The sequence below is a fragment of the Phocoena sinus genome, chromosome 3 (assembly GCF_008692025.1).
Source record: "Phocoena sinus isolate mPhoSin1 chromosome 3, mPhoSin1.pri, whole genome shotgun sequence".
In the NCBI taxonomy this organism is placed as follows: domain Eukaryota; kingdom Metazoa; phylum Chordata; class Mammalia; order Artiodactyla; family Phocoenidae; genus Phocoena; species Phocoena sinus.
The window spans coordinates 168,788,586-168,932,764 of record NC_045765.1 but is presented as its reverse complement, the minus strand read 5'-3'; the positions used below and the strand labels follow the sequence as shown (position 1 = coordinate 168,932,764).

At 46.5% G+C, this 144,179-nt stretch overlaps 2 protein-coding genes and 1 pseudogene across 2 annotated transcripts; 1 reads left to right on the top strand and 2 right to left on the bottom strand.

Moving 5' to 3' along the window:
* Window positions 1-56,269: 56,269 nt before the first annotated feature.
* NSUN2 (NOP2/Sun RNA methyltransferase 2) lies at window positions 56,270-85,766 on the bottom strand. The gene is made up of 19 exons (XM_032627012.1): window positions 85,357-85,766; window positions 85,097-85,254; window positions 83,851-83,955; window positions 78,241-78,346; window positions 75,860-75,931; window positions 74,995-75,079; window positions 73,629-73,821; window positions 71,303-71,377; window positions 70,034-70,164; window positions 67,284-67,357; window positions 66,582-66,712; window positions 66,171-66,267; window positions 63,285-63,469; window positions 62,548-62,640; window positions 61,683-61,818; window positions 60,809-60,889; window positions 60,316-60,454; window positions 59,070-59,109; window positions 56,270-57,079 (listed from the first exon to the last, which is right to left on the bottom strand). Exons 1-19 carry the CDS (start codon window positions 85,456-85,458, stop codon window positions 56,857-56,859), a joined length of 2,226 nt encoding a protein of 741 aa, XP_032482903.1. The 5' UTR covers window positions 85,459-85,766; the 3' UTR covers window positions 56,270-56,856.
* A 229-nt stretch (window positions 85,767-85,995) lies between these two features.
* SRD5A1 (steroid 5 alpha-reductase 1) lies at window positions 85,996-112,554 on the top strand. Its single transcript, XM_032627013.1, is given in 7 exon segments — window positions 85,996-86,348; window positions 99,050-99,216; window positions 102,470-102,571; window positions 104,268-104,291; window positions 104,294-104,356; window positions 104,359-104,416; window positions 110,609-112,554. Coding segments are annotated over 7 exon segments (762 nt in total). The 5' UTR covers window positions 85,996-86,067; the 3' UTR covers window positions 110,676-112,554.
* A 17,420-nt stretch (window positions 112,555-129,974) lies between these two features.
* LOC116752265 lies at window positions 129,975-130,494 on the bottom strand (annotated as a pseudogene).
* Between the last annotated feature and the right edge of the window lie 13,685 nt (window positions 130,495-144,179).

Below are 144,179 nucleotides of genomic sequence, written 5' to 3'. Positions count from 1 at the left end.
CTTGGCCATGGAGTGCCCAGATATTTGGTCAAAAATTATTCTGTGGGCTTCCCTGGTGGCGCAGTGGTTGAGAGTCCGCCTGCCGATGCAGGGGACACGGGTTCGTGCCCTGCTCCAGGTGGATCCCACATGCCACGGAGTGGCTGGGCCCGTGAACCATGGCCACTGAGCCTGCGTGTCCGTAGCCTGTGCTCCGCAACGGGAGAGGCCACAACAGTGAGAGGCCCGCGTGTCGCAAAAAATATATATATATATTCTGTGCGTGTCTGTGAGGGTGTTATGGATGATATTTACATTGAAACTGTTAGAGTAAATATAGCAGATTGTCCTCCCTAATGTGGGTGGACCTTATCCAATCAGTTGTAGTCCTGAATAGAACAAAAGTGCTGACCATCCCCGGAGTGAGAGAGAATTCTTCCAGCTTCAGGACCATAGAGCTGGGACATCAATTTTTTCCTGCCTTAGGATTCAACCCCAAACATGGGCTCTTCCTCAGTCTCCAGCTTGATGACTTACCCCACAGATCATGGGGCTTGCCTGCCTTTATAATCATGAGACCAATTCCCTGTAATAAATCTATCTCTCTCTCCATATCCTATTGGTTCTGTTTCTCTGGAGAACTCTGACTAGTAGAGAACATTAACAATTTCTTTGTTTCCTGGCTTCAGAAAAGATCAGGTGAGTTCACATCCACCTCTGAGAGCACCAGGAATAGGGTAAGGACAGCTTTACCACCTCCTACTTCTTGATGGTCACCTTTCTGGACCTCAGGGCATACATCACTAACAGGAAGAGGTGAGAATAATAATCTTTTGTCTCTTCATTTCTAACTTTTTCTTTAAGTGTCATGAAGGTTGGACTCTGGTCTGTGTGTCCCCTGCTCTTTATCAAGTGTCAAGCAGAGTACCTGGGGCGTATAGGTGGTGCTCAGTGAGAAGTTGTTGGATGGATGCATGTGGGGGGGGGTGGATGAATAAAGGGATGATGGAGGGACGGAGGGATGGATGGATAAAGGGATGGATGGATGCAGGCATGAATGGAAGGGTGGTTGGATGGGTGGAAGGATGAGTGGATGGATGGTGTGACAGTTAATTTTATGTGTCAGCCTAACCGCATTACCGGTATCTGGTTGAACATTATTTCTTGGTGTGTCCGTGAGAGATTCCAGAAGAGATTAGCATTTGAATCTGGAGCGTTTGTGGTATAGTAGATTGCCCTTCCCAATATTAAGGTGCATCATCTAATCCTTTGAAGGCCTGAATAAAACAAAAAAAGTGGCGCAAGGAAGGATTCACTGGCTCTCAGCCTGGCTGAGCTGGGACATCAACCTTCTCCTGTCCTTGGCGCTCCTGGTTCGCAGGCCCTCAGACTCAGACTGGAGTCTACACTATCAGCTCTCTGGCTCTCAGGTTTTTGAACTACACCACTGGCTTTCCTGGGTCTCCAACCTGCAGATGGCAGATCACAAAACTTCTCCACCTCCATAATCATGTTAACCAACACCATATAATAAATCTCTCCCCAGATAGACAGATACATAGATAGATACATAGATAGATACATAGATGATGGATAGATGTGTGGGTGGCTCGTGAATCCAGTTACTCTGCACCCTTTTTCTTTTCTCCATACTCATACTCTGGTCATTCAAATCAGTGCTGGAATCTTCAGTAGATCTTGCTGGGACCTGCCAAGCACAGCAGAGATTGGCATGTGTGTGTGCTGCTCTGCACCTGTGCAAGTGTATGGCTCTGTAACACAGGTAGAGAACGGGGAGACAGGGGAACAGAGACTGGACATGGGCTATGTTCTGGGGTAGATGCAGGGTAAACCAAGTAAACCAAGTAAACCAAGTAAACACCGAATTCAGGACCCATTGGTGTAGATCTTCTGAGTCAGTCTGACTGAGAAAAAAGATTCTCAGCAGCTGCGTTTTCCTGGGACAATGCTGGCCCACCTGCCCCTCGGGGGGCCATGAGGGAATCCAGTCTTGGGCTCCTCTGGTAACAGGAACATTGGCCAGGCCAACCTTAGACGTATCCTGCTATACCAGCCCTTGAGCTCACCTTCCATGACCCTTTATTTTCCAGCATCATTGCAGGTTGAGCTGAGACACAGAAATGGTTTCCCAGGCCAAAAAAAAAAAACCTTAAATAATGTTTAGACAGAACTCTAAGGGATTTAGACGTGTTTGATGTAAGCACTAATACATGGATACTCACAGCCATACTCTTGAATGGAGAATTCTGACCCTGGTTACACATTGTGGTGATTGAGTGTGAGCTCTAGGAAGGCCGGTTGCCCCGACACCACCCAAATCCCACCCTCCAGTGATGTGGCTGCGTGCAGGGCAGTTGCCCTGGGAACACAGGTGGCCGCAACTTTTTGAGCTCTTGGTCTGCTTCGGATGATTTGGGGATCTCGTGTCATATCGCAGCTTTGGGTTTGAATCTACCTCCTCTGCCCCATTCTTATTTTCTGCATCCAGCCTGTGGCAGCCTGGAAAAGCAGCTCGCAACATTCATTGGAAATTTACCAAAAGTCAAAGTCACAAACAGGCTCTGAATAAAAGCTGCGTGGACTCTTCCACGTTAAAAATACACATATGCGTAAAGGCGCATCAGCCGGTGACCATCGTTAACAGCGGCAGCATCAACAAGATCAGTGTCACCACCATCATCAATATCAGCATCGTGATCAACCTAGCAACAGCAGCATCAACAGAATATCAGCATCAATATCGACATCAGCAGCCACGTGTTCTTAACTAGCTCAGGGCCAGGCATCCCCGGTCATGCCTCTGCCCACCTGCAGCGGAGAGTGGAAAGAGATTACTCTTCCTATAACAGAACGGGTTGTTTTGTGTGTCTTCCTGTGATCCTGGGCATGTTTGCTCACCTCTGAGGCCCGGCCCCACGGCTGAGCCATGAGACCTTCCTGCCCCAGGCCTGTCTCATCCCTGGCACATTCCTGCTGCCATGTCTGTTCTGCTCTTTTCTTTTCCTGAAGCTCCTCTGCTTCCCGCCTCACCCATACAGGTCTGCCCACCTTCTCCCAGAAGCCTTGCACTCCCCTTGCCTTCACTCATCCCAATTCTCCACCTTGGCCTCTACCTCCCACCTTGGGAATTAGTTGCTGCTGTGGCCTCCCAGCTGGTGATTCCCACTGTGTAAAGCTGGCAGGTTTTTCTTTGTGGCCTCCACGTACTGCCTCCGCCTCAGGTCTGGAGCCACAGGGGTTCAGCTGGGGGCCCGCCTCACTCAGCTCTTCTCTCCAGAGACAGGGAGCAGGGTTAGGGTGGCCGTATCGCAGCTGCCACCCTTGATATGACCCCTTTTCCCAGGGGTCTTGCCTTTTCCCTCACTCATATCCCTTTTCCCAGGAATTGTTTAATTTAGTCAAGTTAAATTAGTTACTGAGTTACCTGGTGCTGTTATTCACTATAGGTAGTTTATCACGTATTATTGACTCAGTTTTATTTGTATTTCCTTTTCGTGGCTATAATCGAATTGTTCAGAGAGTGTGCCCGTGACCAAGCTCTCCAATTTACTTTTAGGGACAGGGAGGGTGACTGGTGTCTAATCTTGCATGTCCCCCCGAGGCCTTGGGCAGCTGTCTGGGGAACTGAGTTTTACAACTAACTTACAGACCCGAAGGTTTGCCACAAAATACCAGCGCAGTGTGGCTGCCTGGTCCAGGTGGGCCCTGAATAGGTGGTGGTTCACTGAGCAGGTGAAGGTGAGAAGATGCTCTTTAATGGAGCAGAAGCCTCCAGGATCTCAGCGAGTCTCAACCCTGCCCTTGCAGGTGGGCAACGGAGCTGGCAGGCTCACCCCTACCTCCTAGGCAGTTTCCTCATCCTCTTGTGTCCTGGGAGGACTGGCAGGATTGGTGGTGCTGGTGGTGTAGACAGAAACCTGAGGAATGTCACCGAGCTGCAGAGACAGCTCAGGACCCGAGACGGCCGTTGTTTTCGTTTTTTAACATTTACTGAGATATACTTCTCATACCACACCAGCCACCCACTTGTGGTCTACAATTTGATGGTCTCTGGTGTATTCACGGTTATATGCAACCATCACTGCGGTCCATTCTGGAGCATTTTCATCATCTCAGAAGAAAACCTCGTGCTCTTTGTCTCCAGCCCCTCACACCCCACCCCGACTCCCACTAATCTACTCTCCACCGCCATAGACCTGCCCGTTCTAGATGTTTCACGTAGAAGGAATCATTCCATACATAACCCTTTGTGTCTGACTTCCCTCACGGGGCACAATGCTTTCAAGGTTCATCCACGTTGTATCAGGATTTCTGTCCTTTTTATAGCTGAATGATATTCCATTGTGCGGACAGACCATGTTTTATTCGTCCGTTTGCCCACTGATGGTCAGTGGACATTTGGGTGGCTCTTACTTTCAGGCTGTTATGAACAATGGTGCAGCGAACATTGTGTATTGCTTCTTGTTTCGGCTGCTTTGTTGCTTTCTAGAAGAAAGTGAAACACGAAACAGTTTTTCCCATGGCTCCAGGCCCATACCCACCAAGCACATGCTCAGAAGCACCCCTGCCAGGCATGGGCCGATTCAGGGCCCAGCGACAAAGCAAACCCTCAGCTGCGGGAGGGAACCACTTGGCCCCCAAGCTGGGGGAAAGGGGTGTAGTTTAAGGACAGTGTCCTGTGGGGACCAGCGTGGCCCATCTTCCCTGGCAGACCCCTGGGCACCCCCAGCCTCCTGGATCAAAAGCGGTGCCGAGCTCTCCCCAGGTGCCTCAGGGTTAGCCAGGGAGGGGCCGTGGCCTGGTCCTGGGAGAGAGGCTCAGGATTTGGATGGGAAAAGCATCTTGTACCATTTGGGCATCAGTAAGTGAAGCAGAACTTATGGACTCCTAAGGTCTGAGCGGAGGAGGGCCCCGGGAAAGGCCATGTGGCTGGAGAGTCTCTACTTCATTCGCAGCCCTAAGCTTCCAAAGCTGGGGCAGGAGGGCAGAGGGCTGGGGGACTGGGTGCTGGGGGAAGGGCGGGGTTTGGCTGGAGTCCTGCTGGGATGCCTGGAGTTTTGCAGATCCAGCTGGGAATGCCACTCTGCCCCCTGAAGGGGGCAGCTGTTCAGAGCGAGACCCACTCGCTGCTGCTCCTCTTTCTGCTGTTAGAGGGGCTGGCTGTCGCCACAGTGACCCTGCCAGGCCTGCTCGAGTTACCATCCCACCCTCCTTCCCTCCCATGGCCCCTCCTGCAGAATGAGTCACTGAGCCCAGAAGGACTGAAGGGTTCGGTCTCTCTCCCCTCAGATTTCTGTAAGTCTTCTGGAGTAACTGTTTTCTTTCTCCTAAGCTGTCAGCGCTTGGTGGGAGAAGAGCAGACCTGCTGCGGTCTCTGGGGCGCTGGCACAGCCCCCTCAGGGCTGGCCCTGTAACTCTGCAGGGTTTCCTCCTTTCTGGCAGGGATGAGTTTCCCGGGGAGGTGATAACCGGGCTGAGGGCTGTGGCAGGGGATGAACTGACACCCTGCTGGGCCCTCAAAGGCCCCGTGTGTCACGTTCACCTTCTCAGTCCTGGCTCCAGCACAGGGCTCTGCTCGTAAGAGACAGCTGACCAATATTTGTTGAATAAACAAGTTTATTGATGTTTCTCCCTTGCCAAACAAGATCAGCTGTTCGGGGAACCTGTTTATTTTTCCAGATAGAGAATTTAGAATAGGGACTTCTCTGGCAGTCCAGTGGTTAAGACTTTGCCTTCCAGCACAGGGGTTGCGGGTTCGATCCCTGGTCAGGGAGCTAAGATCCCACGTGCCTTGGGGCCAAAAAACCAAAAAACATAAAATAGAAGCAAAATTGTAACAAATTTAATAAAGACTTTAAAAATGGTCCACATCAAAAAATCTTCAGAAAAGAAAAAAAGAAAATTTAGAACAGCGTCCAGCTGTGACATTGGAGGAGCCCTAGGGCTCATCTGGCCCGTGATTCCAGACCCTGGCTGAAATGCTGATGCCCAGGCCTTTGTCAGGCCATGAAGTCAGGTCCTCTGGGTGGGGTGGGGGGATGTTTTAAAGGCTCCTGGATGGCTCTAACATGTGGTACAAACACCAGCATTTGCACAGATGGAGAAAGCAAGGCTCAGGCAGGGTAAGAACTTGATGGGTGGCTGGGACCAAGTCTCTGGTCCTGACTCCCGGTTCATGGCTCCCCCGGCATGCAAGGACAAGGGGACTTTATTAACACCACCCCATGGGGCAGCGACCACAATCTGCCTTCCCAGTCAACCTCCATGGCTTCTGCACTCAGGCAGGTACCAACACGCTGAAACCTTGGTCCCCATAAGCACAGCGCCTCTGCAAAGAGCCACCGCACAGCCATGAAAGGTAAAACCCCGTGGACCTCAGCATCAGAGCATCGGGTGGACACAGCCCTCGGCAGTGCTGGACAGGACAGGTCTGAGCATTTACAGAGCTGCTGTCTCCCATCTTATCTGCAGCCTGGGGACAGGGGCCAGCGGGTACAGGGACATCGCTCTTGCAGGACGGCAAGGCAAGAGTGTCAGACAGTAGAGGTGTCTGCCAGCCTCACCTGCAGAATGTCTGTTTCTAACCAATGACTAAAGGAAAAAGCATCGCAGATGCAGAGCTGGAAACTGACCCAAGCGCCTAATGTGCAGCTGCGTGACGCCGTCTGAGACCAACATGAGGACCAGGTAGATTCCTGAGTCTTTGCTACTTTTTATGCTTTAACCAAGGAGTTCATGAACAAGGAAGCAGGTGGCAGAAGTGAAGTGGGGAGGAGGGAGCAGGGCAAGGAGCACCCACTGCCTCCTTGCTGTGTGACCTGCTCAAGCATCTGAGCCTCTCTGTGCCTCAGTTCCCTTATTTGTAAGAACCAGCTGAGATGACCACTGCCTAGGGCCACCATGTGTGTGTTACATAATTTAATCCGTGTAAGCCCTGGCATAAAGCAGTGCCACGTGCCTGGTATCCGGCGGATATGAGCTGTGGCTGTGATTGCCCTGGCCCTTCTCAGCCCTTACCTGCTTCACCTGCTCTTCCTTCAAGGAGTCAAATCGCTGCAGCTGTTGGTGCCGTGAGGGGTGGGTGTCCTTCACAGGATCACTCATTGTCTCACGAGCACGGACTTGACTCTGCCATGTGCAAGTGCAGGAGATGCTGTGGGTCCGAGGGTGGGCAGGACACATGGATGGACCAGCCCGGCTCCCAGGGGAGGGTTAGCACGTGTCCTGAGCTCCTGCAGGGCATAGACAGTGAGCTGCGATTCCTCACTGTGTGACCCGAGCTAAGCCTGAGGTCAAGCTGGGCCTCAGCCCCACAGGAAATACGAGAGGGTTAAACTTGGATCTGAGCCCCTGCCACACCACCCCACTATTGGAGGGTCTTTCAAATCAGCTACTGGTTGTTTTACTAGCTTCTGACGTGTGCTATCTGGGGCTCTTCCATATGACATTTATTTCATTTGGGTGTAATTTGGTGAAATCCAACTCAATAAATATGAACTATGCACAGACTTACCATATTCACTTTGCATCACCATGACAGGGGACAGTTTCCACAAGACACAGTCTTTACTGCAAGAGGGTTATTATGGGAAACAGGAGACGAAAAACTATTTCAGTGCCAACAGGCACAATGAGGGAGTGTGAGGATGGGCTAGAGGTGAAGGTTTGGGCTGGGGAAGAGGCACTTTGGGGAGGGAAGCCTTGGGGGTGAACTTGGCCTAGATTCTAGAGGCTCATGATTGGCTGGTCACCGTTTTACCTAATGAGGTCAAATGCTGGCGCGTGCAGAGGCAGGAGCAGCTCTCCTGGGAGAAGAACACTGCAGAGCCTGGACCGCAGGGGCACGCTGAGCCCAGGACAGCAGAGCCCTAGAACAATCCTCAGATCATGAGGCTGGAGGACTGTGACTCAGATACTGGCAAAGGAAGTGAGTATTTGATGTGATTAAGAGTCACTTCATGGAGAAAGTGGAACCCTCGTACAGTGCTGGTCAGAATGGAAAATGGTACACCCACTTTGGAAAACCATCTGGTAGTGGTTTAAATGATTAAACATAGAGTTACCCTACAACCCAGCAATTCCGCTCCTAAGTATATGCCCAAGAGAAATGAAAATGTGTCCGTGCAAATACATGTACATGAATATTCACTGCAACACTCTTCACAATAGCCAAGACAGAGAAACAGCCCAAATGTCTATCAGCTGATGAATGTGCAAACAAAATGTGTTCTGTCCATACAATGGCAGACTATCTGGCCATAAAAAGGAAGGAAGTACTGATACATGCTACAACATGGAGGAACCTTGAAAACATTATGCAAAGTGCAATAAGCTCTTACTAGAGGACAAATATTGTATAACTCTGTTTATATGAAATGTCCAGAATAGGGACATCTATAGAGACAAAAGCCAATTAGTGGTTGCTCAGGGCAGGGGGGATGGAGGGGCAGGAAGTTGAGAGCTGAAGGGTCTCCTTTCTGAGGCTGTGAAATGAGGTAACGGTGATTGTGGTGGCATACATCTGAGTACGCGAAAACTATTGAATGCTACGCTTTCAGTACTGAATTGTATAGTGTGTGAATTCTATCTCAATAAAGCTGTTTTAAAAAGTCGTTTCAATGGAAGCATGGGCAGACTCATGTGAAAGACCGGATATGGGAGATAAAAGAGAGGGAAGGGGAGTCCCACTGGTCACAGGAGTTGCCCTGTTCACGTCTCAACTCTCGTCTGTTCCCAGGGGGTCCTGTAGGCCCCCTGGGCTCCTCAGTAAATAGGAGGGGAGAAGAGAGAGAGCAAGGAACAGCCCGGGCCCAGGCAGCATTAGCGAGTCCACAGTGCACACACATAACGATGCACCGCTGTCGGTAACAGGGAGACTAAGGCTCTGAAAGCAGAATTCAAGCATCTTGAAAGCTAGAGGGAGAAGAAATCCCCCGTGGCCTCTGAGTGTCCAGTGCATGCATCTCAAGGCCTCCCCATTAGTCTGAGGTGTTTTCCAGATTCAGCAGGAAACCACTTTGAAAGCTGCAGGTGGATTAAGAGCCCGGGAGGGACAGAGCCCCAGTGCCGCTGTCACCGCTCATTCTACAATGTGGGACAAGCCAGCCCCTCCTCCACCTCAGCCTCCTCAGCTGCGCATCACAGGTCACAGACCCAGATCTTCAGAAACATGTTTGCACTAAGAATGCAATAAAAAAAAGATATTGTAAACCACTTGTATCTGTCAAGACTTTGAAAAATGTTAATAAAATGGCCATGTCCAAGTTCCACTGGGCCTGCTCCAATTTTCAGAGCAGCAGAAGAGGAAAGGAGAGAAAACTTTTATTAAAAACTGGACAGGGCTTCCCTGGTGGTGCAGTGGTTGAGAGTCCGCCTGCTGATGCAGGGGACGCGGGTTCGTGCCCCGGTCTGGGAAGATCCCACATGCCGCAGAGCGGCTGGGCCCGTGAGCCATGGCTGCTGAGCCTGTGCGTCCGGAGCCTGTGCTCCACAACGGGAGAGGCCACAGCAGTGAAAGGCCCGCGTACCGCAAAAAAAAAAAAAAAAAAAAAAAAAAGTGGACAATTGGAACAGGTAGGAAATTTCCCCTCAGCATCTTCCAAATTGTACATTTTTCCTTTTCTCTTGGAGCTATGAACACAGCTTAGTTAGTCAAGTGAAGAACATTTCTTCCTGAAGAGACGGCTGTCTTTAGACGTTATCTTATTATTTCTGTAATACCACACTTTGACAGGGGTGGAGGGGAAGGGCCCAGCAGTAATCGATATCTTCATGACCCCCGCTATGGAGAGAAACAGTGCAGGAAACAGAAAAGCAGATGCTTTCATTTTTCTACCTTGTTTTCTCCTCACGTATCTAGGAAGAGGGACCCGCTAGTCTGGGGCACATAGACAGTGTCTACTCTACGCCATGCCTGAAGGCCAGCTCCCCATCTATTTCCTGTGGGACAGATGAGAGCAAAGAGAGAGAAGCAAGATGCAAGACAGGATGCGGGTGAGGCTGTGGATTAAAAGGTGTGTGCCCTGGGGTCTGCAGGGAGATGCGTGCGGATCACCTGGGACCTTGCAGACTGCAGGTGTTGGGTGGCCTCCTGACAGCAGACATTCTAACAGGTCTCAGGTGAGGCCGACACTGCTGGGGCAGGGACCCCACTTCAGCAGCGGGTGTGGAGGGCTACAGCGGGAGTGCGGTGAGCAACGCGGACACGAGCTTCCCGGAACTGGGAGGAGAGGGGAAACGGGGCAGTGGTCTGCAGGGTCCTCACAGCGCCCCGTGCCCCTGCCATCCTGCATCAGTGCAACTGGGAACGGGGAGAGCCGAGGAGCCCAGGCGAGGTGATGCCCTCAAGGGTTTTAGGTGGAGAAAGAAGGGGGGCGGGAGCTTCAGAGCACAGGTCTGGGAGACAGAAGGTCTTGCTGGTGACCCGTGAGGCCCTGGGCTCAGGGAGGGGCTTGGAAAAGCCAGGAGAATGAGGAACCAGCAGCGTTCAGGCAGGTGAGCAGCCTCTCCGTACTTGGATGCCAGTCTGTACAGAGCCGACTGGCACTGGTGCAGGGACATCCATCCCAGGGCCCTGAACACCCCAGACCGGCACCAGCGGGAACGGGGAAGCAGGTGCCTCGGGGTACGGGCGTGAGAGCCAGTCAGACAGGACTTGTGCTGGCTGGGGACCCGTACAGACTCTTATGGCTGGTGTGATTGTCCCCGCGGGCACCAAAGGCTCCACGTCCCCCAAGGTTTTCCCAGCTCTTGTGTTACTTGTTCTTTTGCTGAAGGTTATCGAAGATGGTAATTAAAACGGCAATGACATCTCAGAGTGTGTGCTCCTTTCCTGGGGAGGTTGAAACAAATTCACACCCACTGTGTGGCTTGAAACAACCAAGATATATTGTCTCAGAGTTCTGGAGGCCAGGAGACTGAAATCAGGTGTCTGCAGTCCCTGTGAAGGCTCTGAAGGAGGGACCTTCCCCCTCTTCCAGCTTCTGGTGTTGCTGGCAGTTGTGGGCAGTCATTGGCTTGTGGCTGCATCTCTCCCATCTCTGCTCTGTCTTCAGAGCAGTGGCTTCCCCCCTGGGTATCTGTGCCCAGATGGCTCTCTCCTGATAAAGACACCAGTCATTGGATTAGGGCCACCCTAATCATCCAGTGTCACACCTTCACTTGAGGACCTCTGTGAAGACCCTATTTCCAAATAAGGTCACCTGCGCAGGTGGGAGGGGTTAGGACTTCTCCATATCTTTGGGGGGACTCAGTGTAACCCACACCAGAGGAGGAAGCGCATGAAATAACCTCTAGTCATTAACCCTTCCGTTCACCTTTGTTTCTGCCCCCATTAGCCTGCTGGTTACTGAGAGACCAGAAATGGAGGCCCACGTTGATATGCTGCACATGTGGTAGCCCAAGTAGCTCGGCTGTGTCTGGGGCAAGAGGCGCCAGGGAAGGAGAGGCAGTGGGGTGGGTGCTGGGGTCAGGGACTAAACGAGGGGAAATTTCATGGCCCAGGAAGCGGGCAATGGTTCTAAACACCCCCTGCGAACTCCATCCTGGCCGGCCTTTGGCCCTAGTGGTGTCTCTGGATCCAAGATCTCCAGGGTCGCTCAGAGCCCACCACCCTTTTAGGTTCTGAGGGGCAGCGACTGGACACACCTCAGAATTGAGAAAGTAATTCCCAGGGCTTGAAGCCTGAGAGCTGCTACTTCATAGATTTATGGGAGCTCAGAGTTGAGCAATTATAAAGGTCACTGAAATCTTCTCTCCCATCCAAACTGAATCCCTGGTTTTCATAAAACATTGAAGAGGTTGCCCTGCGGGGAGGAGAGGATCGCCCAGCTTAGTTTCATCTGCCCTAGAAAAAAGCTCAAACTCTTTGCAAACTCGGAACTTTTCTTCATTATGGAAGAAACTTCAGTTCATTGGGAAGAAATATTTTGTACAAAAGACGCATAAGGAGAGAAAGTATACCTGTCCTCGACCCTCGCCTCCACTCCAGGAAGGTACCTGCCCTTAAATGTCTGATGTGTGTTCTCCTTTTATCCACGTGCAAATGCACATCACCTTAGAGTAAGAACGTGGTCCTGATGGTGTCACGGGTCCCCCAGGCCCTCTGTGCTGCACGGGCTCCTGTCACACAGCCACACACGCCCCTCCTCTTACAGGGGCTTACAGCCTGATGACAGGGCCAGGCATCCTCAGGGTCTCTGCTCAGGACCCCCCTGTCCCGCTGGCCACTCCAGCGCCCCTCTGTCCTTCTTCATCTGCGTCTGCGACATCACTGCTGTCTCTGTCGGCTTTGTGCCAACAGGCAGTCTGCTCCCCGCCCCCTGAGACTCCACGGCCATCTGGACCTGGCTCTTTGCTCAGTGGCCTCCGAGTAGGACACTGTCCGTCTCCTTTACACATCCAGCTACCTGGACATTTGGCCTCTTGTCACTTGGAGATTAACATTGACACCTGTGGGACTCATGGGATAAAATTGAAACATATCGTTGGATTGGTTATATGCTTCCCCCACCCTTTTTTTTTCATTTTTAGATTATTCTGATGTTTGTGTTTCTGGCAGTTTTGTTCCAGGTAAATGTAACAAATGATCAAATTAGCTCAATGTAGATAAGGGTGTTTTGTGATTGAAATGATGCCCTTTTAGCCCAAATCTAGACCCCTGTGCCTGCAGGAAGTGCAGGACGGGGTGATGGGTCCCCCTTTGAAAGCAGAGGGTGCAGCAGGTGGGGGAGAGGTCAGACAGAGCTGGAGCAGGGCAGGGGCCTGTGTGCATGGCCACAGAGAAGTTTCTAAAAGCCGGGACCAGGGTCACAGCTGAGCCCCTCTGACCGACTGGTTGCACACACTGTTGTCAAGGCTCTAAAATCCTTCCCTTTGCCTGGAGCTGCCCCAGGGCTGCTTATAGCCCAGGAGTGGGTATTTTTAGAGCTTCTGCGTTCAACTTACTCGGTTACCTTGGGTATAAAGAAGAAGGGTCAGCGTCCCTGGTTTCCTCGGGCTGGTTTTCGGGGCTGCTATAATAAATACCACACACTAGGTGGCTTAATAAAGAAGAACTTTATTCTCTCAATGCTCTAGAAGCCAAAAGTCCAAAGTCAAGGTGTCAGCAGGGCTGTGCTCCCCCTGACTCTGGGTGGAATCTTTCCTCGCCCCTCCCAGCTTCCAGTGGTGCCCACATCCCCATGCCCCTAACATCTGCTCCAGTCTCTGCCCCATCACACACGTTGTCCTGTGCATGTCTGTATCTCTTCTCCTCTTGTTATGACCACACCAGTTACATCGGATGAGGGGGCCACCCACTGTGGTGTCAATCATCATAACTTATAATTACAACCGCCATGACCTTATTTCCAAATCTGTTCACGATTCTGAGCTTCCAGGGGTGAGGATTTCAATGTATCTTTCTGGGGAACATGATTCAGCCCATAACATCCCTCTCTTCTCTCAGTGACAAGATGGCAGCACTGCCGACCGCGAGACCTGCTTATACCTCGACAATACCTCCCAGAACCCCTTGAGGTGGTGGATGTTATCAACGGGCTCTTCCGTGGAGCAAATTTAAGTCACATAATTACGTATAACACTGTGATCGTTCCCATCATTTTTGGAACGAATAAGTCAATTTTTTCAGCCTGTAGCTCAGGGCAAAAATGTAGTTATGCCCGTCAATTCGCCCTCTGACTGATTTCTGTGCTTGTAGTGTGAGGAGACGATTTCCAGTTTGGAAGTGAGAACCTGAATGGAGAGAGGCTCCCCCCATTGCTGGCCGAAGAGCCGCCCTGCTAGGACATGGGAGCCTCCCCCACCTCCCCCCAGGGACCTCCCCACATACGCAGGCTCCAGGCCACTGGCATAGAAGTGATGGGGCTGGTGCCGAGGGGCAGGGTGCCTCCTATGGGTCACCATGAGAGCAGCATCCCTCGTGTGGACTGAATGTGTCCCCCCAAATTCCTACGTCGAAGCCCTAATCGCCAATGTGACTGTATCTGAAAATGGAGACTTCAGGGAGGTAACTAGGCTAAATGAGGTCATAAAGGTGGGAACCCTAATCCTACAGGACTAGTGCCACCTTAAGAAGAGGAGATTAGGACACAGGTATGCACAGAGGGAAGGCCATGGGAGGACACAGCAAGAAGGCGGCCGTCTGCACCGCAAGGAGAGAGGCCTGAGGAGGAACCAGCTCTGCCAACACCTTGATCTCGGACTTCCAGCCTCCAGAACTGCAAGAAATGAAAGTTTGTTGTTGAAGCTGTCTGGGCCATGGTCCACTGTTATGGCGGCCCAAGCTGCTAATGGCTGTCCCCATCCAGATGTGAGGTCTGGAGCAGGGCAGGGAGGGCTTCAGGTGTATGGCTTCAGGTGTACGGCAGTGGGAGGACAGGGCTGTGGCTGAGGGTACTAAGAATCCAGGTGTCTTAGGTGTCAGTCAGCTCAGGCTGCCATAACGGAACGCCTCAGACTGGGCAGCTGAAACAAAGGAGTTTTACTGCTCACAGCTCTGGAGGCTAGAAGTTTGACACCAAGGTACCAGTCCAGTCAGGACCCGGTGAGGGCCCTGTTCCTGACTGGCAGACGGCCGGCTTCTGTCCTCACCTGGCTGAGAGAGGAAGCTCTGTGCTCTCTTCCTCTGGTGGTAAGGTTTCTAATCCCATCGTGGAGGCCACAGCCTCAGGACCTCATTGAAACCTGGTCACCTTCCAAAGGTCCCACCTCCTAATACCCATCCCACTGGGGCCGGGGATTCAGCCTTTAAATGTTGATGGCGCACAAACATTGAGTCCACAGCACCAAGCCAGGCGTGAATGGGAAGGAGGCTGCAGAGGGTGAAGCCATGTAGATGGCTGAGGGGTACAGGGAGGGAACTGCTTGCATTTGGCGCAGGGGGTGCCACACGTTCTGGGCGGGGCATCGCTGATACGGCAGCAGGAGCTGGGAGGTGGTGACTTCGGCCTCAGGCAGGGCTTCCATCCAGGGAGAGGGTGAGGGAAGAGCCAGGCCCCCTGCTGAAGTGGGACCTAGGTTAGACCCAGGGGGCGGGGGGCCAAGGCCCTCCTCCTTGTCACCAAGGATGCTGACATCCGTTTGGGGCCTTCCTCTCCCCCAGGACCCCTGCCCTCCCGGCCCCTCAGAGGTGAGCTCCCTCCACCTGTGCCTCTCCCGGCTGTGTTCCTCCGAAGGCACTGGAATGTTCTTGTGGCTCTGCATGACCTCTTGCCCGTCTGCCCCGGCCCTACCAGGCCACTGAACTCCTGGGAGATGACACCCCGTTGTTCCCATTCTCTGGCCTGCCTCTTCGACAACTCCCCTCCTGCACCCAGCAGGTTCCCGTCACAGGGGCCACCCTTCCTCACCCTCCCCAGAAGAGCCAGGCGCCCCCTCCTCACCCATGTCCAGTTGGTCCCTCCTCCAGCCACCCAGACCCTCAGGCAGTAACAGAACTCGGGGTCTCCTCCATCTCCCCCAAACCATCCCCACCAGGGTAAATGTGCTCGTTCACAACCATCGCTCTGCTTCTCCCCCTCCCCTCCCCCAAGATCCTGGACTCCTGGGGGCAGAGGTCAGGCCTGGATCACTTTGAACCCTGGCAGTCGGGGCATCTAGCAAGCCATCTGGTACATAAGAGAGGCTTGCCAGTTAGTTTTTAGGAAATAATGAATAAATCCCTACGAGAAGCTACAGTTCATTTCTAGACAAGTCTGAAAACTGTACATGAGCATTATGTTTAATACTAACATTTTAATGGTTACGTAAATAAAATATTTAATGCTTTGTGTCTGGGACACTTTCAAATTGTCCAAGAAAACTCATTTCTAAGTGAACCTTTTCACATTTCATGGCATCCCTACTCAACTCTGTGTTCTGTGCCATGAGGAATATAAGAAAGGATGATCAAGACTGACTCTCCTTCCTGTTCTAGAACTTGCCAGCCACTCCTTCAGCCCCTCCCAGCTCAGTCTGGAGGCCGAGGACCGTGGTGCCCACCTCTCCTGGGAGCAGACCTGAGGCTGGGGGCAGAAGGGGACACTGCTCAGAGGAGCCTGCCTGGACCACACGCACCTCACCAGAGCTCTGCAGGCAGCTGACCACGGGCACAAGGCCGTGCAGCTGAGACCTGTCCCAGCTGTGAGTCGGCCTTCCACCCACAGGTGGCCCTCTGCCCACGGGTGGCCCTCAGACAACAAGAATGGGGCCTCTTGTCTCAACCCTGCGAACAGCCTCACTGAGGTAGCTCTGCGTCTTGCTTGGGACATTGTGGAAGGCCCTAGGAATGGGTCAGCCCCAGAAAGAGGAAATGGGGTCTTGTGGGAAAAGCTCCTTCCCCACTTCCCTGCAGGCCAAAGCGAAGCAGCCTCCCACTGGGGCCTTCTGAGCAGCGGGAGGCCTGTCCCTGCAGGGTCACAGAGTGACCTCAGCTGAGTACAGCACAGGGCAGCAGGGCAGCTGGGGAGTGGATGGACCCCCAGTCCCCAGGACCCACTCCCGCCTTCTCTGCTGTCTGTCTCCCAACCCCACAGAATGACCATATCCTACTCGTGCCCCTTCCTTGAGGAGCCAGCCTCCATACCCTGGGGGCTCCTGGAAATGCCGGTTCTGGCTGAACCCAAAATAAGCCTCCGTGTCCAAAAGCTTCCCATTAACATCGGGTGTCAGACCTCTCTCCTGTTGAGCCAGTGTCCAGCAGAGATGGATGCAGGGCACCACCTATCTGGAGAAGAGGCAGCCCACCAGGACGCCTTTCCTGCCTGGGAGGGTTTGGGGTGAATCAGTACCAAGGGCAGCTCCCTGATCGAAAGCTCTCTGCCACCTCCTTCGTTCTGTTTGATGCAGGTCCTGCATCTTGGCAACCCAGGAGTCTAGATGCCAGGGCTCTGGCCAAGAAGAGCTCTTTTTCTAAAAGAGCTTGTGACATTCTTGGCAGAGATGAAAGAGAATGTCCTTCCTGCAGCCCAGCCTGGCTGGTAACGCTCTGAAGGGAGATGGATGCTGAAACTCGCTTGCAAGATCTCCCTCCAGCAAAGCCTTCGGATGCACAGTTTCCCTGGGACTCATGCCTTGGCTCACAGCCCAAGAGGGCAACAAGACAAGGAGGTGAAACCTGCAGGGACCCTGTCCCCTCCCTCCACGAATGGTGGATGAGGATATTGGCAGAGGGGCCGCTGCCTCGGCCCTGGGCTGAAACCCCTGCCAACTGAGAGCTCGGGCCCGACATCTGGTGGCACTTGGTGAAGGAACCCAGGGGGCCTTGCTTCTTCTCCCCGGGGCTGTGCATGGGGTGATCACATCCCTCCCACCTTAGCTGAAAGGGGATCTGGAAACTGACTTTTTTCAATGGGTGTAATGTTGTCTTGGATGACATTGGGTTTCCCCTGGTAAGGAAGGCAGAGGTGAACACGGGACAGGCAAACCGCAGCTCTGCCCCAAACACAGAGAAGGCCCTTCAGAAGGAAATGGGGGCCCAGTGACCGTGCTGCAGGGATGGGGCAGTGGATCCCGGGAAGGGTGGGCCGTGGGTCAGGCCATGTCCTCAGGTTGCACACAGAGAACAGGAGAGAAAGAGCAATACCTAGAGGCCCCGGAAGGGCTTTTTGCCTTCTTGGGACAGTAAGAGTGAGGGTCACACTGAGCTAGGGGAGGAGCTTGCTGGGGAAGGGCCCATAAGCCAGACATGCTCTTGCACAAGCATGAATTCCCCACCCAGGCATCCCGCTCGGAGAGCTCTCACTGGGGACCTTACCTAGGGCTCTGGTCGCCACTGCGACTCAACACTGTTCCATACTTGGCCCTTCCCCCCTCCCTCCCACGGCCCCCCAGCCCTCTAGGTTTGGAGTTCCCGGCAGTGGGATGATGTCCCCAGGCCGTGCTGGTCCTCCTGAGCTCCACCTGGCGCCGTCTGTCCAGGGAGCACATGAAACATGGGAGCCGATGCCTTCCCCTGCCTGTCACACTCCTCGTGAGTCAGTAACGAGACCTCGGTTGTCACTTTTAGGTTGGCATGTTGATCTAACTGACCACCTGGACACCTGATTTTTCAACAATCTCTAGTTTCTAGCGTCGATCTGGGGTCCAGCCTCCTAACAGGGATGGAGATGCCAGGAGACCAGTTGAGGAGGAGCCAGCCTCAGAAGGCAGCACCAGGACATCAGCTGACGACCCTGCAGGCTGAGCACTGGTCAAGGTCCCCCTGGAAAGGTTGGCCCCTGCCGCCAACCCCGGAGTGCCCTGTGCACTTCTCCCAGCAAGGATACGGGGATGCAGAAGCGGCCTCTCACTCACTGGCCACTGAGGGCCACAGGCCCACCTCCCCGCTCCATAACCGCTGCTTTCTGCCCCCGACACAGGGCCTGGTGGACATGTTCACCAAATACTCCCTGAGGTGGGGCGGGAGGGAGGGAGGGAATGGATGAATAATGAAAAAATGGCGCCCTAAACTCGCTGAAGAGCTGAAGCCAGAACCACTTGCTGCGTGGCTCCTATTTCCCCTCCCCAAGTACCAGGCCAGCATTCAAGTTACTCAGCAGGCAGAAGCAGGGTCTCCCTTTTACTGCTGACTTTGGAGCCCTTGGGCATCCCAACCTCAGTGGACATGCCTCCAAGGACCACACCTGTCTCCTCACTCCTGAGTTCACATCATGTCCGCAGAGCTGGCATGACCCTAGTGCCTGTCTCCAAGGCCAGGCCTCAAGGGAGAGGAAGCTTCCATATCCTGTACCCTGGGGCTTGATGTTGCCCAGCCATCATGCTGGGAGGAAGCCCAGGCCACATGGGCATGTCCTGGCCGACAGCCTCACTGAGGTCCCAGCTGACAACCAGCAATGGCCACGGGACATGTATGAGGGTGGTTCTGAGCTGATGGCTGGATGCAATCCTGCAAGAGACCCTGGTCAGCTCCTTAAAGGAGGAGCGGAGGGGGCAATAATATGAATTTAAAATTAATAAAATTATTGTCTTTGCTTTAAGCCACTACATTTTAGGCTGATTGGATATTTAGCAGTAAAAACTGGAAGAAATGGTCAACTAATAAGAGTTGCTAAAATTGAAATAATAGCTCCTTCCCTGCCCTTCTTAGAATCAGCCTTCTGAGCTGTTAAATTCCATACAAATGAGTCATAGCTCTTCTTAGGAAAACTGCAGAATGCTCTTTTTATCACTTTGAATCTCTTGAGAAATATCACCTGCATTGTGGGCCAGATCTTTAAATTTTAAAATGTCAATTTGCAATGGGGGCCCTAAAGGTTACTCATAAAAAAGGCGTCAGAGAAGCAACTTCCTTTGTTCATGAAGACAGTATTTTCTGCCTGGCTCTCTCTCTGAGCAGCATAAAACTGTTTGCTCAAGGAGCCAATATTTGAGCAGGAACAGGTTGCTTTAATAATTGATTATTAGATAACTTTAATATAGAATACAAGGTAGAATGAAACACAAGGTAAATGCATGAATAAAAGTGAATGGGGGCTTCCCTGGTGGCGCAGTGGTTGAGAGTCCGCCTGCCGATGCAGGGGACGGGGGTTCCTGCCCCGGTCCGGGAGGATCCCACATGCCGCGGAGCAGCTGGGCCTGTGAGCCGTGGCTGCTGAGCCTGTGCGTCTGGAGCCTGTGCTCCACAACGGGAGAGGCCAGAACAGTGAGAGGCCCGCGTACCGCAACAACAACAACAACAAAAAAAAGTGAATGGGGTTCCCAGAGCTCCCAGCACAGCGGCAGTGGCAGTGGAGATGACGGGCCCAGGCAGACAATGAACTTGCGAGCACACGGAGCCAAGGTGTTACCGTCTTCCTCTGAGTGTCTGCAGTTCTACTCTATTGAACTCGACCTTGAACCCATCCTACTTTATACCATGTTCTTTCTAGTTTTCCTGGGTGTGGTCCACTCATCCAGGCCCAGCAATCCTCTCAAGGGTGAGGAGGCTGTCTGGGGGCCCACTCAGTCATGAGAGACTGCCATTTGTTGAATTAATGCATCAAAAGCCATCTTGTCTGGAGATTGGTTCAAGATGGCGGAGTAGAAGGACATGCGCTCACTCCCTCTTGTGAGAACACCACAATCACAACTAACAATCATCGACAGGAAGACACTGGAACTCACCAAAAAAGATACCCCACAACCAAAGACAAAGGAGAAGCCGCAATGAGATGGTAGGAGGGGCGCAATCACAATAAAATAATATCCCATAACCACTGGTTGGGTGACTCACAAACTGGAGAACAATTATAGCACAGAAGTCCACTCACTGGAATGAAGATTTTGACCCCCATGTCAAGCTTCCCAACCTGGGGTCCAGCAATGGGAGGAAGAATTCCCAGATGCTCAGACTTTGAAGACTAGCAGAATTTAATTGCAGGACTTCGACAGGACTGGAGCAAACAGAGACTCCACTCTTGGAGAGCACACACAAAGTAGTGTGTGCATTAGGACCCAAGGGTAAGGAGCAGTGACCCCATAGGAGATTGAACCAGACCTACCTGCCAGTGTTGGAGGGTCTCCTGCAGAGGCAAAGGTGGCTGTCGTTCACTGCAGGGACAGGGACACTGGCAGAAGAAGTTCTGAGAAATACTCCTTGGCATGAGTGCTCCCAGAATCCACCATTAGCCCCACCAAAGAGCCCGAGCAGCCTCGAGTGTTGCATCACCTCAGGCCAAACAACCAACAGGGAGGGAACCCAGCCCCACCCATCAGCAGACAAGCGGATTAAAGTTTTACTGAGCTCTGCCCACAAGAGCAACACCCAGTTCTACCCACCACCAGTCCCTCCCATCAGGAAGCTTGCACAAGCCTCTTAGATAGCCTCATCCACCAGAGGGCAGACAGCAGAAGCGAGAAGAACTACAATCCTGCACCCTCTGGAACGAAAACCACATTTACAGACAGACAAAATGAAAAGGCAGAGGACTATGTACCAGATGAAGGAACAAGATAAAACCCCAGAAAAACAACTAAATGAAGGGGAGATAGGCAACCTTCCAGAAAAAGAATTCAGAATAATGATAGTGAAGATGATCCTGGACCTCGGAAAATGAATGGACGCAAAGTTCGAGAAGATGCAAGAAATGTTTAACAAAGACCTAGAAGAATTAAAGAGCAAACACCTGGAAGAATTAAAGATCAAACAGAGATGAACAGTACAATAACTGAAATGAAAAATACACTAGAAGGAAACAATAACAGAATAACTGAAGCAGAAGAATGGATAAATGACCTGGAAGACAGAAGGAATCAATAACAAAATAACTGAAGCAGAAGAATGGATAAATGATCTGGAAGACAGAATGGAGGAATTCACTGCTGTAGAACAGAATAAAGAAAAAAGAATGAAAAGAAATGAAGACAGCCTAAGAGACCTCTGGGACAACATTAAACACACCAACATTCACATAATAAGGGTCCCAGAAGGAGAAGAGAGAGAGAATGGACCCAAGAAAATATTTGAAGAGGTTATAGTCCAAAACTTCCCTAACATGGGAAAGGAAATAGCCACCCAAGTCCAGGAAGCACAGAGAGTCCCACGCAGGATAAACCCAAGGAGAAACATGGCGAGACACATAGTAATCACACTAACAAAACTGAAAGACAAAGAAAAATTATTAAAAGCAACAAAGGAAAAACAACAAATAACATACAAGGGAACTCCCATAAGGTTAATAGCTGATTTCTCAGCAGAAACTCTACAAGCAAGAAGGGAGTGGCAGGATATATTTAAAGTGATGAAGGGGAGAACTACAGCCAAGATTACTCTACCCGGCAAGAATCTCATTCAGATTCGATGGAGAAATCAAAAGCTTTACAGACAAGCAAAAGCTAAGAGAATTCAGCACCACAAAACCAGCTCTACAACAAATGCTAAAGGAACTTCTCTAAGTGGGAAACACAAGAGAAGAAAAGGATCTACAAAAACAAACCCAAAACAATTAAGAAAATGGCAATAGGAACATACATGTTGATAATTACCTTAAATGTGGATAGATTAAATACTCCAACCAAAAGACACAGGCTTGCTGAATGGATACAAAAGCAAGACCCATATATATGCTGTCTACAAGAGACCCACTTCAGACCTAGGGACACATACAGACTGGAAGTGAGGGGATGGAAAAAGATATCCTATGCAAATGGAAATCAAAAGAAAGCTGAGGTAACAATACTCATATCAGATAAAATAGACTTTAAAATAAAGAATGTTACAAGAGACAAGGAAGGACACTACATAATGATCAAGGGATCCATCCAAGAAGAAGATATAACAATTATAAATACATATGCACCCAACATAAGAGCACCTCAAAACATAAGGCAAATTCTAATATCTGTAAGAGAGGAAATCGACAGTAACACAATAATAGAGGGGGACTTTAACACCTACTTACACAAATGGACAGATTATCCAGACAGAAAATTAATAAGGAAACACAAGCTTTAAATGACACAATAGACCAGATAGGTTTAATTGATATTTATAAGACATTCCATCTGAAAATAGCAGATAACACTTTCCTCTCAAGTGCACACAGAACATTCTCCAGGATAGATCACATCTTGGGTCACAAATCTAGCCTCAGTAAATTTAAGAAAATTGAAATCGTATCAAGCATTTTTTCCAACCACAATGCTATGAGATTAGAAATAAATTACTGGAAAAAATCTGTAAAAAATACAAACACATGGAGGTTAAACAATACGTTACTAAATAACCAAGAGATCACTGAAGAAATCAAAGAGGAAATCAAAAATTACCTAGAAACAAATGACAATGGAGACATGATGACCCAAAACCTATGGGATGCAGCAAAAGCAGTTCTAAGAGGGAAGTTTATAACAATACAATCCTACCTCAAGAAATAAGAAAAATCTCAAATGAACAATCTAAACTTTCACCTAAAGGTACTAGAGAAAGAAGAACAACAAAAACCAAAGTTAGCAGAAGGAAAGAAATCATAAAGATCAGAGCAGAAATAAATGAAACAGAAATAAAGAAAACGATAGCAAAGATCAGCAAAATTAAAAGCTGGTTCATTGAGAAGACAAACAAAATTGATAAATCTTTAGGCAGACTCATCAAAAAAGAGAGGGAGAGAACTCAACTCAATAAAATTAGAAATGAAAAAGAAGAAGTTACAACGGGCACTGCAGAAATACAAAGCATTATAAGAAATATATACAAGAAATTCTATGCCAATAAAGTGGACAAACTAGAAGAAATAGACAAATTCTTAGAAAAGTATAACCTTCCAAGACTGAACCAGGAAGAAATAGAAAATATGAACAGATCAATCACAAGTAATGAAATTGAAACTATGACTAAAAATCTTCCAACAAAGGTCGAGGACCAGATGGCTTCACAGCTGAATTTTATCAAACACTTCCAGAAGAGCTAACACCTATCCCTCTCAAACTCTTCTAAAAAATTGCAGAGGAAGGAACAATCCCAAACTCATTCTACGAGGCCACAATCACCCTGATACTAAAGATAAAGATACTACAAAAAAAAAAAATTACAGACCAATATCATTGATGAATATAGATGCAAAAATCCTCAACAAAATACTAGTAAACAGAATCCAACAACACATTAAAAGGATCATACACCATGATCAACTGGGATTTATCCCAGGGATGCAAAGATTCTTTAATATATGCAAATCAAACAATGTGATACATCATATTAACAAACTGAAGAATAAATACCATATGATCATCTCAATAGATGCAGAAAAAGCTTTTGACAAAATTCAATGCCAATTTATGATAAAAACTCTCCAGAAAGTGGGCACAGAGGGAACCTATCTCAACATAATAAAGGCCATATATGACAAACCCACAGCAAACATCATTCTCGATGGTGAAAAACTGAAATCATTTCCTCTAAGATCAGGAACAAGACAGGGATGTCCACTCTCGCCACTATCACTCAACATAGTTGTGGAAGTCCTAGCCACAGCAATCAGAGAAGAAAAAGAAACAAAAGGAATATAAATTGGAAAAGAAGAAGTAAAACTGTCACTGTTCACAGATGACATGATATTATACATAGAGAATCCTAAAGATGCTACCAGAAAACTACTAGAGCTAATCAATGAATCTGATAAAGTTGCAGGATACAAAATTAATGCACAGAAATCTCTTGCATTCCTATACACTAACAGCAATGGGTCAGAAAGAGAAATTAAGGAAACAATTCCGTTCACCATTGCAACAAAAAGAATAAAATACCTAGGAATAAACCTACCTAAGGAGGTAAAAGACCTGTACTCAGAAAACTAAAAGACACTAATGAAAGAAATCAAAGATGACACAAACAGACAGAGATATACCATGTTCTTGGATTTGAAGAATCAATATTGTGAAAATGACTATACTACCCAAAGCAATCTATAGATTAAATGTAATCCCTATCAAATTACCAGTGGCGTTTTTTACAGAACTAGAACAAAAATCTTAAAATTTGTATGGAGACACAAAAGACCCCAAATAGCCAAAGCAATCTTGAGGGAGAAAAACAGACCTGGAGGAACAAGACTCCATACCTTCAGACTATACTAAAAAGCTACAGTAATCAAGACAATATGGTACTGGCACCAAAGCAGAAATACAGATCAATGGAACAAGATAGAAAGCCCAGAGATAAACCCACTCACCTATGGTCAACTAGTCTATGACAAAGGAGGCAAGGATATACAATGGAGAAATGACAGTCTCTTCAATAAGTGGTGCTGGGAAAACTGAACAGCTACATGTAAAAGAATGAAATTAGAACACTCCCTAACACCATACACAAAAATAAACTCCAAATGGATTCAAGACCTAAATGTGGGACTGGACACTATAGAACTCTTAGAGGAAAACATAGGAAGAACACTCTGACATAAATCACAGCAAGATCTTTTTTGACCCACCTCCTAGAGTAATGGAAATAAAAACAAAAATAAACAAATGGGACCTGATGAAACATAAAAGCTTTTGCACAGCAAAGGAACTATAAACAAGATGAAAAGACAACCCTTAGAATGGGAGAAAATATTTGCAAATGATTCAACAGACAAAGGATTAATCTCCAAAATGTATAAACAGCTCATGCAGCTCAATATTATAAAAACAAACAACCCAATTAAAAAATGGGCAGAAGACTTAAATAGACATTTCTCCAAAGATACAGATGGCCAAGAGGCATATGAAAACCTACTCAACATCACTAATTATTAGAGAAATGCAAATCAAAGCTACAATGGGACATCACCTCACACGGGTTAGAATGGGCATCATCGGAAAAATCCACAAACAACAAATGCTGGAGAGGGTGTGGAGAAAAGGGAACCCTCTTGCACTGCTGGTGGGAATGTAAATTGATACAGCCACTATGGAGAACAGTATGGAGGTTCCTTAAAAAACTAAAAATAGAATTACAATATGAACCAGCAATCTCACTACTGGGCATGTACCCAGAGAAAACCATAATTCAAAAAGAGTCATGTACCCCAGTGTTCATTGCAGCTCTATTTACAATAACCAGGACATGGAAGCAACCTAAGCATCCATCAACAGATGAATGGATGAGGAAGATGTGGCACATATATACAATGGAATATTACTCAGCCATAAAAAGGAATGAAATTGTGTCATTTGTAGAGACGTGGTTGGACCTATAGTCTGTCATACATAGTGAAGTAAGTCAGAAAGAGAAAAAAAAATATCATATATTAACGAATATATGTGGAATCTAGAAAAATGGTACAAATTAACCAGTTTGCAAGGCAGAAATAAAGACACAGATGTAGAGAACAAACATATGGACACCAAAGGGGGATAAGCGAGGTGGGGTGGGGTGATGGTGGTGGGGTGAATTGGGAGATTGGGATTGACATATATGCAGTAATATGTATCAAATAGATAACTAATAAGAACTGCTGTATAAAAAATAAATTTGAGAAAAAAACATGTAAAGCACAGGGAACACTACTCAATACTCTGTAATGACTTACATGGGAAAAGAATCTAAAAAAGAGTGGATATATGGATATGTATAACTGATTTACTTTACTGTACAGCAGAAACTAACACAACCTTGTAAATCAACTATACTCCAATAAAACTTAGTTTAAAAAATAAAAGTGAATGAGATTAATAGCATCATTGTAGAAAAGGCCTCCTACTGCCCAGCAGGTCCATGTTTGCTTGACAAGAAATATCAGTCACCTCATACTATTTCAAGAGGGTCAGAGCATGTTAGCCAAGATCAGGGAAGATTCAAGGGCAGTTTACTGCCTGGGAAGGAAGTTCTTTGTATGTCATCAGGGACTTGTTCAAACAATGAGTCTTTACAGAGCACAGGCTTTGGCTTCATCTACAAGAAGCCTTGGGAACACAATGCTACTTTTGGTGCTAGAAGGACCAAACCAAGACAGTTTCAAGGAAGTTGTTGACAGGGGCATGATGGCTCCATGCAGACTCTACACCTGGGTTCTAGAGCAGCATGGAACGGAAGGTGCATTTGCTTGGGGTGGAGGTAATCAGGACTATTGGGAAGACTTTTGCAGCCCTACAGCCCCTTTCAACCTTCCCCAGTACACCCCTGAGCCAAGAGTGTCTGTCAGTCTTGGAAGATGGATTTGGAAAGTGAAGCCAAACCACAAGATTTATAAACAGTGCATTTGTTCCTGGTCTTCTTGACATGTGGTAGCTCAACTAAAGTAAGGTTTCTGTTCTCGTTTCCTCTCTTTTTTAAAAGAAAATTGGACCTCAGATGTGCAGAATTGGGGTCTGTGCATAATCCTAGAGTCAGGTTATAATACAACCATTGGTCCACGTATGGCTGTCTTTGTTAGGCACGCATGTCTGTCTGTCTGTATATGATAAACACCCTGAACTCACCAGCCAGCTCAAGCATGAGAACACTGCAGATAACTAATACCTTCATATGTGCTCTTTTCCCATAATCACTTTGCTTCTTTCCTCAGAAGCAACTACTGTCTTGAATTTGGGATTCATCATTACTTTGCTTTAAAGAAAACTATTATGACATACACATGTAGGCCTAAATATTTTGTGTAGCTGTGCATTTTTAAAACTATATTAGAAGGCTCTCATACTATATGAAGTCTTCTGGGACTTGCTTTTTCATGCAACCTTACCGTGCTATGAAGCATTGTGTTTTTAATCTGGCTGTAGCTCACTCACTATCAGCCCTGTATAGTAGTCTGTGTGAGTGGACTCCGTTTATATAGGCAGTGGGATCCTTCCAGTTTTATTCCAGTGCTATTGGAAGCAGCACTGCTATGTGCATCCTTATTCGAGACTTCTTTTTTATTTAATTTTTGAACTTTTATTTTATTTATTTCTTATAGAGCAGGTTCTTATTAGTTATCCATTTTATACATATTAGTGTATATATGTCAATCCCAATCTCCCAATTCATCCCACCATCACCACCCCCGCCACTTTACCCCCTTGGTGTCCATACATTTGTCCTCTACATCTGTGTCTTGTTCGAGACTTCTTATGCACGACTGTAAGCATCTCTCTTAATGGTTTCTAGGACTGGAATTGCCAGATTGTTGGGTAGGCTAATGTTCAACTTTACAATGTTCAAAGATTGATTTCCAGAGTAGTTTTAACAACTTAACGCTCCCACCAGCAGTGTATAAAGTACACTTTTTTTTTTTTTTTTTTTTTTTTTTTTTTTTTTTGCGGTACGCGGGCCTCTCACTGTTGTGGCCTCTCCCGTTGCGGAGCACAGGCTCAGCGGCCATGGCTCACGGGCCCAGCTGCTCCGCGGCATGTGGGATCTTCCCAGACCAGGGCGTGAACCCGCGTCCCCTGCATCGGCAGGCGTACTCTCAACCACTGCGCCACCAGGGAAGCCCTAAAGTATACTCTTGATCTGCTTCCTCTCCAATACTTGGCACTGTCGGGCTTCATAATTTTGCCAAACATAGGTATGCAATGGTATTTCATTATGTCATGGGCATGTCCCTGATTTCTAATGAAGTTTATTACAGTTTACTGGGCCCCTGTATTGCCTCTTCTCTGAAAGGCCTGTTCATATCTTTCACCCATTTTTCACATCAATTGTCGTTTTCTTATTAATCTCTAGAAGTTTGTTTTATAGTCTGTGTCAGTTGCATGTACTGCTAATGCCGAACTCATCAGTTTCATAACGCAGGCTTTTGGTGTATTATTACGGAAAGCTTTTTCTACCCCAAGGTCAGAAAAATAATCACCTATATTTTCTTGTTAAAAATTTTAGCGTTTTGTTTTGATGTTCCTACATGTAAAGTTGACCTTTGTGTCTGATGTGAGGCAGGGATCCCATTTTACTTTATTCTGTATGGACGAAGAAAAACCACTTTTCTAGTTCCATTTACTGAACAATCTCCCTCCAACCAGCAATGTCACCTCAGTTGTGTATCAAGTGGTCCTGCTTGTGGGTTCTCTGTTGCGCCCCATTGGCTGGTTTGTTATCCTTAGCCCAACACCACACTGTCTTAATTGCTATAACTTCGTGATAATACTTGACGTCTGCTAGGCAAATCCTCCTCATGTTTGTTTAGAATACACATGGCTCTTTCTCAGTCCTTTGATCTTCACTACACGTGTTACAAATCAGATGTCAAGTTCATGAAAACCCTGTTGTGATTCTGAATGGAGCTGTCTTAAATCTAGAGATCTATTTAGAGAGAATTTGTATTTTTGAGCCATTCTGTTTTCCTATTCACGAACATAGGATATCCAGCCATGCCTTTGGTCCTTCTTTAATGTCATAGTCTGTACAGATTTTCTGTGTAAGGGTTTTACAAATAATTTCTTAGATTTGTTCTAAGAAACTTGCAGATCTTTTTCTACTATAACGATTTTTTGCTATTCACTTTTCCTTTATTTGTTTTTATTTTGGCTGTGTTAGGTCTTCGTTTCTGCATGCGGGCTTTCTCTAGTTGCAACAAGTGGGGGCTACTCTTCGTTGCGGTGCACAGGCTTCTCATTGCAGAAGCTTCTCTTGTTGTGGAGCACAGGCTATAGGCACGCAAGCTTCAGCAGTTGTGGTGTGTGGGCTCAATAGTTGTGGCTCATGGGCTCTAGAGTGCAGGCTCAGTAATTGTGGTGTACGGGCTCAGTTGCTCCGTGGCATGTGGGATCTTTCTGGACCAGGGATCAAACCCACGTCCCCCGCACTGGCAGGTGGATTCTTAACCATTGTGCCGCCAGGGGAGTCCACTATTCACTATTTTTTTTTTTTTTTTTTTTGCGGTACGTGGGCCACTTACTGTTGAGGCCTCTCCCGTTGTGGAGCACAGGCTCCGGACGCGCAGGCTCAGCGGCTATGGCTCATGGGCCCAGCCGCTCCATGGCACGTGGGATCCTCCCAGACCGGGGCACAAAACCGTGTCCCCTGCATCGGCAGGCGGAGTCCCATCCACTGAACCACTAGGGAAGCCCCACTATTCATTTTTGAAAATCAATTTTTCATCTAGCCACCTTGCTAAACACCCAATTTTTCTAATAATTTATAGACTTTTGTGTTATCACTGTAGATAATCATATCTACAAATAATGATTTGTATTTGCTCAGTAAGCAAATAATGATTTGTAGATATTAATATTTGCACATCTGAAAATAATGACAAGTGTTTCTCTTTTTCACCTATGCTATTAATTCCTTTTTATATGTACTGTCAAAAAAAAGCATAGAGATATGGGACAGCTTTGCCTTGTTGTTGATTTTAAAGTGGATGCTTCCTTGTTTCATCATTAGAATGATTCATTGTGTATATATTAGGTACCCTTTATTAGGTGAAGAACATGTACTATTACTCCTAGTTTAATAAGAAATTTTTATTTTTCATCATGAATGGTTAATTTTATAAGAGGTTTTTTCAACTTCTACTGAGATGATTTTCTCTCTCAATAGAAAGATATTTTCAGATTTTCTAACATTAAATCTTCCTTGAACTTGTAGGCAATTCTTAGGTATTGGCTATTATCATTTTCATACACTCTGGGATTCAGTTTGCTAATATTTTGTTAGGGATACATCTTCATAAGTGAGATGGGCCAACAATTTGGCTTTCTTATACTATCCTTGGTTTCAAGGTCATACCTCGCTTAGAGAAGGAGCAAAAGCCAGTTCTCTCAAATAAATTAATTTCCTATCTCTCCTTGTTGACATTTTCAAGTTAACAGGGCCAGCTCAGTAAGCAAGATGGGAAGGAGTTCAAAAAGAGACAAGAGGGGCATTTTAACAAGTTATTAGGATATGAACAAGAACATGTTTTATAAAGACAGCCTATTTCAGTGTCTCTCAACCCTGGATGCAAAATAGGATCACCTGGAGAGCTTTAAAAAAAATGCCTTTGGGGCTTCCCTGGTGGCGCAGTGGTTGAGAGTCCGCCTGCCGACGCAGGGGACACGGGTTCCTGCCCCGGTCTGGGAAGATCCCACATGCCGCGGAGAGGCTGGGCCCGTGAGCCATGGCCGCTGAGCCTGCACGTCCGGAGCCTGTGCTCCGCAACGGGAAGAGGCCACAGCAGTGAGAGGCCCGCGTACCGCAAAAAAAAAAAAATTGCCTATGACAGGCACACCCAGGTCAATTAGACTAGATTTTCTGGGGTTGGGCCCAGCCATTGCATTTTTTAAAAGCCCTCTTGAGTGGATCTAACCTGTAGCCAGGATTGGAAATACTGGCACATAAGAATCTGGATTTTCCTTTCCACGAAGCAGTATCACAGATCTTCATCTTATTAATAGACTGTTGGCTGGCATATTTCTGAGTGGTAACAATGGTGCTGATCACAGCATAAACAAGAGAGACACTCATACTCGACAACTCGTGATTGAATAAACTATGGTTCTTTTATTCAATGAAATGTATGTAGCCACCCAAAGAAAGTTCTACAGAGATGTCAGTGATCTAGAGTTCATGCAGATTATAAACCAGTAGGTACTGATCATGACATTTCATAAAACATTTAGAAAGAGGAAAATTTGCATGGATAAGCAACAAATAACCTCGTTAGTTGCTCTGTGTTGCGAGTAGGAATTGTTTTAGCTTGCTTTTATGGGTTTTTTTTCCCCTAGCCTGTTTGAAATGCGTAGGAAGTTCTTAGGCAAAAGGAAAACGATAAATGTAAAATATAATGAGACAGTTACATAATATCTTATTTTATTTAAGACAGTTTTGTTACAAGGACAAATCCACTCATGTCAGCTCCAGCTTCTTTACGCAGCACACACACACTCAAGATGACACCAAGCTGGTGTAGAACCAGGACCCGAAAGTTCAGGGGCAGCTTCTTCTCCAAACTCCTGTCTCTCTCCCTCTGAGAACCTGCTCCTGATTCCATCTCCTGGACGTCCCGTTTGCCCAAGTCTGTAGCTTGCCGTCGAGGGCCTCGGACTTAGTCATGACAACACGATCTTTGAATCCAGTGCCATCCCTTTGGGCAAGTTGCTAAACCTCCTGAAGGCTTAGTTGGTCATTTATAAACAGAGACATAATTCGACAACCTCACATATTTCTAGCAAAATACCTGTTGCCTTATAAACATTCAGCCCGGGCTTCCCTGGTGGTGCAGTGGTTGAGAGTCCGCCTGCCGATTGGGGGGACGCGGGTTCGTGCTCCGGTCCGGGAAGATCCCACATGCCGTGGAACGGCTGGGCCCGTGAGCCATGGCCACTGAGCCTGCGGGTCTGGAGCCTGTGCTCCGCAACGGGAGAGGCCACAACAGTGAGAGGCCCGTGTGCCGCAAAAAACAAAAACAAAAACAAACCATTCAGCCCATGTTCACTGTAAAACATCAAGTGTGATTATTACTTGTTGAAGATGTGTGATTAAACCTCAGCATTGCCCAGGGGGACAGAGGGCAACAAGGACATTCTGGGGCTTATGGGGACAACAGCATGGACCAACCTCAGCATCCAGCAGAGCCAGGAGGAGGGAGGCTGACGTGTGAAGGGGAGAGGGTGCCTGGAAGGATGGGCCCCTGGCAAGTCACATGGATGGCCTGCTCTGGAAGGACCAGGACCCAGAGCCCTTCCTGCTTCCGGAGCCTGAGGCTGGAAGGGGGGCAGCCACCCCTGACCTTTGCCATCACCATGAGCCTGGACCTAACTGCCCCGGCCAGCACGGCCCGAGGAGACAGAGAGGCTGGACACGTCGACATAAACAAGGATGGGCGCCCACAGGAGAGACGAGGTTCTCTCTAACTTTCTGCGACTCTAATCACACTGAGTCTGTGCAGGCTGTTCACTGAGCCCTCGCCGGAGCCCAGGCACCAGGGCCGTGGCACTTGCTGACCTGCTAAGTTCTCTGACCCACCCAGGCCATGGCTGTGGCCTCAGATGTCGGGCGTGAGGCACAGAGGTTGGAGGCACCTATCAGCCCCCTCCCCAGGGCACAGCCCAGCCTCTCCCTTCAAGCCCGTGCTCCCCGGGTTCCATTAGGGGCGTCACTTCCCCCACTCCACTGCCTGCACCCCTTTCAACCTGTCCCCCTCCGAAGCCACTGCTCAGGTCTCTTCTGAATGACAGTGCTGACCTCTGAGATGCCGGGACTGCCTCAGGCCCACGTGGTCCGTACGACCATGGAGACCTTTCCCAACTGCCCACCTGACAGTGTGGGCCTTGCTCAGAGCCCCTCCCTTGCTCCCTATCACCAGCCACCAGGCGTTCCAGGGTCGTAGCACGTTATCCTAGGAGGTACTCTTTGCCAAGTCCTTTGAGGGGAATGCATTTGGAAAGGGCAGCGCCCCGTCTGCCCTTCCTGGGATCTACGGACACAGGAGCACGTTTAAGGCTCTGACCTGAGCCCAGAAAGAGGCAGAATTTACTGTCCTAGAGAAAGAAAGTAGAGCAAAGGTAGCTGGGCAGGGGGAGGGAGGAATGGGGAGTTAGTGTTTAGCGGGCACAGGGTTTCAGTTTGGGCTGGCAAAACAGTTCTGGAAGTAGTGGTGATGGAGGCACAGTGCTGTGAATGTACTTAATGCCACTGAACTGTATACTTAAAGACGATCAAAATGGTACATTTTATATGATGTATATTTTACAATAAATAAACCTAAGTAAACAAGCAAAACCCCTAAATCTCTCTCATGGTTTCCATGGCACTCGAGCACAGGTCAACTGGGTCCTTGACTTCCAGGCTGAAATCACACTGTCAGCCAGCTGTGTCCTTACCTGGAGGCTCAGGTGAGGAATGATCACCTTCCACGGCCCTCGGGGTGGTGGTGGAACATATTTCCTTGCAGTCGTAGGAGACCTGGGGTTCCCATTGTCCTGCTAGCTGTTAGCCGGGGATGACCCTCAGCTTCTAGAGGTCACCCTCAGGCCCTTGCCATGTGGCCCCCTCCGCGGGCCCCTCAAACTTCCAACATCTTGCTCCAGGAAGGGTTCAGCTCCTTGAAGGGCTCACCTGATTAGGCCAGGCCCCCCAGGACCCTCTGCCTTTTGATGAACTCAAGGTCAACTGATGAGTAACCTGCTTACAGGCATGATATCCCGTCGGAGTCACAGCTTCTGCCTGCAATCCAGGGGGCAGGTTATAAAGGGCATGCCCACCAGGAGACAGGAATCTCAGGGTCATCTTAGAGTTCTGCTACCACACCTGCCCGTGTATATTAGAAGTCCCACTAACTCTGATTTAACCTACAATAACCAGCTGGTTCCACTGAGGTTCTCCGCTTGGCTTGTAGAGCCTCCTGGGAAAGAAGGTTTTACTGTGAGACACAGAAGGAATGAAAAATTAGTCTTTATCCTTCCGCAGGGCCAGCCTGCTTTGAAGACCTCAGGAGCAGCATTTGCAAGACACAGGCAGCTGGAACGATTAGTGTGTGAGTCGCTCCATCTCTCTGCAAAAGAGAACCCCTTGTGGTTGTCAATTAGCTGTGTTTGCTGGCTTAAGAGTCTGTTGCCTGGACTTGAAGGTAAAAAAACTGGGTCAAACGAAATGATTTCGGGCCTGCGAAAGAGTTCTGTCTGCTGAGCATCCTGTCTGTGCTCTAGACGCTGTCAGTGCTTGGAGGCAGGTGGACAGTCGTCTCCACCCAGGTTGCCCGTGAGAGCCCCTAGGGCCCCTTAAGAAACCAGTGCCTGGGCCCTACCCACCGGGACTGATCACATCACGTTCTCCTGTGTATTCTCAGCACTGCTCAGGTGGCACTAACGGGTGGCCCAGGCAGAGAACCACTATGTTGGATAATCATTTGGGGAACACGTCCTAATAAGATAACAATTAGAAACAAAGCTGATTTCGATGAAAGCGTATCCAGCTTTTTAGAGCAAAACTGGAGCCCTGTAGGGAGTGGGGATACAGTTTAGAAAGAACTTGGTTTACGTGCAATGGGGAGGGATGGCTTGTTTGCAGGACGTCCGGAGTCAGAGGAGGGTTCATGGGGCCAGAGACGCAGTCCACTGTGCACAGCACGGCCCTCATGGAGCTGTGGTCTCCTGGGAACATACAGCAGCAACACGATGTGTCCCAAAAGCTGCTCAGATCCTGGCTCTGTGTGTGTGTGTGTGTGTGTGTGTGTGTGTGTGTGTGTGTCAGGGGGCGGGGTCTGTAGACATAACAGTATAAGCCCCAATGTGACTTGTCAGAGTTGAGCGATGGTTGCATAGGGAGGGTTCACTGTACCATTCTCCCCACTTCTGTGCACTTGAAATTTTCCATAATAAAAAGTTAACAAAATTAATCTGATGAACCAAGAGACAAAAGAATAACACATCAATTAAAATTTTACAAATTACCTTAAGAAGAAACAGCAGAGTTCAAAGCGGCACGGAGCATTGCTGCTGCATGAGAAGATCGTCACGGCCCTGAACCTGGAAACCATGTGCATTATGACCTGACACATGCGAGACCCTGCGTTGGGCTGGGACCTGCCCCTGCCTTGGCCGTGGGCTCCTGACACAGAGAGAGAGAGACAGCGCTCTGGATAGGACCCCCTCCACCAAGATCTCTGGGACAGCAGGGCCAGGTCTGCATCTCTTTGCACCCTCAACACCTGGAAGAGCACATGGTGCAGAGAAGTGCCTGAAAAATCGCTGGGCGTTTACAGAACCAAAATAAACCAACTGATTTCTTCTTCTCCTTCCAGGTCCGGTCAGGCCCTTGCAGAAGATGCTTCCATCTGGGGATCCCTGTTTCCCAAGGATGTAAACAATGGAGAGAGTGGAGATGTTGAGACAGAAGGGCCTTAGCAGGGGGAGCAAAGGCAAACCGCAGACGTGCAAGGTCTGGACTGGGATGGGACTGGCTGTTTCTCCATGTGGCACCCAAAGGAGATGAGAGGCTTCTATTCTGGATCAGGGGTGAGCCACGTGAGAGACGCTGAAGAGCTTGCTGTGTGGTCATCCCACGGGGCAGAGGTCATGGCTGTTCTCTCACCAGCCATCCTGAGCACACATCATGGCACTGGGCATGTAAGGGTACGCTGTGGAAGGAAGGAAGGAGGGGGAGGGAGGGAGGGAGGGAGAGGGGGATAGAGGGGAGGGGAGGGGGAGGGCAGGAGGGAGAAGCTCATTATATCAATAGGAAGTTACGGCATATTCCACACTGGAGACCTTTTAAAGAAGACAGAAACCATTCGGGGATTTGGACTGCTGAGTTGCAATATTGAAAATGCAGGACTCAAACCAGTCCAGGAGAACTGAACCTTGAAGCGGGTGGTGGAAGAAACACACAGGACTTATAACACACAGGCCCACAGCCTGCAGTAACCAGCACGGGGAAAAAACGCCTTATCTGCAGTAACCAGCCCAGGACGCTGCCTGCAGTATTTAGTGACAATCCAGGAAGCAAAACAATAATCCCAGCCTCACGTGGACAGCACTTGATTAATAACTAATGACTTCCTTAATTTTTTTCCCCCCTTCTTACTTAGGAGCAGCCAGAGAAAGCCAGATGTGCTCCCCTAATCAGTCACGTAGGTTACCGGCGTCCAGCCCCCAGGCCCGCAGCCTCGGTCGGGGCCACCTGAGCGTCCCTTCTCTCCACCAGGAAGCTCGCCCACTCCTCGTCTCTGCCAGAATGCCTCGCCACAGCCGGCTCTGGGCAAACAGCCTCTGCTCTCCTCACGTGACGGGCCTTCTGTCATTTCTACAGCCCTCACCCCCAGACCGTTTTCCTCCCACTTCTGCCCCCGCTGCCCGTGCTCCCTCCTGTTCCCCTTTCTGCCTTTGCTGGTTTCTGGACTGGGCTTACTGGATAAAATACAAGATGGGAGTCAAATTTGAATTTCAGAGAAACAACAAATAACTTTTTAGTATAAGTATATCCCAAATATTGCATGGGACACACTTATGCTTAAAAATATACAGTCATGGGCTTCCCTGGTGGCGCAGTGGTTGAGAGTCTGCCTGCCGATGCAGGGGACACGGGATTGTGCCCCGGTCCGGGAAGATCCCACATGCCGCGGAGCGGCTGGGCCCGTGAGCCATGGCCACTGAGCCTGCGGGTCCGGAGCCTGTGCTCCGCGGCAGGAGAGGCCATGGCAGTGAGAGGCCCGCGTACCACAAAAAAATAAATAAAAAAAATATACAGTCATACCTCGTTTTATTGCACTCCTCAGATACTGCATTTTTTGCGAATTGAAGGTTCGTAACCCTGTGTTGAGCAAGTCTATTGGCACCATTTTTCCAACAGCATTATTTTTTAACTAAGGCATGTACATTTTTTAGACATAACTGCTACTGCACACTTAATAGACTACAGTATAATGTAAATATAAATTTATATGCACTGGGAAACCAAAACATTCCTGTGACTCACGTTATTGCCATATTCGCCTTATCGTGGTGGTCTGGAACCGAACCCAGGATCTCTCTGAGGTCAGCTTGTACACGTGTTGTTTATCTGCTAGTCAAATTTGACCGCGTGTCCCGTGTTCTTATTTTCGAAGGCTGATGACCCCACCCTGTGCTTCTCCAGGTGGCCATTTACCCCCCCTTCCCCCAGCTCAGTGATGACTTGGGACAAGAAAGAATGGCCTCTGGCAGCAGGACCTCTACGCCGCCAAGATTTCCAAGAAGGAAGCGGAGACTCAGGACGCTGATGTGCACACAGGGAGGTGTGGTAGCTGCACTGCCTCTGCGCTCCCACGAAGCTGGGGAGGGGGCCCTGCCAGCTGCCTGAGTCACACAGTCACATACGTGTCATGAATGATCCTCTAATCGACACGGTGCAGTCATAATTCCACCCATTTCAGATGAGGAAGCCGAGGTTACAGCAGGGCTGGACCCACACTCTGGCCTCATCCTGTGGTTGGGTGCCCACCTCATCCAGGTGACCACAGGCAGCAAACACAGCTCCCCCTCTGCCCGCTGAGGCATCCAGGCTGTGAGCTGGGAAGAGGGCGAGGCGGGAGGACCCCCCTGAGAAGAGATTCTCCGAGCCTGGAAATGCAAGAGCATCATTCAACTCACCTGCCAACGATTACCTCTGCGCCCAGAGCGCACGTGCTTGCGCCTTGATTAGAGCCCCACTCGGAGACGCTGGCTGTTAACTTGACAAACCTCAAGCGACATCTGTCCCCAGATGTTATGCCACAGCTGCCCTGTGGGCTAGTGCCCAATTTTGCATCATACAAGCTTATTCCGGCATCTCCTTGCCAGCTGCCTGTACCTATCTCCGTTCCTCAAATGTTCATTAAACCAGCTTCACCTTCCTGCCGCTCCCCTCGTTGCCTTATGAATCATCAATGAATCGTTGATCCACGGTCACTACACACGTGTCTCAGAATCGGGTTTTGAAATTTTCGCAATTATACCTGGACCCCGGGACGGCACGCTTGTGCTTACTGGTTTTTTTTACGTGCAGCAAATCAAGCCGTGTTTCCAGAAAGCCATATACAGTAAAAGTCTGACGTTACGATTAGCTACAGGCTAATATTTATCTTGTCCTCAAATACCAGCATTATTTTTAAAAGAAAAGAAAAGGCTTGCTGAGCTGTGGGGCCCATGGCAGCAGCTGGGACCGGAGAACTATAGCACTGACTGGAAGATTGTCACCCACTTTGGTTTCCACTCTGGACTGTCACCTCCAGGATAGGGGGGAGGGGCACGTGCTTGCTTATCTTGATGTCTGGTGATGGTGCTGTGTCCTTGTCTACAAAGCCCTAAGGGGGCAGAGCTCTGAACAGCAGTAATCATAAAAGGCCCTTCAGGCGAACTAATTTGATGGGGCAAGCACGCAGGTTTGTATCTGGCGAGACCCCCTATCGAGATGGGAAAGTGAGGCAGTCATCTGATGCGACACGGATTGCGGAGGGGTCAGGGGGCCCCACTCAGGAGACAAGCGCTCAGGCCCTAGCTGGACCCCGTGTGGTCTGCTCCCTCACCAAACAGCCGGGGGGTGGACAGGAGCCCTCAGTCCCAGCTGCGGGGAGAGGCGATTTCAGGCTTCCTGCTTTGGAGGAGGAGGCCTGCCAGTCTTGGGGCTCCTGTGCCTCCAGTTCTGTGACTTTGGGTGACGCCCTTCTCCATCCTGAACGCCATTTCCTCACGGATAAGTGAGCCGGGAGGGCTGTGTAAGCTCTGAAATTCTTCATCTCGGTGGGTGATGATATTTCCGCCCCTGATTATGGAAGTTTATAGTAATCATATTTTTATTTGCATGACAACTTTTTTGGTCTTGGCTCTGACTTATTTGATGCCAAGCCCTTGTTACGACGGCCAGCTCGCCCCCATTTTATAACATCTCTTATTCTCATTGTTCCCTTGGGGAAATACTGCCTGCCTTCTAACCATTTCTAGAAATGCACTCCGGCAAAACACCTGTGGTGCTTGTGCCGGGCTCTCCCAATCACGGGGTGAGAGAGCTTCTGCCACGGTCGGGGGTCGGCCTGCAAGTCCCCTGCTGTGGCTGACCCACAGTGACGGTCCTGAAGGTGCAGAGCAACGGGGGCTGGGGGAGGAAGGCCCCAGACACCTCGTGTTGCCTTGTATACCATGATGGGGAAGCAGGGCACTGAGGGGGTTCTCCAAAGGCCTGCAAGGACTTCTTAGAGCCACTGCGCTCTCTTCCAAAGAGATTGATCCCCGCGGGACATTCACGCGTGTCTGGGAATCTACTGAAACCTCAGCATGTATTCATCCTCGGAAGATGAATGATGCATCTTCAAGACAGAGGAGGATCTCCCTGATTCATAGTGGCTGCCAGTCCTGGGACGAGGGAGGACCACACACGAGAGCCAGTGTCCGTCGTTGGTGTGAGGTTGATGGGCATTGCTGATTCAGCTGATGTGGAGGTGACGCGGCAGCTGGTCAGTAGGGAGGGTAGGGCCCCGGCTCAGGGATTCTGATGACTCTTCCGTGGCTTCCAGACACACTTTTCCTTGAGTCATTGACGGGCTGTCTGGTGCCAGCCTGCAGCCTCAGAGGGCAGGGTCACCACCTGCTGGGTTGTGCTAGCCACAGACGAGCCTGATGCCTGAGTGGTCCAGGCAGCCCATCCTGGGCCAGGATGTTGGAGAGGCACAGGGGTGGGGTGGCAGGGCACAGTTCCACCCACCGTGTGCTCATGAGCAGGCACCCAGCCCGAGAGCAGGGGAGGTGAGAAGGAGTCTAACTGCCCACGTGGGCATCAAACCGCCTGGGAGGTTATCCCAGGGTTTGAGGACGCGTTTCCTTAGCCCCAGATCATCTCCTTACCTGAGGCTCAGGTGAAGAAGGAGTGATCTTCTGCAGCAGGGAGACAAAAGCTTTGTCTACCTCCTACATGGCACCATGCATCACTTTGGTCACACGAAGTGGTTAGCTCTCATCTTGGTAACTCAAATGGCTTACACAGCAGAAATTTATTACTCACAGCTCTGGAGCCTGGAAGCCCAAGATCAGGTGCCAGTGAGGTCGGGTTCTGGTGAGGACTCTCTTCCTGGTTTGCAGATGCTGCTTTCTTGCTGTGTCCTCATGTGGCAGACAGCAGAGAGATAGCAGCTCTTCTGTCTCTTCTCATCAGGACACTAATCCCATCCTGGGAGCCCCACCCTCATGACCTAATCACCTCCCAAAGGCCCCACCTCCAAATACCATCACATTAGGGATTTGGGTTTCAACATGTAAATTCTGGGAGGACGTAAACATTCAGTCCAAAGCAACTGTATTACTTTTGTGTACCATTTATTTTTAACAAGTACTATATATACACAGGACAAAATTTTAAAGTATACAATGCATTCCCCTCTGATTCCCATTGCCCCAGATACCCGGTCTCCTCTCTGGAGACAAGTGCAGTGACAAGTTGCATGGGCATCCTCCAGAGATAGCCATATAAATAGTGCAAAAGCTGGCAGGCCATATGGGCCATTCTGCACCTTGCTTTTATGCACTCGCCGATGTATGTTAGAGATACACATCAGTAAATATAGAGCTGCCTTATTCCTTGAGCAAGTTTTATTCCATTGTGGACATACAGCAATCTGTTTCACCGATCCCCTATTAGCAGCTGGTTTCCAATCCTTTGCTCTGACCATGCCATGGTAATTAAACCGAATACACACCCTTTTCCCACTTACCAAAATATTTGTTGTATAAGTTCCTGGGAGTATAATTCCCAAGTCAAAACTTATAGGAATTTTAAATTTGACAGAGTGTCCAACTGCCATCCAGAGAGGCTTAATCAGTGTGCACCCCACCAGCAATGTGCCAGCGCACCTTGCTCATAGTGTTACAGGGGAAAGACAAACTATCCCATTGCTTAAATTTGCATCCTCTCATAAGACTGGGCATATTCCAGATGTTTACTGGCTAATAGTATCTATAGATTTTGCCTGTTTCTCTGGGTGTTGATCTTTTTGTTTTTGATTTGGAGGCACTCTACTGAAGAAATGAGCCCTTTGATTTGGCGTGCTTTTCCATTTATCTTTCGTCTTGACTATTTTATAGGTTCTTCTTTCCATACAGGGGATTTTTATGTAGTTGAATTTTTGAATCTTTTCTTTCATGTTTCTGGGTTTGGGGGCATATTTTTTAAAGCCTTCCCCACCCCAAGCTTGTAAAAATCAGTTGAACTTTAAACGCCCCCTACACACACACACATCCCACTGTATTAAATGTAAGTCTACTGCAGTCACACTACTTAACGGCCCCCCGTAGAATCACTGATCTTCTAAGCTGGAGGGAGATCAAAGGTCAACAGGTCTGGCCCCCTTGTTTCAGCAGTGAGGGAACTGAGACCCGCTTGTAGTGACCATCACCACCTGCAGTCCCACTAGCAGCCGGCCATGTGGCTGTGTGAGCACTGGCCACAGGGAGCCCACCCTCGGTCTCCCCTGGATTCTGCCCAGCCCTACCCCACCTCCAGGCCCAGTCTCTCTAGTGAACCCGGAGAAGAGCTGAGGTGTGGCTCCCATTTATAAAATTCACAGTGTTTCTGGTTGAAATTCAGTTGATATTTAAATCATGCAATGCCTTAGGCTGGGGGCTTTGGTAGGAATTTCAAGATACAGGTAGAATTCCAGGGAGCAAAGAGAAGAAATTCTTCTTCCTGCCAATCGTTTTTCTGGGGTGGGGGATAGAAAAACACATCCTTGAAAATGCCCATCCTGACTGTGGCTTTCCCTGGAGAATGACACACCGAACAGTACAGGATGAAGAGCTCAGAAGGGGGACCACTCTGCCCATCCACGCGCAGCCTTTGGGGAGAACCCGGTGGAAGATGCCCGGGCACCTGACCAGAGGGCGGGGATGGAGGGAGAGTGGCCACGAAAGCTCTTTTGGACACAGGATTAACTGTTGCTGCTCGGTGGGACCCAGCCCACGGGTCACCTAAGAGAAGCTCCCCCACAGGGATTGGAAGTGGCTGATTGGCTTTTCTTCCTCATCTATAAAATGAGTCATTTATTACCCATCCCACCGGGACGATTCACTTCCCAATGGCTCTAAATCAAAGAGCAATTCTCTCTAACAATCTAATACATGATCTCAAATAGATCCCTGGCCTTCTGCTCCACTGTAAATCCTGGGGGCCCAGGGCTCAGAGGGTGGGCACAGCACCCCAACTCTACTGAAGGGAGGGCAGAGCCACCCCCAGAGAGAGCTGGGCTCTGTGAGCAGGTCGGAGACCTCAGGGCTTTAGTGACTCCCCCTGGCGAGTTTGACATGCAAAGACCCACTGCCTCACCCCGCTGATGAGCATGTCTGTGCAGCTGTAACTGGTGCATCTTCAAACCCCGGATCTCTGGGAACAAACGACGCACTGGCCCCAGGAGCTGCAGAGGCTGCCCACACCGCACAGGCGAAGGCGCGGCCGACTCCGGTCCCCGCATGGCTTGGCTTTCCCAGGCTTGCTCGGCTCCCGGGCTCTCAGCCAAGGGGACAGCAGGGGGCAGCAAAGGTGAAAATGCGATGGGAGGCTGGCGGGGCAGTGTGGCCCGGCGTGGGGAGGGGAGGGTTGTGCAGAGGCCGACAGCAACCACTGGCCTGATCTTTATTATTCACAGATATCGGGGTGCCCTGTGGCCTGTGGCTGGCCCTGCTCCGCAGGAGTTAGCCCCTTATAAGAACTCGTGGAAAGCACACCTGTGTGCCCTCCTGGGCGAGGGTTGTGCCGTCCCCGCCAGCCCTGCGGACCCCAGGCACCGGATGCTCACCCTCGTCCATCATCGAAGGAGCCTCGGAATGCACCCACCCACCCCTCCCCAGGCAAAGGGAACCAACATGCTCCTGGCGCATCCCTCTGTCCCCAGGAACAGCCCAAGGTATCTGGGTGCCCGGGTCCCTCTTCCAATCCAGCCGATCCACAGCGACTCAGAGCTGGCCCCTGCTGTCCCCTTGGCTGAGAGCCCGGGAGCCGAGCAAGCCTGGGAAAGCCAAGCCATGCGGGGACCCGAGTCGGCCGCGCCTTCGCCTGTGCGGTGTGGGCAGCCTCTGCAGCTCCTGGGGCCAGTGCGTCGTTTGTTCCCAGAGATCCGGGGTTTGAAGATGCACCAGTTACAGCTGCACAGACATGCTCATCAGCGGGGTGAGGCAGTGGGTCTTTGCATGTCAGTTACAGGAAGGACCTCTCCCCACCCCCCACCGCCAGGGCAGCACGTTTCACAGAAACGTGGAAGCGTTTGCCCTCCATGTATGCACCCCCTTCTGCCCCTTCCTGATGACAAAGAGGGAGAGGAGAATAAGGGCTCAGGGACGTTTGAGACCTACCCGGCCTTCTGGTCCTGCAGCTCCAGGGGGAGCTTTTAAAATCCTGTGGCTGAAACTTGGCATCTTTCCTCTCACTCCCCCTCCTGGAGATTCTGATACTGTGCCTGCATTGGGGGAAGGTGCTGGGAGGGCCCCAGGCTGGGAAGGGGGTCTTCTACATAGCTCCACCTGCCAAGATTCAGATGAGCTTAATTTTCTGCAATTAATGATTTTTTAATGTTCTTAGTGTCATGTTCCAAGTGTAAAATTCATATTCATAATGCTGAATAGATATGTTTTTTAAGCTACATCTGCACGAGACTGCACGAGGGGTCTCTCCTCCCTCCACAGGCTGCCCTTGCGAGGCAGGAGAGAAACCCTAGCTCTGTCCCTGGGTAGAGCCCTCTGAGAGCTTCCTCCCGTTTCCTCGTCCTGAAACGTGCCAGGCAATGATGCCCACCCACCAGGCAGCATGTCTCCATGTGGGAACAAGGCACAAGCATCCAGAGGCGTTGGCTTAGGAGATGAATCGGAGATCACGTGGGAGTCGCACGCCAGGTAGATGCTTCCCAAGCACCGGCTGGTTCAGGTTCCGCTCCTTGAATCTCACAATAGGCTGGTGTCCCAGCGGTGGGGGGATGGGGGCTTGTTTAGCCCCTTCCCTGAGTCCTGTAACCAGCTGGGCAAAGCAGACACACACACACACACAGAGGTGACCAGAGAGCCAGTCTCACTTCCTCCCAAACCATAAGCCTGAGGAAGGGACAGAAAAGCCAGTGTCCCCACGAGAGGCTGGCATCCATCACACAGGACGCCTGCCGCTGGGATTTGCTTACCAACACCAGGCCCTGCGGAGAGAGGTAAACCTCCCCGTCCTGGTGGAGCTTGCTGTCTAGAGGGAGGGAAGCAGACAGAGAGCGAATGCTAGAGGGCATGTGGAAGCGCAGGTGCCAATGCGGCCGCCAGGGTTTATGACAACAGGTGAGCACCTGGGCGGGGCCTGCGGCTTCAGCTGTTAAGAAAGGGCTTGGGAGACATGAGCTCCCGGACTCTGGGTGACACCTGACACCACCGCTGTGGCTTTTATGCACATCATGCCAGTGAAGACCTCTACTAGGACTGTCACCCCTGGAGGGTCACAGCCAGCCAGGCAGAGGCTAAACACGCACACAAACACACCTGGCCACCCTTCAGCCCCGTGAGAGAACAGGGAAGAGCCTCATCCGCCCGACTCCTGGGACCCAAGTCCTAGAGCAACAGAGATCCACGGAGATCCCCGCCCCTAACCCAGACCTACTTAACCCAAGGTCATGTTAGTGGTGCCAGCAACACAGCCTCTCCTGAAATCTAACCGGAAGCACAGGGAAAGCCCACCTCCCAAGATGATGGCGCTAACCAGAGGGTACCCATTTGCCCACCACCTTCACCCCTTCAACTTTGGTCCCTTTGATGAGTGAGTAATCAAAACTCCTTGACGCTATCATTTCTCATTTCTTAAGTCTGCGTGGGGCTGTCGAGTGGTCACTAGCACATCTTTTTCTGCAAACTACCTGTGTCTCTCCTTTGCCTACTTTTCTCTCAAATTGTTCATCTTTCTCTTAGTGATTTGAAGAAACTATTTACATAGCATGGAGGTGATGTGTTATCTGTTATACATATGGCAAATATTTTCTCTCAGCATGTCACTTTGTAAAAATCTTTGTTTATGATGTCTTTTATCTTTATCAAATCACTGAACTATTTAAAGATTTTTATATACCTTTCCAGTTCATTCTCTTGGATTTTCATACATAGATAATTATCTGACATGCAAATGATGGCAGTGTTGATTTCTTCTTTCCCTCATTTCTTCTCTTGGTCTCACTGAACTGACCAGGACTGTCGATGTGGACTAATTGAGACAATAGTGAACAATATCTGTTAGTTGGTTCTGGTTTCTAATATTTTTACTGTTAATTATGATGTTTGATACAGGATTTCTGATAAATACCCTTCATGAAGTTGAAAAAGTTCCCTTTTTTTTTTTTTTTTTTCAGTACGCGGGCCTCTCACTGTTGTGGCCTCTTCCATTGCGGAGCACAGGCTCCGGACGCGCAGGCTCAGCAGCCACGGCTCACGGGCCCAGCCGCTCCGCGGCATGTGGATCTTCCCGGACCGGGGCACGAACCCGTGTCCCCTGCATCAGCAGGTGGACTCCCAACCACTGCGCCACCAGGGAAGCCCTCCCTTCTATTCTTAGCTTATTTTTACTTTTAAGGTAAGGAATGAGTCTTGAATTTCATTAAGTCAATATTTTAATTTTTCTCCTTTAACCACTGAGTATTCCTTATGATTCCTTATGTAGCTGTATTAAATGTATACATTCATATATAGTTTATTTTATAATGTAAATATATAATAAATAATATCTACAGTATATATAATAGAATATATAATTATATAGATAATGCAATTCCTTATGCCCCGTGAATACATCATAGCACATCCCTTATTTTAATTCCCGGCTTGTCTTGTCTCACTAATGTTTTACTTAGGTCTTTTCACATCTGTGGTAGTGATGTGTCAGCAGCAGGGTTTCCTTTTTGTATGTGTCCTTGACCACTTGGGGCCTCCTGGGTACGCCAACACAGAATGATGGGGGAAATGTCCTAGCTTTTTCTATAAAGTGAATTTAACATAGGAAAGAGGTGTTCCCTGAAAATTTGGCAAAGTTCACCTGGAAATCCCGCTGGGCCTCGTGCCTGTTTGGGGCGAGGAGGTGGGTGCATCTCCAACCGCCCTTTCCCTTTGTTTCTCTCCGTTTCTTGGAACAAATCTGGTGATTTCCTGTATGTTTTCATTTCACCCATGCCTTCAAGCCCATTGGCACGAAGGGGGATGGATGTGTCCTTGCACACTTACAAGTCTCTCCAGTAGTGCAATTGCCTTCTCTGTCTCTTTCTTCCTTGAGCAGTTACCAGAGAGGTGCCTGTTTTACTGGTCTTTCCAAAAGCTTTTGAATGATCGGTCACCCCTAATGAGTATGTGTTCTATTTCATTACTTTGTGTTTGCTCAGGCTTGTTAATTGATACTCAAATCGCTATCTTCTACTTTGCTTGTCAATTTCTGATAGATGTTATTATTAAAATTTCTTAATATAACTGTGGATTTCTTCTTCTATTGGTAATATTTTTTGCTTTTTTAGTATTTTGTTGTAAGGTGTTTTAAGGTTAAAGGCTGTTATATGTTCTTGGTAGATTATTTCTTCTATGAATATAAAATATATAAAAATTCCTGTTTTTCCCATTTAATGTGTCTTACAATGAATTCTGTTTTATTTGATATTGATATCAACACGCCTGATATCTGTCCTAATTTAAAATGCACATATTCCCTGACCAATAAATGTCACTGCTAGGAATTTATTCTAGCCCACATGCCATGTGCAGTATTTGAAATGAAAGGTACAAGGTTATTCTTGCAGGCTTTTGGGGTAGTAACAAAGGACCGGAAACAACCCAAGTGTCTATTCACAAGGTTTTGGCTAAACGGGGGATCCTCTGCCCCCTAAGAAAGAACGAAGCTCCTGATGTACTGATATGAAATCATTTCCAAGCGGCATTATTAAATAAAAACAAATGCTAGGAGCAGAACATTCTGTACAGAAGTCATATTTGTGTAAAAGGGAGAAAATACCTGCATGGAATATCTCTGGAAGAATATATAGGAAATTACTGATGCTCGTGGCTGCCATGGAGGAAAAAGGGGGCCGGGAGAAGGTGGGGGGAGGCATCTTGCTGATCTGAACCTCTCAAATACTGAACGCTGTGAATGTTGGACTCTTCCAAATAATATTAAAGTAAAACACCCACACCTCCATCTTTCTTTAGTGTTTGCCTGTGTCCGTCTCGTTTCAATTGTTTGAGCTGTTTGGTGTTTGTGTTTTCTTGTTATTTCTATCCCTTTTCCCCATTCTTTGCTCCTCTTAGACTGATAAAATTTTGTTACCTTTTTCCTCTAGTGGATGGGAAGCCATAATTCCTATTTTTATGTCTCTACCATGTTGACAAACACGTGTCAGTTGTGTAGGGGATGCACCATGCTTGGGCACACAGCCCAGCCCTGCTTCCTTCCCTGGGCCTAGCCTTCTGATCCAAACTTCCTGCATGCAGATCTCCAGCCCGGGGCTGTTTCCCAGGGAACTTAACTAAAACATGCATTGATTAATCAGCCTTAGAGAACTGTCACCTCCCTCCCAAGCGGGACAGGCCCTCAGCACACCTCGACCTGCCCTCACCCACCGAACTTGACTTGCTGATATCATTGGGAAGCAGAGCACTGCCCACTTCTATATTTATATGTACTTTATGTCTCTGCCTTTCCAAAGATCGGGCCACGCAAACGGTCCGACGCTAATAATGAGAGATCAGTTATAAAAGGCATATCTGAACGTTGGCACTGGTTGCATCCCGTTAGTGCACGCTCTGGACCCTTTATACTGTTTGTACTTGTCATTGTTTAAAACTGGCTTAAATATTTAGACATTTTGTTAATGGGAAATGCTATCTGTTGCAACCAAAATCCACCTGGAAAACCAAACCACAGATATTTATTTTTATTTTAAAAAGTGTAGCCATTCTCCTGACACCAATGACAATCTTAATAATCTAATAAAACACAAATTTGCATAATTTCCCAGGGGCTTGGATATTTTTAATGCAAGACCTATGTTTTCCAGGTTTTATGAGTTTCTCATTCGCTACTTTAAAAGTATCTTCAATACTGAAGTTTGACTTTAAGGCTGGAAGGAGCTGGTGATGGAAACTGGTGCTTGAAAATCAAGGAATGGGGTCCACTACACAGTTCCGTATTTCCTGCCGAGACCAGTTCCTGAGCTGCTATCCCTGGCACGAAACACCCCCTCCCCGAGCCCAGGAAAAGAAGTGAGAGCAGAAGCATATGAGCCAGGTGGTGCTATGCGGTTCCCGGGCTTTCCCTCCATGTCTGACTGCCTTAGTCACTCCTGAGACTGAGGTCCTTTGCAGCAACAGAGCCTGTGAGCGAGACCAGTTTAAGCTGCATATACTTTACCCAACTGATCTCCATCTGCCTGATCAAAAGGTTTTAACCAAGAGGGAAAAGAAACAAGGGCTATGGACTTCACTGGTGGTGCAGTGGATAAGAATCCGCCTGCCAGTGCAGGGGGACACGGGTCCCATCCCTGGTCCGGGAAGATCTCACATGCCATGGAGCAACTAAGCCCGTGAGCCACAACTACTGAGCCTGCGCTTTAGAGTTCGCGCACCACAGCTACTGAAGCCCACGTGTCACAATTACTGAAGCCCGCACACCTAGAGCCCGTGCTCCGCAACAAGAGAAGCCACTGCAAGGAGAAGCCCGCACACCGCAGCGAAGAGTAGCCCCCGCTCGCCACAACTAGGGAGAGCCCGCGCACAGCAACGAAGAACCAATGCAGCCAAAAATAAATAAAATTAAATCTTAAAAAAAAAACAACAAGGGCTTAGCAGTGAATGCCTTGTCCTAGCAGCCTAAAAACATCAGCCTCCACATTGAAACACTTGCTGTCAAGTGCTGTCCCCAGTGTGTCCCACTCTGTCACAACTTCAGCCCTATCAGGTGGGTGCCGTCATTATGCCCATTTCACAGATGAGGAAATGGAGGCCCAGAGATGTTAAGAAACTTGCCTGGGCTCACACAGTCAGTCAGTCAGTCAGTAAGTGACTATATCAGTTATCTATGGCTGCATAACAAATCACCCCAGGATTTAGTGGCTTGAAACATTTACCGTCTTGTGGTTTCTGTGGATCAGGAATTTGGGTCTTTTCTGGGTCTCCATCTTCAAGGTGTCTCACGAGGCTCAGTCATCTCAAGACTTGACTAAGGACGGACCCACTTCCAGGCCCGCCTACACAGCTGTTGGCAGGATTCAGTGCCATGTGAGATGCTCCCCGAGGGCCCTCAGCTCTTTGCTCCTTTAACACAGCACTCACGTCATCAAAGTGAGTGAGCCAGGGCGGAGGTGTTCCGGGAAGAGCTAACACAGCAGGGCTGAGACCACTGTCCTCAGAAAGGCCTGAATGCAAGGCTGGCCTCTGGGAACTTGAATTTGGGGAGTGTTCCTCCCACCCTAACTGATTGGGAGGGTTTCTGTGCCTCGACTGTTTATACAATGTCCTAAACACCTGCTTTCCTTGCGGAAGGCTGGGATTTTGAATGTGCCAGGCAGGGGGTGCCTACATGGCCAGCCCTGGTACAAACCTTGGGCTCTGAGTCTCTGATGAGCTTCCCGGTGGACAGCACTTCACACGTATGTCGCAACTGGCTGGATGATTCTCCCAGTCCCCTGGGAGAGGACTCTTGGTTTCCTCCCGCCTTTTTGATGGCGGGAGTGTTCCTCTGCATGGTTCGGCATCATTAATTTCACCAGTGCCCTTGCCATGGGCTTCGCAGGTCTTTCCAGTTTTCCGTTACCATAAACGATGTTGCATTGCATGATGTAGACACATCATTTTGCTCACTTGCAAGTGCAGGAAGTGGACTTGCTGGGTCAGAGTTATATATATTTGTCATTCTTTTTTAGGAACTTTATTTTATCATCTTCTCTAATGTGGTATTCCAAAGCTCAAAGGAAACAGAGGCTTTTAAGTGAAAAATTTGTCTCCCAGGTTGCCTCACCTGCAACCAACCCACCGCTATTTCTGGACGTGTGGGTCTCCTTCAGAGATGCCCTCTAGGCAAATACGAGCGTATCTGTGTCCTGGCGAGAAAACGTTCGTTCTTTAGCCAGATCGGTCTTTTCTCCTGCAACACCCTCTTTTCAGAGCAGAAACCCCTCACCAAAATATTGATTAGAACTGGAGAGAAACCTTCAGTGTAAGTGTTCATGTTAAGAACATCCTTGGCAATTTTTATTTCGGGCTTTTAAACGGTCTCATCAGGCTTAGCCATATACCATCATCCTCTAACTTATTTTTTAATAAAAGCGATATTTTTTAAGAAGCTTTCTTCTCCCTGTAGTCTGTGCTTCTTCCTAGCTGCTTTGTCCTGTTTGCTTTGATTCCTATATTCAATGACAGAGGCTGTTTCCAGGTGTCTGGGGAATCCTTGGTTGTCTACTCTTGACTCCTCGAGGGCTCCAAGGCATCTCAGCTGCACTGCTGGGGAGAATGCCACCTGAGGGTGACTCTAGGCAGCCAGCTCTGGGAACCCTGAGGCCACACTTTAGATCTTTCCCCTGGAGCTGGACAGGTTCCAGAGAAGTGTCTTCCAATAATCTCCCACGGGGAGACCGGCTGCCCCAAACATTCAGGAGCCCAGGGAAGGGCTGCCTGTGGACGGCTGCACAGCGGACTGCTTCTCGGCTATGCTCATCACTGACTTAGGGGTTCACTCTCTCGGTTCTCTTATTACCACCTCTCAGTTTGCTTTCCAGCTTCTGAAATTGTGTTGCTTCTGTACTGCCCTCTCTTTGTTTTTGTTTGTTAAAATATGGTTACTGTAGTTTTATTAGGGCTTGGGGGGGCAGTGAAATTAGATGCCTGGATTCAATCCATGTCTCAAACCAAACCCTCCTAATTATCCTCTGCTTCGAGAAAAGCTCATAAATTTACATTTGACAAAAAAGCTTAGAGGTTTTAAATAGCTTTAATTCTAAAAGAAGCAAGAAAACATATACTCATATATCACATTTGTTCCTCTGGAGGTTCACTCCTTACTGGATATTTTGAAAAGCTGCTGAAACCATGAAAATGTGATCACTAAAAAGCAGCCCTTGCAATGCAACTATCCCTTAAAAAGGGAGGTGTCCCAGTGATAGAGGCCCCAGTCACAACTGAACTGCCGGCTCTGCTCCTGTAGGTCAAGACTTTTTTAAAAATTGGAATCCTGTTAATTCAGGGAAGGAGCAGGTCTGAAGAAAAAAATCTGAATTTATTTTTTCAAAAGGTAATGAAGCCTTGGTTATGTAAATAATAATAATAAATGCTATATACCAATTGCTGTACCCCTAATTAGGGAATCAGGGGAAATCATTTACATTTAAATTTGAATTATTTTCTTTATGTTTTGGTAACTAAAGTTCCTGTATTTATCAAAACAGCCTACCTGCAGGCTGTTCATAATGTGATAAAAAAAAATAAACTACTGTGTTTTAAAGAAAAAAACAAACATACAAAACCAAAAAAATTGGAATCCTGGCTTTGTCACTTACTCTGGTAGTTACTTAAGATTCCTTATCTGTGAGTAGGGGTGATAATACCCCCCCGCTCCATTAGGTTGCTGTATTGAATGAGTCACACATCACTGGTCAGTTTATTGTCTCATGGCCACAAGTTCATCCATCATTGCCCTCTCTGCCAAAAGGTATCTGGGTCCTTGAAACAGTTCTGGCAGTAGAGGGCACTAGAGAGACACTGCAGGAAGAAGGGGTTTTGCCTCAAGATTCTGGCGTCCTTGCTCCCCAGCTGCCCCGTGTCCAGATCCTGCGGGGTGCAATGACCAGCAGCGCCCAGGGGCCAGCAGCCTTGCCCGGCACCCTAGAGGGCAGACTTCCAGCAAGTTCCACCAACGCAGAGCCATAGCAATGTCCCTGCAGTCACACCCTCCTCAACAAATCCCAGGGTGAGGAGTGATGGGCTCCTCCTGCAGTGCTCTCGCCCAGGGCTAGCTGCTGCTTCTGTCATTCCCATACCCTTCACCATTCTCTTTACTTTTTACCAGCCAAGCCCTCATTACCCCGACTCCACTACCATAAGCCATCCTTCCTATTAAATTTCCCGTTCCCACAAATTACTATGTGGTTTCTCCTGGTCAGACCTGACTGACATGAGTCAGTGTAAGTAAATCACTTAACTATCATTGGCAAAGGCCCGACATTGCCCTGTTAAATGACTGTTATTGCCTAGGACTTGGTTTGCTTATACATTAAATTGGGATGAGATCGAAATACTCAAGGGTGTTTTATCGACTGCGTGGGCCCACAGTAACTATGATGCAGTGTGGACAGACCTGGGTTTGAATTATGGCTGTCATTTAATATTGGTCGTGACGATCTAACCATGCCTATATAGACTACAGCTACACAAAATGTTTGTAAAGTACCTCAACTGAACAAATGTTAGCCATCTTTACTGCAAAGAAAACAGCAAGGGGGTTTTAATTTGCCTTTAAGGTTATATAAACCAATGGTCCTCAACCTGATCACAAGTCAGGCCATATGGGGTTTAGACTCCACCTGGCCATAAGAAATAAGAGTCTCCAATAATAGGGCCAGAAATCTGCATTTTAAAGCAGTTCTAGAGAAACTTGAACAGAACTAAGAGCTACCCCTTACCTTTGGCTTGTGAAGTTGGCCTCGGCACAGCTGGTGGGAATTGGAAGGGCCAGGGTCTGAGGCTTTCAGCTCCAGTGAAAGAGGGCATTAGTACCTTCAAATGTTGAACAAATAGAAATAGGAAAATCAGGGCTACGCTGCTTACGTGGGAAAAAAGGGAGGATAAATATGGAAGGGGGACTACAATAGAACCAGGTGGTGGGTTGGAATCAGAGGCATTGGTGTGACATGGTTTTAAACAATGTACAGGTAACGCATACAGATGTACAAATGTAAGGTGTGTGCACACACACGCATTTACTTCCTAGCTCTCTCTGCTGAGAGGGCCTGTAAGAAACAACACCCCAGTAGCTGTGAGCACACCTAATACCAGACGTTGGTTTCTAACTACCAGGTTCCACTAAAAGGATCTGGGGATCCAGGGTGGCTCCAGGACTGGACCATCATTGTACCAGAAAGAAGCATGATGGGGACATGTGGAAGGACGTTAGAACCGCCTAGAAGCAACTCCCATCAGCAAATCCTGGGACAATGACAGTAACATATAGCTTACTGAATAAAATAGGAATCCTTGAGTCCACATGACATAAATGAATAACGAAGTAAACAGGGGAGGGGGAAAAGTGTTTAGTGTAGAATGCAAACTAAGAATGTAGAGGAGTGATAAAATTGCAAATTTTCATTTTGCAGATCTCATAGTAAATACCAGTTCAGGAAAAATTACCAAGAAATGCTAAAGCTGGTCAAGTTTGATAACAAAGAGATACACAAAGTATCTCCCTGCAAAATACCTGTTCATGTTTTAAGTGAAGAAATGTGGAGGCACTTTTACTCAAGTAAAACTTAACTAGGAAGCAACAAATCCACGTCACGAGCCTCTTGATATGCTCCTGGTGCCTTTGTTTTTAGCAAAGACATGCCGAAGTAGTAAGGGATAATGAAACATGTCTGCAACTAGCTCAAATGGTTCAGAAAAAAAAATTAGTTACACACACACAGACACAGGAATTTAGGTGAAGGGTAAATGGGAACTCTTCACACTACTGAGCTGGAAAGTATTTCAAAATCAAGGCTTAGAAGATAAATCAACCAAACACAGCGTGTGGCCTATTTGTCCAAACCAATTTAAAAAACAAACTGAGAAGAAGCAAATGTGAACATTAACTAAGCTATTGGTGGGCTTTTTTGGTCTTTATTTCTTCTCCATCTCCCAGCAGCCACTTTTCTACTGCTTTTTTCTGAGCTCAACTTTTCTTTTTTAGATTCCACACATAAACGACACCATGTCGTATTTGTCTTTCTGTCTGCCTTATTTCACTCAAAACAACGCCCGAGGTCCATCCATGTTGTCACAATGGCAGGACTGCTTTCTTTTTTACGGCTGAATAATATCCCGTTGTATATACACGCACCACTTCTTTACCCATTCATCTGTTGATGAACACTTAGGTTTACCCGTTTCCGTACCCTGGCTATTGTAAATAACACTATGACTAACATGGGGGTGCAGATATCTCTTGGAGATAAGTTTCATTCCCTTTGGATCAATACCCAGAAGACTGCTGAATCATCTGGTAGTTCTATTTTTAATTTCTCGAAGAACCTCCAGACCGTTTTCCACTCCCACCATCAGTGTACCAGGGTTCTCTCTTCCCTATGTCCTCACCAGCCTTTCTTCTTTTAGGTAATAGTCATCCTAACAAATTGTGAGGTGACATCTCGTGGTTTTGATTTGCATTTCCCTGATGACTGCTGATGTTGAGCACTTTTTCATGTATCTGTGGCCATCTGTCTTCTTTGGGAAAATGCCTACCTAAGTCCTTTGCCCCTTTTTTTAATTGGATTTTTTTTTGAATTCAGTTGTATGGGTTCCCTGTATTTTTAGTATTAACAGGTTAAATTTTAGTATTAACCCCTTATCAGACATATGGTTTGCAAACATTTTCTTCCATCCCATAGATTACCTTTTCATTTTGTTGGTTTCCTTTGTAGTCCCACCTGTTTATTGTTGCTTTTGTTGTCATACCCAAAAGAATCATTGCCAGGAGCCATGTCATGGAGCTTACCCCTTATGTTTTCTTCTAGAAACTTCAGAGTTTCAGTCTACATTTAAGTCTTTAATCCACTTTGAGCTGACTTTTGTATATGTGTAAGATAGGGGTCCAGTTTCATGCTCTGTGCATGTGGCAATCCTCTTTTCCCAGAACTATGCATTGAAGAGACTGTCCTGTTCTCATTGTATAGTCTCAGTTCCTTTGCCAAAAATTGACTATATATGCATGAGTTTACACCTGGGCTTTCTATTCTGATCTACATGCCTGTTTTCCTACCAATGGCATACTGTTTTGCTATAGCTTTTTAATACAGTTTGAAATCAGGAATATGATGCCTATAACTTTATCCTTTTTCTCAAGATTGCCTTGGCTATTCAGGGTCTCTTGTGGCTCCATACACATTTTAGGATTCTATTTTCTGTGAAGAATGCCATTGGAATTTTTTAGGGCTTGCATCAAATCTGTAAGATCACTTTGGGCAGTATGGACATTTCAACAGTATTAATTCTTCCAATCCATGAGCATGGAGTATCTTCCCATTTATTTGTGTCTTCAATTTTTTCATCCATGTCTTAATAGTTTTCGGTGTACAGAAATTTCATGTAAGTTATTTGACGTTAAGGAATTGTTACTACGTTTGGTGTGAAGTTATTGAGGTTACTTTTTCATTTTTTTTTGCGGTACGCGGGCCTCTCACTGTTGTGGCCTCTCCCGTTGCGGAGCACAGGCTCCAGACGCGCAGGCTCAGCGGCCGTGGCTCACGGGCCCAGCCGCTCCGCGGCATGTGGGATCTTCCCGGACCGGGGCACGAACCCGTGTCCCCTGCATCGGCAGGCAGACTCTCAACCACTGCGCCACCAGGGAAGCCCCTGAGGTTATTTTTTATTTTTATTTTTTAAAAGATTTTTTTGATGTGGGCCATTTTTAAAGTCTCTATTGAATTTGTTACAATGTTGCTTCTGTTTTATGTTTTGGTTTTTTGGCCATGAGGCGTGTGGGATCTTAGTTCCCAGACCAGGGATTGAATCCACGTCCCCTGCACTGGAAGGCGAAATCTTAACCACTGGACCGCCAGGGGAGTCCCGAGGTTATTTTTTAAAAAGAAAAAGGGTCCTTATCTTTTGAAATGTTAGACACGATTTACTTCAAAATAATATAAAAAGGTGGGTATTAATAAGACTGTTTTCACTGTGAAAGCCAGATGACAGGGCCATGAAGGTTCACCACACCATACTCTTCTCTTCTGAAATTCTGATTGTCATGATAAGATGTGTCACCCAGAACCCCACCTGACACATAGCAGGGACCTGGTAAGTGATTAACTGAAATGACCGCGCAGCTCCTGCCTGGTCAGCACAGTGCCCGAGGGAGCCCATTCAGCACTGGAGATGGTTCCCAAGCTGCTAAGCAACCCTTTACCCACCCAAATCGGGCTCACTGTAGCTGAAGGGTCAATACCGCCCTCTGGAGGATAAAAGGTAAACCCACAAGAAAGTCCTTCAAGCGCTTTCAGGCCTAACTACTGACTTTATCCAAGAGCTGTCTTCACATTAAAATTCCTTCCACCAGCTAAGGCTTTAATCCTAATGTTTCCATTTACCCCAAAATAAGTTAGTTCCTTCTGCCTCATGAACTGGAGCAAACACTAGAGTCGTACACACACCCATTTTCATGAATGACTCTTTATTTAAACTTTCCCAGGATCCCAAACCCCATTTAAAAATTAAAATTGCAGGGTACTCCAATAAAAGCACATAAGCCCCTCAAGACTAGTATCACAATTCACAATACAGCTCTTACTGTGAGAAAGTTTATTTTACCTTTTATTACAAAGGCACAGAAGTCATCTGAGACCTCAGATATTAACCCCACTGCGTATTAATGTCACACTAATGGGCAACTTAATACAATTATTAAAGCGGACAGTACAGTTTTCCAACAATCCACACGTAGTTACAGATTCTCCCTAAAAAAATGCCTAAAAGAAGCACTAGGCCTTAAGACCCATATAGGCATAACAAAAGGGACCTGAAATTTTCTGCCAGGGCAGTTATATGTCTTGGCAGAATAAGACTTTAACAATGAAAGTCTATTACCAGCAACAGGCATACTGGACCCATCTTTGCCAAAGAAATGGGGAAATTCTAACAAGCTAAAAAAATACCTTCCATACGCTCCACGTGAAAGGAGTCCGGGGGTCATTCAAAGACCTAACCTTCCGTCACTTCCCAGTCTTTACAGACGTGTGCCTCACCAGTCAGAAGTAGGCCTGGGTTTCGTCTCAGCGGCGACGCCGAGGTGGAGGCCCCTGCAGCCAGCGCACCGGGGCGGGCCGGCCACCGGGTCACTGCCTGTGGCAGCATCCGGCCGACAGGCTACTCTGCCCCTTGCTCGGCACCCGCCTTGTCCTCCGGAGCCCCAGGGCTGGCTGCACTCTCGCTTGTCGGAACAGCCCCCTCTTTCTTCTTTTCTGCCAACACTTCCAGCCCCATCATCCTGAGATAGTGAAGCCGTTCGTTCTTTGGCACAAAAGTTCGAATCGAGGCCTTTCCCCGCCATCCACACAACACGATGGGGCACTGGAGTGTGTCCGGTTTCCTGTGAACAGAACGGCTCCGGGTAAGCGTTAAACATCCTCCTAACTGCACCATAGGCAGTACTAACACACAACTGCTCCCCAAAAATACCCCCAAGCCACGGGGAAGGCATTTTAGTCTGTGATTCTATGGAGGCTTCTCTCAAAGGAAAACCAGCTTCCTTCTTCCTGTCCCGAAGGGCATCAACGCCCTCAGGTTGGCCAGTCTTTCCTTATAAAAACTCACAGTGGAATAACCCCAAATCTGCAGATTTCAAACACTTTCAGCGTTAGAATCTCCAAATACTTGCGTCTTCGCCAATGTGAAGAGCTATCTGTATGCCCACCCTACCCACCAACAGGAATCTGTCCTGTCCCTCATGGCTCCTTGCAGCTCCTGCCCACGTCTACAGGTGAGCAAACTGAGGCCCCACAGAGGCTGGGTAACTGGGCCCAGAGTAACAGCGCCAGCCGCGTGGGGTGCCAGGACCGGGAGCCAGGACCACCATTCTTTGCAGACTCAATGCTTCCCAGAATTGGGTCTGGTCACCCACCCCCATAACAGTACAATGCCCAGCACACCAAGCCTGCCTGTGTCCAGCAAGCACTGCCATCCGGGTCCAAACACCCTGGCTGTGCAACCGGCTTCCCAGGCGGCATCAACTCCCCTTTGCTAACTGGGAGGGCGGCTACTGCCTGTATTATGCATGTGTCCCTTATCAAGCACTGTGCGTATCAGCGTGTACCATGCATACTGTTATTTACTTTCTTTCAAACGTGACTCTGGTCTAGTTTTTAGGCTCCTAAAGCCCTCATTTAAGTAAACATGTGTCCCAAGCCTACCTGATGCCAGGCATCAGTGACACAGGCTGTGCATGGAACAAACAAGCGTTTCAATCATATTTCTTAAAAAACAAACAGAAAAAGAGAAGAGAAAGGCCTGAACCAGGAAGAGAGAAACCACTAAGAAAAGGAGATGGAAACACATCTCCTTTTCTTAGTGATTTGGTAAAAAACGATGACAGGAAAATACCAGAAAATTCCCATACTCCCTTTGTCTTCTTCTTTAAAAAATCTAATTCCTGAAGCTGTCTTTTCACCTGTGTACTTCAACTGGTAGAAACCAGTGTATGTGGAAAAGCGGACCCACATCTTAAAACAGCCTACAGTTTTCTACGTGGGCCACACAAGCACTGTTACCTTAAAACCCACCTGCCGTCTTACTCCTGGTCTGCCCCCTCCGCCCCAAGGCTGCTCCCTGCAGACGATGCTGGATGCTGGGACCTGGCCTCCTGTGCAGACTCCACCCAGGCTGCTGTCCAGCTGGGTCCTGCCTTCCAGTGAAGCTGCCCAAACCCCTCTCCAGCCCAGACCCTGTTCTATCCCCTCCTTTGGAAATGGTGCTTGATTTGACAGAGGCAGCTGTTAAATGTATCTGGGGCATGTATCTGGGGATGCAAACGCCGACTCTGCCACCCCCTTGCTGAGGACCCCTGGGCCTGACACCCAAGTCCTCTGTCTTGTTTCTGGCAAGTGCTGACCACGTGGGACCTGCTCCCCCTGTGAGGGGTGTCGCAGAACAGTGGTTCCATGCTCCCAAGGTGGCTGTCAGTCTAGCTACGGGGGCCGGCCCCCCATGCCCCGGCCCAGAGCAACACTGCCTGATACCTAACGGGTGATCCACAAACACCAGCCGAACCAACAGCAGAGGTGGAAGAACTCAACCTCTCTTGACTGTCCTATCTGTACACTTCCTCTGTTTAAGATAAAAATCAGAATTAGATTTCTGGGGCACAGAGAATAGGACTCTGCATTTTATCTTCTAAATAAAAATACACATGGCTTGAGAGGAATGTTTTATCAAGAGTATCTTCATGATATACGAAAATATTCCATTTCTAAAATTTGCACAGTACTATTTGAGGGGAACGGCATAAAAGGCTTCTAAGACCACCCACCATCCTCCCACCTCCAAGAACACGGAGGCTCCGATGGCAGGAGCGTCTCACTTACGTGGGGTCCGGTTCGTACTTCAGGACGACGCTGCCCTTGGCTGGAAGAGAAACAGACACACACTGGTCGAGCTCTTCCAGCAGGGACACCTCTGCGGTGCACGTTTATGTGCCCAGAGAACAGTAATCTAGACTCTTGGTCTCAGGGGTCTTGAGGCAGAAAAGAGGCCTTTCCGTCTAAATTCACAATGCCATCCGCAAGCCAGGCACCAAGTGAGGTCACGGGGACAGTGTAGGAGAGGCTCACGTCAGACCACTGAGAGACTGAAAACACTCAGCAAGCCTCTCTCAGGAGCAGGGAGGTGGGGGTTAACTACTGCTTAATTCTCAGAACTCAAGACTAAGTAAATAACTGCTCCAACTCCCAGAAAGAGCATGGGACAACACATTAAAAACTGTCAAAAATTATGCTGCGGTCGTCCAAATGTAGGATTAAAAGAGAAAGAGAACACACGTCCCCTCATCCTTTAAAGCAAGCCCTCCTTCGAAAGCAGCCCTGCCTGGGGAGACGAGGACACCTCGGCCCGGCGAGCTCCTACTGCTCAGGCTTCAGGCCGGAACGTAAGGCATGAGACCACGTAACTGCAATGACTGATTTGTGCCCTTTTCATCCAATCGAGCCGGAAATAAGGAATGAGTTATAAAAAGGCAAGCAAGAATGAAAAGAGAAACAGAACTAGAGTCCCAGGTGGAATTATTTGTATTCGTAGGAGGAAACGTCACTCAGTGATTCGAGGTGGAAGTTTATGAAACAGAAAAGCGAGGATGTGACCGCTACCCACAGAGCAGCAGGATCCTTGGGCAAGGATGCACATTCTACCGCAGGGAGCTGGTCAAGGTGCCAAACCAAGCCGACAGCCTGTGCTCGTCTCTCCTGGGCCTCGAGACGCAGACACACCCAAGTGCTAGGACCTGCCCTCTGCTTCCACGCGGGGCCCGGTCCTGGCTGCCTGAGTGACAGCGGGCGGCTTGGGGCTCTGGCAGGTGGGCCGGCCGGGCCCCGACACCTGCACAGGTGACCGTGGAAGGCTGGCTCGGGGAAGGAGAGCAACCCCAGCAATGCCCTTGACCCTCAATGAAAGGGATTATCAGGTGTGTCTCCAGAAATCCCTCCCAAAATCGACACAGGCACTAAGAACAAAGTCACAACGTACATAAAGTGAAAAAGCTCCATCAAGCAGGAACACCTACATCTTCACTATGTGTACGAGGACAAGTGACGTCTCTATGCCAGTCAAACTGCTTACCCATGTCCTTGACTTGGCCGTATGCCTCACTGCTGAGTTTTCTAAAAAATGGATTTTCCTGGGTTAACAGAATTTTAACATCTTCCATCGAGACGGTGATAATTCTTGAATTAATAAATGGATACAACGTATATATTCCCTGTGGGAATAAAGAGAGGTGGCCATTACGAATGGTAGCAATCACCGCCCATGCACGTGAGGTGAGCCACCTGCCCAAGTCCGCGGGGTTTGGCGGGCCCTCCCCTCACAGCAGCCCCTCCCCTCACGGCAGCCCCACCCCTCACCGCAGCCCCAGGCAGGCGGGACGCTGGTGACACACGGGACACACGCCAGCAAGCACAGCTCCACCCTGGCGCCCCGGGAAAGCTCAGTGTCTTCGAGAGCCCCCCTGGCAGCAGCCGGCCCGGTGCTCAATGGTCCTAACCCGCCGGGCCGGCTCAGAATCACCCATCCACGCCTTCATGGCTCGTGCCTCCCCACCGGCTGCGCTTACCTCCTGCGCCAACCGGAAAGCACAGTCGAACTCTTCACCGCTGTTATTTCGACACCAGACTTTAACCCCAGTGTTAATAACCTGGAATGGAAAATATCAGATGAAACGCACGTAAATGAAAGTCAGGATAATCGACTAAAATACTCCTTTCTAGCACAAGGAGACAGAGCTCTAAGTAGCTGCTGAAAAGAAGGAAAAAAGAAGTGGAAAATACTTCAAGAGTCATCTGACTAAAATAGACGTTCTCTTGCCCCGACCGATACTCTCACACGGCTTTGGTTTCTGTGGCTTATACGGACTGATAATTACAATAGACATTAAAACCAGGAAACTCTGAGAACACACGAATAGGTCAGCACACATTCCACGAGCCATCGGGAGCAAGGACGCCGTCAGCCTGGAAGCCCCAGCGGACACCCAAGAGAGGACAGGAAAGACAGTACCTAATGGCCTAGCACTGTCCTGAGAACACTCTGAACTCGGGGGCCTCCAGACCACACAGAGATGAGCCACGTTAAACAAGCAGGCAAGAGGGAAATGAGCTGGGAAAACTGTAAAGCAAATGAAGAGGGCCCAGAAGTGGAAAAAATCTAAGGAAAATGGAAAAAAACAAAGCCAAGCGCCCACAGGAGCAGCAGGCAGACGTCAGTCCCCCGTGACGCAGACGGTGTGAGCCCAGCGGGGCGGACAGGACGCGGCTGGGCAGCCTGTGCCTGGCAGCGGCTGAGGCCCCCGGGCAGCCCGGCTCCCCTCTGCCCACGACGGACAGACTGGCAGGGCCGCATCAGGGCCAGCCCCTCCCAACCGAGTCCGAGCAGAGACGAAAGCACCACCCGCTGAGCGCACGCGGGCCCCGGGGCTGTGTGAGCGGTACCTTCACTCTCTCACTGTTGTTCAGCAGCACGTTTCTCAGCTCCTTGGACACCATGTAGAGCTGCCTTCTCTTTCCCTCCACGGTTCGAGTTAACAAATTCATCTTTGGGAAGGAAGGGCCCAAAGCATAAAATTTCCTGTGAAAAAGACAGGGCTGCTTACAAGAGTTCCGTTCAGAATGTGACGAATGCCTCTTGGCGGCCTGCTCTCCCCGACAGATCCCATTTCTCAAAGCTGCTGTGGTTAAGGGTGCTGGCACTCTGCCGTGGACGCCCACCTTCACCTGCTTCACCTGGGCCTCCAGGAGCTTCGCCTGAACGCAGCTAGATCTGGGACCTGCATTAACAGGTGCAACTTCTCCCCTCAACTGCTGCTCCAACACCACACCTAAGAGCACCCACCTGCTCCATGGGCATTTTAGGAGGGATTTTTACAAACACAGGCAAAGGACCAGTTATCTACAAGACGATGAATGTAAGTGACCACTCTGGTTTAAAGATACTAAGTTCAACAAACAAGGAAGAGATGAACCCAAGACTGTTATCCTGAGCACCTTGTTCTACCTGGAAATCCCACCCAGACTCACTACTCTTCATTTCCTAACGGGGAACAAGGCGGGGAGCCCTGGCCGCAGTCCAGAGTTTTCCATCTCTCTATCATCTATACCTTTGGGTGGCTTAGGTTCTCTGATTACTGCTCACCTTAAATTGAAGGGTTCAGTAAACACCCTCTAAACTTTCATCCAGCTCTGACATGCGTTGTTAAAAAGGGGCTAAGTGAAAAACTACAGTTAAATGTGACCACATGTGCATTTCATCCTACGGTAAATTTAAAAGAAGAATTTAAAACGTTGAATTCATCCTTACTGGATAGGTGGAAATAATGGGTCGTCTTCAGGAATAAATACAAACGGATCTTCTTTAAATCCAAATAACTTCATTTTCTTAGATGGAGGAGGACTGAGAAGGGAATGGAAACGAGGTAATCTGTCATCCGAGGAATACCGCTAAATCCCAACAGCACATCCCTCCTCCCGCCCAGCCCTCATCCCAGCTCCACGCCACCCGGGCTCTGGAGGGAAGCAGGTCTCTTCCCTCCGGGGGGTCATCAGCACTGAACCGTGTCCTATATAGCAAGGACCTTCTCACCCCTGCAAAACCACCCCCGAGAGAGATCTGGGTTCCTGTTTAATCTACAAGGGCTGGGGAGACACAAGAACGTGAGGATCAAGACACAACCGTTGGGCTTCCCTGGTGCGCAGTGGTTAAGAATCCGCCTGCCAATGCAGGGGACACGGGTTTGAGCCCTGGTCTGGGAAGATACCACATGCCACGGAGCAACTAAGCCCGTGTGCCACAACTACTGAGCCTGCACTCTAGAGCCAGCGAGCCACAACTACTGAGCCCGTGTGCTGCAACTACTGAAGTCCGCACGCCTAGAGCCTGTGCTCCGCAACAAGAGAAGCCACCACAATGAGAAGCCCGCGCACTGCAACAAAGAGTAGCCCCCGCTCACCGCAACTAGAGAAAGCCCGCGTGCAGCAGCAAAGACCCAACGCAGCCAAAAAGAAAATAAATAAAATAAAGACACAACCGTTTCTTACCCACACACACCATCTTTCTTATTTTCATTATTCTCTAAATTCTCAGCTCTTTCAGTTGCTTCTGTGTCACTAATACCAGCGGCCGGTTTACTCTCCAGCTCCAAGGGGTGGGAAATGCTCCTTCCCATGGGATCTGCGGGGCCCGGCTGCACAGGCCCCCGCGGCTCTGCAGACTCACCCTGCAGCTGGAACAGGGGGTAAGCTTGTTTAAACTCAGACAACAACCTCCTCTGCCCTGATACAGGAAAAGAAGGAACTCAAAACGTCGCAAAATCCATCCAAATGAATACAGCATTTCATGTACAAAAGAGAGACAACAGAATTTTTTTAAAACAAGTGTCTTAAATCTATCTGCTATTATAAGCAGAATTCATGGGCACTGATTCTAGTATTAACTTCCTGTTTCCTAGCAAAGGCCAACAACGCCAGCTTGTCTTCACTCAGAAATGCTGCCATGCATCTGCTCTGCGTGATGAGTCGCATGCTGCCCCAAACATACTATCCGGGGCCGAGAAGACAAGGACATACATAAAGGACAGTGGACACTCTCCCAGGACCCCTGGATGAACCACTGTGGAAGTTAGAAGAAAGACAGTAGAAAGATGAAGTGCACCTCTAGGGACTGAGAAACTACCTGTAGAAAAACGAACTTCTGATCCGGGATAACAGTATAATTTTGGCTTTAAGAATGTGCAAAATGTTTCACTTACATTAATTTTTTATGTATATTTTATATACGATCTTATATAAAAAAAACTATTACATAACACATAGCACAGCGACTACAGGTAATAACACTGTTGCATATTTCAAACTTCCTAAGAGAGCAGATCTCAAAAGTTCTCACCATGAGGAAATACATTCTGTAACTATGTATATACACACAGAATCATTATGTCATCCACCTGAACTAATATAATGTTTTATGTCAATTATACCTCAACTTAATAAAATTCTTTAAAGCTACACGTCCTTTCTAACAGGTCACAAGATTGGTAAAAGTGATAATTCTCAATCACTATGAAGTGAGTTTACAAATTAGGACACTTGAACACAGAAAAGTTCAACATGTCCCTCAGTTCACAAAGCTATTAAGTGGACAAGTTGGTAAGTTTCTAAAGCTATTAACACTAGGCAACACTGCCTCCCAGAAAATGTACTCTGTTTAAAAAAAAAAAAAGGCAAAAAAGAACAAACCCTTTGCCAAGGCTAGCAATGGTACGCATCCTTTCTATGCCCACCTGTGCCTGCTGTTCGGAGCCCGTCTCCCACGGCCCTCTGTGCAGGAGGCTTTTTCTGTTCCATTGCAATGACCCAGATCTAATCCTGCCCCCTCACAAGGATACCAACAGCACTTTGTCAGCATGGCTCTCCCTGGCTCCAATTCTGACTGTTTCTACAAGCTCCATCACTTCAACTAGACAACGGCATCCTGAAGACTGAGAATCTGAGTTATCAATGTGGCCCCAGCAGTCACGCTGGGCGAGCTCACAGGGCAGGCCGCCAAAACAGGTTTTCAAAGCTAAATCAATGAGGAACTGACGTACTCACAGGAGACAGAAGTAGTAGTAAGATTTAAATGAGCAAATGATATCAAGTTGTTCTAAAAGGTAAGATGCCCCATCAGAGGTGGCACACTGAAGAAAAAGCTCAAAACCACTGATGTGACAAAAATGTCAGCACAGCCCCAAGTGCAAGTGAATGTGAAGTACACGTGTGCGACAGGCTCTGACCAGTGCCCTTGTACTGCAGCACCAGTCGTGCACTTTGGCCATGTCAAATGTGACCCGTGCTACGTAAGACGCTTCTCAGAGTGAAAGTTCACACTGCTTTTAAATCTTGGAACGCAAGCATGAAAAATATTTCACTAATAACTTACTTTAATTGCATGAAAATCACATTTTATTATACTGCAATAAATAAAATGTCATTAATCTCACTTTTTCGTTTACTTTTTATAATGTGGCTGCAAGAAAATTTAAGTTACCACGTGGCTGGTGTTCATGTGTCAGGGAGTGCTGCTCCGAGCCCCGTGGCCCCATTCCTGACCGGGAGTGAGGGGCTGTGACAGCCAGGGGCTCCGCCTCTGGGAAAACCTCTCCAACCTCACAAGCGCCATGGCGACGGCCCACAAATGCCTCCTCGCTTCAGTGTGAGGCTGTGCCCCAAGCATTCGTCTGGATTAGCCATACACCAGAGAACAGTTTCCTCTCTGTTTCTCCAAAGGCCAAGCATTATTTGTCCTCGTTTTCCAGCATGGACTGTGACTCCAGGCCATGTTCCACGGCAACGGATGGACACACTAACAAAGTTCCCCACGTTGATACACTGATAAAGGGGAGGAGAGCGCATCACACGGCAACTTTGTGCCAAGACTCAAGGCTGCCCTCTCCGAACCCCTCGGCTTCAGGGCCTCCCTTACATAACCCAGGGGGCGGCTGAGGTTCGTTCGACAGGTCAGGCCCTATCTATGTCCACTTCAGCCAGGCCTGGACAGCTTGCCATTACTTCTTATGGCCAAGGCAGACTGGCTGGCCTGAGGTTGGCAGAGTTGTTCCGGCTGAAAACTACCCACAGGAAGGCAGACACAGACACCGGCCTGCAGGGGTTCCTTCTGATCCTAAACCACAGAGCAGCCATCTTTATGACTTTCCAATTTTTATTAAAGAACTGGATTTAAGATATAGAAGAAATGCATTTCCCAACTCTGCCTTTTCCATCTCCCTTAAAAGACACGGCTGCTTTCTGGAAAACTCAAAATTTAAATGTAAGAATACCACCATCACCACCTCACACACAAAAACGCTCCACTGACCTCGGCCAGCTTCTGCCTCAACTGCACAAAAAGACCACACGGTATGCTACATTGTTTCGGAAGATGTTTACCTTTGGGGGACGTTTATTCCATGGCATTGAAGACTTTTTCACTAATACTGCTACGAAGAACCCTCCAGTGTTTTGATGATGTGGTAATATCCTAAGACTGAAAAAAAAAAAAAAAACCCACACAATTTACTCTTTTTAACTGATCCTAAGTACATTCTTTTGCTGTAAATATTCACCCAACCCTCACTGACAGAATCATCAATGTGTAATGTGTAAAAAGTTAACGTTGTGGCCAAAGTATTACCTAATTAAGTTCAAGCCATTTATTTTTGTTATTTACAAATGCTCAACGCCTGCAGCTCAGGCCCTGAGAACCTTACTTGCTGAAAAGTTCACATATGAGGGGTCGGCCATGGGCGCAGCCCAGACCACGCAGGACACGCCAGAGGTCCCACCTCCCCACAAGCTCACCACCGCTCTAGGTGCATCGCCTGTGACTTCTCGGGGTCCTTTGGGGGGAACATGGTAGGCCGAATTTGGGTGTGTCTGCTGTGCGGAACATCAGCCCACGCTGCAAACCACTGCCCATCCTTCGTCATCACCTGCAGAACGAGAGGGCGGGATTCTAGATTACCAGCCGCACCTAATAATAGGAAAAGTCAGAGTGAGTGGGCAATTCTCATTTCTCTCCCAAGCGAGGACTGTTTGCAAAGATAAAAATGAGACAACCTTTTATTCCATGGAACAGGACAATCATTCTGTAAAGCAGCATTTTCACTTTCCATGTGGGTTTTTTTTTCTTTTTTAAAACAAGCCTCAGATTGTTCCTCGTTTAAAACTGAAAACCGAATTGCTTCATATTGGAAACAAGGCCTGAATTCCAGCCAGTTCAAAGAAAAAAAGCAAAACTATACTTATGGGGATGAGAATAAACAAAGCTGCCTTCTAACTGCAGAACAAAGACAGGAGATCTTTTCCAGTGCCAGAGAGAAATATTTGTGTAATCATACCATCTGTCATTAAACATAATTTTGAAATTGGTTCTAAGCTGCATAACCAAATGTACTATTTATCCAAGTTACCCAATTGTGGGTGCTTTAAAACATCCACAAGTCTAACAGGTCTATCAAGTTGATCTGCCCTCCTGAGTCAGAGTCCTTGCAGAAAGACTACCTTCCACTGTGTGAGTCCAGGCATCCACTTTAGTCCTGGCAACTCAGAGGACACATCAGCAAGTTCCAAGGCACCTATGTATCAAACAAAAAACAAAACAAAAACTCACATTATGCCCAATGAAAGAAACTAATTATAAAAGATCACATATTGTATGATCCCATTTACAGGGAATGTCCAGGGAGGGCAGATCCACACAGGCAGAGAGCAGATTAGTGGTTCCTGCGGCGGGTGGGGGTGGGAACAGGGAGTGACTGCAAATGAGCTCTTCTCGAAAATGCAGTGAAGTCACTACAGAGCACTGAACTGCACGCTCAGAACAAGTGAATGTTACGTGCGTAAATGACAGCACAGCAAAGCTGCTGCAGTAGGGAGCTGCAGAATCCACACCACGTCCGAGACAAAGTCCACAGCAACAAGAGAAGCCACCGCAGTGATAAGCCCGCACACCACAACGAAGAGTAGCCCCCGCTCGCCACAACTAGAGAAAGCCCGCGCGCAGCAACAAAGACCCAACGCAGCCAAAAATAAATAAATACATTTATAAAAAGAAAAAAAGAACACTGTGTCTACAGAAGCACTACTACCAGAAGCTGTACGTTAGGGCCATTACAGGAAACCTCTCAAATGAACTACCGTCCACAGACCACAGACAGAGCAGACGGTCTCAGGAAGAGGAAAATCCAACAGAAGCCCCATGGAAGCTATGAAAAATGCAGGCAATCATGAAAACAGAGCGAAAGAATCCCCGAGGTGGAGGTCCAACAGTAAGAAACCTTTGACAAAAGCATCATACTGACCTCCACTAGTACATCCAAATATTCTGGCTTTTAAAAGCAAACACTAAATAATAGGGCAAGTGTACGAAAACTGGTTTTCTCAATCAAACACTGCCCTGGGCTCAGCAGTGACTTTCTGTCAGCATTTGGGTCAGAAGCTGCCAACGCTGGCCCAGTGCGTGTAGACTGAATGCGTATCGGCCACCTTCCCTCAGCTGAGTCAGAGGACTTCCAGGTGGGGACCACAGCCTCTCCAGTCGAAATCCCCAGCAACTGCAGAGTACAAGGCCCGGCCAAGGCCTACTGTCTGATGAAGCCACGTCCACACATGACGCCTCTACATGACGTCTACACATGACGGAGGATGGAGATGAGACATATACAGTGTGGTCTGGAGCAACCACGTGCAGAGATGGCTGTGAGAGCAAAACCGAGACTGCAAACCCACCTGCCTGGTTAGAAAGTAATTACATAATAGGACACTAAGAGTTAAATTTACTATCAAATTACATCACCCACAGCTCTCCTCTTCACATGCCTTTCAAAATAAAGTACCATCAAAAATGTAGAGCTCATAACCATGCAAGAAACACTTTTCAGAAATCACATCTTTATGTAAGTATAGCAAAACAAAATAAACACAACATAGTAAATTCAGGTCGAAAAGACCCCAAAGGTGCAAACAATCAGAGGGCTGACCACATAGCACAGAGATCACTCGGCCACTAAGAATGTAACGGAAGCCTAGACGGTCTTAGATACTCAGGAAATGCACACCTGTTTCAACATCTGCATTTCAACTTGCTTCATACATAAGTAGAAAACTCGGTAGCATTCTATTCTGGAAATGTAGTTAGTTTGAAATCTCCAATTATTTCTGTTAAGGAGAAACTGACGGAAAGGTTAACATTTCAGCAAAAACATGATGAAATGTTCTTACAACCTACGCTGGTCCCTCAGTATAAAACAGTGTGATAAGACCTCACACACATTAGGATGGTTACTATCAAAAAACAAAACAAAAAAACAACCACAACAAAAAAAATCAGAAAATAACAAGTGCTGGCGAGGCTGTGGAGAAATTGGAACCCTTGTGCGCTGTTGGTGGGAATGTAAAACGGTGCAGCTGCTGTGGAGAACAGTATGGTGGGTCCTTAAAAATAAACACAGAATTACCATCTGGTGCAGCAATTCCACTTGTGTGTACGCACATAAGAACTGAAGGCAGGGTCTAAAAGAGTTATTGGTACAGCCATGTTCAAAGCAGCATTTATTCACAACAGCTAAAATGCAGAAGCAAAACCAAGTGTCCATCAACAGATTAATGGATAAACAAAATATGGTCTAAACATACAATGGAATATTTTCAGCCTTAAAAAGGAAGGAAATTCTGATATATTATGTAACATGGGTAAACTTTGAGGACATTATCCGAAAAGAGGTAAGCCAGTCAGTCACAAAACAATACTGTAATGATTTCAGTCAAAGGAGATATCTACAGTGGTCAAAGTCACAGAGACAGAAAAATAATGGGGGGTGGGCGGGCAGAGGGGATACTGGAGAGTTGTTTAATGGGTCCAGAATTTCAGTTTAGCAAGGTGAAGAGCTCTGGAAATTGGCTACACAATAATGTGAATGTAGTTAACACTATCAAACTATATATTTTTAAATAGTTAAGATGGTACATTTTTAAGTTATGTAAGTTTTACCACAATTTTTTAAAAAATGCAACAGTGTGGTAAGGATCTGACATAACCTTTCAAACTTAGAGAAACAAAATGGGCAAACTGCATAATCCACGAAACACAACAAACCCATTATATAAGCATGTTTTTAATCAGGGATACCTCATTTTAGGGTTTAAAGGCTAATCACACAAGCAAATGTAGAAAAAGCCTACAGAAAAACACACTATAGCAATAAAGGTTTTGAAAAGTACATACTCTTATTGAAAGATCATCACGCACTTACCTTCACTCTTTTCTAGTAAAGATGCTATGACTGCTTCATCTTCAATGGGGTTTAGTGAACACGTGGAATACACCATCCTGCCGCCTTCCACTAGCTGCTCAGCGCCCCGAGTTGCAATCCGCAGCTGTAAACTAAGGGCCGGAGACTAGGTTACCCTATGTGCCGAGCACATCCGCATGGCACATACGTCAGAGGCACTGACTATAGCACATATTCATTACAAATTTTATGACAGACATAATAAAACATAAAATACTCTATGTAAGATGAGCAACTCCTATATAAAGAAAAAAATAACAACAAAAATTTTAAGATTTTTAAGCGAAGTTAGATTAACCCTATATAAGATGTTCCCTGTTTATCTAAAAAGCACCTATTTATAGATGTTGTTGCTATATGTTGTTACTACAATGTTGTTACTGTTGTTAACCTTTCCCAACATGCCAACAAGCAAAGCATAAAGCTGATTAACAAATGAATTTAATATACTACTAGCTAAATTTCACTATTAAAAAGTCTCCATACTTATACAAATATTTGCTTTTTCTTTCCATGAGCAGTTTGTATCTCTTAGTACATTATAATCCCAATTGCCTGTTTCACAAAAACAGTAGTAAGTTTTTAATAGAGAAACAAAATTTCCTGAAGTTATTTATGGTAAATATTCATTAGTACCCTCCAGATCACCCATAGTTCTATATTTGTATAATTTTAATGTTAAGTGAAAAAAAGTAAGCAAAGCTCTGTAGACAGTAAAATCAAAACAGCTATTTTAAAAATCCCTCTGCACAGAAAAACACTATAATATACCAGGCAAGACAGAAATTATCTTTGAGTTATAAGAGTTTCTCTTTCCTTTCACTTCTAAGAACTTTCCAAATTTTCTTTAAAGACAACCAAAACATATATCTGAGAGGTCAAAATGTTAAGCAAAATAATTCAACACAAAAGAACTGAAAACAGAGAGGAGAAATATTAGTAAGAAATGGTCATTTCATGGAAAACACGTCTGAAATGTTACAGGAAACTTTTATAAAAGGCATTCTCAATAAATGTATACCTGAAATGTATACAATCTTCAGTTTCCTAGTCTCGAGAGGTTTCAAAAACAACTACTTCTGACAAATAAGCAAACCCGCGTGAAGGTGGCCATTAGCACTCTGAGGATTACAGTCAGTCAGCTGAAGCTCTGGGTGCCCAGGTAATTCAACCATAAACCTTCACTAATCTCTTAGTCACACAGGGCTACCAATTACACGGTTTATTTACCCATGCAGCTGCAAGCTGTTTAAGGTGCTCCACTTTTTCCAGACGTCAATGTTTTTCCTCATAGTGCCATCTCCACTGCAAAGAAAGATACTTAAGAACTTAAAACTCTGTACCGGTTAGATGATCACAGCTCAACAAATATGTCATATTCGAGTTAAATTACAAAACAGGTATCATTATTATTATTATAAACACCAATTAGAAAACAATCTAAATTCTCACAAGCTACAATAAACTTTCTATTTTTGTTTTGGGGACACTCTAGTAGAGTAAACTAATTGCACTTCCATTTCAATGCAATAAGGAAACAAAGATTTGAAAAGAACACCTCTCTCAACAAAGAGATAGTAATTTGTTTCCATTTGAGAAAAAATACTATAGCAAAACTAATCTTCAGGGCTTCCCTGGTGGTGCAGTGGTTGAGAGTCCCCCTGCCGATGCAGGGGACACGGGTTCGTGCCCCGGTCTGGGAAGATCCCACATGCCGCGGAGCGGCTGGGCCCGTGAGCCATGGCCGTTGAGCCTGCGCGTCCGGAGCCTGTGCTCCGCAACGGGAGAGGCCACAACAGTGAGAGCCCCGCGTACCGCAAAACAAAACCAAACAAAACAAAAAACTAATTTCAGACCTAGGACACAGAACCTTTTGATCCTGCTACTTAGAAAAGAAACTTGGCTAATCAACAGTAACATTTTAATCAGAATCACAAGAATAATGATAAACTTATACTCATAAAGGATTTCCACAGCAAATTCAATTAAGCCAATTTAATTTCTTTACCAAGATTTTTCTATATATCACACTTAAACATTTTTTAATTTCTGCTTTTACTTAATGGAAATCATTTACATGTAAATTCCATAATACAGAGTTGACCAATCAATCTTTCTGTCCATGTCGAATTTCATCTACTCAGAATTTGAGTAATTCCTGTGTCTGCTGGCTTTCTCTGTAAAATTTAATTTTCCTTGATGGTCTAGTCACATGTCCTTGAGGTGAAGGGTCTGCAGGATGGAAACGTCCTATACGATATAACTGCTTTCAAATGACATCCCTTGCGTGTATGGTGGTGGCTTAAATTCTAATTCCCTCAGCTTCCAACTCAGAGCTCATGAGGTCACGTCTTTCTCACAGTATGATATTTGTGATCGCAAGAACACAGGGGTGGGAAAAATCAGTTTTTCTGATCCAAAGGAAAACTAAAAAGCTGCAATCTAGAAAGAAAGGAACGTAGCTCATGACCTATTTCAATTTTGTGAAGGAGAATTCTTTCGGTATTTGACAGGCAGCCACACTCAGTGCTAATGAGTTCTGCCACCAGCAGTAATCTGCCCCTTGTTTAAATAAGACAGGATTTAATTCCGATGTGTCATATTTAAACACTGTGTTTAGTGCTAACAAAGTTCTGTGGCAGCGTCTGTACTAAACTTTGTTGAGACAAAGTTTGTACTTTGTCTCAACAAAGTCATGTGTTCAGAAGGTATTAAACATGTGTGACACCAGTGCCTATGTCACTGCCTCCAGGAAATTAACAGACGTTTTAAGTTTGATTCTCTTCTTTTTGGAAAAACTCAGTTATTCAGCTATGCCATGAAATTCTTTTTTTTTTTTTGCGGTACACGGGCTTCTCACTGCTGTGGCCTCTCCCGTTGCGGAGCACAGGCTCTGGACGCGCAGGCTCAGCGGCCATGGCTCACGGGCCCAGCCGCTCTGCGGCATGTGGGATCTTCCCGGACCGGGGCACGAACCCATGTCCCCTGCATCGGCAGGCGGACTCTCAACCACTGCACCACCAGGGAAGTCCTGCCATGAAATTCTTTTACAGGTAAACTCTAAAAATCTTTAATTTATTTGTAAAACTTGAAGAAAGGCATGTGTACAAATACACATGAGTTTCCCAAAGGTTGGAACCCCTGAGTTTCACTGTGCTACATAAGATTCACCACAGAAGCCTAATGTGATCACGTATTATCCTATGACAAGTATCCTACATACTCACCGAAGTAAGCACAAGCAAATCGCTCCCGGCACTAACATCCTGAAATGCCTGTTAACGAGGCTTTATGATGACACTGCTTGCCTCTCAGGTATCTTCTTCGTGTCCCTTTTCAAGACGATCAAAACCACCCCCTTTCTGATCTCTTCGTTCTGTTTATCACTAAAATTGAGTTTCTGGCTTCTGATTTACGCTCACAGTGTCTCTCTCTTCAAACCAGTTGCCACGAGATGGACACCTGCAATTGCAGGCGCACCGTGCGCAGATTCACTTCAGACTATACCTGATTTGATTTTGAGTGGACTCTGGGCTTTCCGGCCTCTTAATCGTACCTGCAAGGGACGTCACATAAGATGCGGTCATAGAAGAGGATCTCCTTCTTCCCGTTCACATCCATCTGGAGCCGAGGGATGCAAGAGGCATCGTGGTTGACCACCATGATGCAGGGACTGCTCAGCCGCTTGGCCTGATGCACAAGCAGGTAACAGCGCTTGTTGTCCACGTCATTCGCGATGACAAACCCCTCTGGGAACGTAAAGCTGTGCGTCAGGTGAAAGGTGGCGTAAGTGGAGCAACTTCCTGAAATGTGTAACCTCTAGGTTGGCAGGTGAGATGGACAACTGAGCAAACTGAAGACCGAGTTTCAGATTTGCTAGAACTAGGGAAGTGGTCCAGAAAAAGGAACCAGGTGGCTCGGCATGGATTTCACAGTCAATTAAAATGTCAAAACTTCAAAATTCATCTGTTCAACAATTATTCACTTTGTACCAATTACTGTGCCAAAAGTAACATTTCCATTATTAACGATTAACTAAAAAGGAGGGTGAGGGGAGAAAGATGTAGAAAACAACGAAATCCCCCAACAAGTGTTTAAAATAGTGCACATGTGCTGGGCCTCCATTCTGGACCCTGCGAATCCGCTTCCTGGGGAGGGGCCGAGGCTCCTCAGGGTCAAGTCAACCCGCTCCCTGGGAGGCTCTGACCTTTGCAATCTTACATAATGTCCTCCAAGTTCAAGACAGATGTCCCATTTCGTATGTGATGTCTGGTAATGTCACAGAACTCACCTATTAAATGGCGGTGGGATTTGAACCTGGGGAGTCTGATAGCAGCTCTGGACAACTACATTCTCCTGCCTCTCACATAGGTAGTAAAGAGTCAAAAGGAAACAAAAACCCTAATGTGAGACTGTTACTACTGAAAACTCAAAGGGCGATCTACCTACTATGGCTTTAAAAAGAAACACCACTTGCTTTTATAGAAAATACATGTAGGGGGCTTCCCTGGTGGCGCAGTGGTTGAGAGTCCACCTGCTGATGCAGGGGACGCGGGTTCGTGCCCCGATCCAGGAGGATCCCACGTGCCGCGGAGCGGCTGGGCCCATGAGCCATGGCCGCTGAGCCTGCGCGTCCGGAGCCTGTGCTCCACAACGGGAGAGGCCACAGCAGTGAGAGGCCCGCGTGCCGCAAAAAAAAAAAAAAAGAAAAGAAAAAGAAAATACACGTAATTCTAAAGTAAAGGCCCTCCCCACAATGCACGTGTGGGTCTGAGGACAAGTGACAGGTGTGCACAGCGTCCAGCTCTACTTTCAGAGACACAAAACCCATCGGCCTGATGCCTCCTGTGTTATGCTCTTTTCCTTGTCTACAACCCACCAAAGTAGCACCCCTACCCTTCAAAAACCAGCCCAGTGCATACCTGGGAAAGGCACGCTCATGTCGGCATGCAGCATTTCGATTAGCTGTGTGGTCTTTGATCCAGGTGCTGCGCACATATCTAAAATCTACTGAAAAGCAAGAAAATGTCTGATGTTCTTCTTTTAATAAATCAATCATCCTACATTTAATTTAGAACGACTTAAAACTAGTTTCTCATTTCTATTTCACAACCCAAATACATTTATTTATAGAATGAATCTATAGCATATTATACTGAACTTCCAGGGGCCTAATATTATATGATGTCCCCAAACCACAGAAGGATAAAGATACTTACTCCACAGGGGATAGGAACAAAATGGCACTAGACACCAGTGAAAGCAATACATTTAGGGATGATAAGTAAAGATGCTAAGTGCGAGAAGCAGTATAACAAAATGCTAAAAGGCAGAGCTAGCTGGGTTCAAGTCTCAGCTCAGTCACTGGTGACTAGTTGGTGACTTCAGGCTCCACTTTTCTTTGCCTCCTTCCCCTCATCTGGAAAAAGGGGGACAGTGATAGCATCTACCCTCACAGGGGTATGTGGATAATAAAGTGAATCGATTCACAAAAACAACATAGAACAATCCTCAGCATTCAACAAGTCCTCAATACATGTTCACTAAGATTTTCAACCGATTTAGTCAATCAAGAACACTGAAGATTATCTGAGTAGTAAGTAAAGAAACTGACTTGTAAAAATTGCAAAAAGAACCTAAAATAAATGTCATTCTCCACTTTACCCAAAGTGAAAAGGAAAACAGAAATGATTAACTATATAAAGAAAAAAAGGTCTCAACAGAACAGAGAGACACAAACACTGATAGTAGCCTACCCACCAGAATTTTCTATTCAATGCACGATACCTTATGGTGAGGGTGAGCATTAAGCAACAGTGGTGGAATCATGCTAACGGCTTCTTGACGACTGATGTTTCCCTTAGAAAATAAAATTTTTTAAAAATCAGCAATGGCATTAAGAAAGGCAGAAAAAAATTAATACTGGGCGTTATTTCCAATGCAACAGGAAAATACCATATAATTATACCAGAACACAAAAGTTAGTACTATCACATAGACAGTAAGTAAGACAGATTTTTATACTAGTGGATAAATGGTTGCTACCAAAAGACTAAGTAAGGATGACCATAAATATCAAAACATTAGAATATTAGAAATTCAAGTATAACACGAGCACAGGACAGGACAGAAAGTCCCCGTTAGAAGTTTCATAGCTGAAACTGTAAGTTCTATCTCTTAGTTCTCCTGTTTCCAGAACAGCCCACGCCTGCTTTGTATTCCTGAGAACTGTCCCCATCAACCACTGCCCCCATGTTTCCTGTGGAAGAGAGAGAATAATTAAAACTCCTCACTAAACCAACCATCCTCTAGATCTTCACTCGTGGGTCAGGACATCTGTTAAAATGTACAGCTGTTCAGATTCAGACAAAGTTTCTTAGTGAAATCCAGCACTTGTGTCAATCATAACTCTATTGTAACAGCTTAGGACTAAACACTTAACAAAAAGCCAAAAAAGCATCAGCTACCAGGAGGCTTCTGCTTCTTTACAACCTGGGGCCCCTGTCCTGGAAAGGCCACCCAAGCAGCCATCACTCATCTTACAACCGCGCACCTGACTGTCAGAACCTAAACACAGGCCTCCACTCACACCTGTTCCTTTCACCTCATGGGTTTCCGGCCAGCACTGCATCTGTGAGGACTGAACCATGACTGCCTCGCCTGGGGCACAGATCCCAAGTTCTGGGTTACACCTGTGATTCTGATGAGCCTGCCTTCTGTTTTCACCCGAGTTGTCACCCAGAGCACTCACGTAGGACGAGGATGTCAGGCCCTTGGATGGACACCCCAGCAGGTGGTCCCTGGATTCATGGACACTCTGCAGTCAACTCTGAACAACCCAGGGAGTACTGCACCCGGCTGACTCCTGATCAAAAATCTGGACTGGTTCCCTACCATACACGCCACCAACACTAAACTCCAGGGTCCTCTACCTTTCAAAGCCGCCAAAACCCAGCTCTTCACGACCTACCGGACTGTGTATCCCTCCATTCCCCACAAACCCTCTGCTCTGCTGAAGTTTGAACCTAAATTGCTCTCTAACGCATCCAAGTAGATTAAAAGCTGAGCCAGAGAACCCCTTCTTGTATGAGCCGAGCACAGAACTGGGCCCGTGGTGGTGCTCAGCTCTGTTTACTCCTTACCAGGGTGGGGATGGGGGTGGGAAACCAGGCAAGCGGAGCCCAGGTTACCAGGTTACCAAGCTGGACACAGAGCCACAAGAGGGAACGGCTCTACCCTGGACTGAGTAGCTACTAGAATGGAGCGGAGCGAGGTGAAAGGTTTCTAAATTGGTTATGGCTTCAAGGCAAGAAACATGGGAAGCACGATAATCCTATCAGCTGGACACAGAAGCTCCGAATGAAAAAGAAATAAAAACCATCTGGTGACACACAGAGGTTTCCTTGGCTAGTGAAAGGAGATTAGAAAATAAGAAGGGGCAGCTTCTGATTTTAAACGTGAGACTATTAAGAATGCCAAAAAAAGCTGAAAGTAAACTGCAAAGCTCACAACATCCAAATTTTACGTGCCTTCACTCAATCATGCGTTACATGCGGGAACAGCTATTTTGTCGGGGAAGATGTGAGGCTAAAGGTTAGAAGTTCAAGTGACTGAACCGCCATCAGGGAACCTGGGGAGGCTGAGGAGCTGACAGGGCGAAGGCGAGGTCGTTCTACGAGAACCAAAGCTGTCGCATTTAGGTCTTGTTTGTCTGCCTGGCAAAGGCGGGGTAAAACACTTTAATAAAATACACGTGGCCGTGAGAGCATATTGCTTTCTCCGCGGGAAAGGCGTGTGGCACGCGCACCTCGGAAGGACGTGAGAGCAGACAGGGCAGCTGCTCCTGAGCGAGGCCCATGGAGCAGGGCGCTGTGCCCCGCCCCCGGCTGCGGCCACCCCAACCCGGAGCGGCCAGAAACAAGGAGCCACGCCGGCATGTGTGACAGTGCCCGCCGGACGTTTCACGATCAGAGGCGCCAAACGAGACAGCAGCCACGTAACTTACCAGAAATTCAGGGGGCGCACACACACTTCAGCGTGTTTTTCTGCCTGCCTCATCCACCTCGGCACTCCCAGAGGCACGTATGGTTAAAATAAAACTACCGGACTGATACTAAGACCCATTTAATTTTGCAAGGAAACCAGCAAATGTAGAGGCATCTACTCACAGATTCAGTTTCGCTAACCAGAAACTGGTGAAACTTTTCCAATTGTGGAGACTTTCTCAAGATTTTTCGACTTAAGTTTGTGTGCCAGGCAAGTTCTTCAGGATACCTGACCGGAAAGAAAGCAAAACATTTATGGGTTATGTTAAAGCGGCCTCTTCACAATTTCTTGCTTATACAGGTCATAAGCCAAACGAGACACCCAGCTGTGTTCCGGCCGCTCAGTCCCGTCCTCGCGTGACGGCCAGCAGCACCGTGAGAGCTCTGGGACACACGGGTGCACTCTCACTGCGCCCCGTGGCCCCGGCACAGGTGGCCTGGGCGCTCTGAGAGACACACGCACACGACACCACTGAGAAGTTATGGTGATGCGTGTCCACGATCTGATGAAACGGGAGCCTCCCACCCCGCTCCACTGTGGTGAACTAACGCGACGGCACGGAGGCCAACAGAGGACATAAGGTGACGAATTACTTAAAATGCAGATCACACAGAATCAAAGTGATGCCGTAGGGCAGGTATTAGAATGTTTGCCAAACGTTTGATTACAATCCTTTTTACTATATTTTTCAATATTTCCGAAACAAGTCAGTTCAATAATGTACTGAAATGTTTTACATACCAAAAAACCTTGGAAATCACCAATGCATTAATTTGAGCTCCTAGGCTGCTACTTATACAGACCTAAGAATGAAGCTTCTCCTGCCATTTCTGGGAATATATTTGAACTGTCTATAAATCACACCACCACTGATTAGGAAGTGTGTGCTTTTTCATCGCAGCTTGCACCTGCCCACCCACTGAGCTCCAACTGCACAGGTCAGTACATGGATAGGACGCATGCGGCCACGCTCAGCATAACGTGGCACTCGGTGACAAATCATACCAAACTCATTGTTAACTCTGAGGTACAATACTGAGCTCAACTTAACAATGCAGGGTCACAATGTTTCCACGTGTCAAACTGCAGCTAAGGTGACAGCCATGAAAACGAAGCTGGAACATCTGAAAAACAACACATCTGACTGCTTTGAGACTCTGATTATTTGACAGACACAAACTCAGGCTTAAGATCTGAAGACACTGCTCAACTGTCATGTTATCATGAGATACATGTGAAAAATACTTTCCACCAAATAATGAAGATTAAACTGGCTGAATCTGTTCATGGCCACCCTCCAAATGTCCCGGTGCTTTGTTTCTATCTCTTATGCCTGCTTCTCTCTTCAATATTTAACCTGTTTCAAAAATACAGAACCAAAATGCAATCGTACTTATCAGACAATTTCAAAAAGTTTAGCTTTAAATACTCCCTTTGGCCTCACTAGAGGTGAATGGCAGGGATTCACTCAGGTTGGCTCCAGCCGTAGAACTGATGAAAACCTGCTGACCCATTGCTACCTTTGCTGATATCCAAACGTCTACTGGCAACCCCAAATTGTCTGTGACTAATGACAGCACACATGCCAGTTACTACTTTACCAAGCCACCAAACACCACTAATCTGAACGCTGCCTGCCACTATTTATTGAACATTGCTGAAGTTTCATTTTCAAATAGAGACAGCAGTCTCTAGATATAACTTGAGGGAATATTTCCTTATGTGCCTTACAGGTTGAATTTCTAGTAGTTAAAATGTAAATTTACTATTATAAGAATAAAACTCGATTGTAAGTTATTGTACGTTATTATGATTGTGAAAGCCCTTACTCATATGAGAAAAATATTTAAGAACTTTTAGACAGTTAAACACAGACAATTAAAATGAAAAAGTATGTTTCTTATATAGCTTTAGAAACAACTCTTTTGAGCTAACAAATGTTTATGAAAATCTTCACAGATTTCAACATCAAACAATCTTAAAAAACTGTATTTAATTTATAGTTATGTAATTCAAATTTAGCTCCTGAGTCTTTAAAGTCCTATTTTGCAAACTTGTCGTATCTTTTAAGGATAAATTAAAAGCACCACTGTCCCCTTTGTCCCTAAAAAATTCTTAAGAGAAACAGTCTCTAAATATATACAACACCTACGATAAATCATCTTCAACCCAGACATTTAAAAAGAACACAAACAGCATGACAATAAGGTGTGTTCTCAACAACTGACTGTCAAAACAAGGTCTCTTAAAAAATGCTTTAGGATAATTCCTTACAGTTCCTAGTCTATGAAAAGTAAGGATAAAAATGAAATCTGCCCAAGCTATAAGTCCTATACATAATAAGTCCTATACCTTCTAGAAAACCTGGTTCCCAAAAACATTTCTCCTATATTATATCCCACGATGTACCAAAAGGTTAGAAGAATACATGATCTATTTCGGCATTTTGAACAATATAGAAAACCACCAGAAGTATTTTAAGTTTCTGCTTTACTTGCTTACTGATTTATGGGTTTCCCACACTTGACAAGTGAATTTGATTGATTAAATGCTTATACAATAAAACTATCACACAACTTCACTGATAATGGAAGAAGGCTGACTATCAGGAACCCAAATCTTACAACACGCTGCTCACACCCTTCAGCCGTGTTCAGAAAATTAAAGCAAACAGTAACGTGTAGAGAATGCCTGGCTGTTACTGGAGTGACTCGCTTGTGTTCGTCACCCACAGAACACCTGTAGAGCCTTTCCAACAAGTCTGGGAACTGACTGGTCCTGTACCCATACCCCAAATTCAAAAATCGAGAGCAAAAAATAGCCGTTAAATGTTCAATGAGCTGATTAAAGAAAAGTATGACCACAGTTTGCAGAGAACAATAAAAATAGCGAGACTAGGGCTTCCCTGGTGGCGCGGTGGTTGAGAGTCCGCCTGCCGATGCGGGGGACGCGGGTTCGTGCTCCGGTCCTGGAAGATCCCACATGCCGCGGAGCGGCTGGGCCCGTGAGCCATGGCCGCTGAGCCTGTGAGTCCGGAGCCTGTGCTCCGCAACGGGAGAGGCCACAGCAGTGAGAGGTCCACATACCGGAAAATAAATAAATAAATAAAAAATAACAGCGAGACTAATTCCCGTATTTGTTGGAGCTGTGGAGGAAAATCCCACGAGAACAGGTCCAGAGAAAAGGCGCCTCTTTCCCACAGGAGCACGTGCTGAATTTTCACCTCCTCTTACTGCCCAGACCCAGAGGACACTCAGAGACCTTCGCATCCGAAAAGCTGCGCCTCTGAACATAAGGTTGAAGGAATAAAAATGTTTTCAGGTGATTGCAAGAGGTAGCAAATGTAGGCAAGATTATTAGAAATAGAAACGTGCACAAAGACAACCTTAAACCTGCTTCTGAAAACATCAGATGACCCCTACTTAAGCGCCAGGACATCAATCACATCTCCAAACCTCGGCATGGGAGAGTTAAGTCTACAACCCAGGTCCTCTGAGAGGAAGAGCAGCTCACCACGTGAAGGCTACCTCACTCGGCAACACTGTAGGTACAGCAACTGGAAATACATCTTCCTTGTCCACTGGCCTCAGGACAGCGGACATGCACTGAGTGACCACCAACAGCCACCTAGCACCTGAGTCCTTTTTCTGTCCTCTAACAGTCAAGCTTTTAAACTCTGACTAAAATCATTTTAACGAAAAAAAACACCATGAAATTTTCTGGCTTAATACTGAAGGTTTAGTCCTGTGTCCCAGAAATGCATTCTATAATGATGACATTTGGTTTTGATCTGATTTTAGCATCTGGCCATTCAGCATTCATTCTAAAGGTGGATGATGTGCACATCTGTGATACAGACACTGAAAATCCGAACGGCCAACAAAAGAATGAAAAGTAAGCAAATCCACAGCCCATGATTAATGAGAACCTGACCTTGGTTTGTGATCACTAAAGGGTATCACAAGGGTAAAAATGAAAGGTAACATCAAATACGTGAAGAGTCAAAGCTTCAAAGTTGCCAGGAAATGCTGGTTAAATTCAGCTTTTTATAGCAATCATTTAAAATGTGTTGTTGTTGTTGTTTTGTGAGAACTCTCAATACCGCAAAGTTGATCATCTGAAATGTGGAGCTACAGCAATTTAACGACTTTTCTGTTTATAAATTAGTCCAGGGCTTGGCATTGCTATGGCTTGTGCTCGAGTACTCCAGACATTCTACGAGACAGAAGGGTCTGCCTTCACATATCTGAGCCCTGAACTGGACCCTGAGAAATAAGTAAGCCACAGGACACCTATGGGACAGTAAGATTAAAGGGCAGTGAGCAGAGAGGGCAGGAGTGTGCCTGGGAGACACTGGAGACAGCCGACACACAGGACGGCTGAAGCAGCCTTGCTGAGCCTTTGCCAGGTGAAGGGCTATGTTGTGACTTCTAGTCATGTGATTCCTACTCTCTCTTTTTTTTAAAATAAATTTATTTATTTTATTTATTTTATTTTTGGCTGCGTTGGGTCTTCATTGCTGCGTGCGGGCTTTCTCTAGTTGTGGCGAGCAGGGCTATTCTTCGATGTGGTGCGCAGGCTTCTCACTGCAGTGGCTTCTCTTGTTGCAGAGCACGGGCTCTAGGTGCATGGGCTTCAGCAGTTGTGGCACGCAGGCTCAGTAGCTGTGGTTCGCGGGCTCTAGAGCACAGGCTCAGGAGTTGTGGCACATGGGCTCAGCAGTTGTGGCTTGCAGGCTCTAGAGTGCAGGCTTAGAAGTTGTGGCACACGGGCTTAGCTGCTCCACAGCATGTGGGATCTTCCCGGACCAGGGCTCGAACCCGTGTCCCCTGCATTGGCAGGCGGATTCTTAACCATTGCGCCACCAGGGAAGCCCCGATTCCTACTCTCTTGTATGACTTTTGGCAGCGTTGAGTAGTCCGAAATGGAGTCACAGTGACCAGTGTGAATCTCCGTGGTGACTGTTCGGAAACGTCTGGTGTTTGGTAACGTCCTCAGAAAGATGGCATGGGAACAGAAGGGGTGACAGATAGAGAAGAGAACCCCAGGTGCATAACTCTTTAAAACACTGAGACAGTGGCTGGAAGGCTCATCATCCCAGGACCTTATGCTCCAAGGCCAAGGAGCTGCTTCAGACAGAGACGCTGCTGGAGGCACTGTCAGATCAGATGGGGACTTCCCGCTTGCTCACACCCCAGGAAAGGGGACCAACGTTCATGCTGAGACGCCCCCTTCGTCACCCCCTTCCTTCCCTCAGGTGCATGATTACCTTCTCTTATGTTGTGTGGTGTGTACAATAAACTGAGCGATTCACAAACTGAATATTGGCTACCCTCCATGTTACCTCCCGTGCCGCGATTCTTACCTGGCCTAACCGCTGGGCCCTGCAACAAAACATTAAGTCTGCAATGCTTCTGACATGAAGACAAGGGGTGTAAATGGAAATGGTGGAAATGGTAACGTCAAGGAAGGTAAGAGGCTGGACTGACTTGGAAAAATTAACTGAAATCAAGACTTCAACACACTATGGCTGCAAATCACATAGGAAAACTTGCACACCGGCGTGAAGTAACAGTGATAAAAAAAACACTGGGAGGAACAGGAGAATGCCTGGAAAGTATATCCAGGTTCTTTCAGGCTAACAGTAAATGCACTACCAAGAAATACATTCAAGTGAGAAAGATTAAAACTCCAGAGAAATACCCAACAGGATGAAGCCTCGTTATACCTACCAACTCAGGGGCTGTGGAACTTCAACTTTCTGCCCGTCCACCTCCAGGTCCTCCAGTTCCTTGAAATACTTGTTCTTTAAGCAGTGGAGAATCTCTTTTGCATGGCTATTAAAAAGTAAGCAAGTTTCAAATCCATCTGGAAAGCTAATTTAATAAATTTTATCTCTCTGTAAATTCAAGATTATGTTTTAAAACTAAAACCATCGTTGTGTGGAGAGAACACATTCTTTAATTACTGCCTTTTTACTCTATTCTTTCAAAGCTTAACAATCCTCATCGTCTGACCACTAAAAGGTGATAAACTAAATACAATACTACTGCGTTCCTTCCCTCCTAAATATTCCTCGAGTTCCAATTTCATTTTCCAAAGGTATAACTGAAACCATACCCTGTAACTTACACACTCAAGGCCCATAGGCAAAACACAGTGATTAACTGAGACCTCTAAGCTTGTTTTGCAGAAGACCAGGGATGTGCAGACATGGAAACAACATGCTAAAGGCCCCTTCGCGTGGCACAGGCGCGTTTAGGGACTAAAATAACCCACGGTAAACTTTAGACATCACAGGCTGAAAATCCACCACAGGTAACAGACAGAACGCCCCACCCCGAATTTGCACATGTGACCCATAAACAGGCATGAAGGACAGAGAACCTGTAGGGAACTCTTGAAACTCACCCCAACTTTCCACTCATCATTTCCGAGACCCCTCCTCCTCTTACTGGCCACCTCCAAGATAAATACCCCACTCAACAGCTGACGGGGGAGAGCTGAGCTCCGCCTCCTGTCTCCTTGCTTGGTTGCCCTGCAATAAAGCCTTTTCACTTTCTGCAAAAGCCCCTTGCCTCCGTATTTGGTCTTTGTGCAGCGGGCAATGGGAGCGCACTTGCTCACCTACACGACTACAAAAAAACTTTTTTTTTAAGGAAAGAGAACACTGTACGTTTCACTTAAACTCGGTAATGTCACAAATTTTCATGTGTTCCAAAGGGTGGGCATCCTCAACTCACGAATTCCCTGGAGTCAACCCTTCCTCAGACTGCCTTCTCATTCTGGCCTCCCAACTTGCAATCCCTCCTTTCCCTACGCCGTAGGACACTTAAGCTCCCTCCCCTCAAGGCCTCCAGGGTCTCGAATCCGCACCGCTGACATGCGCTTCTTAGGGGAAAAAATAACACCCGCGTTTTAAACCTTGGGCGTTCTAACCCCAACTTTCCAGGAAATACGAAAAGCATGACCCCCTACCTTTTGTAACCCGTAATTCTTAAAGTGGCCGGGAGAGGCTCCCTGAGCGCTCCCATGAACTGGTCCCACTCGCCTTCGGGCACGATCTTGAGTTCCTGATAGTAGTGCTCGAACAGCTTGTTCTCCTTGACGATCTCGGGGTACCCGCCTTCCCAGCCCTGAGGAATAAGAGGGACGTGTGCCCAGGGCCAGGGAGCCCCCCCTTCGCCGCCCCACAGGCCTGGGGATCGGGGAGGTCCCCGCGGGTCCCCGGCTCCTACCGCCCCACTACGCTTCCCGCCGTCCTCGGCGCCGTCCTCCGCGCTCCCGGGTCGCTGCTGCTGCTGCTGCTGGAGCCGCCGGCCCCGCGACCGCCGCCCCATGGCCCACGCGGCAGTGCACGCCGCCCGCACACAGCTAGCCGCCACCCTCGGCCGCGAGCACTTCCGGGCTGCAGCTCGAGGACCCCGTGGGTCAGCGCCTGCGCCTCTCCCGGACCTGCAGGACCCTTCAGGAAACAAGCCAGAGCGCCGCGACCCGTGCTCCCGGAAAACGACGAGCAGGAGGAGCCGGAGACAGTCCTGAGTGGGAAAGTGGCTCCAGAGGGCAGGCCGAGAGACGCCTACTGGCCGAGGGCCTGGGTTTCCGCGCGGGCTCAGGCGGCGATGCGGACAGCCCGAGGTCACGCATGCGCACCAAGGCGACGGGGGGGGGGCAGAGCGGGCCCGGAGTGGGCGCGGCTCTAGCTTGTGGGCGGGGCGGGTGGCAGACCCGCCTCCCGCCCAGTCCGCGGCGCGGCCCTTGGACTGGTGAAACAGGCGGGGTCAGCGTACCCACTGCTTCCTGGCCGCCAGGGCGGCGTGGATCGCGGCCCCGGATTTTGACAGCGGGCCCCGACCTCAGGTAACCGCGCCTCCCGCCGCCCCCGCCGCCGCCCTATATGTGGCGCGTCGCGGCTGCCGGGCCATGGAGCACGCCTGCTGTCCCCCACAATGGAGCTGGCCGAGCGGTTCCTGCTGGACGCGCTCGCCTACCTGGAGTGCGCCCTGGGCTTCCTGTGCTACGTGCTGCTGAAGCTGGTGGGCTCGCCCTACGGGCGCTACGCGTCGCCGCGCTCCGCATTTCGGCTGCCGGCGCGGGCCGCTTGGGTGGTGCAGGAGCTGCCCTCGCTGGTGGTGCCTCTCCTCGCGTGCGCCTGCGCGCCCGCCGAGCGCCTCAACCGCTGGCCCAACTGCATCCTCCTGACCATGTTCCTCGTCCACTACGCGCAAAGGTGAGGGCGGGCGGCCCCGCGCCTCTCCCTGCCACCCCTGGTGCGCTGCCCTCTCCCTGCCACCCCTGGTGCGCTCCCTTCTCCCTGCCACCTCTGGTGCCCTGCCCTCTCCCTGCCACCTCTGGTGCCCTGTCCCCTCCCTGCCACCCCAGGCTGGCTCCCTCCACCTGTGCAGCAGGGCCTGGCGCCCTCTCCTTGCGCCTCTACTTCTTCTCCCAGCATCCTCTTTCTACTTTTCTAGTTCCACTTTGGGCTCTTTGCTGTGGGTGGAGGAGCTCTTTTCCTCCAGCCAAATGGTCACCTGCAACTTGGGAGCCTGGTTTCCTCAAACTCCTTGTGACTTGCCCTTTACGATGCACGGACTGTATGGGCTTGAATGGATCACGTTCAGAGACTTTCACCTCCACATTATGCAAGGGCCCCCGCGACTGTGGAAGTGGCCTTCCAAGAAATAACCTTAAACACACATGAGGTCTTTACACTGACTTCCAAGTGTTTCGTTTTTGTGAAGAATGCTCAATGGCTGTGTCTGAACTGTTCAGGTCTCGTAATAAGTTGGGACTTTCTCCAGCTCTTAGGTTTTGGCTTTTACACTGCTAAACCAAATGGCTGGACAAAAGTTTAAAATCAGAATTTGAAAATGTGTATTCAGACTTCAAAAGGCTGCCAAGTTAAAAAGGGTGTTCCCTGCATGTGAGAGAACTGGGCTCACCTGCTCTGTGAACGTGGGCAGGTTACTTGACCTCTGTGATCGTGGGTCCCACCCCACTACGCCCACTTCATAAAGTGGGACGGGAAAGAAGTGTGGGTGTCTCTAAGCCTCTCTTGAGTTCCTGGCACAGCTGTGTCCCCATCTGCTTTTAAGCAGGCACAGGAAGTGGGCAGAGTCAGTGTTCCACAAGGCTTTCTGGGTGCCCTGTTTCTGACACTCCTAGAGAACTCCAGTAAGCAAAGTTGTTACCAGGCTCATGGAGGTTCTGTAATGTGATTGAGCATTACTGCAATTTGCATATCAATAGAATTCTCATGACTACATACATTTCTCCATAAATATGCCAGAACCTGTGTCTGTCTGTTTTTGTCACAACTAAAAGCAAGCTCTGGAGTCAGACTGCTAGGTGTTATCTCAACCGCATCACTGGTGACTGGTGAGGTAAGTTATAAAGCTGCTCCGCAGCAGATTGCCCCATCAATGAAATTGGCGTAGCCATGGTACCAGCTACCCGCCAGTGGGATTGGCATGTGTATTAAATACTAAAGGCAACTCCATAAAATGCTTGTGAGGTTCTGGGAAATCTGAATGCTCAATGGTGACAAATAACACCACTTTATATCACCACGCAAATGGGCGTACCCGCATACACGCTCTGCGTGACATTTGTGCACGCTGCAGCCAGCTTCAAGTGCCAAGAAAAAAATCTGAAGACATTGAAGGCATTGGAAAGATGTGAAGGGAGCACTTTACAGAGCTTTGTCTGAATGCCTGGAGTTGAAGCTTTTTGATGTAAGGTGTCATGTGTAATTGCATCGGGGCTCACTCTAGTGGGAGACTGGATGCGGCCTTCCAGAGGGCCGAAGTCGCTTCTACAGATAGAACTGGAATAGATCCTTTCATACAGATGAGGCCACAGAGCCCCAGAGTTCAGGTGTTTTATCCAAGCTTGTTGGATGAGCGACTGCCGGGACTAACACCCTGCTCCCCTCCTCGGTTTCTAGACCAGTGGTTTCAAAAACTCTGCTCCAAAGGATTTGACGGGTCACGTGTAGTTTTTTAAACTGCTGGGCTATTTTTTTTCGCCCCAAGTCGTTCATGTTACTATACACATAGCCCGTGTGGTTTGGGGGCATTTAAGTTTTTCCAAATAGAAAAGATAAACATCTTCCATTCTACCCAAGCAACTAATTTATTAAACGGTCATTTGACCTAAGTCGGTGAGCTCTTGGACGAGAACGGAAGTGCAAACCACATTGAGCGCTTGTTCCAAACTACTGAACTCCCTGACCCAGAAGCTGTTTCTTCAGCCCCTCATTTGTCAGGGCTCTGTAGGCCAGACAAGAAAGTAAGAAGGCAGACAGGTGAATCCAAGCCTGAGTCAGGCTAGTGGCGGGAGAAACACAAACCATGGGACATGCTTGGGAGACACGAGACCGAATGGGCAGCAACTTCCAGAACTTGGCAGACGTGTGCTGAGGCCCTGTGCTAAGACGCGGGCTGACACGGGAGGGAGGCGGGGCCCCGCCTAGGGGAGCTTGAGCCTCTTGAGGACTGAAGCCAGAAGGAGGCTTCCCATGGTCTGTGAGAAGGGGTGTTTGCCTGTGTGTTTGTAGCTCTTCGTTCGGCACACGCTGACTACGGATTGTTTGATGTATTTGGCATTCTACTCATCGCTGGGCGTACAGAGTTGAGATGTTCTCTTGAGTCACTGAATACAGGACAGACTCTGGAGAATCAACAGGATCTTTGGGGCACAAGAGCCAAGGATGGGAGGGAAGGCCTGCCTAGGAGGGCAAGAGGGGACAACTGTGGGACAGAACACACCAGGGCCCTGACCAGCTCCCCCAAGGATGGTGAAGGATGTTTGTAGTAACTTTTTTTTTTTTTTTAACTTTTTGGCTGCACTGTGTGACATGTGGGATCTTAGTTCCCTGACCAGGGATCGAACCCATGCCCCCTGCAGTGGAACCGCTGGACCACCAGGGAAGTCCCCATAGGAAGGTTTTTTTAATCTACGGCAAACCACATGGTTGTCCCACCAGCGGCCGGTGGCCTTTGCATCCTCTCTGCACTGAGGTCACCTCCTGTTGGTCACGGGCTTCTGAGTTCCCAAGGGCACCACCGCATCTTCTCACACCACCCTTGGTTTCGTGTGTGTGGAGCGTGTCCGACCTCTCGCCTGCTCACCTAAGGCAAGTGTATGCCGGAAATGGGCAGTTGCCTGTTCTCAAGTCAACTCAGAGCTGCTCTGCATTTGTCAGAAGCCCAGGTGTGGCTCCCTCAACCCCGTCTCACCTCGTGTTCTGCTGCTTTCTGTCCAGCCAAGCAGGGATTCGATATGACCCGAACCCAGGGTACCTGTGTCACAGATTTTCCCTTTCCATTCAGCAGTGAGTGAGTGAGTCACTGATTATTTCTTATCAGCTCCTCTGTTTAACAGTAGTTACAAACCAAAATCCCACTTGAGCGCTGAGCTGTTTATTTACCGCTGGGGCCCCAGTCACCCTGAGGCCACAGAGGAAGGGTGCCAAACACCCGCATCCCAAGTGTGCAGACTTTCAAACACCCACCCCAAGGTCTGTGCTCAACCAGATCTGTGACCTTGTGGGATCTTGATTCTGTTGTCATCCTTGATTGCAATGCCTCAAAGCCCCTCACCTACTTCAGGTTCATCGTTCCTCCAGCTGGGGCCTGTTAATGGTCTGGGGAGAGCCTGGCCTAGCCTCTCTTTTAACTGTGTCATAAAGCATGTATGACATTAAAACACAGCAGAGGACTGGAGAGGGTGAAGGGCACACCAAATCCTTGGCCCTTGCCTTGTGGATTCAAATAATTTGAAAAGAGGAAAACTTTTATGTCAAAGTATAGAATGACAGAAAGTAAAGTATTAATTGTGTCTGTGACCTTGCCTTGAAAGAGCAAAGTGCTTATTTAAGTATGTAGCTTTACTGCAGTTTAATCACTACAGGGAAAGTCTTTTACAGAAGGAAAGAAAAGCAAAGGGAACTGATCCAAATGTAGGAAGTGCTGTAGATTTCAACGATGTCAAATTGTTGAGAAAAAAGTAATACAGTCAAATATTAAAATCAACAACCACTCTCAGTTTTAAACATTTTAAAATGGCTAAATCTACCATTACCTAAATTACTGCCAGATCACCAAGTTGGTTACTTAGTGTTCCCAAACTTGGGTGGGCGACATTATAGGCTGTCCTAGGAGATGATGTCCAACTGCTTCCATTTCCAGAGTCAAATCATTTGCTGAGTGATTGCGTTATTTCTTGTTGCAAGAAAACTGCAGTGTTGTTATTGCAGTTTATTGGGAAAACATTTTCAGAGAGAATTCTTATACTTCACTATGCAAATTAAGCAGTCATGGAGCTTGTGTCTGGGAGCCCAAACATTGAAATCTTAACTTTCAACCATTAGAGAATTGTCATTCCACATGGTTGCCGGCATGTTGACCTTCGAAAGGAATGCTTTCACTTGAGTCTTTCCAGCAGGTGGGTGCAGTGGTTATTTGCCAGTTAACTTGGGTTTTGTGTAGGCATTAACCCTACTGGCTTGAGTGGTTCAAGAAACCACGTGAGAGCTGCTTGGGGTGATGAGAAGCTTGGGTCTCTGGGCGCTACTTTGCAGTGAGAGTAGAAATGCGGGCTAGCTCTGGGGACTTTGTTCTTTTCTGTAATCCATTTTCCTTCATGGGTGCTAATAGGATACTTTCTTGTTTCCTTAAAATTCAGGAAAAAAGGAAAAATTTTTGGTTTGCTTTATTAATTTTGCCTGATTCTCTCTGAGCCTTTTCCAATAAGCAATTGCAAGTCTTCAGCCCAAGAAATCAGATTTCTCCCTCTGACTCATCAGGTCTGTTCTGAATGTATTAGGTTCCAGGACTTAAAATACATGTGTGCGTATTGCATGCAAAAGAACCTACAACTGAGGTACATGCTCCTGTAGAAAACTTAGAAAATGTGGAGGAACTGAAGGAAGAAAATAAAAACCACCTATATAGTTCCATCACCCAGAGATAACACTGACGATATTTTGGCATATCTCTTTCCCATCTCCTTCACTGTCTTTAATAAGTTTTTGATCACTTTTTTTTCTAAGCAGTAAAGATAACACGTATAAACACGCATAAAACCTTATATCCCACTTTTGTCACTTAACATAAGTATTATACTGGCCTAGTAGAAATACTTACTAAAGATGACTTCTAAAGACCAATGTGCCACAGAGTAAATAGACAGAGCCAGCCCTGCTTGGTCCTGTTTCTCGCCACCACCTTGCGATGTGTTGGATGGCACACCTGGGTCATTGCCTCGGAGCCTGCCTCTTCCTAGCCTACTGTCTCTCTCCATCACCCAGGGCACCGTATTCCTCTGAGCCTCTGGGTCCTGATCTATTAAATAGGGTAAATAGTAACAGTTCTGAAAGTATTTAAAAAAAAAAAAAAAAAGCATGTTGTATAGGATTAGGAATTATTGGGAACATTTTTATCAGGAACTATGAGAAGCACCTTTATGCTTTCTAAGCATGGAAACTCACCCAAAAAGTAAACAGGTGGCAGACTGCCCTGAGCATCAAAGCCCCGCGGAGTTTCCGGCATCTCTGGGCTTTTGGTTCATCCAGTGGTCAAACATTCCCTGCATTCCTGATTGTCCTACAAACACAAACTTTTGTTAAGTTTCCCTGGGTAATTAAAAACAATTTGATGATTGGGCTTCCCAGGTGGCGCAGTGGTTGAGAGTCCGCCTGCCGATGCAGGGGACGCGGGTTTGTGCCCCGGTCCGGGAAGATCCCACGTGCCGCGGAGCGGCTGGGCCCGTGAGCCATGGCCGCTAAGCCTGCGCGTCCGGAGCCTGTGCTCCGCAACAGGAGAGACCACGGCAGTGAGAGGCCCCGCGTACCGCAAAAAAAAAACCAAAAAAACAAAAAAAACAATTTGATGGAAAGTACATATTCTTTCTTTACATGGAACAGAAAGAAAATAAGGAAACTAACACAATGAAGAACAAAGTGTCAAATTCAATCCCATATCTGCTTCTGATGATGTAGGAAACAGAATTCCTTCCTAGCTCCTTGGTACCTGGCTACTGCGTATCCAGAAGCGGAAATGGCTTTATAACCCAGTACCTAAATAAAATACTTCTTTTTTTTTTTAATAAGTGGAGTTTGTGGCTTTATTTATTTATTTGCTATACGCGGGCCTCTCACTGTTGTGGCCTCTCCCGTTGCGGAGCACAGGCTCCGGACGCGCAGGCTCAGCGGCCATGGCTCAGGGGCCATGGCTCAGGGGCCCAGCCGCTCCGTGGCATGTGGGATCTTCCCAGACCGGGGCACGAACCCGTATCCCCTGCATCGGCAGCCGGACTCTCAACCACTGCGCCACCAGGGAAGCCCTAAATAAAATACTTTTAAGTCCAAGTGCTTCATAGTTTCTCAAAAGATTATTTCTATTTTAAGGAATTTTCAACCTCTGACTTAATGCCGTTATTTTAAAGAGGGGTGGTATTCATTTCCCATAGGTGTGTGAGGGTGAGGCATTGTCTGAGAAGAGCTTTTGAAGACGAGTGTCTGTTGTAACCAAGGTGGCCTGGGTCCCAGACCCTGGCGCATGACTGGTGCTGTGTCCATCCAGCAGGTGTGCCTGCCTTCCTTACTGTCTGAGCCTGGATCCTTCGCCCTGATAGGCGGCTGGGTCCACGGCAATCCCTGAGCTGCTCTTACCCCTCCAAAGTCTGGATGAAGGCTCAGATGAAAGCCAAGCCCAGAAGCCACCACTCCTTGGTCCCATTCTGGTTCCTAAGTGGCCCAAGTCAAAGGAAAACACTGCTGACAACAGCTGCCTGGATTTCCGAGGAAAAGATGTAAAGCTAAAGGGAATAACCCAAAAACAGAAAAATAATCGAAAAGATGCCAAGAGGGGTCAGAGCACTCCCCTCTGGAAGGCATGTTGCACTTGGACATCTGGCCCCTGAAGACCCTGGCCGGCATGTCCTCAGAGGCAGTCCTAGAGGTCTGCAGGCATAGGTGGCATTGCTCTGCATAGCTTGTTCTGACTTCGATAGTTTTTATGGCCAGGCCTGTGGACATCAGGGTCACTGCTGTCCCCTCCAAGGGCAGAGAGCAGAGAGCAACGGAAGAGGCCTGTGTCAACCTTTATAAGGCCCTGTTTCCAGTCCTCGCCCCTTTACTGACATTCACATGAGACCAAAGAGAGGTAAATCCTCTCCCCAGGTTCTTTATGACTGTCTTCCCCAAGTTCCCCCCAGAGCATGCATAGGAGCAGAAGTCAGTGCACCTCTCCTGCCTGGTCAGGTAACAGGACACAGGTGTGCAGTCCCTGCCAGCCACCAAGCCACAGTGAGCCCCGGGACCCAGCGGCTGCCCGAAGTCCAAATGCTGGGGCCACAGGCAGGAGTGTTTTCTAAGAAAATCAAAGTGATGGTTCTAGGTTAGATCTCCTGTTTTAATCTAGACCAAGAGCTGTGAACTTTTTGGGAAAGGGCCAGATAGTGCATATGTTAAGCTTTCTGGGCCAAAGGACAAAATAAGGTACATGGCGTAGGAATTTATAACAAAAGAGAAAAGATTTCACAAAAGTTGTATTGACAAAATTTGATACCTTAGTGCAATTTTGGTAATACAGGTGTAATGAGAAGAATGGGGTTCTTTTTTTTGTTGGGGAATAACATGTAACTTAATTGGACATCAGGGTTAGGGCACCTTCTTATGAAAATCTCTTGTGTCTACCTCTTACCGCGATGACATTTTATCTTTGAAAATGTCCTTTCGCGCATGTATGTTCTGCCAAATATTCGTATCAGTCCACAAGTTTATGATTTTTATTTAACACAACCCTGGCTTGAAAGCCTTTTGTGAAATTTTTTTAAACTTTATTCTATAAATGTATTTATTTATTTATGGCTGCGTTGGGTCTTCTTTGCTGCGCGCGGGCTTTCTCTAGTTGCGGCGAGTGGGGGCTACTCTTCGTTGCGGTGCACGGTCTTCTCATTGCGGTGGCTTCTCTTGTTGTGGAGCACAGGCTCTAGGCATGTGGGCTTCAGTAGTTGTGGCACGCAGGCTCAGTAGTTGTGGCTCGCAGACTCTAGAGTGCAGGCTCAGTAGTCGTGGCTCGCAGGCTCTAGAGCGCAGGCTCAGTAGTTGTGGCGCATGGGCTTAGTTGCTCCACGGCATGTGGGATCTTTCCGGACCAGGGCTCGAACCCGTGTCCCCTGCATTGGCAGGCGGATTCTTAACCACTGAGTCACCAAGGAAGTCCCATGAAATTCTATTGCATTCTTCTCTCTTGATATCTGCCTTTTAGTGGGTCATGACATTGTAGATTAATATCTTGCGATTGAATATCAGGTGGCAGCTGCTCAATTACACAGCTAAGTGGATTTTGAAGTATGGAAACCAAAGTTCGAGAAGCACTGCTAGAACTAGTCTGGGCTTAGAAATTGTCCACTGCACATTGATGTGAGAAAGTAGATCTTGCTGCTGCTTTTAATTTTAACAGCACGGAAAGTATTAATATATAGAGCAGTCTGACATGACTTGTGATTCAAACAGTGTCAGTTGTCATTAAACTAACTAACACAGTGTAAATTATGCACCTGAGTGATTTTTGTCCTACAGTTTTAGGTGGATTCACTAAGAAGGTGAATTGAACCTGCAGCAAAAGCTAATTTCCAAACCCTTTAAAACTCAATAATAGTGGGCTTCCCCGGTGGCACAGTGGTTAAGAATCTGCCTGCCAATGCAGGGGACGCGGGTTCAAGCCCTGGTCCGGGAGGATCCTATGTGCCACGGAGCAGCTAAACCCCTGCGCCACAACTACTGAACCTGCACTGTAGAGCCCGCGAGCCACAACTACTGAAGCCCACACGCCCAGAGCCCGTGCTCCACAATAAGGGAAGCCACCGCAAGGAGAAGCCCACGCGCAGCAACAAAGACCCAACGCAGCCAAAAATAAATTAATTAATTTAAAAAAAACCCTCAATAGTAGTGGTTGAGAGCAATTTTTCTCAATGAGAAAATTTGTCTTGAGCTCAGAATAGTGGTCAGGTCCATGGAGGGAATGTCACATGCACTGTTGACACTATTGATTCAGTCACACACAATAGATTTTGTTTGTTTTGCCGAGGACCTGATGGTATAGGAGATAGCTTTAAACGCCTTACATTTTCACAAGCTTTGTAAATTTGTAATTTATCTGTGTCTGTCCCACACATTTTTACCACCATGAGTAATAACATCCTAGCTGATTCCACTTTAGGCTGTACTGAACTAGTGTTTCCTCAACCTCTTTGGAAGTATCCTCACCTTTAGCTGTTCCACGCAGACTGTTTAGAGAGCCTGAGCCTGCAGTCACTGCAGCCTCGGCACTGAACCCTAGAATAAACAGCTGAGCAATAGCATCCAGTTCCGTGGACACACCAAGAGCCGAGGATGCTCACATGCTGCATCTTCTGCCTCGCTTTTTTTTTTTTCCGGTACGCGGGCCTCTCACTGCCGCAGCCTCTCCCATTGCGGAGCACAGGCTCCGGACGCGCAGGCTCAGCGGCCATGGCTCACGGGTCCACCCGCTCCGCGGCATGTGGGATCTTCCCAGACTGGGGCACGAACCCGTGTCCCCTGCATCGGCAGGCGGACTCTCAACCACTGCGCCACCAGGGAAGCCCCCTGCCTCGCTTTTTAACTATAGACGTCACTCCTGGTGTCCTAACTCCTCAAGTGCTGTTCTCCCCAAAAGGCTAATAACAATGTACAACAAGTTTATATTCCCTGGACATGTTTCTTTGGCTGCTGCAATTAATTGCCTCACCATTGGCATATGGTTTTCCTTGTTTGGCTAGCAAAATGAACTGCTTGGTAGCTTCCTGGGGGTCTGTAGCCTCATTTTTATTTCTTTTGTAAAGAAATTCTGTCATGGGGTGCTGTTTTAAATTCTCTGATTTTTTTTGATCGTTGCTTTCCTGGGAGTTGGGGACATTGTGATGACGGCTCAGCCTGGTAGTGGGGACCTCTGTTATATTCTCCTGGCACAACTATAGTGGCATTGCATCCCAAAGTATGCTTTGCCATCTGATGCAGTAACAAAATAGCCCACACTCCACTGTACCTTCAAAGCACGAAGAGGCCATCAACTTTTCTTGTTTTGACAGGATGGGTAAGCACTGGTCATACACAGCCCAGTGCTGTGCTTGGTACTCAGGTCACTGCATCACGGTGATGGGCAGCGAGCACACCAAGCAGCAGTGCAAAGTGATAAGATGGTCACATACAGGTTCTGTCACAGCTACTGAACTCTGCGCAGACAACGTGTAAACAGAGGACCATGCTCACGTTCCAGTACTGCTTCATTTATGGACACTGAGATTTGAATTTCATATAATTTTTATGCGTCGTGAAATATTCTTTTGATTCCCCTATCCCTAATATTTAAAAATGTAAAAAGCATTCTTAGCTCACAGACTGTAAAAAACAGTGGTGGTGGACAGGATTTGTCCCAGGGGCTGTGTTTGCTGACACCTGATCCAGACTCACGTTTTGATATCACAGGCATAGAACATTAGTGACAGATGAGGAACATTTGTGAAGGCAAAACAAAAGAGAGGTTTGGGTTTCACCTTTACAGTGTGCCAGCCAATGTTTGCCAGTTCAGAATTCAGCCCTGAACTTGAAACCGGATTGGGAGAAATCCATCAAAAGTTTGCTGTACAGAAACGTCTACCACCTTTGCAGAATGTTTCCTCAGAGTTGCTTCTACAACACTTTATACATCTATAATCTAGAAATTTGTGACATCTAGCCTAGAAGGTTGCCTCCCACCATTTTTTAGTACCTGTTTTTCCTATTCCAAGCTTACTGTTTTTCCCTCCACTCTCTGACCCTGCGTTTCTATTAGCCTGTGTTGAACTCGGCATGTTCCGTTCAGGTCAACAGTCCCAGTCTTTCAGGAACAGAGCATTCTACATTTTAACAGGCATCTTTCTAAACCAAGTCCAACCCCTGCGTCTACCACAAGTCTTATATCCTGCTCTCTCTTCTTTTTTTTCCGTGTTTCTCCAAACTTGGAATTCTAACACTTTCTCAGTTCAGTCCTGCAATTTGCCTCCTGGAAATTTCCTTGAGACCATGACTCCCCGAGGAGATTTTTCCTAACTTTCTCACCACACTATCCCCTTTCTACTTTCCCACGGCTAGAGAATCCCTTACACTGACTGTGGAAATGAGGCTGCTCGCTCCTGGTACTTCTGAAGTCTGGGCACTCAGGGACAGGGTGAGAACCATTTTGTATTCTGCCATCTACCGTTTTCTCTGGGTCTCACACAAGGGCCCCTACCCTGGCTGAGAAACAGGGAGAGGCAGAAAGGCACCTTGACAACAGTGCCCAATCACAACATGTCAGAATCCCTGCCTGTTTTTAAGGGAGCCTATGCCGGTCCAAGACACGCACACTTACCCCCAACCAAGACCAAGTCCTGATCTTGCAGTGTGAGTGTTTGCAGTTAACCTGCATCCCCGGTGCCAGCCCACTGTACCAACTGTCTGCCAGATAGGAACCATGTTTTCCCAAGGCAGAGAGAAATGGTTGAGATTCCCTGTTCTTTTTGAGGGGCTTGTCAACACTATAGTTTCCAGGTAAATCTCCACTGATGATGTCATAACCAAATGGATGCTTTGCCCTAAATTTGAATAAGGTCTTCTTTGGGGGACGTGTCGTGAACAAGATGAGAACCTTGAAGGCTGCTTGTGATTCCTGTGAAAGTTCTCCCAAGACGCTGAGTGAGACTGTTGGGGAGAGAATCCCTTGAGGATGCATAGCCAACATTATAGAGCTATTCTCGTGCTATTACTATTACTAGACAGTCAATTACGTTTTTACTCTAGAGTAGATGGCCAAACTGGAAACAATAAGTGTTTACATTTTTCCTTGTTTTAAGCTATAATGTACATAAATAAAATTCACTCATTTTAAGTCTATAGTTTGATCAATTTTGGTGATTGGAGTAAGTTGTGTAGTCATGGCCACAATCTGGATACAGAACTGGTGTACAACAATTCCTTTCACTGACAGAGGGGTTCAAGTTGTCACTTTCTTCTTGGGTCAGTTTTGGTCACCTTTGTCTTTTAAGAATTTTGTCTGTTTCATCCACATCAAATGTATTGACATAAAGCTGTTGAAAATAGTTTCTTATTATCCTCTTAAGGGCTGTAGGTTACGTAGTGATGCCCCTTCTTTAAATGTATTACACACTGATTTTAAAGAGAAAATTCAAACACAGAATAAAATTTTGCATCCTGTTTTCTTCATACATTTCACGTTTCTTGTCCTTGTATTTTCCCTCTTTAAATTTTTAGTAATGTGCCCCTACACCAGCGTGATATAACCAAAGAACATGATGTCAAATTGCCCAGGTTTACACTGAAACTCAGCCACTGTCTAGCCCTGTGGCCTTGAGCAGATTACTTAACCACTCTGAGTCTTAATCTTGTCCTCTGTCAAATGTGAGTAACGCTATCTCCTGTGCAGGTAGCTGGGAGGCCTTGCTGTGATGGACACTCGGAATGAGAGCCATTGTGATGGTGATGGACAACGTGATGGTGGTCCCCAACTCGTAGTGCTCAGACTAGGACGAGTTACTGGTTTTAGGATGGTGGGGATTTTGAGAGTCTCTTGAAGCCTTCAGTCTCTCTGATTCTGTGTCTGTTTCGCATTCTGTACAGTTGGAATCCTGACTTTGTGCACAGTGGTGTCCATTATTGAAACACGGTTAATTCTTTAACTAGAAATGCTGCTTTTAACAGATGTGGTACTCTGGGCAAGTATTACTAAGAATGACTTTTGTACAGAAAGCAGGATTAAAAACCCAAGACACTTAAAGTAGAATTGCAGAAATTAGATTCTTTATCGTTGTTGCTTTTCTTAAAAAAAAAAAAATATATATATATATATATGTTTCTTTTTTCCGAAGGGCCTTGATTTTCCCATTTCTGATCCGAGGAGGAAAGCCCATGCCATTGTACACCTTTATCCTGGCATTCATGTTCTGCACCTATAATGGCTACTTGCAGAGCAGATACTTGAGCCAGTATGCGGTATATGCTGACAACTGGCTCACTGACCCCCGATTTCTAACAGGTGAGTGTCCTTAGTGATGCACTCCATCCTCCTACTCATAACTTCGGTGCTCACCTTCCAGTAGTGTCCAGTTAGAAAGCGCACACTTCTTGAGAGAACAGAGAGTCTGCGTAGGTCCATGCCCTAGCAGGGGGCCAAGCACTGGCGGGAGGGAGGGTCAGGCTGTCCCAGCACCGTATCAGTAGCAGGAGATGACGCAGGTGCCCGTCACCCTTGCCCACTCAAGCACTGAAAGCATAAATACCTGTTCTTAAGGTGAGCCTAAAAATAGCAACCGGCTGCAGCACAGTGAGCAGTGGATGGAGAGTGAGTTCATTTGGGCACTAGTTGACTGTGTAATCTAAGTGGTTAAACCTCCTATGGTTTCTTCTGGAAAGCGAGAGAAAGTCAGACTGAGTCATCTTCCCACAAGGTAATTAGACTTTTATGGTTATACTGACTTTAAACTTTGAGGTTTGTGAGGTTTTTGAATTTTTTTTTTAAATTTTTATCAATGAATGTAATGTACATTTTCAAGTTCTAATTATAACCTTACAAGTTCTGAACAAAAATGATGATAGAACATTAGCCATCAAAAATATTTGCAAGGATGTTAAAACTACGTAATTTGGGAGCTCTTGTTTGTAAGGAAGTTTCTTCTGTATGTTTACCCTCCTAACGTTTAGACATTCTAGCACATTCAGGTGTAGCTTACCCCCAAGGTACCATGCTAAGAATCGGCAGTTGGTCCATCAAATTCTCAAACTGCCCCAGAGCCCTTCACCCTAAAGTACATAAAGTGATCTTACGTTTCATCTGGCTTTTTCTCCATGTGTATGAATTTGTCATAATAGAGAAAACGAACATTTGAGTAGTACTTTGTTGTTGACGAAGCAGTTTCACATTTCTCGGTCATGTTTTTTTCTGTGAATTAAAATTTTGCTCCCAGGGCAGAGTCCTCATCGAACCTGAGAACTGTGACAACAAGGGATCTGCTTCCTCATCTATCAGAGGGGGGACGAATGGGAAAATTTTCAAGAGCCTTTTCTAGCTCCACAAGTCTGTGCCTCCATGAAACACCAGACTAAATTGTTTTGTTTGCACCCTGCCCCCAAATATCATCTTGATTTATCTGCTCCCTGACTGTCTGATTATCTTTTGCCCCAACTCTCAGAAGGAGACAGAACAGGCTTGGCCATCTGCCAGGAGCTGTACCCATGCTTCTGCCTGTCCGAGGTTCAGAAAAGGACAAAAGTTAGGTCCTTTTCACAGGAGAAAGAAAGGTCATATGGTTAAGCAGCTGGCCCCAGATCTAAATCGAGTAATAGCAGAGTGGTGGTTTAAACCAGATCATCACACTGGCCCACAAAAGGCAATGATGGACAGAGAATGGGGATTGTTTTTTAAACTAAAAGATAAAGGTTTTAAATGTTTATTTGAGATTCTCATGGGAATCGTTTTTATGATGAATTGTTTGAACTTTTGATGAACAACAAAACAAAAGAATTCTTTGGTCTGTGAATTTCAGTGTCATTTAAAGGAGCTCTATAGATAGACCATGTTACCTGCAGGTGCCTTTGAAACTGGTCTAAAATTTAAGACATCAATAAATTGTATACAGACTTCTTGACTTCTCTATGATTGAACAGAAGTAATTGAAAATGAGGAAATATGCCAACTGAGAAACAAACTGGGTTACTTTTTTCATATTCATTTCATAAAGTTTATAGATTTTGTAATTACATGAATAATTTTAGAAATCACATAATTAATTATACTTACAATAGTTATTATGAAAAGGTTAAGCAAGTATCAATAGTAATAAAATCCTAACAAAAAGTTTCCCAGAGAAGTAAGAGTGGTTAAGCTAAAAGAATTTATACAAAGATTTTAGGATCCCTAACCATGGAATTAAATGTTTAGTTCAGATAAGCACAAATATTAGTTTTCCTACGAATCTAGGCAATAGAGGGAGCTTGTCTCTTAGAAGACAAAGGAAGCATGGAATTTTGAGAACGTGATGCTTTCTGGAACATCACATTGGGGGCCCCAATCACCTAGAAGTGACATACTTGAAATTCAAACAATGGTAGCGAGTCAGCCATAAATTGATGGATCCAGTAAGTGACTTACAAAACATATTAGACAATTCGGTACAAACTGTTTAGAAAGGAAGCTGCCTAGTGAAATCAATAGGAAGAAATCTTGCAAGTCTTACTGTAGACCTGAACATGGTTCGTATGTCCCTGTTCTAACTGTGGAAAACTATTTAATGCCACGGGGGTAACTGATGAATAACTAATAACGTTACTCCAAGTGTACGTTCCTTTGAAATTGAATTGAATGCCCCCATTAAGCACCATCTGCCTTCACATTAAGTATATCAGGATAATCAAATTAACTCTTTTTATGAAATCAAGTTATTCCTTTTATCAAGCACTATTTTGGCATTTGGCCTTTTCTTGTTGGAATTAATTGGTATGATACTGATAAGTCTCCCTTAAGTGATGAGAAACCCCTGAAGGCTTTGGAGAACTGGAGAGAAAATGTTCAGATGCTGTGGAATATCTACGCACAGCTGGGCGGCTGGGCAGTTGAAGATTTAGTTGGGGGAAGATGAGGTGGACGAACAGACCCAGGAACGCCGACTGATGAATGAGCAGGAAGTCAGGGGTCGGGGAGGCCGTGGATGTGCGTTAAATTGTTTCCAATGAGGTTATGGAGAAAGAAGAGAAGAGGACCCGAGGTTAGCTCCTCCGCACCGCCCCTCAAGGGGCCTGAATGCAACCAGTCGTGGTAAAGCGCGCGCTGGGATTTCCCATCTCCTCTTCTGCGAAACAGAGGGGCCAGAGGGGGCATCGTGCTTCGGTATTTGAGAGGACAAATAAAGGCTGTGGGCTGACCCACTGACAATGGTAATACCTCTTCCTAGAAAAGAGCCTTGTGCCTTAGTCATAAGTCAAATTTTCTGATCATACCAGTCATCCTAAAACATAGATTGTGGCCATCCGGTCAAGCTATCTTAAATAGATTAGATAATTTAATAGTATTATTAGAAAAGCAAAGCCCTATCTAGCAGGCCTAGAGCAGTGCTTCTAAGTCATCTTCCTAAATAAAGCACAGTATTTATTATATACAATGATTTTTGCTATCCGTCATGGCTAATGTGTTATACAAATAATACCCTTCATTCAGGCTTGGGTTTGTAAACTTTGTAGGTTATTAACGTAATACTCTTGAATATTTTATTTTCTTTATATCTCATTTTCTTTAGGTTTTGTCTTGTGGTTGTTAGGTATGCTGATAAACATCCATTCAGACCATGTCCTAAGGAACCTCAGGAAACCAGGGGAGACTGGATATAAAATACCAAGGGGTATGTACCGAAATGGGGAATTTATTCTAAAATCTATTGAGTGATGCTTTGCTGTTTTAGTTTTGCCAGATCTCGTAACTAAAGTGCAGTATGTTTTAGCTGCAGGTTTTCAGTGTGAGTCACCATTATTGTTCGTAACAGTGACTGATTACTGTTTTGTTAAAATGATAGAAGAAGCAATTCTGACTAACTGGACGCTTTATTAAGCAGAAAGGAAGCTCTAGTTATATCTGTGTTTGGAAAGAGAGATTAGTAGGAATTGTGGTCTACAAGGGGTGTCCGATACTTCATTTCTAGCCACAGAATAGAATCGATAGCTCGATTGACCCTCCCTCCGAAAACAATTTAAAAGGTTGGGTGAAAAATTTAAATGCATCAGTGTGGTATCAAGAAAGCAAGTAATCATCAATCAGAGGGCAAAATCTAAGTGAGTGCTAGAGTCCAGAGTGCATCTTGTTTTGACCACTAGCTGACCCTCATGCTGGTTTTGTGGCCCAAATTCGTGCCACTTGCCTGGTCTGAAAAACGTCCAGCTGTGAACTAGGATCCATGTATTCCTGGGGGCGGTGCGCTCATGCCTGTGGCCAACGCGAGCCCAGATCCCCAAGGAACCTGCCTTCAACTCAGGCCTCCGAGAGCCCGGCAGACCACACGCCACAGAATAAGGGCCGCAGTCAAAGTTGAGCCCGTGAGGAAAAGGGCACCATGAACAAGAGCTTCGTGAATGTGAGCGAGCCTCAGATCTTAGAGTTCATGGGCACAAGTTGTACAGTGAATACTTAAATATTTAAAAAATAAAAGGGGATTGAAATTATGAGCAAAGGAGCAATATACTCTAAAAAGGACAACATAGATACAAGCTGGAAACAACAGCGCTTCTGAAAATTTTCTTTAAATATCAGTAGGTAAGACTACAGCTAGAGTGAAAGTGAGAAGCACACAGCAGCACTTAGTTTGGAATCCTTCAGCTTATCTTCCTGGAAACCATACAGGAACAACAGCAGAACAAATGACCAAAAAACCCTGTAAAGCTCAAATGACTTAAACTGTGGCCCTGGGGTTACCCTTGGAGTGTGCAGCTCTGCTCTCCGGCCCGATGACTCCCAGGCCCCCACGCCCTGCTCTGCCCCTTGGGTGCCCCCACTCCCTGGGGTGTAATGGCCCAGATGTTGGGGGAGGGGTCTGGTCCACACAGCACCCCACGTGCTTCGAGAAAGGTCTGGCCTGTCATGTAGACTTGATGAATCTGTGAAGATGTGAGGAGTGAATGAATGAGTCTGTCCTTGAAAATTTTGTATTTTCTCCAGCTCTTTGTCTAGGGGTCCCTATAGGTCCATTTTATCAAGCTGGTTCATTAACTGTTAGTCTGTGTTCCCCATCCTGTTTAAGTTTTGTCAGCTTGATTCATTAACCAGGGAGGTGATATATTGAAGGGTGTTTAAAACCGTAGCATTTTATAGTCAGACAAACAGATAGGTATTGATACAGGCGTGTACTTACTACCAGAAGTTGTGATATGAAATAGTAAAACCGGTCATGTTAGATGCGTCTCATTGATGAAAATTCTGTAAAGGTTGTATTTCCCCAGAGTTGATTTGTAGTTCTCTGAGGAAGTATCCACTGGTATCTCTTAAGTCAGGATTTCATGAGGCACTCTTTCATAGTAAACGCACTGCGGGTCTCTGTTTTCTTCTAGGGGGCTTGTTTGAATACATCACTGCGGCAACTACTTCGGAGAGGTCGTCGAGTGGTGTGGCTACGCCCTCGCCAGCTGGTCCATCCAAGGCTGGCTTTTGCTGTGTTCACCTTCTGTGTCCTGCTCACCAGGGCTCAGCAGCATCACCAGTACGTTTGAAAACGCTTTTAGCATTTCTAATTTGTCCTCCGACCTTGGTAGAGCAATTTGCAGGTTAGATTTTTGAAATGTTCATATCAATTTGCCAAATCCTAGTTTAGACCAGGCTTTTAGCTAAACGAGCATGGAACCACGCAAATGTCTGAAGAATAGCCCAGCTGTAATCGTCAGGTACGCGGTCAGCCACATCATTTGCTCCACCCTGCTCTGAGCCCTCTTTGAATGTCTGCTGCTGGACTCGTGTGGTCAAGTTGAATGTCAGGCAGGGGGATTCAGGGTCTTGACGTGGACTCGCCAATGATAACAGGGGATGCTGACCAGGCAGCAGGCCCTCGGGCGGGCCTGCAGTTGGAAGCATCAGTGTCTGGCCCTGGCAGAGCCCCTTCCCACAAGGGCATCCCACTGTGCAGGGTCCCTGATGGACTCCTGGGATACCGCACCCCGAGGTCACATTGTTTTCCAAGAGTGTGAGGCCTTATCAGATCCCCAAAGGGTCTGTGATCCATTTGACCAACAGCATAGAAAACAAAGTATGTTAAAGCTGAAGTGAGCTTGGAGGGCATCTTCCCCATCTAACAGGTGGGGAAACTGAGGCTCAGGCTCAGACAGGGTGGAAGTCACGTCTCGCTGAGACTGGAGGGCTCGCAGACCATCTGAGCATCGGGACAGTCCCCTGATGCCGCAGCAATGCTGGAAGTTTGGCACGTCTGGTTCCCCAGTGCCCACATGGACAGCTCGTGTCCTCTGAGCTCGAGGGGACGCTGCTCTGCTTCCCCTGGCTTCATGTACTCAGAAACATTCCATCCTAACCTCCAGGGCTGCTGACACAGAGGCATCCAAAAACGTATATCATTGTCCTGCTTCACGGACTTGCCATCTCTTTGGGGAACAGGACAGAGCTGGAAGGCCAGCAGAAGAATAGATGATATCACGATGCAGTGGGAAACACAGACTTCTTAGAGTCAGAAGTCCTGGCTTTATTTCCCAGGCTCACCATGTATTTAAAGACACATAGGATTATTATTGGAGGTAGTAAGGAAGAGCTAAATATATGTTTAGCTAATAGTTGAAGACATTACAGCAAAAGCGTGAGAGTTGTTGAGATCCTGAAGAGCAGCACCTCTGTTCTTTGAAGTGCCCCCCGCGCTGGTAAGGTTGGTGAGCTTCCCTCCAGCCAGTGAGTGGAGCAGGGCCACAAAGTCAGGACCCGTGTGTATCCCGGAGCTGCTGTGAAGACAAGGGTAGGAAGGAGCCCATACCAGCGAGGGCTCAGGAAAGGGGTTACAGCATCAGAAGTGGCTCAGACACACATGTTCAGGAATGATTCGCCGTCTAGGGTTGGATTGGGTCCTAATCCCAGGAACAGAGTCTGTGTAGACGGGCTTAGTTCAGATGAGGTCACCCTGGAGTTAGGCCCTAGTCCAGTAGGACTGGTGTCCTTACGAAGAGGAGACACTTGGACACAGACATGCACGCAAAAGAAGCGACGGCTGCGTGCAGACAGACACAGGGAAGCTGAGGGCCAAGAGTGTGGCAGTGATGCAGCCACAAACCAAGGAACCCCAGAGGCTGCCGGAAGCTGGGAAAGGCTAGAAGTGAAACCGTTACACCTCAGACTGGGACTTAAACCCACGCCAGCCAGACTCGAGCCCGGCCAAAACCCACAGTCTTCCAACGGAGATCACACACCGGGGTTTCAGGACTTTAAATGAAGCTCAGATTCTTGATGTCTCATCGCAGAAAGAATTCAGTGAGAGACAAAGTGATGGGTAAGAAGTGGATTTATTTAGAGAGAAACACACTCCACAGACAGAGTGTGGGCCATCTCAGAAGGTGAGAGAGGCACCAGGGTATGGGAGCGGGTAATTTCATAGGCTAATGAGGGGGGAGGAGTGTTCCAGTTGTTTCAGGAAGGGGCGGGGATTTCCAGGAATTGGGCCACCGCCCACTTTTTTGATCGTTATGGCCTGTCTTGGAACTGTCATGGCGCCTGTGGGTGGGTCATTTAGCGTGCTAACGTGAACTTGGTGATACTGAGGCTCAAGGTCTAGTGGGAAAAGTCGACTTGTCCGCCATCTTGGATCCATTTGGTTTCTAATCAGTGTTATGTCATGTTCTCGGGCTGTTGTCATTTCTTTCAAAGGCTGTGCCCAGCCTCTTTCTCTACTGTTTCAGAAAGACCCTCCCTTGGAGCCTGGGAGGGAGCAGTGGCCCTACCACACCCGGAAGCCAGGCTTCTGGCTGCCAGGCATAAATGCTGTTTCAAGCCCCGGGTTTGTGGCTGTTTGTTATAGCAGCCCTGAGAAACCAACACACCAGCCCTTCCAGGATTTACAGTCCATGTAAGCAAAGGCAGTGAGTCTGAGGTCCTCAGTCTTCTCCTCTGCTAGACGATTTCCCCAGATCTCATGCCTATGAAACACCTTTCTCAGAACCAGAAAGATTCATACTCTCAGCAGGCCTGGCTGAAATAATATGTTATTATCACTTTAGAATAAAAGTATCTAACAACGTCCTAGAAAATGAATAAAGCAAAACTAGGTTCATGTAACAGCAGTGACAACAACTGCAAGCTATCTTCCCCACCCCCACCCCGCTTCCCCTCCCCCTCCTCCACCTTCCTCTCCTCCTCCTCTCCCTTCCCCTCCCCCCTTCCCATGTGTCCCCATCTCCCTCCCCCTCTCCTTCCCTCCCCTTCCCTCCCCCTCCCCCTTTTCTCCCCTTCCCCTTTCCTTCCCTCCCCCTTCCCTCCCCCTCCCACCTTTCTTCTCCCCTTCCTCTCTCCTTCTCTCCCCCTTCCCTCTCTCCCCTCCGCCTTCTCCCCCACCTCAACACCAGCACCTACCCCACACAGCCCAGTGCAGGGGCCTACGACCACCTTCTCATGGCCATGGGGGAGATGCTATTCCTGTCCATTTGTGATATTAGATATCAAAAAGTGAATATTGGTGGCTTTCTAATAATAAAAGCAAAAGAGATAATCCTGACATTTTTAAGAAAGTGGAACAGAGGAAGACTGGAACAAGAGCACACTAGGTCAGTCGTAAAGATGTTTTCTCAAGTGAAAACAGGGCACAGGAAAATCCCCTCTCAGTGCTGCAGTGTGACACAGATAGAAGTAGAAAATAATCCTATTTTCCAAATGAAAGTCTCTGTAAAGAAAACCCAAAGGTGTTCTTTGCAGATTCACGGGTTGAAAGGGCTCTTTTTCATTCATTTGCTGTTTAAATTGATGTCAGTGTGAAAGCAATTTAATTGCTGAACAATTAATTCGGTTTTAGTGGAAGTATGTTCAGAAATGTTAGATTTACAAGCTGAGGACAAAATGAAGCCTATCTTTGTTTTGTTTTTTTTTTTTAAAATCCAGTCCACCCAACTAATGAAACCATCAGATAAATTGCTTCCAAAAGGAAGCAATCCCTGGGACTAGTCCTTGCACTATATTTTACTTACTGACAATGTTCCTAAAGCCATACTTTATTACAATGAACTTCTTTCTGTAACAGCTAGACGTGAAGTATTTAAATCCATAAATGATTGTTATATTGATAATTAGATCTGTAGATCAGAAACTTAGGGTCACCTGTTCCGAGTAGCTAACAGATTATTCAGGTTTGAGGGCCACATTTCAAGGAATGGTTAAGGGGGGCACGTTTTTCTCACCGTTTTCTTCCCTGCCAGCCTCCAGCAGCCATGCTTGTTGGATGGGGCCAGGGTGTGGCTGCACAGATTTCACAGCTGTGTGAGAATGAACTCAGACGTGTGCTCCTTCACACCCGGGCACTGGAGGTTGGGGCCGGCCTCAAGCACAGTCTTTAGAGGGCAGACTCTGTTGAAATAAATTATGGCATGCTTATCTATTTGTTAACTTTAATGTCATTTTTAAAAATGAACTCAATGAGTCTTCAAGACACTGGTTGATGACACAATGATTTTTTTTTTAAAGAGACCCACACGAATATGACATGCTGCCATCTTGTCACAGCCTATTTCATGAGACTTGGGTGCATAACCGTGATTTGTGAATGCTTGGAAAGTGTTTACTCAGCTGTCAGTGGCCCCGTCCCTGTGTTCACAAACACAAAGCTGTTTCTGAGCCCGAAACACACAAACGGTTAGGGATTATTTTGCATTCAACAGAAAGGCAAGGAGATGTTAGTTCAGGCTCCACAATAATAAAATCAAGACAAAAAATTGGTATCCAGCCCTGGTCAGTGTCACATAAACTTTGATTCTAGGGGTAGGAAAGTGAATGAGAAAAGTAATAGAATATGCTGCTTGTCCTTTTTAAAAGTATCTATACATACCACATACTTAAAGTACTTTTTCTTTTTGACCGCGTGGCATGTGGGATCTTATTAGTTCCCTGACCAGGGATCAAACCCATGCCCCTGCAGTGGAAGCACAGGCCTTATAAAACACAAACGAGGGCTTCCCCTGGTGGCGCAGTGCTTGAGAGTCCGCCTGCCGATGCAGGGACGCGGGTTCGTGCCCCGGTCCGGGAAGATCCCACGTGCCGCGGAGCGGCTGGGCCCGTGAGCCATGGCCGCTGAGCCAGCGCGTCCGGAGCCTATGCTCCGCAACGGGAAGAGGCCACAACGGTGAGAGGCCCGCATGCCGCAAAAAAAGAAAAAAAACAAAACAACAAACGATTATTTCTGAGAGTTCTGGAGGTTGGAAATTGGAGATATGGGTGCCAGTACTGGCAGTTCTGGGAAAGGCCCTCTTCTGGGTTGCTTTCTCGCTGTAACCTCAAGGACAGAAAGAGCCGGGGGGCCTCTTTAATCAAGGCACTAATTCCATCCTTGAGGCTCCACCTTCATGACCTCATCGCCTCCCAAAGGCCTCACCTCCTAATACTATCATTGCCTCGGGCGTTAGGTCCTTCACATGACTTTTGCGGGGGTCACATTCAGACCATAGCACAGGCTGACATGAGTAAATATGTGGACTGTACACATTCTTGGCACCTCTGCTGCCCGTAGCCCTTCTTGTCTCCACACACATCACTGATCTGGAAAAGTCCGTTTTTACTGTGGCCTCATGTCAGGGGAGGTGCTGCTTCATCTGAGGTCCAGTGACCAGCTTCTGTGGGTGTTTCTCATCATGTGTCTTTTGGGGAATACAGAACAGCGCATGAGAGCACCGTGGCATCTGCTATCTTGTAATTCTGTATTTGTGGATGACAGTGTTTAGCTGATCTAAAATCGACAGGATTTTGTTGACTCACTTTCAGGTTGTTGTTTTTCATATGTTTCTGCCATCTTAACAAATTAGCTAATTTTTTTAAAAATTTTATTTTATTTATTTATTTATACAGCAGGTTCTTATTAGTTATCCATTCTATACATATTAGTGTGTGTATGTCGATCCCAACCTCCCAATTCATCCCACCCCCACGCCCCCGCCATTTTCCCCCCTTGGTGTCCATACGTTTGTTCTCTACAATAGCTAATTATTTTTCATCATTGTTTTTAGTGTTTAGCACTCTTTTGTACTTATGGAAAGACTTTTTCTGCCTATTTCTCCATTTTGTCAAATTATTTTTAAGCTTTTACTCCACCCACTTAGCTGCCACCCTTCCCAAAGGGCTCTTACCCCACAACGAATGAGTGTGCCTTTGTTGATTTAATTTATATCAAAACTCAGAATACCTGCTTGAGTGCAGGGCTGAATTATGAACGACCCGTGTCACGTGTTCCTAGGTTTGTTTGAGAGTCACCTGGCATGTAGCTGCGTGCCCCTGCCACAGACCCTGGGTCTGGAGCAGTAGTTCTCTTCTGGGAACTGGAGAAAACTCTTGGGGTAACTGAGAGATACTCAGGATACACCTACTCAGTTCCTCTCCCCTCCCCCCGTCAGCCTGCTTCCCAAGATCTGCAAAGATAGCGCCCCAATATCCTGATCTGCGTGTTTATCACATGCCTGTAACTTTCCCTGCCAATATAAAGGTGAATTATATGAGTTACATCTTCGTGAATCGTGCTGTACAGTCTGATGTGTTTATTCATGATACAGACAAAGTCAAGCTATGTGTCTGAGATGCCAGAATTTTTATTACTACTTTTAAAAAGCTCAGTATCCCTCTATGATGAGAAATATTGTCCGTTTTGTTAGCAACTGTTAAATGTTTCAGTGAGAAAATTAAGTTTTTTTTTAATGTATTTTTTGTCTTATTTCAGGTGGTACCATGAGAAATTTGAAGACTATCCCAAATTCAGAAAAGTTATGATTCCATTTTTGTTTTAAGTTCGTTGTCAATGGGGTTACCTTCAACTTGCAGCTTTTCGGTCATGTTTCTCTCAGGATGATATAAATGAATGTGTGTCTCTGTAATTTTTCTGCTACTTCACCTTTTTCAAGATTTGCTCTAGGACTGTGTAACGAGTAAACTATCTAATAACAGTAGCAAATGTGTAAGCTACCTAATAACAGTCTAATCGAACTGAAATGGCAGGTGGAACTATGACACTGCATACCAGGTCACGGATCTGGAACTCTGTAATTGCAGCTTGACCCTCCTCTCATTTGTCTGCCTCTTTGGACCAAAACATTCTCTACCCCTTGCACAACTCCCTACAGCAATGGGTTTAAGGTCAAAGGTGATGTTGTCCCCCTCCCCCTATGGAGGTTGTGTTCTGTCTTCATGTCCCTCTCATCCCCCTAGGTCGGAGAGGCCCGGGTCTCCACAGAGTACCCACCACAGCCTCTCACTGTTGGGTGCTGGGCAGGCAGAGAAGCTGGGCGTAGAGAGAGGAGAGGCCCAGCGGAGGCCGGTGCAAAAGGCCTCCTGGCACCTGCTCCAGCCTGGACCACCAGGTGACTTCACCTGGCAGGACGGGGCACTGGGGGGCATTCCTAAGGAGCAAGCTGCTGTGTCCCCCATGAAAGGGACTTACTTCCTGGAGGCCCTCAGCTGGGAGCACGAAGGTGCTGCGGGGCAGCCTTCCCATCTCGGGTCACTCGCCATGAGCCACTAGGAGTCTCTGGCTTGGGATGATTTTTCTTCCTCCTTCTAGGTAGAATTAACATTTTTTTAAAGGCACTTTTTCTTTTTAAATACCTCTCAATATTGCAAAACTATAATTTGAAGCAGAATTTCTTATTTTAGATGCACTCAAAACCTCCACGGAGATGAATGACAATAATAAAATGTACTACTTATTGCCAGATATGTAAAAGAAATCTCCCCACTGGAAGGCTACCTACTGAGTCTCTTGCCCCCTCTGTGAAAATCCAATGAACACATGGTACGGACCCCTCCTCACCTGAGACAGCGCTACCTCTATTGCTCCTGCATTTGCAGGGGTGGGAACCGAGCAAGGTGTAAGTGGAGAGAGTCCGTGTTCACTTAACGATCTCTAACGATGCTGGGTGGCAGAGGCCTCCGGGACATGTCTGACGTTGCGTCCTGTATGTTCTCCGACCGACTGCCACCTTTGGGCAGGGAGCAGGCCCTCCTGCCCCCTGCACCCCGGGGCCCCTGGGTACCCCATCGGCTCCCTCCCCACTTCTCCTGGCTCACCTTCCCAACCAGGGGCTCCCTCCCCATGAGGTTTCATGTAGAGACTGTGTTCTTGGTGTTAGTGGTTTTTAGAGTCCCTTAGGGTTTTAGAATTACACGGAAAACTTTTCCTGATGTGGCTGTGCTTCATTTTTAACTAAAAATTGAATGCATTTGTGGGGAAATTTTATGATCAAATAAACTTTGGCCCTTTTTCTGACTGAATAATTACTTGAAACCATAAAATGATAAATATTTAGGATCTCCTCCAGAAAACTCAAAAATCTGAGCAAGTCTTGACTGATTTGGGCCCCTGGGCTCTGGAAGGTGTACCTGGCCAGAAAGATGCTTGTCTGAGAGCTAGAGATGCTCACTGTGATTTTTAATTCTGTTGGTGCTTCTTTTTTATTTGAGTGACCAAAAGTTTGGGTTAAGTGGGGATTTGATGAATGGTTGCTACTTCACTGTCATGAGCTGGGTGGATGATTGACAGGACGAAATCTTGTTCTATCTTGTCTGCCTGTCTTCCCTTTGCTAAAAACTGTAACTAGCAAATTATGACAGTTTGTTATTGTGTTAGTTATAATAATTAAAGAGATTAATAAAATTACTGGTAAAAGTTGGGTTGTTTTGTTACCCTTCTGTGTGGACAATTCTTCACGCTAGAAGTTCAGACAGCCCTGAAATCTCTTTCCCACCCATATTAATATTTCATAGTGCTAAATATTCTCTTCTATCTCTCAGTAGAGCTGTGTGACATTCTTCGTGTAAATCTTGTGCACTTCTGCTAAGGATATTTTAATTTATTTTATTTTTTTTAGCATCTTTATTGGAGTATAATTGCTTTACAATGTTGCGTTAGTTTCTGCTGTATAGCAAAGTGAATCAGCTATACGTGTACGTATATCCCCAGATCTCCTCCCTCTTGTGTCTCCCTCCCACCCTCCCTATCCCACCCCTCTAGGTGGTCACAAAGCACCGAGCTGATCTCCCTGTGCTATGCGGCTGCTTCCCACTAGCTTTTGGTAGTGTATATATGTCCATGCTACTCTCTCACTTCATCCCAGCTTAAGGTTATTTTTAGATATATGTGAATGAGAATATGTCCCCAAATACATTTTATAACCAGGATAAATCAAACCTATTGAGGTTTGTATATTTGTCACATCCAGCCATGCTACTAAGATTATTTCATGAATTCCCACCTTTTGTTGCTGCTATTCTTAGGATCTCTAGCTTTACAGTCATACCATTCTCAATAAGTAGTTCTTATTTTGCAGTATTTGAAGCTGTTGCTATTGTCGTTCGCTGCTTATATTAACAAGAAATTCAAAAGAAATATTAAATAATAGAGGTGATTGCTAGGATTCTTGCATAATTTTGACAGGAATGCCTAATGTGAAATGATTATTTTGAGCACTCATTTTCTTGTGTGGTTATGGTTTTGTTTAAGCTTCAGCCGTTGGGATCTTGTCTTTGCTTTTTTTGTTTATCTTTTTATTGAGAATTTCAAATGCACATCATACAAATCAGAAATGAAGACAAGGGTTGGCCAGCAGGCGTAGAGAAGATGGCAAACTAAGAACAGGCCCACTTGGACATTCTGGTCTTGTAGGTTATTCATTAGATATTCTTGACGTTTATCTTTTTCTGTTTTACTCAATGTTTTTTATGGTAATTTCCTCTGTATTGCCTAATTTGTTAATATTCACTTTGATCTTATTTTCACTCTTCTAATTTCACTCCTCTAATTTGGGGGAGATTTTTCCATTGTGTTCATAACTGTTGAGAAGGAGTGCTTCATTTATTTTCTTCTGAGCATGTGTATTTTTTGGCTTTTATTAAGGCTCTGTGTTTCTGCTAAGTAACATTGACCACATTTCCTTAAGTTTAACCAAGTTCCTATAATTATGGTCCTGAAGAGTCCCAGCTATACTTCTTAGATTTGCTTTGATCCAAATATTGTTAGGAAACTATTTTTTTGTTTGAAATGGTGCTTTTTGCTTTTCAACAACCATTTGGGGGGATTTTATTTAAACATATTTTGTTCTTTTCACACGTGTGGATATAGTAGAGACCATTTTCTGTGAGATTTCTCCTTTGTGGATTTTGAGTTTTCCTTTGTAGCCTCAAACCTTTTTTATAAAATAACAACCACCATTTTTAAAGTCGGTGCTGTTTGTTCTATAGGTTAGTTCAAACGTGTTAGTTATATTGTTAAAATTCCCTTTATTTTTTAGCACCTTAGGAATGATTTTATGTTTTTAGGAGTTCACTTAGAAGCTCCCAGTTAAATATGAATGAGCTGAACTTATGCTTTGACTTCTTCCGCCTGCTGACAGGGGTTTACAAACCACATCTGATAGAGGTCTTGTATCCAAATATGTCAAGACCTCTCAAACTTCAGTAATAGATATTTTAAATATATTTTAATGGGCAGAAGATTGAACAGACACTCATCAAAGAATACATTCGCATGGCAAGTAAGCACATGCAAAGGTGTTTACCATCTTGAGTCACTAGGGAAACACCCATCAAACCACAACGAGATGCCACTGCCCATCTCTTCGAATACCTGAACTTAAAAAGAATGACCAGCCAAGGTTTGGCAAGGACGTGGAGACCCTGGAACCCTCACATACTGCTAGAGGAAATGGGGAGTGATCTAACCACTTTGGAAAACACTTTAACAGTTTCTTAAAAACTTAAACATACATTTAATATATGACCCAAAATTTTCACTCCTGTGTATTTACCCAAGAGAAATAAAAGCACATATCTATACAAAAACTTGTACATGAATGTTCGTAGCAGTTTTATTTATAGTAGCCAAAACCTGGAAACAATCCAGTTGTCCACCAGTTGTTGTGTATCCATACAATGGAATACTACCCTGCATAAAAAGGAATAAACTATGGATCTCAGCAACAACATGAATGTGTCTCAAAATCATGCTGGCTGAAAGAAGCCAGATAAAAAAGAGTACCTGCTGCATTGTGTGGAGATAAGCATTTGCCTGGGAATGAGGGCAAGGGGGAGGGGGCATGAGGAAACCTTTGGGGTTGATGTTTGTTATCTTGGTTATGTGAAGCTGTGTGCATCAAATTATACACTTTAAATATATGCAGTTCACTGTATGTCCCTTATATCTCGAGCTTTTTTTAAAAAGAATCATGTTATTACACTTGCAAAACAATAGAATGCTATGAAAATGAACTTATCTGAGAACAATGAATCTGGGAACTTAGAAAATGAGAATTTGATAGAAGAGGTAGAAGGCAAAATCAAGGCTGTCCTAGAAAATATAATGACCGAGAACAGGGAAACACAGCACCACGTAGACGGTCCCACATTCGACTCATGGGCATAACAGAAAAGCCTTCTCCCCAATTCTTCCCTAACTGGGATGATTTCAAGAACCTCTGTCCACATAAGCTGATCTGAGGATTGCTTCAAGGTGATCTGTGAAACAAGGTGGACTCAGACTAGACAGGAAGCCCTGGTTGGCCTTCTGGTAAAGGAAGCAAGCAAGCGGCACAACAATCACTGGAGAATGATACAGTGTTTGCAAGTTGAGAGGGACACAAAACGCTGTATCTGTGGAGAATGTGCGTGCACATGTAGTAAAAGCATAAAAACAGGGATTGGATACACAGAAGGTCCTTGATCATGTTGTCTCTGAGGAGGATGGTTTCAGCAAAAAAAATAGAAATGAAGTCCTCCCTCCCCTGAGAGCAAGGAAAACAAAGGGACAGCGAACAGGCTAGAGAAGAAACATAACCTGGCCCGAAAGAGTTAATCACGCCTTGGTTTACTTTAACTGTCACTAATTTGGAGTAACTAGATTTGTACTTTACAAAGCTAACCTCACTCCCTCACTCCCTGACACTGTGTAATTTATATTTGGTACCCATCACCCCTAACTCTGTGTGAGTTACATCCCCTGCCTCTCACTCCCTAATCTTATTATGTCCAGCACTTACATTCTATACGCCCCTTGTAACAAATCACCCCCTATAGGTTTTGCATTTCAGAAACAAGGTCACCAGGCAATAAACCAGAGGCAACCGGTTGCAATTACCAGACAGAGGGACCCCAATTACGGGGCGGCCTGACGCCAGCTATGACTGTTTTGAAATAATGCAAAGGAAAGGAAGAATGCAAGACCTTCACTGCTTTGATCCTTATCATATACCCTGGACTGCAAGCCCCACATATAAAATCTTCCCTGATTCCCAAGGAGGGAGGACACAGCTCTGGAGGTGATAGCCTGCTGTGTCTTCCCTTCTGCCTGGCAGAAAAATAAAGCCATCTCTCTCTTCCTCCAAAATCCCTATCTCCGTATTTCTGTTCAGCCTAGGTGCACAGGGAAGCCAGCATTTCGGCAGCAAGGAGAGGAGACTGGAAATGGGGAGGAGAATCTGGGCTACTTCAGGCTTCCAGTCATGTTTGTTTTAAAGATCTAAAGCAAATATATCAAATCTATGTTTCAAATAATATTTATGCTGGGTGGCTATGTTATACTTTGCAGTTCTATGTGTTTTTATTTTTTAATTAAAAAAAAGAAAAGAATACGGAAGTGGACAGTGGAGTCTGGATGGTGAGGAAAGTGAAGCCAGGATGCTGTAAATAGGAAAGGAGAAAACGGGCTGTAAGCAAGGCGTGCCTTGAGTTGGAGCAGCCGTGCACATGGAAAGTCACAGGACTCTGGAGAGCTCCACACAGGCAGCCATCCTGTTCCTAGGGCAGAGGGTCTCACACCTTCCTTTGCTGTCGTTGTTGTTGTTGGGGGCGTCAGAAGCAGCACAAGGAGCTCATGAACACCACTGAGATTTGACGACACTTCCTACACACTGAATGAGGAAGTTTAACAGATGACAGATACTGTATCCCTGTATCCCAAAAGAGAAATGCAGGGTTAGATTACTCAGTACGTTTCTGGAGAAACCTGTGGTCCACTGTGGCCAGGCACGGAATTAGACAAGGGGGCTAAAGGGCACAATGCAGTTGTGTCCCCAGTAGATCTGGGGTCTAGTATAGAAGGAAAATACAATGGGATGCTGCATTATGGGAAATGAAAAGGACAGAGGGCCCTCAGTCTGCTCAGTGGCTATTGTATGTTTACAATTTGGGGAAAACAGTCTGGGCAGAGGCCATATCTGTAGAGGCCAGAGGAGTGGAAGGCCAGGAGGCTTCTGGGACCGAATTTAGTCCAATGTTGGTGAAAATAAGTGAGAAAGGGGGAATTGGAGGGGCTAAGATAAAACAGGTGAGGCACATGTGAGGAAGACACCATGTGGCAGGCAAAGGACAAAGTCCCGTCATTCAGAGGACAGAAAGTCCTGTCGTTCAGAGCCCACAGACATGCCTGAGAAGGACTATGACATCAGACCTAGAGGCTCCGGAGGTTTCTCTGGTAGCCATGAGCGTGATGCAGAGGAGTGGGCAGGACAGGGAGATGGGTGAGGAGTCAGGAGAAGAGCAGGTGTGGACCTGCACAGACAGGTGTTGGGGGAGGGGTAGACCTGCACAGACAGGTGTTGGGGGAGGGGTGGGCATGATAATACCGAGGAGTAGAAGTTGAAAGGCTGTATTTCTTTTTAATTTTTTTTTTTTTTTTTTTTGCCTCACCCGCACAGCCTGTGGGATCTTAGTTCCCTGACCAGGGATCGAACCCCGACCCCCTGTAGTGGAAGCACTGAGTCCTAACCACTGGACTGCCAGGGAAGTCCCATGAAAGGCTGTATTTTTTAAATGAGCCAAAGATCTGAACTTCACTAAGGAAAAATACACCTGTGGCAAATAAGCACATGAAAAGATGTTCAACATTTTTAGTCATTAGGAAAATGCAAATTGATACCACAAACATACTACCACACATGTGATAGAATGGCTCAAATGAAAAGCCTGAGCATACTAAGTGTCGGTGAGGATGTGAAGCAATTCAAAATCTCACCCACCTGGCTGGGGGGAATGGAAAATAGCAAGACCGATTTGGAAAACCAGAAATTTCCTTCCTCTCTTTTTTCTCTCTTTCTCTCTCTCCCTCCCTGTCTTTTCTTCGTTTCTTCCTTGTTTTCTTCTTTTCATTCTTATGTTCTTTCTCTCTCTCTCCCTTCCTTTTTTCCTTATTTTTTTTTTGAATTGTCAAATATTTAATGCTAATTAAAGACCCAATGGTCTTACATTTTTATCACTATTTGATCATGAACAGCAAACATTGTTGGCCTACAACATACCATCTATCTATATACAAAAACACCGTAACATATTCTTAGGCTCTTAATTCTGAGTTTGAAAGTTAAGCTGAATTTCTATTGAATTTTAAGAAATGTTAACTGTAAAAGTGATTGAATTTTTTAAATGTATTGCTTGGTCTTTGAAGACCATTGACAGTGTGAATTTAATAAGCACACCGCTGGAAGCTTTAGGAGTTACATTCCTAATATTTATCTTGCCTGGACTTAAAATTACTGAAAGCTTTCCTTCATTGTCAAAGCTCAGAAGTATTGATTTCATGGCATACTGAACTGGAAATGTGCCATTAGAGGATTTGGAAACTGTTTATCACATATGAAGTAAAGACCATAATACCATAAGAGACTCCAGTTCAAGTTGGCAGGCAAAATATAATTTAGAATTAAAATGCTGTATTTAAAAAGAAAATAAATTTTCAATTTGGATAAATAAAAATAACTTCACTTTCAAAGCCTTGGCTCCACAAAGGATGGCATGCACAGTAAGAATCCTTACTTCACAGTGTCCCTCTGCTCTTTCTAGAGACTTGAAGCTGGTCAAGTAGTGAATAAGAATGAACATTTTCCTCAGTAAGATTCATAAGTCATAACTTATTTACTTCCCCCATTAAATACTGTTACATTTACTTCAAATCATTTAAAAACTAGGTCTGTTCAAAGTGGAGGTTCTCCAAGTACAATGCAAATTTGTTGACCAGAGAAAAGCAAACCTTACTAAGAATATAATCTTTATTGACAACATTTTAACCCTCTTTTTTAAAATTTAATTTAAAAAGCTAGTCCAAAAATGGCCTTTTCCTGTAAAGATGCATCTCTTCCAAACCACAGTGAAAGAGACGTAAGTAATTTTCTATGTTATTTTCTACCACATGCCTCAGAATTCCTCACGAAATCACTCTCGGACCCAGAAGAGCATTTGCAGAATGAGTTATGGGGATGACAGTGTATGAGCCTGTTGGACATGTATGCAACGAAACCAGGACGCTGATTGTTAACCTGTTAAAATTATTCAGACCTCAAATGGTTGGTTATATGCTAATTATTTACATAGAACATGGATTCACCAACATAAAAAATAGGGAGCAGCTGCCAGGAGACTACTTTTAATGTGCAGAGGGTTAGCTATTCTTCCCACTTTCTGCAGGCAAATCCTCCTCTGATAGACATTTTATGCCTTCCTATGATAGAAATCTCTGGCATTTTCCCAAGTGATTGTCTGAACAGCAGGCTAGCAGCCATCATACACAGAGACGTCCACCTCAAGTGTTCCATTCACCCAGGCTGATCAGTGCCCAGGAGGCTGGGTTCCAAGGATTCGATATGAGCACAGCGTGGCCTCCGCGGCTTACGTTTTATCTCCCCTGGACAGCACTATCCCAGGGCCCATTCATCGAGGTCCACCTGAAGACCTGGTAGAGAACCTGGGGCATAGTCAGGACTCAAAACGCACTTGTTAAATGAAACAATGACTCCCACACTGCTTCTCACTCAGCAAGAAAACCAAGGTAGAGAAGCTCCATGCTTTAGGACGGGACAACCTTGGCCGAGGGTCTGGATCCTGAAATAAGCGTCCTGTGGGGAATTGGTGGCTTTCACACAGACAGTCTGGACAAGTGTGCCTGTCGCTGCCTCTGGCTGGAGGTCATTCAAGTGTATTGCCAAACACAGCTGGCCTGTGTATTTTTAGACCCATAATCGTCTTGGAATCCTGTATGCTTGGAAGCGAGTGAGTGGGTACACATGATTGATGGCTCTTGGGGGTGTCCCCTGGTAACCCCTCTTGCACAGAAGCAACTTCCAGGGCTCCCTAGGCCAGCTTGGGGCCCTCACGTCTGCCTCTTTGTTCTGTTATCTTGTTCTCAGAGCGCAGACTCAGCCTTGACTAGTGTCACTAAGGATGAGATTTGGGGTATCCTTGCGCTATGATGAAGTCCAAGGTTGCCAAATAAGTCGCAACTTAACAGCCTGCAGCTCCAGCGTGATTCAGGGGCCCCTGGTTCCTCCAGCCTTCTGCTATGCCCCTGGGGAGGATCCGCTGTCTTTGTTTTGCCCATCGGAACATGTGTCTCCCACCCCAACTGGGACCAACTCCTAGCTGAGATTCAACGTTGGACCCCGGCGCTGTCCACCCATCCCAGGCAGGAGGCTGGTCTGCAGGGAAACTGTCCTGCTACTGCTGAGGCTGTAGCCTCTCCTCGGGAACCAGCATTCCAGCCTCTCTCAAATGGCCAGGGCAGTCTTCCCTCATCGTTCAGGATCCCTGGGGAACCAGGTGCATCCAGGGGTCCAACCCACAGCTCTTCATTCAGCATGGAGAGGAGCTGGCCACCCTGCCCACAGACCTGCTGCCTTCTGAGCTGCCTCTCAGCAACTGCAGTCTCCTATAAGCAGCGTGCTTTCCCATACCTGGCCTCCCTCTGCCAAAATCACTCTGCTGTGGCAGCCTTGGGGCTGGAGCCGGGGCCCAAGCTGGCCCAATCTTGTCCGCCCCTCTCCCCTGAGGGGCAGTTTCAGAGAGCCCCTCCTTCCTCCCGTCACCGTGCCCAGGTCTGGAAGGGGCAGGCTTCCCACACTGTCCTCGCTTGCCTAACTGGGCTTTCTTTCTACCCTTCAACTTTGTGGTTAAGCTTTGCCGCTGCACAAGGTGCAGGACAGCATGCGGGACTGGTTTAGCATGAAGGGGGCTGAAGTCAAGCGGTATTGCAGAAGCTGTCATCTTTTACAATTGCCGGCTGCCTTAATTGTTTTAACCCCAAGTGATTTTTCCCTCAGCCCCACCAGACAGTCCCTTTCCTTCACTGACTCAGAATCCCTCCAGCAACCCCCAGGACTCAGTGCCAAGCTTCTCCTCACTTGACCTGGCAGCAGCTGGTACTCTGCCTGGCAGGGACTTCTCTCTCTACCTTTTACCTGCTTCTCATCCAAACCACCTGAGTCCCAGGCTCCTTCCTCCCATGACTGTGCAAGGCGTCAGTCATCTGCTATCTGCTACCCACTCAGTCTGCTGCTATTTATGGGAAAACAATCCACTGGCTGTCTTGGCTAAATCTGAAATCCAACAAGGCAGAGAGCTTACTAATATACCTGCCCTCCTCAGAGGATGCTTCTCCAGGGCCAGGCTTCCATTTCTGCTGCATCCAGGAGGGAATGTCTGCCCCGGGCTCCACAGCACAGCAGTTTGAATCACTCTGCCCACTGATTCCATTTCTAGAAACCTCTGTCTTATTGGGTAGGACCCTCTTGATATTACATCTCAGTGAGAAGAGAAATGCCAAAGGGGATGAATACCCAATGGGTCAGCTCATGGAGAAGGCATCTCCAACAGGCTACCTCACCTTCCCCTGGTAAGCCCAGCATCAGGAACAGTGCCTGCAGATCAAGCCCACTTCTGATACATACTTACAACACATACTCTGAGATTTGCGGGTACTACTGGAGGTTGGAGACAAGACTTTCAGGTCTAAAAAACTCATTCAAATCAAGCTTCCACAAAATTGAGAGTCGAATCTATAGTTTTATGTCAATACCATAATTACTATAGTTTTGTAATATAGTTTAAAATCAGGGAGCATGATGCCTCCAACTTTGTTCTTTCTCAAGGCTTCTTTGGCTATTTGGGGTGCCATACAAATTTTAAGATTATTTGTCCAATTTCTCTGAAAATGCCATTGAAATTTTCATAAGGATTGCATTTATTTGTAGATTGCTTTGGGTAGTATGGACATTTTAATATTGATTCTTCCAATCCATGAGCACAAAATATCTTTCCATTTATTTGCATTCTTCCTCAATTTCTTTCACTGATATTTTGTAGTTTTCAATATACAGATCCTTCACCTCCTTGGTTAAATTTCTTCCTAGGTTTTTTATTCTTTTTGATGCAATTGTAAATGGGATTATTTTCTAAATTTCTCTTTCTGATAGCTTGTTAGTAGTGTATAGAAACACAACAGATTTTTGTGTATTGATTTTATATCCTGCAATTTTACTGAATTTGTTTATTAATTCTAACAGTTTTTTGACGGAGTCTTAGGGGTTTCCTATATTTATGTTATGTCATCTGCAAATAATGACAGTTTTACTTCTTCCTTTCCAATTTTGATTCCTTTTATTTCTTTTTCTTGCCTAATTGCTCTGGCTAGGACTTCCAATAATATGCTGAATAAAAGTGGTGAGAGTAGGATTTCTTGTCTTGTTCCTGACCTTAGAGGAAAAGATTGTCACCACTGAGTATGATGTTAGCTGTAGGCTTGTCAAATATGGCTTTTATTATGTTGAGGTATGTTCCCTCTATACCTGCTTTGTCGAAAGTTTTTACCATAAAGGATGTTTACTTTTGTCAAATGATTTCTCTGCATCTATTGAAATGATTGTATGATTTTTATCCTTCATTTTGTTTAATGTGGTATATCACATTGACTGACTTGAAGATATTGAGCCATCTTTGCATCTCTGGAATAAACCCCACTTGTTCATGGTGTATGATCCTTTTTTTTTTTTTAATTAATTAATTAATTTATTTATTTTGGCTGCATTGGGTCTTCATTGTTGCACGCTGGCTTTTCTCTAGCTGTGGTGAGCGAGGGCTACTCTTTGTTGTGGTGCTCCATCTTCTCATTGCAGTGGCTCCTCTTGTTGCAGAGCACGGGCTCTAGGTGCGTTGGGCTTCAGTAGTTGTGGCATGCGGGCTCAGTAGTTATGGTGCATGGGCTTAGTTGCTCTGTGGCATGTGGAATCTTCCCAGACCAGGATTTGAACCAGTGTCCCCTGCATTGGCAGGCGGATTCTTAACCGCTGCACCACCAAGGAAGCCCACGTATGATCCTTTTAATGCATTGCTGAATCTGTTTTCTTAATATTTTGTTGAGAATTTTTCCATCTGTGTTTATCAGGGAAATTGTCGTGTAATTTTCTTTTCTTGTGGCAGCTTTGCCTGGTTTTGGTATCAGAGTAATTCTGGCCCCATAAATGAGTTTGAAAGATTACTTTCCTTTTCTGTTTTTCTAAAGAGTTTAGGAAGGATCGATATTAATTCTTCTTTGAATGTTTGGTAGAATTCATCAAGTGAAGTTGTCTGGTCCTGGACTTTTTATTTTCTTATAAATCTATTTATTTTATTTTTATTTATTTTTGGCTGCATAGGGTCTTCGCTGCTGCGTGTGGGCTTTCTCTAGTTGCAGCGGGTGGGGGCTACTCTGCATTGTGGTGCGAGGGCTTCTCATTGTGGTAGCTTCTCTTGTTGTGGAGCACAGACTCTAGGCATGTGGGCTTCAGTAGTTGTGGCTCATGGGCTCTAGAGCACAGGCTAAGTAGTTGTGGCGTATGGGTTTAGTTGCTCTGCAGCATGTTGGATCTTCCAGGACCAGGGCTCAAACCCGCATCCCCTGCACTGGCAGGCAGATTCTTAACCACTGCGCCACTAGGGAAGCCCTGGGCTTTTGTTTCTTGGGAGGTTTTGATTACTGATTCAATTTCTTTTATGTGTAATTATGACATATAGGACTGTAACACCCATCTTGAAAGATGCTCTCTCTGCTTTGAAGAAGCCAGCTGCCATGGTGGAATCTGCCCCATGGAGAGGTCCACATGACAAGGAGGTAAAAATGTCCTCCAGATGACTCACAGCAAGATGCTGAAGCCCTCAGTCCTACAACCACAGGAACTGAAGGCTGTCAGCAACCACACCAGCTTGGAAGCAGATTCTTTCCAATTAGAGTCTCTGATGGGATCCCAACCCAGTTGACATCTTGACTGCAGCTTGGTGAGACCCTGTGCAGAGGACCCTGCTTAGCTGTGCCCCCAAGTCCCAACCCTCAGAAACTCTGAGGTCATAAACATGTGTTTTTTTACACCTTAAAATTTGTGGTACAATTGTTATGCAGCACTAGGTAACTAATACAATTATAAAGAGTATGATGGTTTGCTATTTTTATGAAAACCACAATGGACTGAGGATGGAAAACTTTTCAGAGCAGATAAGACAAATATACACATATCAGGACATCCTCTTAACCTCACAAAGAACCAGAACATTTTGTAAAACTGCCTTTTGTCTGTTTGTTCTAACCCCAGTGCTAACATCAGGTTTGGTCAAAATGTCCTTCCTGCTTTAAGTCATTTCAAAACCCAACTTGTCAGAAGATAGTACATGGAACTGCTAAGTCAGTAAAATAGTCTTTCTGAACTTCTAGGACCTTGTCCACAGAATGATGGAATCTAATTAACACTATCATTCAACTACGAACCAGTGTAAAAACTGCTGAAAGCAGTTTTTTTTTTTAATGACCTTCTCCACTTTTCCCTGAAGAAAATGGGGTTGGAAAATCATATTTATATTGCCACTGACTAATGGAACTCAAAGGTAATATTTCAGAATGTTCATCTTCATTTATAAAATCCTCACCTTTGTCAAATACAATACGAATGGAATATTAGATTGTTACCTCATCAATTCCTGGGTCTCCTAAAGCAGTCAGTTTTTACATAAAATGAAGATATGTTTAAAGAAGCAGTATAAAAATCCCTCAGCATTTAGTGGTCTACCTAGACGTCTGTTGGCAGATGGACAGATGTTTGTATATAGGGAAGAACAGGAAGGATTAGATACTATGCTCCTGCTTTCAGGAAGGATGATGGGACTCTCTAGCCCACCAGAAATGAAGCAAGATGGATTCAACAGGACTGGAACATGGAGAGCTGATGGGGTGCTGGGGAGGGCTGCCTTAGCATTAGGCTGAGGACTAAGGGTTTGCATCATCCATGCAGCTAGTCCCCCGGTGAGCATTTGCGCTGCTCCAAATGGAAAAGGGGAGGTGGTATCTCTTGAAGACTGTATATATGAAGCCCTCTGGTCAAAGAGATCTGCCCTTTGCCAGGGTACCTCCCTCAGTTTGCATTTCCTCTAGGAAGATACTGGAAACCCACCTGCTTTGTATAGATTACACTGGAAGAGTGGGTTCTTCAGTATCTATGAATGAGTTGGTTGAGGAAGAATGAATGAATGAGATTGTTAAAACTCTATATCTTGGAGGGAATATTTGGAAAAGTTTTATGTAATACTCAGAGCGGAGTGAAAACCATGATAAATGTAGGGCCCCTGGGCTAAAGACAAAGCCCAAGGGTGTTAAAGACATCTCACTTCCCATCTTGCCTCATGGAGCGATGCTCGACAGAGCTTGGCCAGGATGAAGATGAGCAGCAACGAAGCTCACAGTCGAGCTCCACAGTCTGGGTGCATTTGGGAAGAGTCTGGCCTGGATTCCTGGAAACGCTGACTTAGACATTCCAGAGATCTGACAGTTCATTATTCCCCAAAGCTTAAGGAGGAAAACTCAAGCTGTGAGTAGGGGACCTCTAGGAACCATGGTGCCCACACAGTGACCATTGCAAGGACACATTGAGGATCTCAGACAGACAGCCACTGGGCTCTGTCACTCAGTCCCACTAAGAGGAGGTCCTTCTTTGGGGTGGCATGCTTCAGGGAAGACAGCTCCCATTGTCAATGTCAAACTAGAGACAGAAAGAGCTCAAGCGTCATGGTCAAGCTGGATGTTGAAACTTCTGGCAGTTGCATTCCTGTTTGTAGATGTTTGCTGTCCGGGCGGTTGTCTGTGTATTAATGCCGTCTTCCCATCAAGGTGACGAGGGAGCCACCACTCTTTGCTCTTTGCGTCTCTCACTGTGGCTGACAGGGTGGTCCTTAAGAGATAACGATAACGTCTTAATAAATATTGGATCATGGAGAATTTGCTGGAGCAAGCACAGACACTAAATTTAAATTCTTCAGTTTGATAGAATTGAAAACAAGCCAATTCTCTCAATGAGGTGACAATTGCCTTTCTCTTTTTAAAACTCTAGCTTGCATGACCTAAAATACACAAGTGGGAGGCAATATTGTAGAACTATCTCAAGTTAATTAGTGTCTAGCTCTTTGCAAAGTATTCAACAATCTAGATTGGTTGCTTCCGCACTTTGCACATCAGCAAGATTTGGTCTCAAAGGCTCCACATGGCTGAGAAAACTCCATTCCCAGCTAGGATCCCCTGGAGAGGACATCAATTATTCCCCATTGTTTTAACATTGATTGTACTGTCTAATTTGAAAGCATGTAAAAAAGAAAATGTTACTTGGCATTAGTATCATTTCCCATCACTTTTGAAAGATGTGCTAAGGGAGTGTTTGGCCCAATCAGTCTAGAAAAGTATTTCTCCCATAATGACAAGCCAATTATTTCTGCTTTGAATTACAAATATCTCCCTTAGGCCCATAGGGAAAAAATGAGTGAGAAGCATATGAAAAAATGCTCGATATCATATGTCAGTAGGGAATTGCAAATTAAAACAAGATACTACTGCACACCTATTCAAATGGCCAAAGTCCAAAACACTGACATCACCAAATGCTGGTGAGGACATGGAGCAACAGGAACTCTCATTGGGCTTCCCTGGTGGCGCAGCGGTTGAGAGTCCGCCTGCCGATGCAGGGGACGCGGGTTCATGCCCCGGTCCAGGAGGATCCTGCGTGTCACGGAGCAGCTGGGCCCGTGAGCCATGGCCGCTGAGCCAGTGCGTCTGGAGTCTGTGCTCCGCAACGGGAGAGGCCACAACAGTGAGAGGCCCGCGTACCGCAAAAAAAAAAAAAAAAAAAAGGAAGTCTCATCATCGCTGGAGGAAATGCAGAATGGTGCAGCCACTTTGGAAGACAGCTTGGCGGTTTCTTACAAAACTGAACATACTCTTACTATACTATCCAGCAACTACGCTCCTAGACGTTTGCCAACCTAGGTGAAATGAGTTAAAAATTTATGTCCACACAAAAACCTGAACATGAATGTTTATAACAGCTTTACTTACATTTGCCTAAACGTGGAAACAACCAAGATTTTTTTAAATTTATTTATTTAATTTATTTATTTTTGGCTGCGTTGGGTCTTCGTTGCTGTGCACGGGCTTTCTCTAGTTGTGGCGAGCGGGGGCTACTCTTTGTTGTGGTGCACGGGCTTCTCACTGCAGGGGCTTCTCTTGTTGCAGAGCATGGGTTCTAGGCGTGTGGGCTTCAGTAGTTGTGGCACGTGGGCTCAGTAGTTGTGGCACACAGGCTTAGTTGCCCCACGGGGACATGTGGGATCTTTCCAGACCAGGGCTCGAACCTGTGTCCCCTGCATTGGCAGGCGGATTCTTAACCACTGCGCCACCAGGGAAGCCCCCAAGATGTTTTTCAAAAGATAAATGAATAAGGAAATTATGGTACATCCATGCAATGGAATATTATTCAGAGATAAAAAGCTCTCAAACTACAAAAAGACGTGGAGGAAACGTAAGTGCATATTGCTAAGTGAGGCCAATCTGAAACGTCTACATATTGTATGATTCCAACTATATGATATTTTGAAGAAGGCAAACTATGGAGACAGTAAAAAGATCAGTGCTTGCCAGGGGTTGGGAGTGAGGGGAGCGTTGAGTAGGCAGAGCATAGAGGAGTTTTAGGGCCATAAAGCTATTCTGTATGACACTATACTAACGGACACATGTCATTATGCATTTGTCCAAACCCATGGAATGTACAACATCAAGGGAACCCTAATGTAAACTATGGACTTTAGTTAATAATAATGTATTATTTTTATTATAATTATTTATTTTAATTCATCATTTAAATAATAATTTAATTGTCAAATGTAAATGCTATTTAGGTTTTACTTTATTTAAATCATATTTTTAATATCATTAATTGTAACAAGTGCACCACACTAATGCAGGTTGTTAATAATAGGGGAAACTATGTGTGGAGAGAGGGAAGGATACAGAAGCTCCATTTTCCGCTCCATTTTTTTTCTGTAAACCTAAAACTGCTCTAAAAAGTAGAGTCAATTAATTAAAGAAACAATAGCTAAGTGGAAAGAGAGGGCATTTTGCCCATTAGGACAGACTGTTCAGACGTGTGATGTGTGATGCCCTGGGGTGGAGCCCGCACCCTGAGCTTCTGATGCTCTGGTTCTCCCAGGGCTGAGCTTCACTGCCTCCAGCTGAAGGTGCCCAGGGAAAATGGACAGGTGACTCATGAGCTGCTTGGCAGAGCTTTCTGCTGGATGAATTTCTCAAAGGCAGGTGCCTAACTCCAGTCAGAGAGTGCCTTCTCCAGAGCTGGACACATGTGGCCCCCATCTGCACAGCTAATCCCCTTTCCAAGCTGGGCTCTGGGGAGGGAGGGCTGGTGGGGATGGCCAGGGCTGGGCAAGTTATAAAAATGTGCCCTTCCTCAAGACACTTCACGTCTACCTGTCAGAAAATTGTCACATGTTCTGATTATTTATTTATTTTAATTTATATACCAATAATAGTCACCCAGTTTTTTAAGTGTAGTCTATCTACTCAACACATTTTTTAATTTACTTATTTAGTTATTTATTTAGCTGTCCTGCAGGCATGCGGCACCTTAGTTCCCTGACCAGGGATGGAACCTGCACCCTCAGCAGTGCAAGCGTGGAGTCTTAACCACTGGACTGCCAGACTTGTTCTGATTTTAGAACAAGACACTTGCATCTGCTAGAAAACTGTCAAGATAAATACAAACCTGCACTGTCCACGCTTCTGATGGCACCTCCTAGACGTGGTGCCCTCCTCCGCACTCTCCAACCACCCGACAGCTCCTGGAATATCCATCCTGGAGGCTGGTCCCCTCTGTCCCCCAGAAAGCATCCTCTTCCACACTCACTCGTCCCTGCTGAGGGGCCAGGAGACCTCACAGATGATGTTCAGAATCCCTTCGTGCAGCTTCACCAGGAGTCCTTAGGAGTTTCCTAGGTTAATAGCACAAAAATGGGCTACTGTTCCACATTTCTGTTTATTTCCATCAGTTAATTGGACTTGGTTCTGCCTGAATAAGAAGGTTTTCTCTCTTGGGCTCCTTGAGAAGAGAAGCCTTGGGGTGCCGTCCTAAATCTTCAGGGGACCGACTCCCCGTACATCACCCTCCCAGTACTGAGTGCAACGTGGGTCCTGAGAATGTCCGATGCCCATAATTTACAGCTGTTTTTTCTATTATAGGTAATAATTTAATTCAGGACAAGAGATGTTATTCAAAGACATATAAATCATAGTCTCTACTAAAAATGTTCATTGTATTGAGAATAAAGCACTGGGAGTTTCAAGATTGGCAAGTGAATGCCAAGGCTGGTGGGGCTCGGGGACAATTTTCCCTCTTGACTGAATGAAAAGGAGCATACTGCTACTTTCATTTTTTTTTAAGAAGTTGAATATTTTATTATTAAACCGTTTCTTATTTTCCTGCAAGGCTGTTTATTCACTGTACAAAAATAGTACCAGCAAACACAGTATATTACAAAATTAAGAGAGTAATGCTCTTCATTGGACACTACACAACTCACAAACTTTTCTCCACTGCCATTTATTTCCAGTGCGAAAATCATTGAGTATTTTGATCCAAATCCAGGGATGGCTGTAAGCAATTTACAATATTATATGAGGTTAAGATAACAATGTTATTCTTGAACTACATAATTTTTATAACTAGTTTAACCACAGATAATTTCAGGAATTCTGAATGTTATAACTGGAGGCTAGCCTAAAAATCATAGGCTGTTGTGAAAAAGATGCATAGGGTTTATCTGACATCATTAGGAAGTTAAAGGGTATTTTCTTCAGGCAATATTGTAGCAAGTAGTTTCTTTTGCTAAAAGTTGCTTTTAGAAAAATCTATCAGCTACTAATTTAAGACAACTATGCTAGATTAAGTTGTTTCAAACTAGTTTACTTAGGGGTTCCATGTTCACTCCTCAATAGATTTTATGTATTTCTCATATGCTTCTTCACTCATTAGTTCATCTAGTTCTGAAGGGTTACTGAGTGTCATCTTGATCAGCCAACCATCTTCATAACAAGATTTGTTGACAAGTCCTAGATTTTCTGCTAGAGCTTCATTAATTTCAGTTACTTCTCCTGATAGAGGAGAATGGAGCTCATTAGCAGCTTTCACATTTTCCAAAGCACCAAATTCCTCGTTTGTTCAATTTTGTCCCAGCTTCAGGCAGCCTACAGTAAACAACATCTCCCAAAGCTTCCTGTGCAAAATCGCTGACTCCCACTGTTCCAACACCGTTTTCTGTTGTTACCCATTCATGTTTGTCTGTGAATTTACGCACGGACAGCAGAGCGGGGCTGGTGCACAGCGCCCCGCCGGCGCCCACCCTCAGTCCCCAGGGCCACGGTGGGCAGGGCATGTTGGGCACAGAGATGGCGTGCAGGCTGCAGACCGTGGCTGGCACACTCCTTGCCGCTCGCAGAGCCATGTTCGCAGAATTCACTACTTTCATTTTTATTAGAAAATGTGCCTTATAATAGCTCCCAATTTTTCTCTTTCAAACTGTCAACTGAAAATAATGCACAACCTAAAAGTTGAGAGTTGTTTAATCCGGTGGACAAAAAATGAGGACTTAAGCCGGGGACAAAGAATCTCAGATCACTCTGAAGAGACAAGGTGGGGAGCCAGGTTATAGAGGAGTTTTTGCAAAAAAGACTGGGTAGAGGGAATGTCAAAAGATTATTGTTAATTAAAGAAAACCAGACATCTCAAGTTAAGGAAACCGGTGCTTTTCTCTGTATGGGAAGATGCAAGAGTCTGGACTCACTGAAATTGTTCCTTTGATGTGCACCTCGGCTGTCTGGGGCCGGTATCCTGTGCTTTCCCATCCTGAATCTCCTCAGGGTGCATCTTCGTGGGGTGTCTGAAGTGACTGAGGGCTTGATGGCGGGCATCCTGTTTCTATCCTGGGTTCCCTCAGGGCTCACCATCAGGAGACTGTAACGTGATGGCTTAATGGCTGCTACATCCTTTGTTTATTGATATGGCAGGCAGTATTTTTAGTTCACATAATAGAGAACACCCATCCTACCCTGCAGAGAGGACAGATTCAATGTCCACTCTCCTCCACTCGCCTCCCTCCCCTCTCAACATCCTCCTGACAAGCATTCGTTCAGCTCTTGCCAAGTGGCAGGCAGAGCTCAGGCTCAGGTGCTACAGAGGTGAATACAGGACAGTTCTCAACCTTGAGGTACTCATTACCTGATGAGTCAATAAAATAAATTTTTAACACAAGGTGGCAGGTATGTGATACAAATTATGTTCAAGACATGTGTAAGTGGACGGGGAAACGTTTGATTCTGCAAAGACAGAAGGTAACATTTCAGACCAGTCTTTGGCAGAAATAATTCTCATTGTTATCAACCATTTAATTCTCTTCCTGTGCAACGAGGAGGATGACATTTACCAGCTCCATTTACACAAATGGGGCCCTGAAACTAATTCCAGCCGGTGGGAGGTAGGCAGATATGATAGATGATACTTCTAGGCTGGCCCATAAAATACCTTGCACACCTGATCCTTTCTCCTCTTCTGCTGTAGCAAATCTAGAGCCACATGTTAGAAATGGCAGCATTTCAAGACAGAGGAGCCAGGATTGCTGAGTCACTGCCTGAGGGAGGTGCCCCAGCTGGAAAATCTGCATTGGATATCAAGTGCATGAGAAACTTTTACTTTGTCGAGCCCCTGAAATTTGGGCGTTGTTTACGACAACTACCGTAACTTATTTAACACCATGGAAATTGCTGTTTTGCAGTGGGCTGTTTGGGTGACAAAAAATAGGTGGCTATTTTCTTAGCAGTTGGGCAAGAGAGGGCGAAGAAACAGCATGCTAGGTGGCTGGACATCTATGTGATGTAGCGATAAATCATTTGACCAAAGGGTCACCTGCAGAGATTTGGAAGGCAGACCCCATCGCAATAGGGGGTGTACTGGAAAATGGAATGTTAGAAGCGTGTTTTAATTGGACTTGGCTCTGTTTGGGAAGGCAATCCAAGGAAGAGATGAACTCAGGAAATAGTTGGCTGTTTTTAAGCAGAAAATGAAAGGTAATAGAGAGCCCAGAAATTCAGGAACTTGTAAGGCTGCAAAAGGTAACTGTTTCTAGTCCCCAAACAGTAAAATATGGGAATAAAATGTAATTGAGCTGACTTTTCAGTTTTGGTGAACTTTCTGAGTGAAATAACATGACTTGGGACAAAGGTGTGAGTGAGCGGGTAGACTGCCCCTCAAGCCCAGTGGCCCCCAAGAGGCTGCCTCTTTGTTGAGAGACAGTCACAAGAGTGAGGAGGCCAGAAAACAAAGGAGATTCCAGAACAGTGCTTAGGAAAAGTCTTTGGGTGCAGTTATAGGTACCTGAGAGTGGCTGGAGGCAAATATATCAGCAGTCACTAAGTTTTTGAGATGATTGCTTTGCCAAGAATACCACGAGGCAGTGAGGTAAACAGGGAAAAGGGGTCTGTCTTTAGGTAAAAAGAAGGCTGAAAGATGGTCAAGATTCAGTGTTCTGGACACCTAGGATCTGATCCTGTCAAACTGGAAGATAGATACACAAGCCTTGATCTTTTTTTTTTTTTTTTTTTTTTTTTTTTTTGCGTTACTGGGGCCTCTCACTGTTGGGGCCTCTCCCATTGCGGAGCACAGGCTCCGGACACGCAGGCTCAGCGGCCATGGCTCACGGGCCCAGCCGCTCCGCGGCATGTGGAATCTTCCTGGACCGGGGCACAAACCTGCGCCCCCTACATCGGCAGGTGGACTCTCAACCACTGCGCCACCAGGGAAGCCCAAGCCTTGATCTTTTCAGAAGGTAATTGGACTATGGATCACCACAAACTTAATTACATGGTGACTCCAATATTAGCTGTTCTTTCAGACATGGTACCTTTACTGGAAAATATGAACAGAGTTCCTGGCATTTGATATGCAGCTATTTATCTGACAAATGCTTTCATTTATTATTTTCCAACTTGCAAGTACCAGAAGAAGTTTGCTTTTACTTGGCAGGGCCAACAATATATCTTCACAATCTTGCCTCAGCATTGTATTCACTTGTCTTCTCTGCCATAATCTAGTCTGTGGAGAACTTGATTATTTTGATATCCTTCAGAATATCGCACTGACCCTGCATGTGCCTGGAATTATGCAGATTGGATTTGATCAAGAAATAACAAGTACCTTCAATGCTATCTCAGTCAGCTCAGGCTGCCATAACAAAACACCACACTGGGCAGTTTAAACATCAGAAATTTATTTTCTCACTTCTGCAAGCTACAAGTCCAAGATCAAGGGGCCAGCAGGGTTGGTTTCCAGCAAGATCTCTTTTTCTGGTTTGCAGATGGCTGCCTTTTGCTTGTATCCTCACCCAGCCTCTCCTCTGTGTACTCAGAGAGAAAGAGTGAGCACTAATGTCTCTTCCTTTTATAAGGACACCAGTCATATAGGATTAGACCCAACCCTTACAACCTCATTTAACCTCAAAAGCCTCTTTAAAGACTTCATATCCAACTATAGTAATATTGGGGGTTAGGGCTTCAACATATGAATCTGGGGGACGTAATTCAGTGTATAGCAGATGTCATATAAGAACCATGACAATTAGAGCAGGTGAGATAAATACAAAGAAAATTCATGGGCCCATTACCTTGATAATGTCCCTAGGCCTCTATGGTCTATAGCACATCGGAATATTTTTTTTTGCGTTACTGGGGCCTCTCACTGTTGGGACCTCTCCCGTTGCGGAGCACAGGCTCTGGACGCACAGGCTCAGCAGCCATGGCTTACAGGCCCAGCCGCTCCACAGCATGTGGGATCTTCCCGGACTGGGGCATGAACCTGTGTCCCCTGAATCGGCAGGAGGACTCTCAACCACTGCGCCACTAGGGAAGCCCCGGAATACTTTTTGAAGGCTAAAGAAAAGTTGCTGCACACAACTTCTACTTAAAACTAAAAACAGATTCAATACTTAGGGGCACTTTCAGAATTTGGAGGCAACACATACCACGTTTGAGTCTGCTAGTCCAACCTATCTACAGAATAACCAGAAAGACCACCAGTTTTCAGTGGGGTTTCAGAGCGAGAGAAGATTCTGTAGCAGATGCAGATTACAATCCAAACTGCCCTGCCACCTGAGCCTCAGGACAGAACAGATGGGTGATGTTCCCTGTGTGTTGCCTCTCGGGGAAACCCCAACAAGAGGACCATGGGACAGAACCATACACTTTTGGAGCAAAGACCTCTCTTCTGCAGAGCAACAGACTTCTCTTTGAATAAAAGCACCTGGCTTGGTAATAGGCCTTGGAAACTATGGAACTTTGACCACAGGATCGGTGTCCTTGAGAGCTGAATGCCTCATTCTGGACTAGGTGCTATCTAAGCTACCAAGTGTGGGTGGATGCATGAGTATTTCATTACTAAGTAGATGTTGTGTCTATGTGCTTGGCCCCTGGCTGGTATAGAAGGCACAAGGAAGTTGCATAAGTATGTGGTTCAGACTCTGACGTCTGTCCCTGCCGAGCTGCCTCATTTTCCTCGTGGGAGATTTGTTATGTCTAGTTGACCGGGGAGAAGCCCTCATGCCTGCTTTATAGTTGGTTCTACACAACGTGGAGAAACCCTTGATGTGGATGCCTGCCCAGTCAGGGGAGTCCCAGCCACCACTGCTCAACTCTGATGTCCTAATACAAAAGCAGCCAGAGACAATATGGCCCAAATATACATGGCTGTGCCCCAATAAAACTTTATTTATAAAGACAGGAAGCAGGCTGGAACTGGCCCACAGTCCATAATTCTTGACCCTCTATCCATGGGAGACAGACAGTGAAATGATTGATGAATAAGATGAGTCACTGGCCATCAAAGACTCTCCATAACCTCTCCGAGAATATTAAAAACCACTTTGAGATTTGACATATGCATGAGGCATCCATTTGCTATGAATTATTTCTTACCTGCATTTAAAAGGAAATCTTAAATTTACTCTTCATTTCTAAGAGGATTTTAAAATACTCTTAACGGACTTCTCTGGTGTTGCAGTGGTTAAGAACCCTCCTGCCAATGCAGGGGACACGAGTTCGAGCCCTGGTCTGGGAAGATCCCACATACCGCGGAGCAACTAAGCCCGTGCGCCACAGCTACTGAAGCCCATGCGCCTAGACCCTGTGCTCTGCAAGAAGAGAAGCCACAGTAATGAGAAGCCCGCGCACCACAACGAAGAGTAGCCCCCGCTTGCCACAACTAGAGAAAGCCCGCGCGCAGCAACAAAGACCCAACACAGCCAAAAATAAATAAATAAATAAATAATAAAAATTTAAAAGGAAATAGGTTTTCTTAAAAAAATAAATAAAAATACCCTTAAGACATATTTTATTATAAAATAACTTAATCTGTGACCCCCGTAATAAATGCAGTAGTGATCGTTTTCAAGGAGTAATTATTCGCTTTTCAAAGACATTGCTTTTGAATTTCTTTAAATATTTATATCCCTGCCTGAATTCACTGTGTTGGCAACTGTAATTTCCAATAGAGGGGGTAAGTAGGTAGGGGAACATTTTTAACCTGGTGCATTATAGTTAATTTACTTCAAAATGGTGAAGGGAGAGAACCAATGGAACAGCAGGGCTTCTCTGGGCCTTGAGCTGCTCTGTGTGTGTGTGTGTGTGTGTGTGTGTGTGTGTGTGTGTGTGTGTGTGTGTGTGTTGAGGGCCCACTCTCTTTTCCTCTCTCTACTGACTGTGTGGCCACTACCGTCCTGGAGCTGGCCTTGGCCACTGCTGCAGGCCACGCAGTGGACAAGAACGTCAGAGGCCCTGGGGAGGGGTGCACCCCTGCCATAGCATCTCCCCTCAAGGCCAGGTTAGAATCCCTTTCTAACATCTTGCCCTCCACTGGTGGAGGCCAGCGTGGTGCTACAGTAAGAGCCAGGAGCTCTGCACAGACTCCCAGCCCCACGCCTCACCAGTTACGGGATTCCTCACATCCCTTACTGCTCTGCACCTCAGTTTCCTTGTCTGTAAAGTGGGAACTATAGTAGCTCCCTTGCAGAGTTGTTATGATTAAATGAGACAGTATCTGAGCAGCCAAAACAGGAACACCCCACAAGCAAGGTGGCTCTTAGCCCAGTTCAGGGTCTGCTTCTGATATTTATTAAGCCTTCTTCAGTGAACTTGACCTCTCCTCACTCGCCTTCTTCAAAGTAACACTTGTCATTTGCACAGAGTGATTCAGTGGGTTCTTCCATGGTTGTTTCTCATGTTCTTCCCCTAAGAGAAAAGCAACTGTAAGGGCCGTGCCATGCACTTCTGTGTTTTCACCAGTAACATGCACAGACAGCTGTTAGTTTCATATTCAATATTGGTAATAAATATTGATACTTATTTTTATTTCAGGGAGGTGAGCAATTATTTGCCTTCCTTCCATCCTTCCTTCCTTCCAGCCTTCCTTCCTTCCTATCTTCCTCCCTTCCTTCCTTCTTTCCATCCTTCCTTTCTTCTTTCCTTCCTTCCTTCCTTCCCTCCTTCCCTCCTTCCCTCTTTCCTTCCTTCCACCTTTTTGGACACAGGGCAGTGGCACAATGGGTTCTGGTTTCAGCTGTGACAGCTCAGGCTGCCCACCTCAGGTCTGGTGCTACCCTCCATCCACACAAACAGCTCTCTGCATCTCTGCAGGGACCACATCTGGCCCAAGGATGGAACGGCTCTTCGAAATCTCTGGAGCTGGGGACTGGACTGTCCTCCCTTCCTGCAGGGAACCTAGCATGCAGGCCGATGCTGGGCTTTGTGGTTGCTTCCCTTTGTACTACGTTGACCCAAGGTGCTCAGGGTGTCAGTGGCAGAGACTTGGGCTCAAGAACTTCTTTCCCAAAGTGTCTGTTCTTCCCCGACCACTGAGCACTGTGGAGAGGAGGCCACAGGCTGTTGGGCAGGCAGAGGGTGGGGTGCAATATTTCACAACCACAGGTCTGCTTAGGGGAAGTGCAGGACCAGCCACGGGGACAATGTACCAGTCAGAGCGCCACTGAGACATATCCAACTTGGGATCTTTCTGTCCATCAGCCAAAATAACTAGGCCTCCTGTCCCAGCACCCATTCTGGCACCCAAAAGCCTCTGCTATTGGTCAGAGCTTCCTTGGTTGAATGTGAAATAAGCGCAAAGGGGAGAAGGTGTTCTCCAAGGAGACATTGCTTGGCCTTCGAGAAGCTGGTTGCCAGGGAGCTTCCTTTTCCCTTGGTCAGTGCCAACTTCTTCATCTCTTGGAGCCATCCTTTCTTCCTGTTGGCTCCTGGCCTGGTTGACCAGTGCATCCTTGATTGTCCATCACACGTGGTTGTAGGAACAGTCCCTGTTTGCCCCAGGCCCATGCCAAGTACAAAGTACTTTTTTTTTTTTTTTTTTTTTTTTTGCGTTACGCGGGCCTCTCACTGTTGTGGCCTCTCCCATTGCGGAGCACAGGCTCCGGACGCGCAGGCTTAGCGGCCATGGCTCATGGGCCCAGCCGCTTCGCAGCATGTGGGATCTCCCCAGACCGGGGCACGAACCCGTGTCCCCTGCATCGGCAGGCAGACTCTCAACCACTGCGCCACCAGGGAAGCCCCCAAAGTACTTTTACTCACCCTTCATTTATTCACTCAACCAACAGTTAACGAAGACCTACTGTGTGTGTGTTCCGGGCACTGTGCAAACATCAGTGAACAAAGCTCACATTTGTGGAAGAAAACAGAACAGAAACAATAAACACAGTAAAGAAGTGAATTCCACAGCACGCTGGGAGTTGCAAAGTGCTGTAGGGAGAAGAATGACAGACTCGGGCAGGACTGGGGGCATCAGGATCGTGGAGGAGAGAAGGGCGTACTGATCAGGGCTACCGAGGCGGGCTTGGCTGAGACGGAGGGGAGGGAAGGAGCCAGGGGAATATGTGGAGGAGGGTGGTGGGCGGAGGGAGGGGCCATGGCGAAGATCTAAGGTGGGAGCCTGGGGGGCTTGCGAAGAGCAAGGAAGCCAATGTGGCCAGAGCTGGGCAGAGGAGGCGGGCGGGGCAGGGGGAGCTGGGCCAGCCGCTGTACCAATATACCACCCCTGGGCGGGGCTCAAAAACAACAGAAATTGACCGCTCACAATTCTGGAGGCTGGAAGTCTGAGATCAGGGTACCAACGCGGTCGGCTGACAGTCCTTTGCTGCGTCCTAGACTTCCCACATCCTCCGATGGCAGAAAGGGCCAGGGAGCTCTCCGGCACCTCTTTCAAGGGCCCTGGCTCCATTCATGAAGGCTCCACCCTTATGACTTAATCATCTCCCAAGCTCCCACCTCCTAATAGGATCACTTTGGGCATCAGGTGTTCAACAGATGAATTTGGGGGGATGCACAGATTCAGTCTGTATGTAACAAGGCTGTTATGGCTGAACTCAAGGCAGAGGTGATGGTGGCTGGGACTGAGGTGCTCGCAGCGGGGATGCTGAAAGGGGGTGGGTCCTGGGTGCACAGGGAAGGAAGAGCCAGAGTGAAACAGAAGGAGAGGAAGAAAGGATGACTCCAAGGTTTTTGATCTGAGCAACTGGAAAGATGGAGGTGCCATTGTTAGCAAAGATGGGGGCTAAAGGAATGGGGGCTTTCTTGGGAGGAGCAGTAGCTTCAGCTCTTTTTTTTGAAGTATAGTTAATTCACAATGTTACGTTTCAAGGGCACAGCAAAGTGATTCAGTTATACATATATATTCCTTTCCAGATTCTTTTCCATTATATTATCATAGGATATTGAGTATATTCCCTGTGCTACACAGTAGGTCCTGGTGTATAGCACAGTGATTCATATATATGTATGTGTATGTATATGTATATTTTTTCAGATTCATTTCCATTATAGTTCATTACAAGATATTGAATATAGCTCCCTGTGCTATACAGTAGGACCTTGTTGTTATCTATATTATATGAAGTAGTTTGTATCTGCTAATCCCAAACTCCTAATTTATCCCTCCCCCCTCCTCCTTTCGTCACCATAAATGTGTTTTCTGTGTCTGTCTGTTTCTGTTTTGTAGATAATTTCGTTTGTACCATTTTTTTTTTTAGATTCCACATATAAGTGATATCACATGATATTTGTCTTTCTCTGTCTGACTTACTTCACTTAATGTGATCATCTCTAGGTCCACCCATGTTGCTGCAAATGGCAGTATTTCATTCTTTTTTATGGCTGAGTAATACTCCACTGTATGTATGTGCCACGTCTTCTTGACCCACTCCTCTGTCAATGGACACTCAGGTTGTGTCCATGTCCTGGCTGTTGTGAACACTGACGCAGCTTCAGATTTAAGCATGTTGGATCTGAAGTATCTACTCATAGCTGGTCCCCTCTGCTTTTCATGACTCTGCCTAGATTCCCTCTCAGAGAGTGACTTTATCCCCAGGTCTGCAGACCCCTCTCCAATAACAATGGAAGGATATTACTTTTCCCCATAAAACTACAGGATTCAATAATGAAAGTTGTAGCCATGATGTCATATGCATAAGCGATAAAAAGTTAAAAGTCATAGTTTAATATTGTCTGTCAAAACTTTTTATAACATGTAGCCAAGAAGCGTCAGTTACATACTAGCAACTTGATTTAATCTCAGCCAGGTTTCTGAGGTATAAGAAAAGCAGAAAGTAAAGCTATTTCCCTGTACATTTTATTCAATTGAGAGAGAAAGTCAACCAGACAGTTCCACCGGAACAACTATGCCTTGTACAGGTGCACTTGTTTGGAAACCTGCATTATATATATATATTTTTTTCTTTCTTTTTTTTTGCGGTATGCGGGCCTCTCACTGTTGTGACCTCTCCCATTGCGGAGCACAGCCTCCGGACGCGCAGGCTCAGCGGCCATGGCTCACGGGCCCTGCCGCTCCGCGGCATGTGGGATCTTCCCGGACCGGGGCACGAACCCGTATCCCCTGCATCGGCAGGCAGACTCTCAACCACTGCGCCACCGGGGAAGCCCCTGCATTATATTTTAAATATGTACCTGTATCAGTCAGGGTTTTGCAGAGAAATAGAACCACTAGAATGGTTGGATGGATAGATAGACAGACAGACGGACAGGCAAACACACACACACACAGAGAAATAGATACAAAAAGATTTATTTGAACAAATAGGTTTATGCGATCGTGGGGCTGAGAAGTCTGAGCTCCATCGGGCAGGCCAGCAGGAAGGGCAGGCTAGAAACGCAGACAGGAGCTGCTGCTGCTGCCTGAGGCAGAATTCCATATTCTGTGGAGAACCAGTTTTTGCTCTTAAGACCTTCAACTAATTGGATGAGGCCCATCCACATTATCAAGAGGAATGTTTATTTCAAGTCAACTGATAGTAAATGTTAATGACACCTACAAAATACCTTCCCAGGAGCACCTAGATTCATGTTTGACCAAACAACTGGGCACCATGGCCTTGCCAAGTTGACACATAAAATTAAGCCTCCCAGCAAACTTCACGAGCAAGGGTCCTACTCTTCTTAGAGAATTCAGATTTTTTTTTTTTTTTTTTTTACTCAGGGCTCTTATTAGTGAGAGAATTGCTAAAATGTTACAATCAGCTCAAAGGAGAATCTGCAGAATAGATATATATAGATGAATTTGCCAATTGATGCCCTAGGATATTTGGAATCATCCTTTCTACAGGGTAGAAAGCACTTGTATCTTGACAGGACAAAATTCACTTGCATGTTTAATAAGGGGACTCCTCAGTTCTGTGCATGTTAACTCCTATCTCTATAGAGTTTCAAAATGGCCCAGCCAGAGACAAGGGTGCTGCCCCTATGGATCAGATAAGCCACACATGTCCCCTAGACACACCAGAGTTCCACTGGAGAATTCAGATCTTGAAAAGATGACATATATGCAAAAAAACCCCCCAAAACTAAGCTTACATTTTTTTTTGGCCACGGTGCACAGCATGCGGGATCTTAGCTCCCCAACCAGGGATCGAACCCATGCCCCATACAGTGGAAGCACGGAGTCTTAACCACTGGACCGCCAGGGAAGTCCTTAAAATAACACCAAACTTTAATGGAGAGAAATTCATAATAAGAGTTTATAACAGTCCTGGGCAGATCTGAGGCTTTGGGAATTGTGAAGAGGCTGAGCTAAGGGTGGTGTAGGCGGCCTGGAGAATCAGGGACGCTTCGGAGGGAAGAGCCAGGGGCACAGGGCACAGGGCCTGCACCTGCTCTGTTTCCTTCACCCCCCATCCCCACTGGGGGGCTGTCATCAATCACAGAGGCTTACTGGGTTTTCGCCTGCTGCTATGTACTTGGGGTTGGACCAGAGGGGCGCCAACAGTTAGGATGGCAGATTCCTGCTCTCTAAACCCCACCTGTGTCACTCTTCCTTTCACGGTGGATTATTCCATCCTTCATATTCATTGAGCACCTGCTGGGGCCGGGCCTGCAGTGGGCCCTGGGGATGTGAAGACCAGGAAGCTGAACCCACAGTTAGAAGGGGGAGGCTGCCAGGCGGTGATGGCGGAGTTAGGGTAACCTCAGGGTGCTGTGGAAGCTCCAGAGTTAGCGCGGGAGGGATGTTCCTACACCCCAGGAAGTTCAGGGAAGTCTTCTCGGAGGAGGTGACCCCTGGACAGTCTTGAGAATCCTCCAGCAATTTTGTAAAGATCAAACCACAAATGACCTGCACCTGTTTGCTAAGGTTCAAAATGATTGCAGAAAAGACCTAAGAATTTTTCTATAACACGGTTACATAAATAGTCCCAGCTGCGTGTCACAATTTCCAATCCCAGTTGCTTACCCTTTTCCCATTCCTGTGCTTTTTTTGGCCATACAGCTTGTGGGATCTTAGTTCCCCAATCAGTGATCGAACCCAGGCCACAGCAGTGAAAGTGCCAAGTCCTAACTACTGAACTGCCAGGGAATTTCCCCATTCTTGTGTTTTTGACTTGGAGTTATCTGAAATTATCTTTAGGAAGGTCATAGAAATCTCTTCAGAAGAATTTAAACTCATTTCATGAGAGTACTATGAGGTCACTTAAAATTGAGCAAGTTGGGGGAAGTGATTAAAAATCAAGCAACATGGCATTTAACATTTCCAAAAAGGATGAAAATCACCTTTACAGATGCAAAACGAGTCCAACGCCACCTGAATTTGCTGAGTGTCTTTTAAAAAATCAATCGAGACATGTTTAGGAATCAGAGAACTGAAGAACCCACTAGGATTTCTTTGTATATTTCAGGTTTGAGCCTTTATACTCGAGGGAGAATTAATGAGTCCTCACTATGTAACTGTCATCTGTTGAGAGCCTTCTTTGCTGAGTCAGCGGAGGCCCCGTTCACAGGGTGTTGTTAATGAGTCAGTACACACGTAAATAGATGTGTGGTTTGCACAAATGTCTGATTCAGGCAGGACTGAAGCCCCCGGGACCAGCGGTGGGATAATAGGTAGGACTCACTGTCTTAGTCAGCTGGGGCTGCCCTTGCAAAATACTACCTACGGGGTGGCTTAAACAGCAGAGATTCATGCTCTCACCATTCTGGAGCCTGGAAGTCTGAGATCAAAATATTTGAGGTTTGAGAACCTGCTGCCTCAGGGCTTCGTTGGTATCTTTTCTTTTCCTGGGAAAGGCCAATATTTCATCTTTTCCTCAGGTTTTTGAAATACCACTTCTTTTCATTTCCTAGATTCCGAATCTACTAGGGTCTGTTTTGGCGTTCTCTACTTTGCTTATTAATTTACTAGATACAAGATTTCTTGGAAGACTATACTCTTACAGTGTTGTTTGATGTCTGGAAGGACAAGTCCCCTGTAATTATTTTTCTTTAAAAATGTTTTCTTTAAAATTAAAAAAACAATGCTTCCATAAACGTATTGTTTCTGTTATTTCATGTCACTTTAAGTTGATCCCACTTTAATTTTTAGCCAACGGAAGAGCCAAAAACACCCCATAATGCACTTTACCAGTGTGTAGTAAATACTCAGGTTTTCTCAGTGCAGGACACTGAAATGAGTTACAGGAAGATGGGCTCCTGCTGGCTGGGACATACAGCCAAAGCTGGGGCCTGAGAATGAGAAAATTGCAGACGTGATGTAGTGAGCACAGGACTCTTGGAATGTAAATAATGAGTTTATTCTCAATAGAGAAGTTTTAGAAAGTGAAAAATGGTGAAATTAAATGAGTGGATATAAGATTCTATTTAAAATGTGGAGACATGGACGGGAGAAGATAGGATGAAAAACAGTGTGGTGTGTGTTTGTGTATGTGTATGTGTGTGCAAAGGTGTGCATGTGTCCGTGTGTATATGTATATATTTGGGGGATTGGGTGAGATGGAGCAATAGATAGTAAATCAAAAAGTAACATTTAGATCTTTACTCTGAGAATTAGAGAAGGCTAGCTCATGAGCTTGTATTAAAAATCAACAATATAACCATTTCCAGAATTAAAGGTCAGGATATCTAACTTCGAAATATAAAGCTTCTCCTCCATACCATCAAGAAAAAAAAAATTTAAGGAGAGGAGAAAGAACAAAGACGTAGAAGATAAATGCAAAAACAAGAAGACGGAAGCAAGCAATTATTTATCAACTAGAATAAAAAATATAAATGGTGTAATAACCCAGAATCAGAAAGAAAATTTTCAGAAAGTTCTGAAAATGTGAGTACTATTCATGAGAGTCATGCCTACAAAATCTGTTATTAGCAGATTGAAAGTTAAAGGAAGAAACTAAGCGGAGAAGGACTCCAGCTTTGTTCTGATTCAAGATTTTCTTGCTGTTTCAGCATTATGCATTTCCATATGCATTTTGGAATCAGTTCGCCAAGGTTCACAATAGTAGACATGCTGGAATTTTACTTAGGGTTGGATTCAAGGCGCAGATCAATTTGAGAGGCCTGGCATCCTTAGCATACTGATTTTCCCCATCTATGGAAATGATGTACCTTTCCACTCACATAGGTCTGTTTTAATTTCCCTCAGAAATGCTTCATCATTTTCAATGTAAAATTCCTGCACGTATTCTGATACATCTACTTCTAGGTATTTTATTTTTATGTTATTGTCAATGATACATTTTTTAAAATTCTTATTCTGCTTCTTTATTGCTGGCATATAGAAATACAATTGATTTGTGTGTGTGTG

What these genes read in the sequence shown, in the direction of transcription:
- NSUN2 (XM_032627012.1), bottom strand. Translation starts at nt 85,458, where the DNA reads ATGGGGCGGCGGTCGCGGGGCCGGCGGCTCCAGCAGCAGCAGCAGCAG. An exon ending in TTTACTAGAAAAGAGTGAAG is followed by an intron (nt 67,358 to 70,033) that starts GTAAGTGCGTGA and finishes TTTGATACATAG; the next exon opens with GTGCCTTGGAACTTGCTGAT. An exon ending in CCATTATTTCCACCTATCCA is followed by an intron (nt 61,819 to 62,547) that starts GTAAGGATGAAT and finishes TCTTTTTCACAG; the next exon opens with GAAATTTTATGCTTTGGGCC.